Source organism: Salmo salar, chromosome ssa02, assembly GCF_905237065.1.
Source record: "Salmo salar chromosome ssa02, Ssal_v3.1, whole genome shotgun sequence".
In the NCBI taxonomy this organism is placed as follows: Eukaryota; Metazoa; Chordata; class Actinopteri; order Salmoniformes; family Salmonidae; genus Salmo; species Salmo salar.
Window position 1 is genome coordinate 23602142 of NC_059443.1, and position 143102 is coordinate 23745243.

Sequence of the window (143102 nt, forward strand, 5' to 3'; positions counted from 1 at the left end):
TCTGGCAGTGCTCCTCCTGCTCCTCCTTGCACAAAGGCGGAGGTAGCGGTCCTGCTGCTGGGTTGTTGCCCTCCTACGGCCTCCTCCACGTCTCCTGATGTACTGGCCTGTCTCCTGGTAGCGCCTCCATGCTCTGGACACTACGCTGACAGACACAGCAAACCTTCTTGCCACAGCTCGCATTGATGTGCCATCCTGGATGAGCTGCACTACCTGAGCCACTTGTGTGGGTTGTAGACTCCGTCTCATGCTACCACTAGAGTGAAAGCACCGCCAGCATTCAAAAGTGACCAAAACATCAGCCAGGAAGCATAGGAACTGAGAAGTGGTCTGTGGTCTTCACCTGCAGAACCACTCCTTTATTGGGGGTGTCTTGCTAATTGCCTATAATTTCCACCTGTTGTCTATTCCATTTGCACAACAGCATGTGAAATGTATTGTCAGTCAGTGTTGCTTCCTAAGTGGACAGTTTGATTTCACAGAAGTGTGATTGACTTGGAGTTACATTGTGTTGTTTAAGTGTTCCCTTTATTTCTTTGAGCAGTATATATATATATATATATATATATATATATATATATATATTATAGAATAAGGCTGTAATGTAACAAAATGTGGTCTTGTGTGTGCGTGTAGGGTCAGTGCAAGATGGAGTCAGTGCAGGTAGTTCGGGTACCATTATTTTACAAATTAGTCTATGCCAAACTGTCTTAGTCTTTGTATAAGCCTATTCTATATGATGCTTTATTTGCTCATCTAATGTCAAAATTTTAAAAAAATCTAGTAAGGCATATGATTGCATATTCTTTTGACAGTGTTGTATGATATTTTAGTGACATGATGTAATGTTTCAATGAAAAATCTGTGACAATTAGATCATATGACATGAAATAATGCATTGATAATTTCTTACTTTTCATTTTCTTAGGTTTGAGTGAATGCCGAAGTGTTTTGCTCTCAATCAAATTGATTGTATTTGTTATTAATTTATTATATATATTTTTCAAAAACACTATGGGAAAGTAGAGTTTGTCTTTTTATGTTATTTTATTTTTTTAACTATAAAGCTGTTGAATCAGTCAAGCTTTTTCTCTGGGAGATGTTCAGACACTATTCAATGTTTGTTAAACCAGTAATCTGTTTGAATAAGTTGTTTGTGTTGATACTGATTTTGTAAAATAATGACGAATAAATGGATGGAGTGCTTTGAAGTCTACATACACCAGATTCACCACCAATGCACTTGTCAGATGATGCACAGCAGCTATAGCTATGGTAATAAAGGTTTAACTGGTAGACACTACATCTGATTAGACATCCGAACTACACTTTGCCTTACACCGTTTCACCGTTTCTAGTTGTCAATATTCATACTTTTTCGGGTGATTTTCTCTGAGGATGCAATTACCAAACATTGCCACTGGAGGGCAATGCTGAGGTTTACAATTTTAGTGATGGAGTGATGACGAGTGGCCTTTTGAGGTTGCGGTGGCCAGGGCAGAATAGCGCAGAAGGTGTTGAATTTTGAGGCAGTGAAGAAAGTACAGGAGGGGTCAATGGTGAGGATCCCTGTGAGTAGTAGTAATGGATTTACACTCCAGTCCAATTGGTGGCGGTAAAGCACCATGTTATTGCCAACCGTCATTTAAAAACAGAAGAAGAAAATTGTGGATGCGTTGGCTGAGGCGTCATAGATGAGAGTAACGGGAAGTGGGCATATTCTGTTTTTTGTATATCTGTCAGTGGAGGCTGCTGAGGGGAGGACGGCTCATAATAATGGCTGGAATGGAGTCAATGGCGTGGTATCAAGCACATCAAACACGTGGTTTTCTATGTAGTGGAAGCCATTCTATTGACTCCATTCCAGCCATTATCTTGAGCCATCCTCCCCTCAGCAGCCTCCACTGATACCTATGGAACAGAAGGAGCATGCTCTGCGACTCAACAACATAGTTGATTGATTGGCATGTGGATCTTCGAATCATGACGCCAATCAAGGGTGTTATCTGTGGGGTGGTGCTCGAAGTAAAAGCCAAGAGTATATGGTAAGAATTGGATCAAGTGGTTGGTGTGCACTGACTAACCAACATGGTGGATGGAGTGAGGAAGCCCACTCCATCCATTCTACTGTTTCCTGATGAAGAGTCTCCCTTCTCAAGTGTATTTGGGTTTTATGAGATTCCCTGTGAGAGCCTTCATGCCCAAACCTATGCAGGGTAATAAATGCAAACTATTTGGTCATGTGTCAAGTGTATGTAGACGGGAGGGGTATCATATGCCAGCTGAGCCTAAATGTGGCTATTGTGAACGCACCTGAATTTATGAAGTGTCCTGTTAGTGTGAAGGAGACGGAGGTGGCAAGAATAAGGGCTGTCCAGCAAGTCTCCTATCCGGAGTCGGTGAGAAGAGTGGAAGAAAGGAGTGAAGTTGATGGTAGTAGGAGTAGAGACACCAGATAATATTCCATGTCAACAATCCTGACATGTTGCATTTTAAAAATCTTTGAGGGGTCCAACCCTTTTCCCCAATTTTCTACTAAAATGACTTACCCAAATCTAACTGCCTGTAGCTCAGGACCTGAAGTAAGGATATGCATATTCTTGATACCATTTGAAAGGAAACACTTTGAAGTTTGTAGAAATGTGAAATTAATGTAGGAGAATATAACACATTAGATCTGGTAAAAGATAATGCAAAGAAAAAAAATGTTGTGCCATCATCTTTGAAATGCAAGAGAAAGGCCATAATGTATTATTCCAGCCCAGGCACAATTTAGATTTTGGCCACTGGATGGCAGCAGTGTATGTGCAAAGTTTTGGACTAATCCAATGAACCATTGAATATCTATTCAAAATGTTGTATCAAGACTGCCCAAATGTGCCTAATTGGTTTATTAATATGTTTTCAAGTTCATAATTGTGCACTCTCCTCAACCAATAGCATGGTATTATTTCATGCGTTTTGTTTCAACAGTAGGTGGCGGCAATACACCAATAGGTGTAGTCTGCAATAAAACCTTAAAAAAGAAGAAGCAGCGAATACAATGGAATATTTTTTGTTTTTATACCCTGTACAGTAGGTGGCAGAATAGGTGTAGTGTGCCATAAAACTTTAGATAAAGAAGAGGAGCATTTTGTGTGGGAGGCTGCCATGTACAAAAACAACAAACATTAAGTAACATTGTACGCTGGCTAGTGTGCTAAGGTGTAACAGCATAATTTAGGCAAATTTATGAAGATGTGTCTGAAGCTGCGACAGATATATTTCATTAGTATTATGATTTAGCTAACCATCATTGAATAGATGCCAGCGCTTTTGCATCTGGAAATAGGTTGCTCGCTAACTGGCTAGCAGCAATCCAGTAAACGCGAGCCCCTGCGCAGGGTGATCTGTGTCCTTTGATTCAGGACGCAGGGGACTGGAGTCCAGTGCTGGAGTCCGACGATCCTCTTTGGTAGCCGCTGCTGGCTAACGTTAGCTACCTCACAAGCAGTTTTGCGTTGTGTCGCTCATAACTCACTGACAATGTAGAATATCATAGGGACGGAGACACGGGATCTGGTGAGTATTACGAATGCATGGGAAGGCTAAGCTAACGGTCCTCTGCTACTGTGGTATTTATTTAACTAGGTAACGTTAACGTTATCTCTTTCAAGATAGCTAGCGTAGCGGAATTTGCTGTTAACGTTCAATACTCGCTTGCTAGCTGGTTATAACTAACTAGATACTAGCAACGTACACCGTTTGTATTTAGCTATTCTGTTTACGTTAGCCAACTAATGACATTACGTTAGCTAGCCTTAGCAATAACCGTTAATGTTAGCTAGCTAGTTATGGTTTGTCTGCGGTTAGCTAGCATTGTTTTGATAGTGGCTAGCTACTAGTAACGTTAGCTAACTGCTCGCTCACGGTTTCCTGGCATTTAGCTATAAGTTATATGCGTTTATCTTTCTTTAAAATGATTTGCTAAACGTGGTTCAATTGAGATGTTTGCTAACTAGTAAGCTAGAAACAGAGCAGCATCCATAGACAGAATAACTGTGATGATGATTAGCTATGAATATCTATATTGAAAATGTCTTAATGTTTTGACAAGTGTAACAAGAAACTATTTGTACATGTCTGAAATTCAAATGAATGAGATTCTGTCATATTGGCAGAAGCTGAATCTTCTACAATGTGCGGGGGACACGTTGTCAGTTTACAACATCACAGCTGGCTCTGACTGTTGTCACTTTACAAAATGTGAATCATTAATTTACTTTTCTTAGAGACAGAAATAATTGGAAAAGTAATAACACTAGTCTCATATGAAAAACACATTCCTTAAGTTGTCATTGTGCCAGCGACATAAATGAAAGAATATGTTCTCTGCCTGCCAGCGCAGATTTCTTTACCCTGTTTGGTTACTTCTGTATGTGACTGCAAAATGTATGTATTTAGTTTGATTGGAAGTTATTGCCTAATGCCTATCTTGCAGAGTTTTATATTTTTGACTCTAAATATGGTGCTGTAACCAGAATGCAACACATATAGGCAAAACTGGAGCTTATTTCATCCTATGTTGAAATGTAACTTCTTTGTAAAATATTTTTTGCATATGTAGTCCGTCACTGAAGTTGCATTGCTTGTTTGAACCATTTCTAGGTTCCCGGCTTGTGAGCGAGGTAATCGGACAACCCCATCTTCTTCACCTCCTCCACCTATTCCAGGTGGGGGAGAGGATGGCCTCCCTCCTCCATGTCCCCCTGCTGGGGTTGCTGCTGGTGGCTGTGGCCCCTGGGTGTTGGGCAGGAGACTGTAAGGGCCACAGACAGGTGCTCAGGGGCCCCCCAGGGTACGTCACAGACGGGCCAGGGAACTACTCTGTAAACGGGAACTGCGAGTGGCTCATCAAAGGTGAGTGAGATGGTGGTAGGAAAACTGAGTGCTGTGAGGACAGTGTGTGTTGATAGATTAGTTGTCTTAGTTGATTGTCAGTTTGATGTGAATACATGGGTCTCAAGATATGCCAAGGAAAATCCTGTATAGAGCAAATTAAGTGAACTCTAAATTATATCAGACTGATCTTTCTTACCTGTATTCTCTCCAAGCCCCCAGCAGCAATTACCGTATCGTCCTGAACTTTACCTTCATGGAGACAGAATGCACATATGATTACCTGTTCGTCTATGATGGAGACTCCTACCAGAACCCTCTACTGGCCAGTCTGAGTGGCACCACCCTGCCGCAGCCCATAGAAGCCAAGTCTGGCAAGGTAACCGCATCATTATCTATGGAAGGCGGAACTAGACATGTTCTGAAATGTAGGATATCAACCTCAGACTGCTGGGGATTTGGGTGGGGAAACTTCATACCACCATTAAATGGATGGATTTATTGACGGGTTTCCATGGCCCCAATTTGATTTCAGCACACAATTCAGTGTGACAGCTGGACTTTTCTGACTCGATGGGCTGGAATGATTACAATATCATGGGAAAAATGTAATCCAGTTGTTCATTGCCCCCTTCACATCCTTTCTCTCTTCTCTCCTCCCTCCAGATGCTGCTCCACCTCTTCAGTGATGCCAACTACAACCTCCTGGGCTTCAATGCCACCTACTCGTTCTCTGTGTGCCCTGGGGCCTGCGGAGGTCACGGGCGCTGTGACACGGCCTCGTCCCTGTGCCAGTGCCATCTGGGCTGGGGAGGAGCCGACTGCAGCACCCCTCTATGTCCCCAGGCCTGCATCCTGCACGGCACCTGTGACAAGGTAAGAAGGGGAAGGGAGACTTTATTATCCACATTGGAAACTGCAGTCTTTAGACAACATACAGGCAACGTATTGGTTTATTACAGTGCAATAAAACAAAGGTTGGTATCAGTTAGGCGTGGATTGAAAGTGGACAGCCAACTGAGATGCTGGAGACAGCTAGCTGAGGGAACCTATGTACAAGGCTGCCTAAGAAGTTAATAATTAAGCAGGGTATGCATTTGAGTTCAAACACATAAGGGGAAACCAGTGCTGCAACATAAATAAGGGTTGAATGACCCTCCTTTCCTTTACATGTTGTAATATCGTTGATTGCTGATTTCTGTCAAACTTTCTCCTCTCTCTTTCTTTCTCCTTTCTCTTCCTCTCAGAGAGGAGAGCGTTGTCTCTGCAGCTCAGACTTCCTGGGCCAGAGCTGTCAGCTGGGTCTCCGTGATGACAGTGGGGCGGGGCAGTGGTGGCAGGTGAGTGGGGGCGACCCCTACACGCCCCCCCGGACCGGCTCGGCTGGGGTCTACCTGTCCTCCACTGGAGCCATGTACCTGTTTGGAGGTGAGAGATGGAACACTGAACAACTGTTTGTTTATTTATTTTTATATAGTGGTGGATCCCATTGTACATAAAACAAGTATTATACATGCCCATTGTATACAAATAATGTGTACCATTCTAATTCAGGTGTTGTTAGTTAGCAGGGTGTTGCTAGTCAGGATGTTAGGATTGATTTGTTTTCACTTTATGTGCTGATTCATTGTCTAACTGGACCTGATATCGACCCAGTCAGGAGTTTTGTTGGGCTTGGTTAACATTAACCCAGTTTAGATGAGGCGAGCACATGGCTTCACAGAAGACCTTGTTGCTGTTGGACAACTGGCTCTGCATAGTAATCAATGTGGGTTTCAATGTATGTCATGATGTAATGGGTTAACTGGTTCTGTATGGTTGGGGCTGTTTGATATTTCAGGGTTTGACTTGAACCGAGCTTTGGGGGACCTGGTTAAATACAACTTCAGCTTGAACCAATGGGAGAACAGATTTTATGGACACTCCCCAGTAAGTGCCTGCCCGCATGCCAGAAATGTAATCTTAATAAAATATGTCAAAGACTGTTCTCTTTAGTTATTCTTACCTGTGTTTATCTTATGCTTTGATATTTTATTCAAGATCCCAGCAAAAATCGGCTTTTCATTTATCTGACTTTCATTAAACTACATGTCCAGCCCTTATATAGCCTCACAATAAAGTGTTTTACCATTTTCTTTTCAAGACAACCAGGGCTACAAGTAGAACACAAAACAATTTGACATAAACAGTTACATTCATGAGTTTTATTGACACATGTCCATAAACAAATAAGGTCAGCCAAAGCAAAAACCTGATAAATGAATTGATATGAATGCTGTAAGTACTGAAATTGTCAGTGACACCTGTTTGGAGTTTGTGACAGCAACTACAGTATGTGAGCTTATTACTGTATTATAGACACTATGTCCTGGGATTCACTATGATCTTCTATGTTAAAGAACCCCTTATGTTTTAATGACTCTTTTGTAGCTTGTGAGCGTCATAGAGCAAAATATGTTACATGTGCGTGTTCATGTGACTCTCAGCTTTTAATAGTTTGTAGCTCAAACCGTTTGGACTCTACAGACGTTTTTGTATAAAAGACCCGGCCCCGGGCCCCTTTGGGTTACGCCTTGTCTCACAAACACCACTCTAGCTTCGCCCCCGTTAATCACACAGACTAAAAGGGGTTAGTTCAAAATGCACCGGCGATGCGATGGCACTCATTGGACTAAACCAATGCTCCTAAAAATCTCACTTTCCCTCCCTCTCCTGTTAACCCATTTCTACAACTCTCTCTATCTTACTGCCTCACTTTCACCCCTCCCTCCCTCCCTTTTCTTTCTTCTTGTTCCCACTTCCGCTCATCCTTCCCTTCCTCCTGCCCACCCTATCCCAACTGCCATCTCTCTTCTCATCACCTCCCTCTTCCTCTCTCCCTTCTTTCTTTCCCCCCTCCGTCTGTCAGGCGGCTCGTCACTCCCACACGGCAGTAGAGTGGATGGGGAACATGGTGATCTTCGGAGGAGAGCTCGCGAGCGGCGCTTTAGCCAGCGACGTCTGGATGTACCGCCCAATCCAGGATGACTGGCAGCAGCTCGGACAATCCCATTCGCCCGGGGCACCGAGAGTGGCCAACCATGCAGCAGCTGTAGTGGACAACTATCTCTACATATTTGGAGGTAAATAACTTATTGAAATGCAATGTTGTTAACTGAATTTGTAGAATACTTCTTGCAGAATATGTTTCTAAACACTTCTACATTAATGTCGATGCTACCATGATTATGGATAATCCTGAATTAATGGTGAATAATGATGAGTGTGAAAGTTAGAGGAGTAAATGCTAACCTCCCCTGTTATTGTAATGGTAAGATGTTAGCATGTCTTTGGGGGTATGTCACGAGAATTTTCAATCCCAATGATTATAACTAACAATTATTTACGCTTTGACCAATCCCCGAGGTTTGTAAGACCCTGGGTTTAATAATAATTAGGCAAAGACTCAGATTCTGCAAAAGGTTGGTTCTTTATTCACGAGGACGTTCTAAAGTCAAAAATACAAAGACCTGTCATTTTATAACTTCCACCCCCACCTACTTCCCCGCACATACACACACACAAACTGTAGGTGGGCTGTATCTCTCCCCACAGTCCACATTTCTCGTATATCACTACCAAGCTGGCAGTTCCATACCGTTCCCTCCCTTCCGAGATTAGAGGGACCTTGACAGTGTCTCTTTCCTGTCGTAAGTTTTTCAAAGTTCCAACCAGGTCAGGTCATGTATAGTTTAATTGTCCTCTGTGTTTTCTTAGTCACACACACATTTCTCTCCCTTACTTGTCTCGACCAAACCTTATTGGACTTAAGTTTATCACTCTAATTCATTTTACTTTACGTAGTCTAATAATTACGTTAGTCTAATTATTCATTATACATGTTACATAATCTAATAATTACGTTTCAGGGGGGAATTACTTAGTCATTACCTTCAACATATATATTCCATTATCACTAAGCTTCTGTAACTATTAGGGTGAAATACTTTAGTCATTACTCTTAATGTCATTCAGATTTTCTTATTACTTTAAACATATAAATTCCCTTATCAGGGTATGATATTTGCGTCTGTAACTTTTTATTTTACGCTGTACTGTTAGATTTCAGATTCCAAAAAGCAAGTCCTGCAGGCTCTAGTTTTGTCTTCACTTGATTATTGTCCAGTCATGTGGTCAAGTGCTGCAAAGAAAGACATAGTTAAACTGCAGCTGGCCCAGAACAGAGTGCCACGTCTTGCTCTTCATTGTAATCAGAGAGATAATATACAGTGCATTCGGAAAGTATTCAGACCCCTTGACTTTTTCCACATTTTGTTACCTTACAGCCTTATTGTAAAATTGATTAACTAAAAAATGTTCCTCATCAATCTACACACCCCGTAATGACAAAGTGAAACCAGATTTTGAGACATTTTTGCTAATATATTAAAAACGGATACCTTCTTGACATAAGTATTCAGACCTTTTGCTAGTAGACTTGAAATTGAGCTCAGCTGCACCCTGTTTCCATTGATCATCCTTGAGATGTTTCTACAACTTGATTGGAGTCCACCTGTGGTATATTCAATTGATTGGCCATGATTAGGGCTCCCAAGTGGCGTGGCGGTCTAAGGCGCTGCATCTCAGTGCTAGAGGCGTCACTACAGACACCCTGGTTCGAATCCAGGCTGTATCACAACCGGCCGTGATTGGGAACCCATAGGGCGGCGCACAATTGTCCCAGCGTTGTCCGGGTTTGGCTGGTGTAGGCTGTCATTGTAAATAAGAATTTGTTTTAAAATGTCTTGCCTAGTTAAATTTAAAAAAAAATATATATATATTGGAAAGGTACACACCTGTCTATATAAGGTCCCACAGTTGACAGTCCATGTCAGAGCGAAAACCAAGCCATGAGGTCGAAGGAATTGTCTGTAGAGCTCCGAGACAGGATTGTGCAGAGGCACAGATCTGGGGAAGGGTACCAAAATATGTAAACAGCATTGAAGGTCCCCAAGAACAGAGTGGCCTCCATCATTCTTAAATGGAAGAAGTTTGGCACCACCAAGACTCTTCCTAGAGCTGGCCACTCGGTCAAACTGAGCAATCGGGGGAGAAGGGCCTTGGTCAGGGAGGTATAATAAACCAATAACCCGATGGTCACTCTGACAGAGTTCCTCTGTGGAGATGGGAGAACTTTCCAGAAGGACAACCATCTCTGCAGCACTCCACTAATCAGGCCTTTATGGTAGAGTGGCCAGAATGAAGCCATTCCTCAGTAAAAAGCACATGACAGCCCGCTTGGAGTTTGCCTAGGCACCTAAAGACTCTCAGACCATGAGAAACAAGATTCTCTGGCCTGAATGCCAAGTGTCACATCTGGAAGAAACCTGTCACCATCCCAACGGTGAAGCATGGTGGTGGCAGCATCATGTTGTGGGGATGTTTTCCAGCGGCAGGGACTGGGTGACTAGTCAGGATCGAGGGAAAGATGAACAGAGCAAAGTACAAAGAGATCCTTGATGAAAACCTGCTCCAGAGTGCTCAGGACCTCAGACTGGGGTAAAGGTTCACCTTCCAGCAGGACAACAACCCAAAGCACACAGCCAAGATAACGCAGGAGTGGCTTCGGAACAAGTCTTTGAATGTCCTTGAATGTCCCAGCCAGAGCCTGGACTTGAACCCGATCGAACATCTCAGGACAGACCTGAAAATAGCTGTGCAGCGACGCTCCCCATTCAACCTGACAGAGCTTGAGAGGATCTGCAGAGAAGAATGGGAGAAACTCCCCAAATACAGGTGTGGCAAGCTTGTAGCGTCATACCCAAGAAAACTCGACACTGTAATCTCTGCCAAAGGTGCTTCAACAAAGTACTGACTAAAGGGTCTCAATACTTATGTAAATGTGATATTTCAGATTTAAATTTGTAATACATTTGCAAACCTTTCTAAAAACCTGGTTTTGCTTTGTCATTATGGGGTATTGTGTGTAGATTAATGAGGGGGGAAAACGATTTAATCCATTTTAGAATAGGGCTGTAATGTAACAAAATGCAAAAAAGGTCAAGGGGTCTGAATACTTTCCGAATGCACTGTATGTCGTGTTTTGTGTGGACGCCCGGAAGAGTAGATCCTACTTTTGCAACAGCTAATGGGGATCCAAATAAAATACCACATTTTTTGCGATTCATTCAGGACTATGAGTAATCATGGTAGCATCCATGTTCATGTAGAAGTTTTTTTAAGAAACATTATATTCTTATTTACAATAAAGGTGACTCCAAAATGACACTACATTATTTACCATTCATTTAATTTGGGCGCACAATCTGAAACACAACCAAAACAAACAGCAAATGCATCCAACAAGTTTGTAGAGTCACAAGCTTGATGTAGTCATTGTGTACTAGGAATATGGGACCACTTACTAAACTTTTGACGTCTTTAATACACACATAAGGGTATTATGTACAAAAAGTGCTGTTCTATCTAAACAGTTCACCCAATATGGATTACAATACCCTCAAATTAAAGCTGACAGTCTGTACTTTAACCTCATAGTCCATTGTATCATTTGAAATCCAAAGTCCTGGAGTAAAGCACCCAAACAACAACAACAAATGTGTCACTGTTTCAATACTTCACTCTATCCTAAGATTGTGCCTATCCGTTGTGAATAAGTACTCTTGTAATCTTTCTCTCCTCCTCTCCCCTCTGCAGGTCGTACGGAAGAGGACATGTTCTCGTCATCTCTGTATCGGTTTGGTCTGCGGGGGTCTGGGGTGTGGGAAGCGGTGCAGCCCACTGGGGGGAAGCCCCCCGCCACAGCAGGCCACTCCATGGTGTTCCACCCCCCGTCCCGGGCCCTGCTGGTCTACGGGGGCCACAGGCCTACCACTGCCAGGTACAGTTGGAGGAGGGGGTTGTGGGACTGTGACGGTGATGTGTGTTTATTATCAAAGTTAAAGTACACACTGAGAGTACACATTGTGTCGTGTGTGTTTGATGCTATTTGGTAATGCAAGAACAGGTTCTCGCTAGGTTCTTGGCTTCTCCAAGTGTCAGTGTCCGTGTGATTCCCAGTAGTGTTTGGTATCTATTTGTGTCTCAGCAGGTGTCTGTGTTAACGTTGGACTGTTTCTATTGTCTCAAATCATTTGTCTCCTTCCTGTCTCTCTCTCCCCCCTCAGGTTCAGTGTACGTGTGAACTCCACGGATGTATTCCACGTGGACCGGAGGTTCTGGACCTCGTTCCGTTCCCGTTTCCCAGCCACAGGCCCCAGGGAGAGAGCCTTCCACTCAGCCACCGTCATCGGAAACTACATGGTGGTCTATGGTGAGGGGACATATGGTAGAGATGCTGATCACAGAGAATTTTGGATAGAGATGGAGACCTCTTGAATGGATTCATACAACTGTTTGCTGTCCAGCCCCTTTTCCCTCTAATATCGCTCTTATTCTCCCTATTCCCCCTCTCTCTCTCTCTCTCTCACACACACACACACACACACACACACACACACACACACACACACACACACACACACACACACACACACTCAGGGGGGAATGTGCACATCCACTACCAGGAGGAGAAGTGTTATGATGAGGAAATCTTCTTCTACCACCTGGGGTGTCATCAGTGGGTGTTAGCTGGGGAGAGCCTCCAACACAGTGAGTCCCTACACACACACATTCTCACTCACTCATACACAGACATATTCATGTTGCTTTATGTTGAATCATCTCTCTCTCTCTTTCCGTACAGGAGGAGAGGCTGTGAGAGGGCGGTACTCCCATGTAGCTGCTGTGATGGAGGGCAGGGTGCTGCTGGTTGCCGGGGGTTACAGTGGTATTGCCCGTGGAGACCTGGTGGCGTACAAAGTTCCACTTTTTGTGAGCAGCGACCCAGGAGACCGGGTGAGTCAAGAAGTAAGGAGGGGGGATGGATGGAGACTTTATTAAGGAGTATTATTGCATGGTGGACAGGGGCGTATTGAAAGGGGGAGAGGTGGATGGTTGAAACTGCAATGCTCTCATCTCCTGAAGCATAATGTTTTTCAGTGATAAAGTTTTTTGCGGGTTGAAAGCAGGACTTGTAAACATTGTATTTCTTGTGCACAATTTTGGGGTAGTTCACAGTATAGTGTGGTACAGGGCTCTCCAACCCTGTTCCTTGAGAGCTACCCTCCTGTAGGTTTTCACTCCAACCCCAGTTGTAACTAACCTGATTCATTTTTATCAACCAGCAAATTATTAGTATCAGATCATTAGTATTAGGGTTAGAGCGAAAACCTACAGGACGGTAGCTCTTCAGGAACAAGGTTGGAGAGCCCTGCTGTGGTGTGTGTGTGTAATTGTTTGACTGTGTTTCTGTGTGTGTCAGGACGCTGTGTGTGCCGAGGCACCAGACGAGAGCATGTGTCTGAAGAACCCAGAATGCAGCTGGTGTGAGGGCCGCTGTCGGGAGTACCAACCCACCAACCCGGTAACACACCTATCCAACACCCTGCTTTTCCATCCCTTTTTCTCTATCTTCAACCCAAACCTCATCCATCTGTCCTCCCCATCCACCTTCTAACAACCTAACTTGACCATGGATAAAAACAATGTTTAACTGTCTCTCTCCAGTGTGGCAGCACAGGGTGCCTGGGCCTGGCTCGCTTCCTGTCTGACTGCCAGTCCTGCCTGGTGTTCAGTGGGGCTCCAGGTTCCCTGCCCCGCGCCCCCGGTGACTTCGGCTGGTGTGTCCAGAACGAGTCCTGCCTACCTGTGTCAGGTGAGATGCACAGAGGGAGGAGGGGAAATACAAATATCAAAAGCTAAAATGCATAGGAGAAAAAAGACATGAGGGACCATGCCTACTGCAGCCCTCATCCTCCACATACAACACCCATTCTGCCAGTCACATTCTGTTAAAGGTCCCCAAAGCACACACATCCCTGGGTCGCTCCTCTTTTCAGTTCGCTGCGTTTCATCTCCATCTCTTCATTCAAAGAATCAATCATGGACGTTCTTACTTACAGTTGTGGCTGCTTCTTGTGATCTGTTGCTGTCTCTACCTTCTTGCCCTTTGTGCTGTTGTCTGTTCCCAATAATGTTTGTACCATGTTTTGTGCTGCTGCCATGTTGTGTTGCTACCATGCTGTGTTTTTATGTGTTGCTGCCATGTTGTTTTTATGCATTGCTACCATGCTATGTTGTCATTTTAGGTCTCTCTTTATGTAGTGTTGTGGTGTCTCTTGTCATGTGTGTTTTGTCCTATATTTGTTATTTATTTTTAATCCCAGCCCCTCTCCCCGCAGGGGACCATTTGCCTTCTGGTAGGCTGTCATTGTAAATAAGAATTTGTTCTTAACTGACTTGCCTAGTTAAATAAAGATGAAATGAAAAGTATTGTAAGATTGAGGTCTGGTACTGCGTGTGTTGTTTAATGAGCTCTCCCTCCCTCTCGGTATTGCAGATCAAAGTGCTTGCCGTGTGGACCAGATCTCAGGGGCGTACGGCTGGTGGGGGGAGCGCACCCGTTTCCTCACCTCCCTCCTTTCCTGTCGCACTGAGAACTATGTCCCGGGACTGCATCTGCTCACCTTCCAGCACCCCCGCAATGATTCCCAGCCTGACAAGGTACAGAGGCCCCGCCAAGTAGGGCTGCCAACATCGCAATACTACTATAACTGATTTTCCATGGCAAAAAGGAAAACACAAAGCAGACATAACTCTTTGGTCTTTTAAAAAACCTACTGTATGTAGATGATTGTGTGTTATAGCTTGGAAAATGAACTGAATTCTGGGTGACATCAGGCTGCTTGTTTCCAACATTAGGACTGTTTCCTCAGAACATTTACTCCGCTCCATGTTTTGTTTCATGCCACGATACCTCTGAGTATCAGTATACTGGTATTGTGACAACCCTACCGCCAAGTATTGTGGTCCTGTGTGGCTCGTGGGTTCGATTCCCTCACAAACACAACCAGTCATGATGTTTTCATCTGATTTGTCAAACAATCACTTCAAAGGGCTCCTTTTACTAGGCTACCCAGGCACATTCATCCACTCTCAACATAGTTCCAGCCTCCAAACAGTGCTGAATGGAAAGCGACATCTTTTACACAAAAAGTGTAATGACATTTGCCGATTATCATTAGGCAATAATTTCTGCATCCACTGCTGTCCTGGTGTCGGCCACTCAACTCTGGCTTGTCAAAATGTCAGTGTTCTCGTCGTACGACATCACATTGTGGAGTGTAGGCTAATACCACCCATTTATTTTCAAGTCCATTTGCAAATGTTTCATGCCTCTGACATGCGGTAATGAAAAATAATGGTGTAGTAGCCTACAGTTTTCTTGACATTTTGTTTGAATTATTATGATAGGCCTGTGTTTTACCGGTACGCATACCCCCACTTTATTTTGCTGGGACACCGTACCACCTTACTTTCTGGTATTACTGGTATTACCTCTACTTCTAGCTATACTGCGTCTCTAACGCCCCTCTAAGTACTTTCCCTCCTCCCACCCTGCTTAAGATACTGTGGGCTTCCCAAACTCTTATCTGACTGAATGTAGTGCTGCTGACTTCTGACATGTTGTACCTTGCTGTCTGTTGTAACACCTCCATCCAATCCCTCTTGAACCTCCACCCCTTCAGGTGTCCATCCTGCGCAGCACCTCCATCATCCTCAGCCCCACCACAGAGATGGACGTCACCCTGCAGTTCCGGGGCTTCATCCACCCCCTGTGGGGCGCCCCTCCACCTGCGCCCCCTCCCACCGAGACTGTTTCCATGTGGGCCCGGATACAAAGGCTACACTTTGAGGCCCGCATGGCTGCTGGACCCAACTCCCTGCAACTGGTGAGCGAGGGAGAGCGAGCGGGAGATGGGTGCTTACACATTACACATTTTTTGAGAGATACGAGTAGATCCAGCCAGTAATTTGTTTTACTGAACTCTCTCACTCCCTCTTCCTCCTCCCCTCAGAAGGAGTTGGTAGGTCGTTGGGCAGCTCACCAGGAGAAGGAGACGAAGCTGCTGTCCCGTCCTGACATGGGTCGTCTGTTTCCCAACCTGACCCGAGGGAACCGCTACCTGGTCCAGGCTGAGGGATACCTCAACAACTCAGGCTCTGGACAGACTAGTGAGATGGCCTTGACCTGGAACAGAACCGCTCTGCCCGGCGGAAGTGTGAGTACCAGCTGACAATTACACATTTTATAAACAAAAGGTTTTCACAGTAATACTGAGGCTCAATACCCTTAACATCAATATCGAAGACGTTTGCTTCTCCCACTGCCTAGCTCTTTTTTTTGTTCTCATTTCTTTCTCTCTGTAGGAGATTTCCTTCCTGTTCTTGGAGCCATTCCGTTCTGGCTCTTGCTCGGGGTACCAGTCTTGCTTGGCGTGTCTGTCAGACCAGTCCTGTGGCTGGTGCCCATCTCTGGGCCGCTGTCTGTTCCGTGCGCTGCCTGACCTGGAGCCCTGCCCGGAGGACCAGGGGGGAGGGGAGCGCCACCTGCTGCTGGCCCCGCCACAATGCACCCTCTGTGAGGAGTACAGGGACTGCTCCGCCTGCACTCAGGTATTTAACATACAGAACACCTCACTGCCATTAGCTTCATAAAACAGATTTTTTATACTCCCCTTATAGATCTTGTAGACCTTTTGACTTTTATGATCTTTGGCCGACAGGACCCCTACTGTGAGTGGCAGATCAACTCCAGCAAGAAGGGTGACTACCAATGCAGCCGACGGGGAAGACTGGATGGATCCATTCGCGACCCAGAGGGGTGCCCTAAAGTCTGCAACCAGTGAGTACCCACTGTCAGGCACATCGTAATATAATGTTGCTTGGGGCAATTACTTCTAGGGTATGCATCTCTCTCTCACTCTCTCACTCTCTCTCACAGGAGGAGGACTTGTGGGGAGTGTCTGTCTAACTCCAGTCAGTGTGCGTGGTGTGAGTCGGCCCAGGCCTGCTTCTACTTCGCTGCCTACCTCACCAAGTATCCCTACGGAGAGTGCAGGGACTGGTATGACAGGTAAACCATTACAACCAATGAGCTGAACTCCTGTAGTCAGCAGTTTTAAAATGGAGGTTTAATCTTATTTCTCTTTCCTATTTGGAATCTATTATGTACCAACCGTTCAATAAACCTTTCTGTCTCCCTCTCCCTCCTTCCCCCAATCCTCTCTCCATCCCTTCCTCTATCCCTCTCTCCCCCACTCCAGTGTTCACTCAGTGCCCCAGTGTAAGCAGTGCTCAGCTCTGGTCACCTGTACAGACTGTCTCCAGACGTTTCAGTGCGGCTGGTGTGGAGACTACAACAACCCCACCATCGGCAGGTGTCTACGAGGAGACTGGGGAGGGATGGACGACCCCTCTGTGTATAACTGCAGTGTGGCTGTGGATGAAGTACGGGCTACCAGGTATGATGACCAGCAAACTACCACACTTCAAAATGCTTACTTACCCAGGTTTGACTTCAACTGAGGACAAGCCCACAAAACGGGCTGTGGTGAGGTAAAAACTAATTCTCTGAGCAGGTCCAGTGTAACTAATGCCTGCCTACACTGGATCTGCCTGTGAAGTTACCATGTCAATACCAGACCACCTCTCTGCATTAGGAGGTAATACTGAACCTTGTTATTCCTCCTCCCCCTCTAGTCCTGAGCCCCAGACCTTGGCCCCCCCGCGGCCCATGGAGATGGAGATGGAGCTGGAGCACCTGGAGGAGGGAGAGAGGGACCCAGTCTGGTCCTACCCCACCTGTCCCGATGTGGAGGAGTGCAGGCTGGGCCTCCACAGCTGCCACCCCTTCGCCACCTGCGTAAACACCCCCACCTCCTTTGAGTGCCACTGTGAGAGGGGCTACACCGGGGACGGCACCCTGCACTGCAACCAGACGTGAGAGAGGCTCACTCCCTGTCGCTCTTTCTTTTTCTCTCTCCCTCTCAATCATGACAAGCCCTTTTCCCTTCCACTAGCTTTTATAATGTCTCGTTCTCTGAATAACTCCATTCTCCTAAAGCTGACCTCTCTCTCTCTCTCTGCTCCAGTTGTTATAATGAGTGTCGTGAGGGCCAGTGCAGCGGCAGCCCGCGGTTCGAGTGTGAGTGTTCCCTGGGCTGGACATCTGACCCAGCCACCCTGGTGCTGAGCGGGGTGGAGTGTGACGTGGACTGTGGCTGTAACTTCCACAGCACCTGTATCACTGCCCCAGGCATCTGTGACCACTGCCAGGGTGAGACAGACATAAATATCAACCCATTCTAAGCCTTCCAAAAAAGGAACAATTTACAGAAACACCCCAAGATGACCAGAAAAACAACATATACAGTCGTGGCTAAACGTTTTGAGAATGATACAAATATACATTTCCACAAAGTCTGCTGCCTCAGTGTCTATAGATATTTTTGTCAGATGTTACTATGGAATACTGAAGTATAATTACAAGCATTTCATAAGTGTCAAAGGCTTTTATTGACAATTATATGAAGTTGATGCAAAGAGTCAATATTTGCAGTGTTGACCCTTCTTTTTCAAGACCTCTGCAATCCGCCCTGGCATGCTGTCAATTAACTTCTGGGCCACATCCTGACTGATGGCAGCCCATTCTTGCATAATCAATGCTTGGAGTTTGTCAGAATTTGTGGGGTTTTGTTTGTCCACCCGCTTCTTGAGGATTGACCACAAGTTTTCAAAGGGATTAAGGTCTGGGGAGTTTCCTGGCCATGGACCCAAAATATCGATGTTTTGTTCCCCGAGCCACTTAGTTATCACTTTTTCCTTATGGCAAGGTGCTACATCATGCTGGAAAAGGCATTGTTCATCACCAAACTGTTCCTGGATGGTTTGGAGAAGTTGCTCTCGGAGGATGTGTTGGTACCATTCCTTATTCATGGCTGTGTTCTTAGGCAAAATTGTGAGTGAGCCCACTCCCTTGGCTGAGAAGCAACCCCACACATGAATGGTCTCAGGATGCTTTACTGTTGGCATGACACAGGACTGATGGTAGCGCTCACCTGGTCTGCTCCGGTCAAGCTTTTTTCCGGATGCCCCAAACGATCGGAAAGGGCATTCATCAGAGAAAATGACTTTACCCCAGTCCTCAGCAGTCCAATCCCTGTACCTTTTGCAGAATATCAGTCTGTCCCTGATGTTTTTCCTGGAGAGACGTGGCTCCAAAAGTCTTCTGCCTGCTGCCATTCCTTAGCAAGCTCTGTACTGGTGGTGCCCCGATCCCGCAGCTGAATCAACTTTAGGAGACTGTCCTGGAGCTTGCTGGACTTTCTTCGGCGCCCTGAAGCCTTCTTCACAACAATTGAACCGCTCTCCTTGAAGTTCTTGATGATCTGATAAATGGTTGATTTAGGTGCAATCTTACTGGCAGCAATATCCTTGCCTGTGAAGCCCTTTTTGTGCAAAGCAATGATGACGGCACGTGTTTCCTTGCAGGTAACCATGGTTGACAGAGGAAGAACAATGATTCCACGCACCACGCTCCTTTTGAAGCTTCCAGTCTGTTATTCGAATCAATCAGCATGACAGAGTGATCTCCAGCCTTGTCCTCGTCAACACTCACACCTGTGGTAACGAGAGAATCACTGACATGATGTCAGCTGGTCCTTTTGTGGCAGGGCTGAAATGCAGTGGAAATGTTTTTGGGGGATTCAGCTCATTTGCATGGCAAAGAGGGACTTTGCAGTTAATTGCAATTTATCTGATCACTCTTCATAACATTCTGGAGTATATGCAAATTGCCATCATACAACCTGAGGCAGCAGACTTTGTGAAAATGTACATTTGTGTCATTCTCAAAACTTTTGGCCACGACTGTAGTTTATTAATTTCAAAAGTTATAATTTTCTCTAATTAGTTAATGTGCTCTCCGTTCTCCCTTCTCCTCAGATTGGACAATGGGTCTCCAGTGTGAGCACTGTCGACCAGGGAGTTTTGGTTCTGCGCTGGCCGGGGGCCGGGGCTGTGTGCCCTGCCAGTGTAACGGCCATGGAGGCCCCCTCCTGGGCTACTGCCACAATCAGACAGGCCAATGCTACTGCACACACCACACCCAGGGACCACACTGTGAATCCTGCTTGCCTGGATACTACGGAGACCCCAGGTGAGGGGGACAGACAATGGACTCTGGATGGATGGATTTATTATCCCCAGTGAGGAAATTAGTTTTGCAGCATTACAAGGGGCAAATAATAGGCATTCTGTAAATGATCTGTTTTATAGAACAGTATGTGTACTGTGCATCAGCAACTAGTTGCTATGTGCTCTGTAATTAAGAACCTGCTTACTATTGTGGCTAATTTCTCTATTACCAAATGAGGAGAAACAAACTTCACACACCAGTCAGAGTTATACTTAAACTGCAATAGTTAACAGAATACTCTATTCTGTCGAATAAAACAACCATTATAATACAATACAAGCATTATAACATAATCTTGCAATTTCCACGACACTATACATTTGAATGTTTGACTTTTTCTCACTTAATGCATATCACTTATATAACTCTCTCTTCCTCAGGAATAATGGCACCTGTTTCCGTCAGTGTCAGGGGCGCTCTGTGATCCTGTCCCACCAGTCACCCCTCTCTGAGCTCCCCATCTCGTCCTCCATGGGGTGGCGAGGGGGAGTCGGGGGGAAGGGGGGACTCTCCCACTGTCTGTGGGTCCTGTCTGTCTCTGAGAACCTGGCCCCCTGTGTGCCGGGCGAGCTGTGCCCTCCTGTGGCTCTCACCCTGCACCCAGACTCCTACACACAGTGCACTGTGAGTACTAACCACACACACTAACTCCTACAACAGACTGATGTTTATTGTGCTGTAGTGAACAGAGCCACCAGCATTCCCATGGCCTGAGATGTATTTTCTGTCTCTCACACACAGAGCTCCTACGTTTACGTGTTTGACGGCCTGCCTCGTTTCTTGAGCAACGGGGTGGTGCACTCGGACCACAACCTGATTGGCGCATTCTGTGGGACGACCCGGACTCAGCCAATCACAGTGGAGGCCACTTCAGGTTAAAACTAGTCATTTTTTTTAAAGTTTTAAAATAAAGTTTTTCTCCAACTTATTTTCTGACTGTAAATATCATGAGTAGTATTGAAAGATTCCCTCTCTGATCCCTCTGTTTTTCTCTCTCCCAGGTGTGATCTCTGTCTACTTTGAAGCCAACGTCTCGTCCGACCGTCCTCAGGGTTTCAACGCCTCCTTCTGGGTGCGGCGCTGTCGCCAGGGTTCTGAGGCGGGGGAGGATGGGTCACCCGTATGCCAGGGAGGGGCGCAGTGCAGCGGGGGGCTGTGCCAGTGTACTCCGGGGTATGGGGACCGTACTGCGACAGGCCCCTCTGTCCCGGGGGGCTGTGGGCTAGCAGAGGGCCGAGGCTCCTGCAACTTGGTGAGAGGGACTGAACAGTAGCACTGTTACTGCAAGACAGTGTGAATGCTCATTGTTGTTTTGTTGGTGTTTTGATGTTTTCCTCTTTGTTTATCCTGTTCCTATATATTGCAGTCTCTTGTGTGTCTCTGTTAACCCTCTCTCTCTCTCTCTCTATGTGTACGTTTTAGTCTCTGGGAGTGTGTGTGTGTGCAGACGGTTGGGGTGGCTCTGACTGCTCCACCCCTCTGGACTCCAGCAGCCTAGTTTGGGAAACCCTACTGGACACACAGCTCACAGCGGTAAGAACAAGGACACACATATATAAAAACACTCCCACCACAGAGTGTCACAGTGTTAAACTTCCCCCTCCCTCCACAGAACCAGGCCCACAGGTTCCTCCACCGGATGGGCCATTCTCTAGTGTCTGGGCCCCAGGGGAACCTCTGGATGTATGGAGGCCTCTCTCTCTCAGAGGGCATCCTGGGAAACGTCTACAGGTGGGGGGGATGACTTTTTAATAGCTGTGTTTTTATTAACGTTCATTTAAAGATGCCTTTTATGAGACAGCAATTTTTTGTTGTTGTAATTGTTTGAAATTACCAGTAATTCATATCAGTTAGTTTCTCTGTATGTCTCTCTTCCCTCTGTGTTGATTGGTGGGTTCAGGTACTCTGTGTTGGAGCGGCGCTGGACTCAGATGCTGACCAGCTCAGTGGAGGAAGGCTCCACCCCCAGCCCCCGCTACCACCATGCCTCTGCCCTTCTGGCCAGTCACGAGCCTCTCTCCGACGCCCAGGGAGCCACTCACAACCTCATGCTGGTGGTGGGCGGTGTCACGCAGAAGGGCGTCGCCATGGATACATGGAGCCTCAACCTCAGCAGTCTGGTGTGGAGACAGCACAAGGTTAGAGTTGGTTTGTTTAGTTTTAATAATCCACCATCTTGCCTTACTTGGGAAAATATATGAACAAAAAAACACTAAACATAAAATATTGGTAGTTAACTGTCAGCCTACACCCCACGATTCAATTTACTATAGACTTGTTCTATGTAACCAATTAGTCTGTGTCCTCTTCCCCCACAGAGCTCAGTGCTGCCACCGGTGGCAGGTCATACTCTAACGGTGCGTCGGGACACCTCTATGCTGCTCATCGGAGGTTACTCTCCAGAGAACGGCTTCAACCATCACCTGCTGGAGTTCAACATCCACTCTGGCAACTGGACCGTCACCCCCCACACCGGCACACCTCCTACAGGTCAGAAGGACCTCCACCTGCACTCATTAACTCACTTAGTACCTGCCAATCTGGAAAGTCCATACTCAGCTTTCGTGGAACCTCTCCCACTAAGTAGGCATAGAATATAAAGATTGAGGTGCATCCATTATGGTTGGAGCAAAGAGTTATTTCTGACACCATGAACTGTAAACTGCTGTCCCTTATGATGTTGCATGATTTACCAGTCTGTTGATTAACCCTTAACCCTCCCGTGTTGCCTCTTGACTGACTCCTGTGTGTCCTGTCCTCTCTTCAGGTCTGTATGGCCACTCGGCTGTGTACCACGAGCAGACGGACGCCGTGTACGTGTTCGGAGGCTACCGCTTCCACGTGGAGACAGTGGAGCCCTCAGGAGAGCTCTACAGTCTCTACTATGCCAACCTCACCTGGTCCCTACTGGTCCCCTCACAGGGGAATAAGGTAGGTAGTACCACGGCAGCTTTACCACGAGAACATGCTTCTTTCACAACTAGCTAACCGGTATTTAAACAGCTTTTACATGTTCCCAGGCTGGTCTTAATTGATGACATCGTCATTATATCGTAACAATTATTCTTAAATGAACACGTTCTTTTTTCTTTCTCCCTCGCTTACTTTCTCCCTCTCTCTCCCCAGCCCCTGTCTCGTTTCTTCCACGCTGCAGCCCTGATAAAAGACACTATGGTGATCGTGGGAGGGAGGACAGGAGTGGAGGACTACAGCAACACAGTGTCTCTGTACCAGATCAACTGTAACACCTGGATACAGCCAGGTAACTGTGTGACTGACACTACATGTGACTAGCCAAAACACTGCATATATGCTCAGTTTGATGATGATGTGGAGATTATCCTAACGTTTCTCCCTTCCTCTCTCTCAGACTCGGCGGTGGGCGAGCCGGTTAACCGTTCAGTCTCTCTGGCCATGGTGGGCTGGGGTGGGCGGCTGTTCCTCTCTGGGGGGTTCAACGGGGTCACCCTGGGGCGTCTCCTCACCCTGACCCTTCCCTCTGACCCCTGTGCCTTGCTGCCCACGCCCGAGGCCTGCAACACCACCACAGGCAGCTGTGTCTGGTGCAGGGGCACCTGCGCCGCCTCCGATACCGCTGAGAGGTACAGCTATGGTTATCATGGGAATGATGTTGTTTCCAAGTTGTTGACTGTCTTTTATTTTGGAGGTGTTTCTTGGGGTTGTCACTTTGTGTAATCATGTTTATTCTTTCCCTATCTCAGAATTAGTGACAAACTATCCCTTCTCTACCTCTTTATGGTGTGTTGTCCCACTCTCTCAGACTGGGCTGTTCCATTGGTCAGTCTCCCTGCTCCCCCACCCCTCGTTTACCAGACCAGTGTCGCAGACTGAAGACCTGCAGCGAGTGTCTGGCACGCCACCCCAGGACCTTCTCTAGCCCCTCACAGGTAATACACACACGCAAACGCACACAAACACCAGCTCAGACAGTACACACACACACTAACCTCCCCTCTCTGTCAGTCCCAGTCTGCTCTGCAGTGTAAGTGGTGCACCAACTGTCCAGAGGGAGCATGCATCAGCAGTACAGTCAGCTGCACCTCCGAACACGACTGCAGGATCAACCAGAGAGAGATCTTCCTGTCCAGCAACTGTACTGAGACCAGCTGTGAGGCCTCCGACTGCCCCAAGTGCACCGCCTCAGGGAAGTGCATGTGGACACGCCAGTTCAAACGCACCGGTGAGAGACACCGCCATTCACCTTCTATTGCTAGGGACAGGAGTCTTGGGTTGACCACTAGACTAAGTTGTGGCTGGAACTGAGAACCACTCTCTTACATCTTGTTGCGGTTCCTCCAGGCGAGACCAGGCGCATCCTGAGTGTGAACCCCACCTACGACTGGACGTGCTTCAGCTACGCCCTGCTCAACGTGTCCCCCATGCAGGTGGAGTCCTCCCCCCCTCTGCCCTGCCCGCCCCCCTGCCACCACCTCAGCACTTGCAGCCTCTGCCTGGGCTCCCGGGGCTCAGACGGGGGCTGGCAGCACTGTATGTGGAGCATGGCACTGCAGCAGGTAAGACGGAGACAGACTGTGTGTGGGTGGCGGGTAGGGGCATATCTGTGTCTATTTTTTGCCAAAAATATATTTCTGCATTGTAGCTTAAAAAATGAACAAGACTATGTTTCTGTCCTCCCTTCCCCCTCTCCTCTCCTCCAGTGTGTGAGTCCGTCCTTCGTGCCTCTGCGCTGTGAGGCGGGTCAGTGTGGTCGTCTGCTGTCTGGTGGGGACTCCTGCTCCCCCCAGTGCGCCCAGCTCACCCAGTGCTCTCAATGCATCGCCTGGCCCCAGTGTGGCTGGTGTGCTGCCCGGGCGGGCAACGGGGCTGGACGCTGCCAGCAGGGAGGCCTCGACGGTGAGGGGAACAGAATTGAGTAGACCTTGAGAATATCCTTTTATAGGATAGAATAATAGATCCTCATCCTATGTATGTATGTATGTATGTATGTATGTATGTATGTATGTATGTATGTATGTATGTATGTATGAATACAATATGAGCTTTATAGAATGCAACTTTATTGTCCTTCATTTAGTGTTATATTCTCTACTCCCGATAACTATTTCAAGTTACCTCTTCTCACTTTCCCCTGTGTGTGTGTCAGGTGTGAGTGAGGGAGTGTGTCCCCAGAGGAACAGCAGCTGGTCCTTCCTCCACTGCCCAGAGGAGGATGAGTGTGCCAACGGCAACCACCACTGTAACATCACCCAGGACTGCCATGACCTGACCCAGGGATACCACTGCACCTGCAAGCAGGGCTACGTTCTCAGCCGGTAGGAAGGCACACGTCACAATCATCATTAACGGCAGAAGTAGCAGCACTTGGATACCTCCGCAGCAATACACACACAACCTCATCATCACAATCATCAGTACTACCACTCCACCTGTCCTGTAAACATTCAGTTGGTATACATGCATAGTATCCTGAAAAGGTTCTACAGCTGTACCATTGAGATCATCTTGACTGGCTGCATCACTGCTTGGTATGGCAATAGCACCGACCTCGATCGCATGGTGCTACAAAGGGTTGTGCGGACAGCCCAGTACGTCACTGGGGCCGAGTTCCCTGCCATCCAGGACATCTATATCAGGAGGTACGGAAGGAAGGCCCGGAAAATTGTTAAAGACTCCAACCATAGACTATTCTCTCTGCTTCCGCACAGCAAGCGGTACCGATGCATCAGGTCTGACACCAACAGGCTCGTAAACAGCTTCTATCCCCAAACAATAAGCCTGATAATTAGCTAACAGAATAGCTACACAGACTGAGTTTGTCTTGGATCTTTATTGACCTCTTATTTCAATATTTGCACTGTCTCTATGCACACTCACAGGGCCCTACACACTCACACACTGTCACTCCAACACACTCACACACTGTCACTCCAACACACTGTCACTCCAACACACTCACACACTGTCACACCAACACACTCACACACTGTCACTCCAACACACTGTCACTCCAACACACTCACACACTGTCACTCCAACACACGCACACAAACACTCACTCCATCATCTGCTCACTCACACATTATATGCACATACATTTATACTGACTCTACACACCCGCCCACTCACTCACATACAAGCTGCTGCTAATCTGTTTATCTTATATCCTGTTGCCTAGTCAGTCACCTTACCCCTGTACATATCTCCTAGATCCTAGTGCCGCTTTTGATACCATCGATCACCACATTCTTTTGGAGAGATTGGAAACCCAAATTGGTCTACATGGACAAGTTCTGGCCTGGTTTAGATCTTATCTGTCGGAAAGATATCAGTTTGTCTCTGTGAATGGTTTGTCCTCTGACAAATCAATTGTAAATTTTGGTGTTCCTCAAGGTTCCGTTTTAGGACCACTATTGTTTTCACTATATATTTTACCTCTTGGGGATGTCATTCGAAAACATAATGTTAAATTTCACTGCTATGCGGACGACACACAGCTGTACATTTCAATGAAACATGGTGAAGCCCCAAAATTGCCCTCGCTAGAAGCCTGTGTTTCAGACATAAAGAAGTGGATGGCTGCAAACTTTCTACTTTTAAACTCGGACAAAACAGAGATGCTTGTTCTAGGTCCCAAGAAACAAAGAGATCTTCTGTTAAATCTGACAATTAATCTGGATGGTTGTACAGTCGTCTCAAATAAAACTGTGAAGGACCTCGGCGTTACTCTGGACCCTGATCTCTCTTTTGAAGAACATATCAAGACTGTTTCAAGGACAGCTTTTTTCCATCTACGTAACATTGCAAAAATCAGAAACTTTCTGTCCAAAAATGACGCAGAAAAATTAATCCATGCTTTTGTTACTTCTAGGTTGGACTACTGCAATGCTCTACTTTCCGGCTACCCGGATAAAGCACTAAATAAACTTCAGTTAGTGCTAAATACGGCTGCTAGAATCCTGACTAGAACCAAAAAATTTGATCATATTACTCCAGTGCTAGCCTCCCTACACTGGCTTCCTGTTAAGGCAAGGGCTGATTTCAAGGTTTTACTGCTAACCTACAAAGCATTACATGGGCTTGCTGCTACCTATTTTTCCGATTTGGTCCTGCCGTACATACCTACACGTACGCTACGATCACAAGACGCAGGCCTCCTAATTGTCCCTAGAATTTCTAAGCAAACGGCTGGAGGTAGGGCTTTCTCCTATAGAACTCCATTTTTATGGAATGGTCTGCCTACCCATGTGAGAGACGCAGACTCAGTCTCAATCTTTAAGTCTTTACTGAAGACTTATCTCTTCAGTAGGTCCTATGATTAAGTATAGTCTGGCCCAGGAGTGTGAAGGTGAACGGAAAGGCTGGAGCAACGAACCGCCCTTGCTGTCTCTGCCTTGCCGGTTCCCCTCTCTCCACTGGGATTCTCTGCCTCTAACCCTATTACAGGGGCTGAGTCACTGGCTTACTGGTGTTCTTCCATGCCGTCCATGGGAGGGGTGCGTCACTTGAGTGGGCTGAGTCACTGACGTGGTCTTCCTGTCTGGGTTGGCGCCCCCCCCCTTGGGTTGTGCCGTGGCGGAGATCTTTGTGGGCTATACTCGGCCTTGTCTTAGGACGGTAAGTTGGTGGTTGGAGACATCCCTCTAGTGGTGTGGGGGCTGTGCTTTGGCAAAGTGGGTGGGGTTATATCCTGCCTGTTTGGCCCTGTCCGGGGGTTTCATCGGATGGGGCCACAGTGTCTCCTGATCCCTCCTGTCTCAGCCTCCAGTATTTATGCTGCAGTAGTTTGTGTCGGGGGGCTAGGGTCAGTCTATTACATCTGGAGTATTTCTCTTGTCTTATCCGGTGTCCTGTGTGAATTTAAATATGCTCTCTAATTCTCTCTTTCTCTCTTTCTTTCTTTCTCTCGGAGGACCTGAGCCCTAGGACCATGCCTCAGGACTACCTGGTATGATGACTCCTTGCTGTCCACCTGGCCGTGCTGCTGCTCCAGTTTCAACTGTTCTGCCTGCGGCTATGGAACCCTGACCTGTTCACCGGACGTGCTTGTTGCACCCTCGACAACTACTATGATGATTATTATTTGACCATGCTGGTCATTTATGAACATTTTAACATCTTGACCATGTTCTGTTATAATATCCACCCGGCACAGCCAGAAGAGGACTGGCCACCCCTCATAGCCTGGTTCCTGTCTAGGTTTCTTCCTAGGTTTTTGGCCTTTCTAGGGAGTTTTTCCTAGGGAGTTTTTCCTAGCCACCGTGCTTCTTTCACATGCATTGCTTGCTGTTTGGGGTTTTAGGCTGGGTTTCTGTACAGCACTTTGAGATATCAGCTGATGTACGAAGGGCTATATAAATAAATTTGATTTGATATCTACCTCCATCACTCCAGTATCCCTGCACATGTAAATATGGTATTGGAACAGACTTTTTAAATATTTCTTGTGTATAGTATCCTTATTGCTTACTTTATTGTGTATTTCATATTTCTTATTTCTCATGTTTTTTTCTAGTAATACATTGATTATTGCATTGTTTGGTTTTGAGTTTGCAAGAAAGGCATTTCGCTGTACTTGTGCATGTGACATTAAAACTTGGAAACAAACAGAGCTACAAATTCAGTAGACATACATACATACATACATACATACATACATACATACATACATACATACATACATACATACATACATACATACATAGTATCCGTTTAAGTTGCTCCTCTTTCTCTCTACTCCCTCTCTGCAGTGTGTCAGGCCAGTGTGAGCCGGTGTGTGCTCAGGGCTGTGTCAACGGGACCTGTGTGTCCCCGGGAGTGTGTCAGTGTCACTTTGGCTTTGTGGGGGACAACTGCTCGTCTCAGTGTCGCTGTAACAAACACAGCAACTGTAAAGGAGTGTCTGAGCCTGACAAGTGTCTGGAGTGTAAAAACAACACTATGGTGAGTGGGGCAGACACACACACACACACACACACACATACACACATATATACACATACATACATACATACATACATACATACATACATACATACAATCACGTGCTGAAATACTGTGTGATTGTGTATATATATATATATATATATATATATATATAACTGTAAGATTATGCATGTCACAGCCCAATGTGTATCTTGAGTGCCAAAACACTAGTGACACACTGGTGCTGATCCCAGGTCAGATTCTCAGTTCATTCAGTGTATCAAATACTGATGTTTGTGGCTCTCTCTCCCCTGTTCCAGGGTGATCACTGTGAGAAGTGTAAGCCCCTGTATGTGGGATCGGCGGTGGGTGGGGGGACGTGCCGCCCCTGTCGGGAGTTCTGCAGGGGGAACAGCGCAGTGTGTCTGTCCCGGGATGAACTCAAGAGGGCGCTAGACCACCCCCAAGACCACCCTCTGGACCCAGTCAGCGTAAGTGACTCACTGTCTGTTTTACTTCATTTATATGTTCTTTCCAACTTGCTTTGAGTTTATTAATGGATTACTTTGGATCTGATCAACAACCTCTTTTGTGGTCATATCAAATTTTATTAGTCACATGCGCCGAATACAACAGGTGTGGACCTTTACAGTGAAATGCTTACTTACAAGCTCCTAACCAACCATGCAGTTTAAAAAAATACGGATAAGAAATAAAAGTAACAAGTAATTAAAGAGATTTATGTGCAAGCTAGAAACTCACTGTGTAGGAACAGGTATACCATCTTGGATGTCATTTAACTGCAATTATCTTGTTGAACTCCCTCTCCATTATCAGATTATTCAGTGGGTGTCGGAGGGTCCTACAGAGGACTCCGCGGTTTGTGTGAGCTGCCAGAACAACAGCGTGGGGGACAAGTGTGAGAGCTGCCTCAGCGGTTACTTCCTATTGCAGGGGAACTGTGACAAGTGAGTAGTGATTCCTTTCAAATGAACCTCTAGCCACATCTAATTCACTTGTAATCAGTGGTGGAAAAAATACTAAAATCTCATACTTGAGTAAAGATATCTTAATAGAAAATGACTCAAGTAAAAGTGAAAGTCACCCAGTAAAATACTACTTGAGTAAAAGTCTAAAAGTATTTGGTTTTAAATATACCTAAGTATCGATAGTAAATGTAGTTGCTAAAATATACTTAATTATCAAAAGTAAAAGTATGAATAAGTTTACATTTCTTATATTAAGCAAACCAGATGGCACAATTTTCTTTTTTTCTTTTATTTACGGATAGCCAGGGTCACACTCCAACACTCAGACATCATTTAAAAAAGCATTTGTGTTTAGTGAGTCTGTCCGGTCAGAGGCAGTAGGGATGACCAGAGATGTTCTCTTGATAAGTGTGTGAAATTGGACAATTTTCGGTCCTGCTAAGCATTCAAAATGTAACGAGTACTTTTGAGTGTCGGGGAAAATGTATGGTGTAAAAAGTCAATTTTCTTTAGGAATGTAAAAGTAAAAGTTGTCAAATATAAATAGTAAAATACAGATACCACAAAAAAATACTTAAGTAATACTTTAACTTCAGTACTTTACACCACTGCTTAATGGATGAAAGGGACATGGAGCCATATTTTGGTGTTCACACCCATCCGAATCAAATCAGTTTATTTGTCACGTGCACCAAATACAACAGGTGCACCAAATACAACAACCTTACAGTGAAATACTTACTTACAGGCTCTAACCAACAGTGCAATTTCTAAGTAAAAAAAGGTATTCGGTGAACAATAGATGAGTGAAGAAATAAAAACAACAGTAAAAAAGACAGTGAAGAATAACAGTAGCGAGGCTACATACAGGCACCGGTTAGTTGGGCTGATTTGAGGTAGTATGTACATGTAGGTATGATTAAAGTGACTATGCATATATGATAAACAGAGAGTAGCAGTAGCATAAGAGGGGTTGGCGGGTGGTGGGTGGGTGGACACAAATCAGATAGTCCGGGTAGCCAATGTGTGGGGGCACCGGTTAGTCAGGCTGATTGAGGTAGTATGTACATGAATGTATAGTTAAAGTGACTATGCATATATGATAAACCGAGAGTAGCAGCAGCATAAAAGTGGGGTTGGGGAGGGGCACAATATGCAAATAGTCCGGGTAGCCATTTGATTACCTGTTCAGGAGTCTTATGGCTTGGGGGTAAAAACTGTTGAAGTCTTTTGGTCCTAGACTTGACACTCCGGTACCGCTTGCCATGCGGTAGTAGAGAGAACAGTCTGTCTATGACTGGGGTGGCTGGGGTCTTTGACAATTTTTAGGGCCTTCCTCTGACACCGCCTGGTGTAGAGGTCCTGGATGGCAGGCAGCTTAGCCCCAGTGATGTACTGGGCCGTACGCACTACCCTCTGTAGTACCTTGCGGTCGGAGGCCGAGCAGTTGCAGTACCAGGCAGTGATGCAACCAATCAGGATGCTCTCGATGTTGAAGCTGTAGAACATTTTGATGATCTGAGGACCCATGATGAATCTTTTTAGTTTCCTGAGGGGAAATAATTTATATATATATATATATATATATATATATAATCAAATCTATTTAGTCTCAAATAAATAATGAAACATGTTCAATTTGGTTTAAAACAGGCAAAAACAAAGTGTTGGAGAAGAAAGTAAAAGTGCAATATTTGCCATGTAAAAAAGCTAACGTTTAAGTTCCTTACTCAGAACATGAGAACATATGAAAGCTGGTGGTTCCTTTTAACATGAGTCTTCAATATTCCCAGGTAAGAAGTTTGAGGTTGTAGTTATTATAGGACTATTTCTCTCTATACTATTTGTATTTCATATACCTTTGACTATTGGATGTTCTTATAGGCACTATAGTATTGCCAGCCTAATCTCGGGAGTTGATAGGCTTGAAGTCATAAACAGCACAATGCTTGAAGCACAGCGAAGAGCTGCTGGCAGATGCGGGAAAGTGCTGTTTGAATGACTGCTCACGAGCCTGCTCCTGCCTACCACTACTCAGTCAGACTGCTCTATCAAATATCAAATCATAGACTTAATTATAATATAATAACACACAGAAATACGAGCCTTAGGTCATTAACTTCTATGGGCTACGTGGGACGCTAGCGAGTGAACACAGCCAGTGAAATATCAGGGCGGCAAATTCAAAACAACAAAATCTCATAATTCAAATTTATCAAACGTACAACTATTTTACACCATTTTAAAGATACACTTGTCCTTAATCCAACCACATTGTCCGATTTCAAAAAGGCTTTACGGCGAAAGCATAAAGTTAGATTATGTTAGGACAGAGCGTCAACAAGAAAAACCACACAGCCATTTTCTAAGCAGGAGAGGGGTCACAAAAAACAGAAATACAGCTAAAATTAAGCACTAACCTTTGACGTTCTTCATCAGATGACACTCCTAGGACTCAATGTTACACAATACATGTATGTTTTGTTCGAAAAAGTTCATATTTATATTTAAAAAAAAACATTTTACATTAGTGCGTGATGTTCAGAAAATATTTTGCCTCAAACTTCCGGTGAATTAGCACAACAATTTACAAAAATACTCATTATAAACATTGATAAAATATTAAACTGTTATTCAAAGAATTATAGATAAACATCTCCTTAATGCAACCGCTGTGACAGATTTCAAAAAAGCTTCACGGGGAAAGCACACTTTGCAATAATCTGAGTACGGCACTCAGAAAAATACATCAGGCAATACAGATACCCGCCATTTCGGAGTCATCTAAAATCATAAATAGCATTATAAATATTCACTTACCTTTGATCTTCATCAGAAGGCACTTCCAGGAATCCCAGATCCACAATAAATGTTGTTTTGTTCGATGAAGTCCATAATTTATGTCCAAATACCTCCTTGTTTGCGCGTTCAGTAAGCTACTCCAAATGTAGGAAGCGCGCCGAAAATTTCACCACGATCAATCTTTAGGCCCTTTTTAACATAAAACGTCAATAATATTCCAACCAGACGATTCCAGCGTCTTGAAAAATGTTATGGAACACATGTTATGGAACACAGCACATCACGTGAACGCGCGCCAATGAACTCATGTCATTTTCTGAGTCACCAGCTTCCCGGCATTCTTGTTCGCTCTCTGTTCACTGCAAAAGCCTGAAACAAGGTTCTTAAGACTGTTGACATCTAGTGGAAGCCTTAGGAAGTGCAAAATGAACCCTAAGTCGCTGTGTGTTAGATAGGCAATGACTTGAAAAGACTACAAGCATCAGATTTCCCACTTCCTGGTTGGATTTTTCTCAGGTTTTTGCCTGCCATATGAGTTCTGTTATACTCACAGACATCATTCAAACCGTTTTAGAAACTTCAGAGTGTTTTCTATCCAAATCGACTAATAATATGCAAATATTTGACTGGGCCCGAGTATTAGGCAGTTTACTCTGGGCACGCATTTAATCCGAAATCGAAAATACTGCCCCCTATACCTTAAGTTAATATGGTCAAATCCGAAAACTATAATTTCGAAAAACAAAACGTTTATTCTTTCAGTGAAATACGGAACCGTTCCGTATTTTATCTAACGGGTGGCATCCCTAAGTCTAAATATTGCTGTTACATTGCACAACCTTCAATGTTATGTCATAATTATGTACAATTCTGGCAAATTAATTACAGTCTTTGTTAGGAAGAAATGGTCTTCACACAGTTCGCCAGGCAGCCCAAACTGCTGCATATACCCTGACTCTGCTTGCACAGAACGCAAGAGAAGTGACACAATTTCCCTAGTTAAAAGAAATTCATGTTAGCAGGCAATATTAACTAAATATGCAGGTTTAAAAATATATACTTGTGTATTGATTTTAAGAAAGGCATTGATGTTTATGGTTAGGTACACATTGGTGCAACGATAGTGCTTTATCCGTGAATGAGATTGTTAAATCATCACCCGTTTGGCGAAGTAGGCTGTGATTCGATGATAAATTAACAGGCACCGCATCGATTATATGCAACGCAGGACAAGCTAGTTAACCACACATGGTTGATGATATTACTAGTTTAACTAGTGATTATGTTAAGATTTGATTGTTTTTTATAAGATAAGTTTAATGCTAGCTAGCAACTTACCTTGGCTCCTTGCTGCACTCGCGTAACAGGTAGCCAGCCTGCCACGCAGTCTCCTTATGGAGTGCAATGTAATAGGCCATAATCGGTGTCCAAAAATGCAGATTACCGATTGTTATGAAATCTTGAAATCGGCCTAATTAATCGGCCATTCCGATTAATCGGTTGACCTCTAGTTTGGACCATTTTAGTTTGTTGGTGATGTGAACACCAAGGAACTTGAAGCTCTCAACCTGCTCCACTACAGCCCCGTCGAAATGGGGGCGTGCTCGGTCTTCCTTTTCTTGTAGTACACAATCATCTCCTTAGTCTTGATTACATTGAGGGATAGGTTGTTATTCTGGCACCACCCGACCAGGTCTCTGACCTCCCTATAGGCTGTCTCATTGTTGTGTCGTCTGCAAACTTAATGATGGTGTTGGAGTCGTGCCTGGCCACGCCTTTCAAAGCACTTCATGCTATGGACTTGAGTGCTACGGGTCTGTTGTCATTTAGGCATGTTACCTTAGTGCTCTTGGGCACAGGGACTATGGTGGTCTGCTTGAAACATGTTGGTATTACAGACTCAATCATGTTGAAAATGTCAGTGAAGACACCTGCCAGTTGGTCAGCACATGCCCAGAGCACACGTCCTGGTAATCCGTCTGGCCCCGCAGCATTGTGTATGTTGACCTGTTTAAAGGTCTTACTCACGTCGGCTACGGAGAGCATGGTCACACAGTCGTCCGGAACAGCTGATGCTCTCATGCATGCCTCAGTGTTGCTTGCCTCGACGCAAGCATAGAAGTGATTTAGCTCGTCTGATAGGCTCGTGTCACTGGGCAGCTCGCGGCTGTGCTTCCCTTTTGTAGTATGTAATAGTTTGCAAGCCCTGCCACATAAGACGAGCATCAGAGCCGGTGTAGTACGATTCAATCTTAGCCCTGTATTGACGCTTTGCCTGTTTGATGGTTCATCGGAGGGCATAGCAGGATTTCTTATAAGATTCTGGGTTAGAGTCCCGCTCCTTGAAAGCGACAGCTCTACCCTTTAGCTCAGTGCGAATGTTGCCTGTAATCCATGGCTTCTGGTTGGGGTATGTACGTACAGTCACTGTGGGGACGACATCCTCGACGCACTTATTGATAAAGCCAGTGACTGATGTGGTGTACTCCTCAATGCCATCGGAAGAATCCCGGAACATGCTCCAGTCTGTGATAGCAAAACAGTCCTGTAGTTTAGCATCTGCTTCATCTGACCACTTTTTTTATAGACCGAGTCACTGGTGCTTCCTGCTTTAATTTTTGCTTGTAAGCAGGAATCAGGAGGATAGAGTTGTGGTCAGATTTACCAAATGGAGGGAGAGCTTTGTATGCTTCTCTGTGAGTGGAGTACAGGTGATCTAGAATTGTTTTCCCTCTGGTTGTACATTTAACATTATGATAGAAATGAAGTGGAACTGATTTAAGTTTCCCTGCATTAAAGTCACCGGCCACTAGGAGCACCGCCTCTGGGTGAGCAGGTTTCCTGTTTGCTTATTTCCTTATACAGCTCATTGAGTGCGGTTTTAGTGGCAGCATCCGTCTGTGGTGGGAAATAAACAGCCACGAAAAGTATAGCTGAAAACTCGCTTGGCAAATAGTGTGGTCTGCAATTTATCATAAGATACTCTACTTCAGGCGAGCAAAATCTAGAGACTTCCTTTGATTTCGTGCACCAGCTGTTGTTTACAAATATGCACAGGCCGCCCCCCCTCGTCTTACCGGAGTGTGCTGTTCTATCTTGCCGGTGCAGCGTATATCCCGCTAGCTGAATATCCATGTCATCATTCAGCCACGATTCCGTGAAACATAATATATTACAGTTTTTGTCCTGTTGGTAGGATATTCGTGATCGTACCTCGTCTAATTTTTTGTCCAATGATTGCACGTTGGCGAGTAATATTGACGGTAACGGCAGCTTTCCCACTCGCTTTCTGCGGATCCTTACGAGGACACCGCTCTGTGTCCTCTGTACTTGCATCTCTTCCTCTTGCCAATAACGGGGATGTTGGCCTTGTCAGGTGTTCGGAGTATGTCCTGTCTTTGTCTAATCCAAGGTGAGTGATTGCTGTCCTGATATCCAGAAGCTCTTTTTTTGCCGTAAGATACGGTGGCAGAAACATTATGTACAAAATAAGTTACAAATAAAAAACTTAATAGCATAATTGGTTGGGCGCCCGTAAAACTGCTGTCATTTCTTCCGCCGCCATTTTTCTTCCGGCGCCATCTTCACTTTTCCAGATTGTGAACTTCAGAAGAGTGTTCTTGATGAAGGTGTGATTCTGTAAAAATCACTTTGGAGGGCTGAATCCCACAGAAAGCTGAAATGCTCTTTGTTCCTCCCACCTGCAGGTGTCAGTGTAACGGCCATGCAGACACGTGTAATGAACATGACGGCACAGGCTGCCCATGTCAGAACAACACAGAGACCTCTTCCTGCCTCAGCAGCCCGCAGAGCGACAGGAAGGACTGCTACAGAACACAGGTATGGATAGGATAGTGCAGGCACTAGACACAGTTTACAAGCAGGTATACTGATACAGCCTGGGGAGTTCTGAATACGTATACCTTGATTTTCCTGGTTGTAAAGATCACATCCATATACAGGCAATAAGCACAGTACTTACATGCTCTTGTATTTCTTGTTTCTTCTCCCTATCTGGAATCCTCCACGCAGTGCGCCAAGTGCAAAGACTCCTTCAACGGCACACCGGTAAACGGGCGCCAGTGCTACCGGCAGTTCAACGTGGACAATGAGTGCTGCTTCGACCCCACCTCTCAGACAAATTGCTTCCACGACCCCACCATCCGCAATCTGCCCAAGGGACGCACCGTCTTCTTCGCTGCCCAGCCAAAGTTCACCAACGTGGACATCCGGGTCACCATCGACGTGACCTTCGGGGAGGTGGAGGTGTACGTGTCCAACTCCCACGACACCTTCATCGTAGAAGTGGACCGCCACACAGGCATCCATGCCATCAAGATCGAGGATGAGTCGGCGGCCCGAGGTGGGGCGGGCGGGGGGGATAAGGAGACGCCTCCATCACCTATGAAGGTGTATGCCAACTCCTCATCCAGCCTGGCTGGGCCCATGCTCCCCAACACCCCCCTGCAGCTCCACGCCAAGCCCCAGGGGGCGGACAGGGAGGTACGGGAGGCCAAGACGGAGGGGCTCATCTCCTACATCACGGTGTGGAAGCCCCAGACGGTACTGATTGTTCGAGGTGTCCGTGACCGCGTGGTCATCACCTTCCCCCCATGAGGTCCACTCCCTGAAGTCCAGCCGTTTCTACATCGCCCTGCGTGGGGGTAGGCACCGAGGAGAGACAGGGCGAGTCCCAGGGCCTGCTCTTCCTCCGCCAGGATCAGGCCCACATCGACCTGTTCGTCTTCTTCTCTGTTTTCTTCTCCTGCTTCTTCCTCTTCCTCTCCGTCTGCGTCCTCCTCTGGAAGATCAAGCAGTTCATGGACTTCCGCCGAGAGCAGAGGCGTCATATCCAGGAAATGACCAAGATGGCGTCCAGGCCCTTCGCCAAGCTCACTGTCTATTTGGAGCCAGAGGAGCCCCAGCTCATCTACCTGCCCTCCACAGGGGGCGGAGGGGTGGGGGGCAGTGCCGTGTCCCTAGCCCATCCACGCACAGGCAAGCTGGGGGGCATTGTAGTTGGCCAGAGGGGGCGAGCTGGAGCCATCTCCTACAAACACGAGCCAGGCTCCGGCCCCACCGTCCACCACCACCTTACCCTGGGCGGAGGCGGCAACAGTGGGCAGCACCTGCCCCTGCATTACCTCAACACCCACCACTATGTCCCCACCACCGCCAACACCACGGCCTCGCACCACCACCACCCGTCCTCCCACAGCGGCTACCAGCACTTCTGCCGCTCCGACCCCTTCTTGTCCCAGCTCATGGGCTTCTCCTACTCCACCTTCAAGGTGGGGCCCATCACCCTGGAGCCCACGGACGACGGCATGGCCGGGGTGGCCACCGTCCTCATCCAGCTGCCGGGGGGCATCCTGGCCCCTAACCGCGCCTGCCTAGGGTCCGCCCTGGTCACACTACGGCAGAATCTCCAGGAGTACTGTGGTCACGGCAATGGAGGGGGACACCCCGGGGTGGGAGGGGGGCGCAAAGGCCTGCTAGGGCATCAGCACCTCACCACCATGGCTATGTAGAGAAGAGAGGGGGAGAAAGGAAAAAGAAAGTGGGTAAGAGAGAGAGGGGTATGTGGTGGGGTGGTAGTAACATGTTAAGAGGTTAGAAGAGAGATGGGGAGTTACATGAAAAAGGCCATACAGGAGAAAGTTGTATAAGAGCCTGTTGAAGTTGATAGGATCGTACCTTTATATACACTGTTTCAATATTGATTGTCTGTTATTCTGTCATGTATCGCTATATTTCAAACGCTTCACGTGACCAAGCCAGCTATCTCTAAAATGCACTACAACTACACGTAATATCAGCTCAACCATTCAGTTGCATCCTGTCTGCGTCCGCTATCGAGGTATGAGTGCAGTCGACAACCAGAGACTTTTGCTGCACTGTCGTTTTTTGGAATGACCAATAAAAGTAGGGATGATAACTACTGGCGTTGGAACCAACATGTGCTTTATACCCCAAAAAGTGACAATCAAACATTGCCATTAAAAACAAGAGACAGAAGGCGCAGTCCGCCAGGATGTGCAACATTGAATTGACATGATAGGAAAAATTCAAAAGTGATGCTTGTTTGTCAGATGTTTTTTATATCATGGTAGTAATGATGAGTAATATTAATTGTAACTTAATATATGGCAGGCTTTTAAGCTAAGTGTCTGTTTATGAACTCAAACCCCTAAGTATATATTTGTGCATGTTCATTCACAGGACCTGTTACTTGGTTCTTTATCGGTTGCTGTTGTGTTTGTTTCTCTGCTCATCTGCCTCCGGTTCTTCTGCCTTTGAACTCCCAGGCCTACAACTAACAATCCTGTTGTGTTTGTTTCTCTGCTCATCTGCCTCCGGTTCTTGGGCCTTTGAACTCCCAGGCCTACAACTAACAATCCTGTTGTGTTTGTTTCTCTGCTCATCTGCCTCCGGTTCTTGGGCCTTTGAACTCCCAGGCCTACAACTAACAATCCTGTTGTGTTTGTTTCTCTGCTCATCTGCCTCCGGTTCTTCTGCCTTTGAACTCCCAGGCCTACAACTAACAATCCTGTTGTGTTTGTTTCTCTGCTCATCTGCCTCCGGTTCTTGGGCCTTTGAACTCCCAGGCCTACAACTAACAATCCTGTTGTGTTTGTTTCTCTGCTCATCTGCCTCCGGTTCTTCTGCCTTTGAACTCCCAGGCCTACAACTAACAATCCTGTTGTGTTTGTTTCTCTGCTCATCTGCCTCCGGTTCTTGGGCCTTTGAACTCCCAGGCCTACAACTAACAATCCTGTTGTGTTTGTTTCTCTGCTCATCTGCCTCCGGTTCTTGGGCCTTTGAACTCCCAGGCCTACAACTAACAATCCTGTTGTGTTTGTTTCTCTGCTCATCTGCCTCCGGTTCTTGGGCCTTTGAACTCCCAGGCCTACAACTAACAATCCTGTTGTGTTTGTTTCTCTGCTCATCTGCCTCCGGTTCTTGGGCCTTTGAACTCCCAGGCCTACAACTAACAATCCTGTTGTGTTTGTTTCTCTGCTCATCTGCCTCCGGTTCTTGGGCCTTTGAACTCCCAGGCCTACAACTAACAATCCTGTTGTGTATTGTTTCCTATTGTGAGGCTTATGGAGAACATATTAAGCAAAGCAACACTTTTGACACATTTCATATCTGTTTAAATTGATTTTGTTACAAATGAAGGATTTAACTTGGTTGTCATCAGACTTCTGTCCCTGTAGCCATTTTATGAGTGGATAACATAACACTATGTATTGTTTAGTTTCTAAGGATTTTATTTCAGTTCTTTGATATGAACTGTATGTTAAATTATATGGTTTTGTTTTTGGCTCTCTCGGTTGGATGATTGTATCAGCCAATGAGAGCTATGATTAGAATTTAATTAACTTTTTGGATTTGTCTTGTGACAAATGGAACAATTAGTATGTGGAACAACATTTTTTATGGAAATTAAGTCAGATTATAATGGAGACAAGGAAAGGGACAAAATATGTGCAAAGCTGCATCTTCCTACTGAAAGATAACATGAATGGGAAAAAAGTGTTATTTTCAAGGAGGGTGTGTTCCATTTTTTGTTACTGTTTTTGCATTCTCATATGAATCCCCCCAAGATAATCTGAATGGTGCTAATGGATACACTACAAAAAAACAACCATTAGGCTACAAAATGATTAGTCGTTCTCATTTACATGTATTTAATCGAATATATAACAAATGACAGCTTTCTTGTTTAGTAGCATTGCACCTAATTAAGGAAAATTGTAACGCTATCTTCAGCTACGCTTGAGTCCGGTCACAAGCATTATTAAACTGGTTACATTGTGCTTGTCTTGTATTTGTGTGTTTACATTATTCATTTGCGCTTGTTCTTTTGAAGGGAACACTGCGCTGGTGATGAGTAGGTGCCAATATTAAAAGTGCAAGATGACACCTCTTGTGCATGTTTTATTTTTTAGTGAAAGGGGGGCGATAGTTGAGATCGACTAGTTATATTCTCTTTAACTAGGCAAGTCAGTTAAGAACACATTCTTATTTGCAATGACGGCCTAGGAACAGTGCCTTGTTCAGATCGGGAATTCGGTCTATCAACATTTCGGTTACTGGCCCAACACTAGGCTACCTGCCACACCTATTCATGTCAGTCCAACACACAATTTAAATGGTGGCAGATTCCTTGGTTGAAGAACATTTTATCCTGTTACGTCATCAGTAGGGGAAGGCTATAGGCGTTTGTAAATTCGCTCTGGCTATCGGGTGCAATGATTGAATAACATGTATGTGTACATGCGAGCGGTGCCAGAACGCAGAATAACTGATGCATTTACGAACGCTCAACACCCGTTGAAAATGGCCGGTGTCAGTAATCATCGGCAAAAACATTTAATTAAATTGTTTCCAGCAGCACAGTTAGTCGCCAACGCTCTGGATAACATGAAAACCGCCTAACCAGCTCTGCTAGGTCAAGTAAAATGGTCAGAGTGCGGTGTTCTCTCATTTATGTCTGGAAGTAACTTGCAAGCTAGTTAACTTTAGCCAGTTAGCTTGGGTGTTTGACTGCCGTTGTGAGGTCAGAAGGCTCGGATCAACCCTACTCCTCCGCCACAGCGTACAGAGCGCACCCATTGGCACACCAGAGTGAATTTACGAACGCACCCTATAAATGGACAGTCCTGGCCCGCAAACCGATAGGCTATTTAATTTCAGAATGGGTTACAATTAGGTTAAGGTCAGTAGGTACCCACACTTTTCTGCGAGTATCCCTTTTAAAATCATCATCAATCAGTAGACTACATATTTCTACATGACACCCATGCCAAAGATGTGCAAACAGAGTTCTTCCGGTCACTGTGTTTGAATCGAAGAAGGTAAATTAAGTTATTTAGACTTCTGTCCGTGAACGACTTGTTTCCTAAGCAAACGTTTTGTAGCTATCTCGCGCCGTTTTAAAACAAAGACCACATTTTCTAGCTAGATTCTTGACAGCTTTAACCGTAGCTCAATTAAACGCCGTTTCAAATAGCCGCCTGTCCCTTTTTAATAGCCGGTCAACGGCACACATGTCAGCAAATATAGGCCTGTTTCAAATAAACGTCAGGTCTAAATTAGTTTAACTGGTTAAAATGAATTGTTTTACTTAGTTTAATATTTTTGATTTGGTACGTTTAAATTATTCAGTATTGACTTGTGTTTTTATCGCCAGTAAGAAACTGCTAGTTGCGAAAATAATAATCGCCGAAAATGTATTTTCAAATAATTATTTGTCAAAGATGTATTTTTTTAATTTTAAGAGGCATACTAAGACTAAAACATTAGTGTGTAAGTGATAACACTAGTTCAGGGAATTAAGAAATTGATTAAAATTCTGCAATTTAACAACTATGCAAAGCTGTGTGCATTAAGAAAATACTCTGAACATGCCACATTTTCAAAGATTTGACTGAGTTAAGGAAATCAGTCATTTTAAATAAATTCATTGGGCCCTAATCTATGAATTTAACATGACTGGGAATAACATAACAAGAACAAGAAAAATAAAAAGTTAGGGGCGTGGATCAGAAAAACAGTCTGTATTTGGTGTGACCACCTTTTGCCTCATGCAGTGTGACACATCTTCATATAGAGTTGATCAGGCTGTTGATTGTGGCCTGTGGAATGTTGTCCCACTCCACTTCAATGTCTGCGAAGTTGCTGGATCTTGGCGGGAACTGGAACACCCTGTTGTGCACAACGATCCAGAGCATTCCAAACATGCTCAATTGGTGACATATCTAGTGTGTATGCAGGCCATGGAAGAACTGGGACATTTTCAGCTTCTAGGAATTGTGTACCGATCCTTACGTCGTGGGGCTGTGCGGAAACATGAGGTGGAGGAGGAATGGCACGACAATGGGCCTCAGGATTTCGTCACGGTATCGCTGTGCATTCAAATTGCCATCGATAAAATGCAATTCTGTTCGTTGTCCGTAGTTTATGCCTGTCCAAACCATAACCCCACCGATCGCCCACATGCCATACACACTGTCTGCCATCTACCCGGTACAGTTGAAACTGGAATTCATCCGTGAAGAGCACACTTCTCCAGCGTGCCAGTAGCCATCGAAGGTGAGCATTTGCCCACTGAAGTCGGTTACGATGCCCAACTGCAGTCAGGTCAAGACCTTGGTGAGGACAACAAGCAAGCAGATACAATTCCCTGAGACAGTTTCTGACAGTTTGTGCAGAATTTCTTTGGTTGCTCAAACCCATAGTTTCATCAGCTGGCCGGTAGCTTGTCTCAGACAATCCCGCAGCTGGATGTGGATGTCCTGGGCTGGTGTGGTTACACATGGTCTGCGGTTGTGAGACCGGTTGGAAGTTTGAGGCAGATTAAATGAACATTCCTGCAGTCAGCAATTGCAGGCTGCCTCAACTTGAGACACCTGTGGCATTGTTGTATGACACACCTTTTAGTGGCCTTTTATTGTCCCCAGCTCAAGGTGCAACTGTGTAATGATGTGTATAGTCCGTGTGGCTCAGTTGGTTGAGCAGGGTGCTTTCAACACCAGGGTTGTGGGCTCAATTCACACGGGGGCCCAGTACGGAGAAATAAACTATGGGATAAGAGTGTCTGCTAAATGACTAAAATGTAAATGTATTCATGCTGTTTAATCAGCTTCCTGATGTGCTACACCTGTCAGGTGGATAGGTTATCTTGGCAAAGGAGAAATGCTCACTAACAGGGATGTAAACAAATTTGTGCAACCTTTTTTTGAGAATTCTTTTGGTAAATATGGAAAATTTGATCTATTATTTTAGCTCATGAAACATAGGACCAACACTTTTGCGTTTATATTTTTGTTCAGTGTAGATGCCTTGCTCAAATAGAAGCCTGTCTCTAATAATGGCCTATTATGTAGTGATTTAATAAAATAAATGCCTGGGACATTCATTTAAGACAACTAGCCTTGTTAGTTGAATGATTCAACTTTTTGCTAATAATCCATAATTGTGTGTAATCATCATTGCCTTAGCAGCCTAAGTCTGCAGTGTTGGGTGTATAGGCTGTAATGGTCCTGGGATACACTGTATCAAAGTGCCATGAAAATAAAGTGATTTTCGTAGCAGGTAAGGAGAGCATTTACCTAACCTAAACCAGTCTCCTAACCTGCTACGAAAAAGTCACTAAAATATTTAAGTGCCTTGAGAAGAGTTTCCCTTATGGTCCCTGACCTAGTCTAGCTCGTCTTGGTAAGGCTGATGCTCACTGACACTCTGCTTCTCTTTTCACTCAGAATGCCAGTAAGGAGGATATTAGAGGCACTTTAGTCAACAAGATGAAGATCAAACAACGTGCAAAAACAAAACCACTGCACAAAAAACCAAGGGGACTAAACACCATGGAAACCTGGGTATAACATAAACACAACATGACCCACAGTCAGGTGATGACTCCACCGGCAGAGATTAATCAGATTGTACCCAAGCCCTCTCAAAGAGCACCAGTTCAACTCATCATTCATATTCTAGTCCACTCCACAAGGATCCTGTGGTAGTGCTAACCAGGTTGGCTGAGGTAAGTAGGATTAGTGTTTTCTAAGGTCCCCCTGCTCAAGAAAGCACATATACATGCCCGTCTGAAGTTTGCCAATGAACATCTGAATGATTAAGAGGACAACTGGGTGAAAGTGTTGTGGTCAGATGAGACCAAAATGGAGCTCTTTGGCATCAACTCAACTCGCCGTGTTTGGAGGAGGAGGAATGCTGCCTATGACCCCAAGAACACCATCCCCACCGTCAAACATGGAGGTGGAAACATTATGCTTTGGGGGTGTTTTTCTGCTAAGGGGACAGGACAACTTCACCGCATCAAAGGGACGATGTATCGTCAAATCGTGGGTGAGAACCTCCTTCCCTCAGCCAGGGCATTGAAAATGGGTCGTGGATGGGTATTCCAGCATGACAATGACCCAAAACACACGGCCAAGGCAACAAAGGAGTGGCTCAAGAAGAAGCACATTAAGGTCCTGGAGTGGCCTAGCCAGTCTCTAGACCTTAATCCCATAGAAATCTGTGGAGGGAGCTGAAGGTTCGAGTTGCCAAACGTCAGCCTCGAAACCTTAATGACTTGGAGAAGATCTGCAAAGAGGAGTGGGACAAAATCCCTTCATGAGATGTGTGCAAACCTGGTGGCCAACTACAAGAAACGTCTGACCTCTGTGATTGCCAACAAAGGTTTTGCCACCAAGTACTACTAAGTCATGTTTTGCAGAGGGGTCAAATACTTATTTCCCTCATTAAAATGCAAATCATTTTATAACATTTTTGACATGCATTTTTCTGGATTTTTTTGTTGTTATTCTGTCTCTCACTGTTCAAATAAACATACCATTCAAATTATAGACTGATAATTTCTTTGTCAGTGGGAAAATGTACAAAATCAGCAGGGGATCAAATACTTTTTTCCCTCACTGTACAGGGCGAGTCTGAAGCTTCACCTGCGCACACACTCAGGGGAGAGACCTTTCAAATGTACTGTGTGTGACAAGCAATTTGCCCGACTCGACCACCTGAAGAACCATCATCTCACTCACACAGGTGAGAAACCATAGAGGCCATTTGAATGTTCTGAATGCCACAGCCGGTTTATCTGTTCAGGTTCTCTGACCCTGCACATGAGGACCCACACTCACCGTGATGTAAAGCCATACTCCCGCCAAGAGTGTGGGAAGAGCTTTTATGAATAGAGTCATGTGAACGGCCACATGAAAATCCACAATGGGAAACGTTATTCCTGTCCCCTCTGCTTTATCAGCTTTGCTCGCAAGTCCAACCTCTCCAAATACCTGCTTAGATGTCATAAACCTAAATGATAATGATGTATGTTTTTAACATAACACATTTTATGAAGCTGTTACTCTTATGAATGAATAGGAGTGGAGTCCGATCTCTTGTCTGATGTGTGACCACAAATGCTAACGAAATGTTGCTCCCCTGTTTATGATAACGCCACAATGTTTTAGCAGTCCTCCAGTTGGGTCACAATGAGCTCCATGTATTGGGACAGTGACATGTTTTGGCTCTGTACTCCAGCACTTTGGATTTGAAGCGATACAATGACTGAGGTTATAGTGCAGACTGTCAGCTTTAATTTGGGGGTATTTTCATCCATAGCGGGTGAACCGTTTATAAAGAAGAACACTTTGTACATATTCCTCGCCCGTTTTAAGGGAAACGTTAAATTATTTGGTCCCATATTCCTAGCACGCAATGCTTACATCAAGCTTGTGACTGGATGCATTTGCTGTTTGTTTGGGTGTGTTTCAGAGTATTTTGTGCCCAATAGAAATTAATGGTAAATCATGTATTGTCACTTTTTTTATTATAAATAAGAATAGAATGTTTTCTTCTATATTAGTGGCTACCATGATTACGGATTATCCTGAATGAATCGTGATTAATGAGTGAGAAAGTTAGAGGCATAAATATCATACCCTCTGACAAAATCTTAACCTCCCATGTTATTGTAATGGTAAGAGGTTAGCATGGGGTATAATATTTGTGTGTCTGTACTCTTAACTTTCTCACTCGATATTCACAATGTATTCAGGACTATCAGTTATCATGGTAGCATCCAACAAGTTTGTTACTCTACTATCTTGATGTAATCATTTGGTCCCTAGGAATATGGGACCAAATACTAAACCTTTGACTACTTCACTACACAAGTGAATTTGTCCCAATACTTTTGGTCCCCTAAAATTGAGGGACTATGTTCAAAAAGTGGTGTAATTTCTAAACAGTTCATATGAATAAAAATACTCAAATTAAAGCTGACAATCTGCACTTTAACCTCATAGTCATTGTATCATTTCAAATCCAAAGTGCTGGAGGTACAGAGCCAAAGGACCAAAACAAGAATTCACTGTCCCAATACTTTTGGAGCTCAGTGTATATTACGTTGTTACTTTTGTTCTATGGGTATTTGTTTTTAACCAGTAAAATGTAATCCACAAAAGTAATTATCACGAGGGCCATGAACAATAACTAGTAATGCTGTATACTCAAAGAAGGAGTTTTATCTAACTTTTCTGGTTAAAAAAAAAAGTGAAATTGTTGAGGTGGTAACTTTTTGAGGACACAAGCTCAAGTACACAGTACAAATATGATGCATAGTTTCATTGTATTTCCTATTCAACAAAATTGTATGAATAAGACTTGAAATGACTTGCTTTCTGAATATAGCATAAATAAATTATAAAATGACACTAAGATTTCATGTTCCTTATAACTTTAAATGACATATTTGTATGTTTACTGTCAATGTTTGCCCCCATTGCTGTGAACGTCTCACAGAGCTCTAGATTGGCTTCATGATCTCGTTAGGAACTCTCCTTTCATTTCATATTAATATTTTTTGTTTAAAATCTATGAATTGTTTTAGATTGATTTATAGCCAATAATCTCTGAATGTGCAACTGTGATGAAACCACTCCTGCTGCGCTATGATACAAGGATTTCAGGCATGGGCTTTGTCAGTGGCTGTGATGTTGGGTTCAGCCAGGAGCTGGCCAGTTGGAAGAGCGATTGAAATGATAGAAGGGACATCCCAGCTTCAAGTGGTCTAAGATTTCACATCCTACGTTAGAGGGTCTGAACCTGTACCAGAACCACACAGGTCTCCCGAACGGGACCTTAAGTCTAAGAGGTTTTAAACACTAGTTGTTTTTGTGTTTTTTTTATTTGCTCTTTAAACAAACAAATAAAATATACTGATGTACAGAAGATGGTATCATGACTGATTGTCCTGGTGATCCGTAGGTGATAATACATTCTGAAAGAGCTTCAGTTTTTTTGCTTTGTGTTTTTAGTGTATTCCTTGATTTGGAAAAATAATTTATGTAAAGGTCACGCCCCTAGTATTGTTATAAACATATTTTTTATCTAAGTTAATTAGTTAGAGACCACATGATTTGCTTCAGTCCATAAGCCGTCATTGGCCATTTTCTTTGTTGTTTCAACCTTTTAGTTAACTAGGCACGTCAGTTAAGAACAAGTTTTTATTTACATTGATGGTCTAATCCGGACGACGCTGGCCAATTGTGCACCGCCCTATGGGATTCCTGCTCACGGCTGGTTGTGATACAGCCCGGGATCGAACCAGGGTCTGTAGTGATGCCTCTAGCACTGACATGCTGTGCCATTCGGGAACCCTGCACTGGTTGTGATTTATTGCATTACCAAACATTTGAACATGGTTGACAAGCATATAGTATTATTTCTCTCTCTCTCTCTCTGTATGTCTGTGTTTGTGTGTGTATATACAGTGCATTCAGGAAAGTATTCAGACTCCTTCACTTTTTCCACATTGTTATGTTACAGCCTTATTCTAAAATGGATGAAATACTTTTTCCTCAATTTAAACACAATACCCCTTAACGACAAAGCAAAAACAGGTTTTTAGAGTTGAAAAAAATGAAATTACATTTACGTAAGTATTCAGACCCTTTACTCAGTACTTTGTTGAAGCACCTTTGGCAGCGATTACAGCCTTGAGTCTTCTTGGGTATGACGCTACAAGCTTGGTACACCTGTATTGGGGGAGTTTCTCCCATTCTTCTCTGCAGATCCACTCAAGCTGTGTCAAGGTAGGTTGCGGGGCATCATTGCACAGCTATTTTTAGGTCTCCAGAGACGTTCGATCGGGTTCAAGTCCAGGCTTCTGCTGGGCCACTCAAGGACATTCAGAGACTTAGGGTTGCTGCAGATATTTTTTTTGTACCCTTCCCCAGATCTGTGCCTTGACCAAATCCTGTCTTGGAGCTCTACTGACAATTCCTTCAACATCATGGCTTGGTTTTTGCTCTGACATGCACTGTCAACTGTGGGACCTTATATAAATTAAATCAAATTTTATTGGTCACATACACATGGTATGTGACCAGTAAAGTGTAGCGAAATGCTTGTGCTTCTAGTTCCGACAGTGCAGAAATATTTAACAAGTGATCTAACAATTCCACAACAACTACCTAATACACACACATCCAAGTAAAGGGAATAAGAATATGTATATATAAATATATGGATGGGCCATGACCGACCGGCATAGACGAGATGCAATAGATGGTATAAAATACAGTATATACATCTGGGATGAGTAGTGGAAGATATGTAAACATCATTATTAAAGTGGTATTAATGAAGTGACTAGAGATCCATTTGTTCGAGTGGCCAATGATTTCAAGTCTGTATGTAGGCAGCAGCCTCTATGTGTTAGTGATGGCTGTTTAACAGTCTGATGGCCTTGAGATATAAGCTATTTTTCAGTCTTTCAGTCCCAATTTTGATGCACCTGTACTGACCTTTCCAAATCATGTCCAATCAGTTGAATTTGCCACAGGTGAACTCCAATTAAGTTGTAGAAACATCTCAAGGATGATCAATGGAAACAGGATGCACCTGAGCTCAATTTTGAGTCTCATAGCAAAGGGTCTGAATACTAATGTAAATGTGATATTTCAGTTTTTTATTTGTAATACATTTACAAAAATGTCTAAAAATCTGTTTTCGCTTTGTCATTATGGGGTATTGTGTGTAGATTGATGAGGGGGAAAAAACGACTCAATACATTTTAGAATTGGACTGTAACATAACAAAATGTGGAAACGGGCCTGAATAGTTTACAAATGCATTGTATATATTGTGTTTTTTTTTTATTTAACTTGGCAAGTCAGTTAAGAACAAATTATTATTTACAATGACGGCCTACACGAGCCAAACCAAGACCACGCTGTGCCAATTGTGCGCCACCCTATGGAACTCCCAATCACGGCCGGTTGTGATACAGCCTGGATTCAAACCAGGATGTCTGTAGTGACACATCTAGCACTGAGATGCAGTGCCTTAGACCGCTGCGCCACTCAGGAGCAGTATTCAATATAGTGCAGACATAGGTCTACGGTGCAGACTAGTAGCTAGTCTGCACCGTAGCCATACAAACGCTTCAGGCCATACAAACGCTTCACACCGCGTGGCCGCTGCCACTCTAACCTGGTGGTCCCAGCGCGCACGACCCACGTGGAGTTCCAGGTCTCTGGAACTGCCGGTCTGCGGCCAACAAGGCAGAGTTCATCTCAGCCTATGCTACCCTCCAGTCCCTCGACTTCTTGGCGCTGACGGAAACATGGATTACCACAGATAACACTGCTACTCCTACTGCTCTCTCCTCGTCTGCCCACGTGTTCTCGCATACCCCGAAAGCATCTGGCCAGCGGGGTGGTGGCACTGGAATCCTCATCTCTCCCAAGTGGACATTCTCTCTTTCTCCCCTGACCCATCTGTCTATCGCCTCCTTTGAATTCCATGCTGTCACAGTTACCAGCCCTTTCAAGCTTAACATCCTTATCATTTATCGCCCTCCAGGTTCCCTTGGAGAGTTCATCAATGAGCTTGACGCCTTGATAAGTTCCTTTCCTGAGGATGGCTCACCTCTCACAGTTCTGGGTGACTTTAACCTCCCCACGTCTACCTTTGACTCATTCCTCTCTGCCTCCTTCTTTCCACTCCTCTCCTCTTTTGACCTCACCCTCTCACCTTCCCCCCCACTCACAAGGCAGGCAATACACTTGACCTCATCTTTACTAGATGCTGTTCTTCCACTAATCTCATTGCAACTCCCCTCCAAGTCTCCGACCACTACCTTGTATCCTTTTCCCTCTCGCTCTCATCCAACACTACTCACTCTGCCCCTACTCGGATGGTATTGCGCCGTCCCAACCTTCGCTCTCTCTCTCCCGCTACTCTCTCCTCTTCCATCCTATCATCTCTTCCCTCTGCTCAAACCTTCTCCAACCTATCTCCTGATTCTGCCTCCTCAACCCTCCTCTCCTCCCTTTCTGCATCCTTTGACTCTCTATGCCCCTATCCTCCAGGCCGGCTCGGTCCTCCCCTCCTGCTCCGTGGCTCGACGACTCATTGCGAGCTCACAGAACAGGGCTCCGGGCAGCCGAGCGGAAATGGAGGAAAACTCGCCTCCCTGCGGACCTGGCATCCTTTCACTCCCTCCTCTCTACATTTTCCTCTTCTGTCTCTGCTGCTAAAGCCACTTTCTACCACTCTAAATTCCAAGCAGCTGCCTCTAACCCTAGGAAGCTCTTTGCCACCTTCTCCTCCCTCCTGAATCCTCCCCCCCCCTCCTCCCTCTCTGCGGATGACTTCGTCAACCATTTTGAAAAGAAGGTCGACGACATCCGATCCTCGTTTGCTAAATCAAACGACACCGCTGGTCCTGCTCACACTGCCCTACCCTGTGCTTTGACCTCTTTCTCCCCTCTCTCTCCAGATGAAATCTCGCATCTTGTGACGGCCGGCCGCCCAACAACCTGCCCGCTTGACCCTATCCCCTCCTCTCTTCTCCAGACCATTTCCGGAGACCTTCTCCCTTACCTCACCTCGCTCATCAACTCATCCTTCACCGCTGGCTACGTCCCTTCCGTCTTCAAGAGAGCGAGAGTTGCATCCCTTCTGAAAAAACCTACACTCGATCCCTCTGATGTCAACAACTACAGACCAGTATCCCTTCTTTCTTTTCTCTCCAAAACTCTTGAACGTGCCGTCCTTGGCCAGCTCTCCTGCTATCTCTCTCAGAATGACCTTCTTGATCCAAATCAGTCAGGTTTCAAGACTGGTCATTCAACTGAGACTGCTCTTCTCTGTGTCACGGAGGCTCTCCGCACTGCTAAAGCTAACTCTCTCTCCTCTGCTCTCATCCTTCTAGACCTATCTGCTGCCTTTGATACTGTGAACCATCAGATCCTCCTCTCCACCCTCTCCGAGTTGGGCATCTCCGGCGCGGCCCACGCTTGGATTGCGTCCTACCTGACAGGTCGCTCCTACCAGGTGGCGTGGCGAGAATCTGTCTCCGCACCATGCGCTCTCACCACTGGTGTCCCCCAAGGCTCTTTTCTAGGCCCTCTCCTATTCTCGCTATACACCAAGTCACTTGGCTCTGTCATATCCTCACATGGTCTCTCCTATCATTGCTATGCAGACGACACACAATTCATCTTCTCCTTTCCCGCTTCTGATAACCAGGTGGCGAATCGCATCTCTGCATGTCTGGCAGACATATCAGTGTGGATGACGGATCACCACCTCAAGCTGAACCTCGGCAAGACGGAGCTGCTCTTCCTCCCGGGGAAGGACTGCCCGTTCCATGATCTCGCCATCACGGTTGAGAACTCCATTTTGTCCTCCTCCCAGAGTGCTAAGAACCTTGGCGTGACCCTGGACAACACCCTGTCGTTCTCCACTAACATCAAGGCGGTGACCCGATCCTGTAGGTTCATGCTCTACAACATTCGCAGAGTACGACCCTGCCTCACACAGGAAGCGGCGCAGGTCCTAATCCAGGCACTTGTCATCTCCCGTCTGGATTACTGCAACTCGCTGTTGGCTGGGCTCCCTGCCTGTGCCACTAAACCCCTACAACTCATCCAGAACGCCGCAGCCCGTCTGGTGTTCAACCTTCCCAAGTTCTCTCACGTCACCCCGCTCCTCCGCTCTCTCCACTGGCTTCCAGTTGAAGCTCGCATCCGCTACAAGACCATGGTGCTTGCCTACGGAGCTGTGAGGGGAACGGCACCTCCGTACCTTCAGGCTCTGATCAGGCCCTACACCCAAACAAGGGCACTGCGTTCATCCACCTCTGGCCTGCTCGCCTCCCTACCTCTGAGGAAGCACAGTTCCCGCTCAGCCCAGTCAAAACTGTTCGCTGCTCTGGCACCCCAATGGTGGAACAAGCTCCCTCACGACGCCAGGACAGCGGAGTCAATCACCACCTTCTCGGAGACACCTGAAACCCCACCTCTTTAAGGAATACCTAGGATAGGATAAAGTAATCCTTCTAACCCCCCCCTTAAAAGATTTAGATGCACTATTGTAAAGTGGTTGTTCCACTGGATATCATAAGGTGTAAGTCGCTCTGGAAAAGAGCGTCTGCTAAATGACTTAAATGTAAATGTAAATGTAATTAACAAAGAGGCCAGTGCCATAAAAGGCACTTTCTGACATGGTAGCAACCCGCAACATTATGATCATGTTGGGAATAGATCGCTGCTATTGCTGGTGGTTTGTTTATTAATAGACTAGCTAGCTATATACAATGATGGCCTACCAAAAGGCCTCCTGCGGGGATGGGGGCTGGGATGAAAAATATAGGACAAAACTCACATCAGGACAAGAGAGACAATACTACATAAAGAGAGGCCTAAAACAACAATATAGCATGGTAGCAACACAACAGGACTACAACATGGTAGCAGCACAAAACATGATACAAATGTTATTGGGCACAGAAAACAGCACAAAGGGAAAGAACACTGTATATATTTGCACACACTGTATATATATTTTTCTATTGTGTTATTGACTGTCCCTTTGTTTATCCCATGTGTAACTCTGTGTTGTTTGTGTTGCACTGCTTTGCTTTATCTTGGCCAGGTCGTAGTTGTAAATGAGAACTTGTACTCAACTGGCCTACCTGGTTAAATAAAGGTGAAATAAAAATATATATATATATATATATATATATATAAAGAAGGTAGAGACAACAATACATCACGCGAATCAGCCACAACTGTCAGTAAGGTGTCTATGATTGAGTCTTTGAATGAAGAGATGGAGATAAAACTGTCCAGGGAGTATGTATATACTGTATATCTATCTATATTGTATATCTATGGTAGTATCATTCCTACATTTTGTCTACAATTTATTATGTACATGATTCCACGGGAATATTCCTTTAAGAATACACACCCAATCAACAGTCTCTTAATCTTTGGCTATTACCTGATTGGCCAGTTGTCCCCGCTAAAGTAAATTGTTTTCTGGTTTTAATCTCGGCCAGTACGAAATCCATGCTGTTTTATCCGTGAAGATTAACGAGAAACAAAAACTGTTTCTGGTGAATTTGGTAATATTTGGGTGAGACAGGTTAAAAGTTTTCTAACGTTAGCTTTCTTGCTTGCCAGTATATAGCATTGAATTGCAGGTGGTGGTTTGCTATTTTAGCTCGCTCTGTTCGCATCAACAAAGATCATTATTGGCTAGCTACCTAGCGCTAGCAGTAGTCAATTTAGTGCAGACACAGGTCTACGGTGCAGAGTTGTAGCTAACTTGCTACATCATTAGCAAAGAGGCTAGTGCCATAAAATACTATAAACGGCACGTTCTGACATGGTAGCAACCCGCAACATTATGGGAATGTCAATCGATCGCCGCTGTTGGTTTGTTTATAAGTAGACTAGTTCGCTAGTTCATAGCATTTGATAACGCAGCCTAATGTTACATTTTTGTGTTGGATGGGTGATGGCCTGGTCTAGCTCTTGAGTTCAGTCAGCTTGGTCTTTTCCCCACAGAATTCAAAGAAAGATGAATGTTAACCAGACTGAGGTACTCAAGTCAACTAGATGGAGAACAAACCTGGAGAAAGTTAACATAACCAAGAGGACTAAACAGTCCAAAACGAATGGGGTTACTTTGAACTCCATCCAAATAAAAAATGAACCAAGGAACTTTGAGCAGAAGGAAACTGGTGATGGTGACCGTTCCAAACTTTCCTTGCTGAAGAAGCATGTAAAGCAACAACAAACTACATCCAACCAACTGACCATGTGTAGTCCGATATCATGGAGTCCTCTAGTGCTGTTAACAAGATTGTCTAAGGTCAGAAGAGTTAGTCTTTCCAAACATGTGACAGTTAATAACTAGACAAGAGTGTTTAGATTGTTGGTTAATGCATGCAGTTTTCTTCATCAATCTAATCCATAAGGTGGTGGTTAAGACTCTTCTGAGAGATACTAAAGTGTGTTTGGTGAAGGAAGAGACAGATGCCAGGAGGGATGAAGACAACAATGGAGGTAGGATATAGTGTTCATACATACTTCAGTCTACTCCCAACACTGCAGTTTAACCCTGTAAGAGCCTTAATTCATGTCAAACACTACATAGTTCATCTCCTGTGACCCAGATATAGTGCTGAGTGATTAGTGCTTTTTGAGGTCTGTTCTGTTTCAATTAAAATATAAAAAAGTTCACGGTTTTCAGTTTGGATCAGTTTAAAACCTTAAATGCACCATGCATTATGTGGGTTGAATGCTGTAACATACAATATAACAATTAATGAAAGTCATTTGATGCCCATTACTGCTTATCACTTATTAACCATAATTTATTCCCATTACTTTACTTAACTTAAAATATTTGTCTATTACACTTTATTATTACATTCCAAGTCATCATTTCCTCTCTATAGAGCTGCTGCCTATTTTCTGACAAAATCACTATTTTAGTAGTTCAGTGTAAATAAGGCATACTTTTATGACTGCTGATTACCAACTATCAATCACTTAGATCATGTATTTTCAGGTAAAGATACCTCTCGAAGCAACTGCTCTCGATCGTGCATTCTAATGTCTCTTTTACATAGGAGGCGTAAAAGAAACGGACCGGACAAGTAGGCACGTAATGGATTATGGTCATTGTAGTTAATTACTACGTTTTCACTGCAAAACTATGTAGACTATTTGGGAACTACAACTCCATACTACATTGCAGAGTTCGGGCTTGATCTGATTAATCTCTAGAGAAACTGTGCATTGAGCTCACATCAAAATAAATTGAATTTGAATAATTGAACCGACGTCGGTCATTGAGGTTTTCTTTTTTTAAATAACCAACATTTCGGTTAATCACTCGGCACTACCCAGATGTATCTCTTAGAAGCATTTGTGTCCTATCATCTCTAAGATGTAGTGATTATGTAGAAAACAAGTGTTGCAAAAATCCTTGGGTCTCACAGGATTAAATGGGTGATGAATTACTGAAGGTGAATTAAATGTCAGCAAGGATTTCTAACTTGTTTTTTTTGAGGAAAATGACATTTCTGTTCCCTTTCTCTCCTTTTATCATACCCTTTTTCTTTACCTTCCTTCCTTCCACCCATCTCTGTCCTCCCTCAGTCTTGTCTCCTCAGTTCTTTCCTTGTCCACACTGCACCATCTCCTTTACTGACTGTTACTTCCTGGAGAACCATATCAAGAACAAACACCAGAAGCAGTACCTGGCCATGTTGAAAAGCCAAGTCTCAAAGAGTAAAAGAGTGTACGGCCCCACACACAGCTGTCCCCACTGTAGCTGCATGTTCCATACACCACGACAGCTAGATATTCACACCCGCCAGGCCCACCCCTCTGCCCGTCCCCAGAAACCTTCCCATCCCCGCAGGGTTCCGGGGAAACTCCACCCCTGTCCGCAGTGTGCCCGCAGATTCCCTTACCTGGGCACCCTGCTGAAGCACTGCAAGAATTTGCACAAAATGGCCGTTGTTCGCATCGATGGACACCTTAGTTGCGCGGATTGTGGGAAGAGCTTTGAGAATTGCTGGGGACTGGGGCCTCACCGGTGTCACGAACCAGAGGGCACTAAACCTAAGGACATTAAGCCTGTGATATGTCTGGAAGTCGGCTTCCATTGCTCCGAATGTGGCAAGATCCTCACTACTCCTACGAGCCTGAACACTCACATGCGCATCCACACCGGAGAGAAGCCTTATGAATGCAAGGAGTGCGGCAAAAGATTCTCGAACGGCAGCAGTTTAGGCAAACACCTGCTGATACACAAGGGGGTCAAAGAATTCAAATGCCAGGATTGTGGGAAGGCTTTCGCCCAGGCAAACCTTCTCAGGAATCACATGACTGTTCACTCTGGTGAGAGAAAGTTCTCCTGCTCCCATTGTGACAAGCGGTATGCATACAGGGGTAGTCTGGAGCTTCACCTGCGCACACACTCAGGGGAGAGACCTTTCAAATGTACTGTGTGTGGTAAAGACTTTGCTGACAAATGTTATCTGAAAACACACCTGAATATCCACAACAACCAGAAAAACTACCATTGTGGGGTTTGTGGGCGGAAGTTCATAAGGCTTGGGTTGTTGAAGTTACACATGCGCTCACACACCGGGGAGAGGCCCTACCACTGCACAGTGTGCGACAAGAAGTTTTTTAGACTCTCACACCTTAAGAACCATCATCTCACTCACACAGGTGAAAAACCATACACGTGTACAGAGTGCGGTAAAAGCTTCACTCAGTCTGGAGATCTGGCCAAACACAAGCGCCACCACACTGGGGAGAGGCCATTTGAATGTTCTGAATGCCACAGCCGGTTTATCTGTTCAGGTTCTCTGACCCTGCACATGAGGACCCACACTCACCGTGATGTAAAGCCATACTCCTGCCAAGAGTGTGGGAAGAGCTTTTATGAACAGAGTCATGTAAAAGTCCACATGAAAATCCACAAGGGGAAACCGTATTCCTGCCCTCACTGCTTTTTTTGCTTTGCTCGCAAGAGCAACCTCTCCAATCACCTGTCTAGATGTCCTAAACTTAAATGAGTTAAACCTATGAATGGGGGGGGTGGATTCGTTCCCTTCAGTGATCGATGCTGGACAACAGATGCGAACTGTACCCCTACTGTGTATGATAACTCCATATCACAGAATCTACCTATGATGCCACAATGTCTTTAGCAATACTCCAATTTGTTCATATACATTAGATTGTTAGTTACGTTTTTGTCTGTTTGTTTTTAACCTGTATTTTATATTTTTAAATAAAAAAAATTTAAGGGACAGTGATATACAGAAGATGGTTTTACTGATTGTCCTAGTGATTAGTAGGTGATAATGTTTCGAAAAGATGATGGGATGTTTATTTTCCTTTTTGTTTGTAGTGTATACCTTGATTTGGAAGAAGAGGAGCATTTATGTAAAGGTCACTCCCCTAGTATTGTTATAAACATGACTTTAGATTCATGGGGCTCCTGAGTGGCGCAGCAGTCTAAGGCACTGCATCTCAGTGCTGGAGGCGTCACTACAGACACCTGGTTCGAATCCAGGCTGTATCACAACCGGCTGTGATTGGGAGTCCCATAGGGTGGCGCACAATTGGCCCAGCGTCGTCCGGGATAGGCCGGTGTAGGCCGTCATTGTAAATAAGAACTTGTTCTTAACTGACTTGCATAGTTTACTTTTTTTTAAATTAAGTTAATTACATAAAGACCACTTGAACAGTTGGAACACATGATTTGTTTCAGTCCATAAGCCATCATTGGCCTGCACTGGTTGTAATATTGCAGTGCTAAACTTATGAAGCCATACTTCTGCCAAGAATGTGGGAAAAGCTTCTATGAACTGAAACACTTTAGATGCCACATGAGGACACGGGGGAGAGATCGTACCCCTGCCCCCCTTTCTTCTCCAGCTTCACTCACAAACCAAACCTCTTGAAACACCTGCCTAATGTTGTAAATTATCATGATTTGGCTTTTTTATATAACACTGTATATAATGAAATGCATTGTATTCATAGTTATCACTTGGAGATGACTCCGCCACAGTGAAATTATAACGTTATAATGGATAGTCATTAGGTTATAGTTACATAGTTCATTAAACAATGTTTTGTACTTTTTTTTGTATTTTTTTTTCTTAATTTCATCGCTTTTTAAATGATATACATGAGATTTGTATGCCGATTCCTGGTGATGACTGACAATAAAGGTGACAGTTTGTGAAATATGGCATGTCTGTTTTGTGCTTAAAGGTAGACTCAGCGAAATGACATTGCCACAAGCAGCACCACAGATATTGCGATGAGCCAGATGCCAGACTTTGCTCTCACACAGTATTTGCGCCAGTGGAGGCTGGTGGGAGGAGCTATAGGAGGATGGGCTCGTTGGAATGTCTGGAATGGAACCGAGTCAAACATGGTTTCCATGTTTTTGTTTTTTACTTTTCCATTTATTCTATTCCAGCCATTACAATGATTCTGGCCTCCAATAGCTCCTCCCACCAGCCTCCTCTGATCTACGCTATGTGCATGGTTCACTTCATACTATTACAGCGTGATGGCACCAGGACCAAAACCGCAGAGAGATTTAGCCTCGCACTTCAATGCACTTAGTTCTTGCAGGAATTGACCCGCTATGTTGTTTACTTTGTGCATGTACGTCATATCGCTGAGTCTACCTTTAACGTAAATCCACATGAAAACATGAACCCACATCACTCCCAGAGTAATGTCAATTAACAGGGTTACCACTTGAACAGAGAACCACCCATCCTGTCATTAACTGATTTTTACTAGTCCATAAGCTAAGAACCATCATTGGCTTGTAGTGGTGTTGATATGACCTTGTCATGTAGATTATTGGTTCCCAACTAAGGGTACAAGCCTAGGAACCCTGGGGGTACTTGAGAAGACTCATGAGACTATAGGCCTACTGGTAAAATGCACATTATGGTATACTTCAAGGGTACTCCAGACAAAGCATATTTTAGTTGGTGGTACAGTAACCAAAAACGGTTGGGAACCAATGCTGTACTGTATCGTTCCCACATTTTGACAGAAGAGGCCTGTTATTATTGCAATTAAATAACTCTTTTTATTATCATAAACATAACATATTTCCAATATCATTTATTTTGAGGAATATATCTTTAACAATCCACACCAATAAACCGCCTCCAAATCGTTGTTGCATATCGAGGAGCCATTACCTGATTGGTCAAGGCCACGTTGAGTAGGCACTTTAAGGACATAAAGTAGGAAGTGCAGCGTTTTTATGGCGTCGAAAAAGGTAGGCGAGGCTGTGTTGGCCCTTCTATCATTGAGCATTTACGAGATATAAAATAATACGTTAGCCTTTGCTGTATTATTCTCATCAACAAAGACGAGACTACTTGTTAACGACTAAGGTGAAACTCCATATGATTATTGCATTTTCGTTTTCGTGTGTTGCACCAAAGATACTGGATATAATGACGAGATGCTTGTCTCCGCCCTAACAATGGGGATTCGTTGTCTACAGAGCATAACGGCGGGCTCCCCCCTATTCCTTTCTTTAGATAGGTGGATACATCTCGTTTTTTGAATATTCTATGAGGGGTGTTGACGTCCGCCGCCTGTAAGACCGTCTCGAATTTCAACAGGAACAACTCTTGTATAAAGTGTTTTTTCTCAAAGCTGCCGGGATGTCAGTGCATCACACTTATATCAGTATACTCGTAACAACCTAAGCATTACCAAACTTATATTATATAAAATAAGCCACACGTATAAAAATATAATTTCCTTTTTATCGTGACTAAATTCGACACTCATTGCCCCGACCCCATACACACACTCCTCACATAAATAATGATCTGCTTAACGTGGACACATTTTGGGCAGAGACACGCTCTCGCTTTGCCTCTTCCTATCTGGTTGCACTTGCGTTCAGTAGTATCGATGAATCACACGATTACATAGGATTGACGTAAACGGAAGAACCAAGGACAGGATGGTTCCAGGGGCTATTCATTACGCTGATTCTGTTTCAAAACGTTTCTTTAACGGAAGCAAAAGGAACGAAACGGGGAGGGACTTATCTGAATTTGTCCAATAGAAACTCGTGGTTGGACTAATGATTACACCCCTGATGTTCTGAGATTTTCTCTGGTGTTTACAAAACAACTTCTGCTGTGAGATTATTATATTTTAGACCTTATTAGACCTGTTTAAAGGCGTTACGTGGTCAATCTGATGTTTGCATTGGCGTTCAGCATTTACGGCGATACGCCTCTGCAGAAGTCAGGGCATGTATATTTATTGCGCTTTGCGGAGCAGCGCAGATCTGTTGTAAAGGAAGTTGTCAAAGAATGACTTTGTGTTTATACAGGACCTCCCATCCCCACCTACCGTCACCCAACAATGTCAATGCGAAGGAGCTATATGGAGCCCTCCACATTGTTACAACATTTGGGAGGCGCACGGCGGTGCTGTATGGAGCTCAATTTGGCCTCTGCATGCCACCAGAGGCTCCGAGATTGCGTCACACTATCCATATAGAGCCTCTGACCACATTTTCGTATCAAGCATTAATCGGCTTTTAGACAAAGCTATTTTTAACGGTAGAGCAAAGGGTGGCACTATATGGGAAATTAATGGCTGCAGTATTGCCGTTATAATGACTACATTATGCATGGAATTGTATAAAATTGTGTATTCTAATTTAAAATGTATGTTCTGTACCTATCTATTCATGTTATGTAATATGTCATGTTTTGTTGGGACCCCAGTAAGAGTAGCTGCTGCTTTAGCAGTAGCTAATGGGGATCCTAATAAAATACTAATCCTAGCAGCTCAAGACATTAGCTAGTTAGACCGCTGCACCACTCGGGATCTCAGTGCTAGAGGCGTCACTACAGACCCTGGTTCGATATTAGTATGATCCCTGCCTGTTATTGCTCTCTAAGGGATGATGCTAAATAAAACCTGGTCTTTTCCCCACAGAATTCAAATGAAGAAGCACTCCAGTCAACAAGATGAAGAGCAAGCCTGGGAAAAAGCAATACAACAAAACCAAGTGGACTAAACACCATCGAGGCCCCATCAAAACAGAGTGTGGAACACAGTTAGATGATGTTGACTGCAATAGAGAAGAACCAGACATTAGCCAATCACCCTACATTACTAAAGGGGTATATATCAGCTCCATCCAAATCAAAGAGGAACCAACAGACTTTGAACAGCAGGGAATGGGAGAGGAACCAAACCGTTCTGTTCCTTCCATCCAGAAGAACCACATCAAACATCAAAATACATCCAGTACTATGACCCGGTGTAGCGAGATATCATGGAGTCCTGTGGTGATGCTAACAAGATTGTCTAATGTAAGAAGAGTTAGTGGTCTTTCCCAACATGTGACAGTTAGTAACTAGACAATAGGAGTTAGAGTTTTGGTTCATGCATACTGTGGTTTCTTCGTCTTTCTAATCCATAAGGTGGTGGTTAAGACTCTTCTGCGAGACACTAAAGTGTGTTTGGTGAAGGAGAAAAACCCAGACGAGACAGATGAAGGTAGGGCATAGTTCATACATCCAGTCCACCCTCAACACTGCATTTGAAATGGGTGATGGGATTACTTGAACATCATTTGAACATTAATTTACCAAACTTTGAAATTAATTTTCAGAAAATATATTTACTCAAGCATTTTATTGTTGAATGAGGAAATGTAAGTAATCACAACTATGTTCTGTTTCCTCTCTCCTCCCATCGCTCTCTTCTCACTCTTTCTACCTTCTTTCCACTGCTCTGTCCCTCTCCCTCAGTCTCTACTTCTCAATTCTTTCCTTGTCCACACTGCACCATCTCCTTCACTGACTGTTACTTCCTGGAGAACCATATCAAGACCAAACACCAGAAGCAGTACCTGGCTTTGTTCAAAAGCCATGTCTCAACAAGTAAAACCGTGTATGCCGCCACACACAGCTGTCCCCACTGTAGCTGCATGTTCCATACCCCACGACAGCTACACGTCCACATCCGTCAGGCCCACCCCTCTCCCTCTCTAAGGAAACTCCACCCCTGCCCCTATTGTGCCCGGAGCTTCCAGTACATAGGCAGACTGCATACTCACTGCAAGGTTTGGCACAAAATGTCTGTCGCTTTCACCGATGGATACCTCAGTTGTGCTGACTGTGGGAAAAGCTTCAAGAATTCCTGGGGACTGGGGCCTCACCAGTGTCACAAACCTGAGGGCACTAAGCCTGAGGATGGCCCTGTCTGTATGAACATTGGTATGCCATGCTCAGAGTGTGGCAAAAACTGCTCTAGTCCTCGGAATCTGCGCATTCACATGCGCACACACACCGGCGAGAAGCCTTACGTCTGCAAGGAGTGTGGCAAGAGCTTCTCAGAAGACAGCAGTTACCGCAAACACATGATGATACACTCGGGGGTCAAGCCATTCAAATGCCAGGATTGTGGAAAGGGTTTTGCCCGGATGGGGCGCCTCCGAGTTCACATGACTATTCACTCTGGCGAGAAGTCTTTCTCCTGCTCCAAATGTGACAGACGGTTTGCATACAAGGACTGTCTGAAGCTTCACCTGCGCACACACTCAGGGGAGAGACCTTTCAAATGTACTGTGTGTGGTAAAGACTTTGCGTACAGAAATTATCTGAAGTCGCATCTGAAGATCCACAACAATGAAAGGAACTACCATTGTGGGGTTTGTGGGCTGAAGTTCATAAACATTGCAGCATTGAAAACCCACCAGCGCACACACACTGGGGAGAGGCCTTTCCATTGCACAGTGTGTGACAAGACATTTTTCCGACACGCACACCTGAAGAACCACCAGCGCACTCACACAGGTGAGAAACCATACACCTGTACTGAGTGCGGTAAAAGCTTCACTCAGTCTGGAGATCTGACCAAACACAAGCGCATCCACACTGGGGAGAGGCCATTTGAATGTTCTGAATGCCACCGACGGTTTATCTGTTCTGCTGATCTGACCAGACACATGAGGATCCACAATAACTCACGGCCATATCCCTGCCAAGAGTGTGACAAGAGATTCCGCTTGGCCAACCACCTTAAAATTCACATGAGGACCCACACTGGGGAGAGACCATACTCCTGCCACCGCTGCCATCGCACCTTTGCTCGCACCCACCACCTCACCGGTCACCTGCCTAGATGTCGCTGAATGATGAAATTAGACTATATAAATAAACTCTTTTACTCTTATTGTAGTTATTTAATAAGGGAACAGTGATGTACAGAAGATGATTTTGTGCCCGACTCTGACCTGGTAATGCTAATAAATAGTAATGACATTAAAGGCCTGTATATTCTGTTGTGTAGTTCTGGTGTTTTTGTGTATGCCAACTTGATAATTGAGTTGGAAGCGTGTGTAGCCAATAAGAGAGTCATATCACATACATTTCAGTCTCCCAGTATTCATTGGTCTTGGAGGTGTGCACTGGCTGGTTTTCATATTGCAGCATGTCTGACTCTGCATATTACAATATGCAAGCTATTGAAGAGGAATGATTCAAGCTCTTAAAGTCTCTGCATGATCAATCCGCCATCTGCAGTGGCAGTATAGCGTTTACTGAGATGCAGCCACCGCAGTAGTCAGAGGAAACAAACTTTTTAAGTAAGTAGGTTTGTGTTTATACAGGACTTTCCGCCCCCACCTACCGTCAACCAATCATGTCAATGCTGGGCTATACAGAGCCCTCCGCATTGTTACAAAATGTGAGAGGCGCACAGCGATGTGGTACGGAGCTTGATTTGGCCTCTGCATGCCTCCGGAGGCTCATACACGCCATACAAAGCCTCCGACCACATATGCAGATCAAGCATAAATAGTTTTTTAGGCTACACTATCATTCCCACATTTTGATAGTCAAATGAGGACATAGGGACATTCTCAATTGGTTAGCTAATTCTTCCATCCTCTCCTTGCCTCCTTTTGAAAAAGGTCAAAGGTAATCAAGGAAATTTGCATCCTGTAGCTCTAACTCCAAAAAGTTTTGGGACACTAAAGTCCATGGAGAGTAAGAACCCCTCCTCCCAGCTGCCCATTGCACTGAGGCTAGGTAACACTGTCACCACCGATAAATCCACGATAATCGAGAATTTCAATAAGCATTTCTCTACGGCTGGCCATGCTTTCCTCCTGGCTACCCCAACCCCGGCCAACAGCTCCGCACCCTCCGCAGCTACTTTCCCAAGCCTCCCCAGCTTCTCCTTCACCCAAATCCAGATAGAAGATTTTCCGAAAGAGCTGCAAAACCTGGACCCGTACAAATCAGCTGGGCTAGACAATCTGGACCCTCTCTTTTTAAAATGATCTGCCGCCATTGTTGCAACCCCTATTACCAGTCTGTTCAACCTCTCTTTCGTATCGTCCGAGATCCCTAAAGATTGGAAAGCTGCCGCGGTCATCCCCCTCTTCAAAGGGGGTGACACTCTAGACCCAAACTGTTACAGACCTATATCCATATATCCAGTTAATAAACAGATCGCTGACCATTTTGAATCCCACCGTACCTTCTCCGCTGTGCAATCCGGTTTTCGAGCTGGTCACGGGTGCACCTCAGCCATGCTCAAGGTACTAAACGATATAACCGCCAACGATAAAAGACAGTACTGTGCAGCCGTCTTCATCGACCTGGCCAAGGCTTTCGACTCTGTCCATCACCGTATTCTTATCGGTAGACTCAACAGCCTTGGTTTCTCTAATGACTGCCTCGCCTGGTTCACCAACTACTTCTCAGATAGAGTTCAGTGTGTCAAATCGTAGGGCCTGTTGTCCAGACCTCTGGCAGTCTCTATGGGGTACCACAGGGTTCAATTCTCGGGCCGACTCTTTTCTCTGTATATATCAATGATGTCGCTCTTGCTGTGGGTGATTCCCTGATTCACCTCTACGCAGACGACACCATTCTGAATACATCTTGCCGTTCTTTGGACACTGTGTTAACTAACCTCCAAACGAGCTTCAATGCCATACAGCACTCCTTCCGGGGCCTCCAACTGCTCTTAAATGCAAGTAAAACCAAATGCATGCTTTTCAACCGTTCGCTGCCGCACCCGCCCGACTAGCATCACTACTCTGGACGGTTCTGATTTAGAATATGTGGACAACTACAAATACCTAGGTGTCTGGCTAGACTGTAAACTCTCCTTCCAGACTCATATTAAACATCTCCAATCCAAAATGAAATCTAGAATCGGCTTCCTATTTCGCAACAAAGCCTCCTTCACTCATGCCGCCAAACATACCCTCGTAAAACTGACTATCCTACCGATCCTCGACTTCGGCAATGTCATTTACAAAATAGCTTCCAATACTCTACTCAGCAAATTGGATGCAGTCTATCAAAGTGCCATCCGTTTTGTCACCAAAGCCCCTTATACCACCCACCACTGCGACCTGTATGCTGTAGTCGGCTGGCCCTCGCTACATATTCGACGCCAGACCCACTGGCTCCAAGTCTGCTATAAGTCTATGCTAGGTAAAGCTCCACCTTACCTCAGCTCACTGGTCACAATAACAACACCCACCCGTAGCACGTGCTCCAGCAGGTATATCTCACTGGTCATCCCCAAAGCCAACACCTCCTTTGGCCGCCTTTCCTTCCAGTTCTCTGCTGCCAATGACTGGAATGAATTGCAAAAATCGCTGAATCTGGAGACTTATATTTCCCTCACTAACTTTAAACATCAGCTATCTGAGCAGCTAACTGATTGCTGCAGCTGTACATAGCCCATCTGTAAATAGCCCACCCAATCTACCTACCTCATCCCCATATTGTTTTTATTTACTTTTCTGCTCTTTTGCACACCAGTATTTCTACTTGCACATCACCATCTGCTCATCTATCACTCCAGTGTTAATTTGCATATTTCCATTAGGGACCGCCTACTCTGTGCGGGTGTGCAATAATCCAAATCAAATTTTATTGTTCACAAACATATATTTAACAGATGTTATTGTGGGTGTAGCGAAATGCTTGTGTTCCTAGCTCCAACAGTGCAGTAATATCTAACAATTCACAACAACACACAAATCTAAAGTAAAAGAATGGAATTAAAAAATATATAAATATTTAGCACGAGCAATGTCGGAGTGGCATTGACTAAAATACAGTAGAATAGAATACAGTATATACATGAGTAAACCGATGAGATGAGTAAACATTATTAAAGTGACTAGTACGCATTTCACTGTAAGGTCTACAGGTCTACACATGTTGTATTCGGCGCATGCGACTAATAAAATTTGATTTGATTTGATTTAGTGCTCTATTATTAAAGTGGCCAGTGATTCCATGTCTATGTATATAGGGCTGCAGCCTCGAAGGTGCAGGGTTGAGTAGCCGGGTGGTAGCTGGCTAGTGATGGCTTTTTAACAGTCTGATGGCCTTGAGATAGAAGCTGTTTTTCAGTCTCTCGGTCCCAGCTTTGATACACCTGTACTAACTTCTCCTTCTGGATGATAGCGGGGTGAACAGGCCATGGCTCAGATGATTGATGTCATTTGATCTTTTTGGCCTTCCTGTGACATCGGGTGTTGTAGGTGTCCTGGAGGGCAGGCAAATGGGCAGACCACACCACCCTCTGGATAGCCCTGCGGATTTGGGCGGTGCAGTTGCCGTACCAGGCGCTGATACAGCCTGACAGGATGCTCTCAATTGTACATCTGTAAAAATTTCTAAGGGTCTTAGGGGCCAAGCCAAATTTATTCAGCCTCCTGACTTTGAAGAGGCGCTGTTGCACCTTCTTCATCACACTGTCTGCATGGGTGGACCATTTCAGATTGTCAGTGATGTGTACGCCGAGGAACTTGAAGCTTTCCACCTTCTCCACTGCAGTCCAGTAGATGTGGATAGGGGTGTGCTCCCTCTGCTGTTTCCAGAAGTATACGATCAGTTGGAACCCCTCCACCAGGACCTTCACCTCCTCCCTGTAGAGTGTCTCGTCATTGTTGGTAATCAGGCCTACTACGTTTGTGTCGTATGCAAACTTGATGATTGAGTTGGAGGCGTGCGTAGCCACGCAGTCATAGGTGAACAGGGAGTACAGGAGGGGGCTGAGCACGCACCCTTGTGGGACCCCTGTGCTGGTGATCAGCGAAGTAGAGGTGTTGTTTCCTACCTTCACCACCTGGGGGCGGCCTGTCAGGAAGTCCCAGACCCAGTTGCACAGGGCCTGGTTCAGACCCAGGGCCCCGAGCTTAATGATGAGCTTGGACGGTATCATTGTGTTGAAGGCAGGGATATAGACAATGAACAGCATTCTGCCGTAGGTATTCATCTTGTCCAAAAGGGATAGGGCAGTATGCAGTGCGATGGCAATTGCATCCTCTGTGGATCTATTAGGGCGGTAAGCAAATTGAAGTGGGTCTAGGGTGTCAGGTAAGGTAGAGGTGATATGATCCTTAACTTGTCTCTCAAAGCACTTCATGATGACATAAGTGAGTTCTACGGGTGATAGTCATTTAGTTCAGTTACCTTTGCTTTCTTGGGTGCAGGAACAATGGTGATCATATTGAAGCAAGTGGAGACAGCAGACTGTGATAGGGAGAGATTGAACATGTCCGTAAACACTCCAGCAAGCCAATTCGCCCTTTCACTCCTTCTAAACAACTTCTTTTTTTTTTACTTTGGTAAAGGGTCAAATCTACTAAAATTAGTCCACTCTGTTCGTAACAGATTCTAGTTTTGGGAACAGAAAACTGTATTGAGGTCAAACGTTTCGTCAATGAGAACATTAGCATAATGTAGGCCAAAATCCATCTCACTCCATCTTCTCCCACTGCCGGCCACTGGGCTTTCTCTCATCACCATTTTTGGTAGTGAGTGGAACCGCTAACCGGATGCTTCACACTAATACATCCTGTGAAATATCTTGCTGATTATTCTGTGGCAATATGGCGCAGCGCGTTTCAAAATCGCAATTGGGAGTTTTCCATAGGAATAGGTGGATGACGTCAGCGCTATCACTGTCTAGTGATTTTAACGCTGTCTATGCTTCAATGAGAAGGGGGCAGTCTTTCTCCCTGGGTAAAGCGGTGGTTTGAAAATATGTTGTTGGCTTTGATACTCGTGCCCCTCTTCACAACAAACGACTTCAATTATGGGAGTCTCAGACTAAAGTATGTAGCGAACGACAGAGCAGCGGAAGAATTTAGTGCAAGTCATCAGGCTCATTCTTATTATACTTCAGTGGCCAGGCTAGACCACTGGGCTTCTTCTCATCATATTTGGTGTGAAGTGGGAATTCCAACCGGATGCTTCAGATTTATACATCCGGTAAAACATCTGTTCCCTTTTTCTATGGTTTCCACAAGTTACCAAAGCCACAACATCTAAATTGGTTTCGACATAAGGTTAGCAGTGTGATTAAGGTTTAAACCCACATTTTTGAGAAATTGTAGAAATAGGTTCCGTGTGGCTCAGTTGGTAGAGCATGGCGCTTGTAACGTCAGGGTTGTGCATTCGATTCGCACGGGGGAACGGTACAAAAATGTATGCATTCACTACGGTATATGAGTGCCTGCTAAATGAGGTATGATATTTTAAAAAGGCGGGGTTTATGACTTTGTGGCTGTGGTAACTAGTGACGACCTTGTTCTATCAGTGGTGGAACGTTGCGGACATAGACCAGAAAGTGCAGCGTTTTATGGCGTCAACAAAGGAATGCGAAGCTGTGTGCCATTCTATCATTGAGCTATCATTGAGAATTTACAAGATACAAAGTAATTGGCCTTTGCTGTGTTGTTCTCGTTTACAAAGACTAGGCTACTAGCAGCTCAAAACAGTAGCTAGCTAGTTGGCTGCAACAGTAAGTAACGTTAGGTAATATAATCCTATAACGAGCTATGCTTATGTCTGAGCGGGTTGGGAGCAACATGAATGCTAATGTCATATTGAAGGGTTAGCTGACAACGTCACGAAAACGATGCTTCAATGGGGCAGAACTCCATGTGTTGTGATTCTGGATGTCCAACTAGCTAACATCAACAATGACTAGAAGCTGCCGTGTCGTTTTTTGAGGTGTTTTAACTGTTGCCACGTCATCTATACTATAATGGCTAAATTCCTCTAACTAGCTAACCAACAACTGTAACGATGTATTTGAGAGACAAGTTCTCATTTTGCAAATGTATTTATGTATTCAATAGACATTGGAGACGAAATATAGTTTACATGTTATCAAAAATTTAAGACAACCCCGTCTGTTTTGCCCTAGTTGTGTTCGCGTCGGTTTTGTTGCTAAACAACCAACCCGTCTATAGGCCAATTATTACTGGTAGGTTGACTGTTGGAAACGTATGCAGTTACATTTATTGTTCATACAGAGTTGTGGTTTCTTCAATTACCCGATGATTGGTCAAATCAAATTGGATTGGTCACATACACATGGTTAGCAGATGTTATTGCGAGTGTAGCGAAATGCTTGTGCTTCTAGTTCCGACAGTGCAGCAATATCTAACAAGTAATATCTAACAATTACAAAACAAAAGCCTAGTACCCACACATCTAACTAAAGGAATGGAATAAGAATGTATACAAATATGGATGAGCAATGTCAGAGCGGCATAGGCTAAGATGCAATAGATATGAGATGAGTAATGCAAGATATGTAAACATTGTTAAAGTGGCATTATTAAAGTGACTAGTGTTACATTTATTAAAGTGGCCAATGATTTCAAGTCTGTGTATATAGGCAGCAGCCTCTCTGTGCTAGTGATGGCTGTTTAACAGTCTGATGGCCTTGAGATAGAAGCTGTTTTTCAGTCTCTGTCCCAGCTTTGATACACCTGTACTGACCTCGCCTTTTGGATGATAGCGGGTTGAACAGGCAGTGGCTCGGGTGGTTGTTGTCCTTGATCATCTTTTTGGCCTTCCTGTGACTTATAGTGTGTTGCATGGTTTATTAATATGATCACTGCTTGGTATAGCTCTCTAAGGGATGATGCTAAATAAAACCTGCTCTTTTCCCCACAGAATTCAAATGAAGAAGCACTCCAGTCAACAAGATGAAGAGCAAACCTGGGAAAAAGCAACACAACAAAACCAAGAGGACTAAACACCATCGAGACCCCATCAAAACAGAGTGTGGAACACAGTTAGATGATGTTGACTGCAATAGAGAAGAACCAGACATTAGCCAATCACCCTACATTACTAAAGGGGTATATATCAGCTCCATCCAAATCAAAGAGGAACCAACAGACTTTGAACAGCAGGGAATGGGAGAGGAACCAAACCGTTCTGTTCCTTCCATCCAGAAGAACCACATCAAACATCAAAATACATCCAGTACTATGACCCGGTGTAGCGAGATATCATGGAGTCCTGTGGTGATGCTAACAAGATTGTCTAATGTAAGAAGAGTTAGTGGTCTTTCCCAACATGTGACAGTTAGTAACTAGAAAATAGTATTTACTTTTGGTTAATACATACTGTTGTTTCTTCATTTTTCTAATCCATAAGGTGGTGGTTAAGACTCTTCTGCGAGACACTAAAGTGTGTTTGGTGAAGGAGGAAAACCCAGACGAGACAGATGAAGGTAGGGCATAGTTCATACATCCAGTCCACCCTCAACACTGCATTTGAAATGGATGATGGGATTACTTGAACATCATTTGAACATTAATTTACCAAACTTTGAAATTAATATTTAGCAGAGATATTTACTCAAGCATTTTTTTGTTGAATGAGGAAATGAAGGAAATCATAACTATGTTCTGTTCCGTCATCTTTCTCTTTCTACCTTCTTTCCACTGCTCTGTCCCTCTCCCTCAGTCTCTACTTCTCAGTTCTTTCCTTGTCCACACTGCACCATCTCCTTCACTGACTGTTACTTCCTGGAGAACCATATCAAGACCAAACACCAGAAGCAGTACCTGGCTTTGTTCAAAAGCCAAGTCTCAACAAGTAAAACCGTGTATGCCGCCACACACAGCTGTCCCCACTGTAGCTGCATGTTCCATACCCCACGACAGCTACACGTCCACATCCGTCAGGCCCACCCCTCTCCCTCTCTAAGGAAACTCCACCCCTGCCCCTATTGTGCCCGGAGCTTCCAGTACATAGGCAGACTGCATACTCACTGCAAGGTTTGGCACAAAATGGCTGTTACTTTCATCGATGGATACCTCAGTTGCGCTGACTGTGGAAAGAGCTTCAAGAATTCCTGGGGACTGGGACCTCACCAGTGTCACAAGCCTGAGGACACTATGCCTGAGGATGGCCCTGTCTGTCTGAACATCGGCATGCCATGCTCAGAGTGTGGCAAAAGCTGCTCTAGTCCTCAGAATCTGCGCATTCACATGCGCACACACACCGGCGAAAAGCCTTACGTCTGTAAGGAGTGTGGCAAGAGCTTCTCAGAAGCCAGCAGTCATTGCAAACACATGATGATACACTCAGGGGTCAAGCCATTCAAATGCCAAGACTGCGGAAAGGATTTTGCCCGGATGTGGCACCTCCGAGTTCACATGACCGTTCACTCTGGCGAGAAGCCTTTATCCTGTCCCAAATGTGACAGGCGGTTTGCATACAGTTATTCTTTGAAGCTTCACCTGCGCACACACTCAGGGGAGAGACCTTTCAAATGTACTGTGTGTGGTAAAGACTTTGCGGACAAAGGTTATCTGAAGACGCATCTGAAGATCCACAACAATGAAAGGAACTACCATTGTGGGGTTTGTGGGCTGAAGTTCATAAACATTGCTGCATTGAAAACCCACCAGCGCACACACACTGGGGAGAGGCCTTTCCATTGCACAGTGTGTGACAAGACATTTTTCCGACACGCACACCTGAAGAACCACCAGCGCACTCACACAGGTGAGAAACCATACACCTGTACTGAGTGCAGCAAAAGCTTCACTCAGTCTGGAGATCTCACAAAACACATACGCACCCACACTGGAGAGAAGCCGTATGAATGTTCTGTCTGCCACGGCTGCTATACCTCTTCAGGGGATCTGGGCAAACACATGAGGATCCACAATAACTCACGGCCATATCAATGCCAGGAGTGTGACAAAAGCTTCCGCATGGTCGGTCACCTTAAAACTCACATGAGGACCCACACTGGGGAGAGACCGTACTCCTGCCCCCGCTGCCATCGTACTTTTGCTCGCGCCCACCACCTCTCTGGTCACCTGCCTAGATGTTGCTGAATGATTTGATTATTTATATACAGTCAACTCTTTTACTCTTGTTGTAGTTATTTAATAAAGAGCAGTGATGTACAGAAGATGGTTTTGTTCCTGACTTTGTTGTGTTAATAACAATAAATGGTAATGTCAATAAAGGCTGCTATATTCTGTGAAAGATGGCATGCCTGTTGTGTGGTTCTGGTGTTTTTTTGTATGTTTTCTTTGAGCTGAAATAAGAGCCTCATATCACATACATTTCAGTCTCCCAGTATTCTATTGGTAAACCATTATTGGCCTGCACTGGCTGGTTTTGATATTACAATAAGCCGTACATTTCATATTACAATATGAAAGCTTTTGAAGAGGATTGATTCAACAATTTAGTTTATTTGTTTCTGAAATCCCAGACCTAGGGCAACATTGTTAGTGTGAGAGTCAACCTGTCTGCCTATGGAGAATCAGGACAGTAAATTAAAGGGTATGCTCTATCTTCTTTACAACAGATGCTTTAGCCATACATAACTATCTTCTTGCTATTACAATGACCACAATTCGTCCTTGATAAATAAGATTAGAGTCCAGAACTGGCATAGCTACAAAAAATTGCTGATACAAAACTGATACTTTTGGCGAAAATGTATATTTATTTAAGAATACACACCAATCAACAGCCTCTAATTTTTTCATATATTCGAGGGGCCATTGTTTGATTGGTCAGGTACCGTGACGTTTTAACTGCAGAAAAGCAATGTTTGTCTATTATGTTGACAAGATAGTCAAGTGACCGCTCTAGCAATGGAAATACATGTCCTCCCTCAATGATGGAAGACAGGCTGGACCATTCTAGCCAATGAGAGGGCAGATAAACTTGGGCACAACAGGCAGGACTAAGTCGTTTTTATCCTAGCTGCCGCAATGCCACGTGCATCCACTTATATCCGTACATTTGTAACAACCTAAACATTACGAAACTTATATTTTATCAAAAAAAGCCTCACGTAATTCGACACTCTCATAGACCTCCATACAACAACAAAACATTTATCTCGCGGACAGATTCTAACGAGAGTAAAGCCTCTCGCTTCGCCTCTTCCTCTGTAAGGAAACGCATAATTCTTCCGGAGTAGCGAAACTTTATTTTCTATTCGTGAGTATTTGTACGAGAAACATAAACTTGTTCCTCTAATGGTTAATATCTTTACAATCAGTATTTGGTGGGTGATATCTAGTCGTCAAAAGCAGTAAAGTAGCTTACATTATCTACTATCTAGCTAATCTTGCTAGCTAACGTTAGCTAACGTTAGCCAGGCGAAGAGAGTCCATTTCTGACCCAGAAAGATATGCAACCTCGCTAACTTAACTAACCTCCCAATGATAACGTAAAAATGTATGATGTTTTCAAATGCTCTCATCTGCATGTTAAACCTATGATTTGAGACTGTACAGAAACTCGGTGCTACTGTTTTTGATAGTTGTATGTCCAGGTGACCGTTGTTGTAGAGACCCACAGTGAAGGTGTCCTAACACCAATAGAACCTAGCGGTCAAACTGGGAAATGGTTCAAATCGTTTTTCCACCATACATCTTTCCCATAGGGTATTGTAGAAATACTTAAAATAAGGGCTGCGTTTCGTGGAAGCTTACCCTGGCATGACGTTTTGATAACCATGTAAATATATTTTGGACAAGGTTACTTTAATCAATATATTCAGCTCTATTTACTCTCAGATCCAACAATTGCTAATTAGCATCAAAGTAGATATGCAAGACTACACATTTCATTTTGGAGGGCGTAAATATAGGTGAATATATTAGTAAAAGTCACATGGTTATCAAAACGTCACGCCAGGGTAAACCTACATGAAACAAAGCCCATATTTGAAGTTTCTAAAATCCCCAATCGGGAAAAATGTATGGTGGAAAAACAATTGGAACTATTTCATTGTTTGACTGCTAGGTTTTATGGGTATTATGACTTGTACTGTGACGATAATGTTGTTCAATTAAGGTATGTCGAAGACAAAACCCTAAGTCTGTTTACTAAGGCAGAATTGTGTTTCCACCAGCCTAGTATTTTGTTTACTCTGTAGTATCTACAGTTGAAGTCAGAAGTTTACATAAACCTTAGTCAAATACATTTAAACTCAGTTTTTCACAATTACTGACATGTAATCCTAGTAAAAATTCCCTGTCATAGGTCAGTTATGATCACCACTATTTTAAGAATGTGAAATGTCAGAATAATAGTAGAGTGATTTTTATTTCAGCTTTCATTTCTTTCTTCACATTCCCAGTGGGTCAGAAGTTTATATACACTCAGTATTTGGTAGCATTGCCTTTACATTGTTTAACTTGGGTTAAACATTTTGGGTAGCCTTCCACAAGCTTCCCACAATAAGTTGGGTGAATTTTGGCCCATTCCTCCTGACAGAGCTGGTGTAACTGAGTAAGGTTTGTTGGCCTCCTTGCTTGCACATGCTTTTTCAATTCTGCCCACAAATTTTCTATGGGATTGAGGTCAGGGCTTTGTGATGGCCACTCCAATACCTTGACTTTGTTGTCCTTAAGCGATTTTGCCACAACTTTGGAAGTATGCTTGGGGTCATTGTTCATTTGGAAGACCCATTTGCAACCAAGCTTTAACTTCCTGACTGATGTCTTGAGATGTTGCTTCAATATATCCACTTAATTTTCCATCCACATGATGCCATCTCTTTTGTGAAGTGCACCAGTCCCTCCTGCAGCAAAGCACTCCCACAACATGATGCTGTCACCCCCGTGCTTCACGGTTGGGATGGTGTTCTTCGGCTTGCAAGCCTCACCCTTTTTCCTCCAAGCATAACGATGGTCATTATTGCCAAACAGTTCTATTTTTGTTTCATCAGACCAGAGGACATTTCTCCAAAAAGTTCGATCTTTGTCCCCATGTGCAGTTGCAAACCGTAGCCTAGCTTTTTTTGGCAGTTGTGGAGCAGTGGCTCCTTCCTTGCTGAGCGGCCTTTCAGTTTTACTGTGGATATAGATACTTTTGTACCTGTTTCCTCCAGCATCTTCAAATCAAGTTTATTTGTCATGTGCACCGAATACAACAGGTGTAGACATTACAGTGAAATGCTTACTTAAAGGCTCTAACCAATAGTGCAAAAAAGGTATTAGGTGAACAATAGGTAGGTGAAGAAATAAAACAACAGTAAAAAGACAGGCTATATACAGTAGTGAGGCTATAAAAGTAGCGAGGCTACATACAGACAACGGTTAGTCAGGCTGATTGAGGTAGTATGTACATAGGGTTAAAGTGACTATCCATATATGATGAACAGAGAGTGGCGGTAGCGTAAAAGAGGGGTTGGCGGGTGGCGGGACACAATGCAGATAGACAGCCCGGTTAGCCAATGTGTGGGAGCACTGGTTGGTCGGCCCAATTGAGGTAGTATGTACATGAATGTATAGTTAAAGTGACTATGCATATATGATAAACAGAGAGTAGCAGCAGCATAAAAGAGGGGTTGGGGGGGGGCACACAATGCAAATAGTCCGGGTAGCCATTTGGTTACCTGTTCGGGGGTCTTATGGCTTGGGGGTATAAACTTGAATTATTTTTGTTCTAGACTTGGTACTCCGGTACCGCTTGCCGTGTGGGAGTAGAGAGCACACTCTGTCTATGACTGGGGTGGCTGGGGTCTTTCACCATTTTTAGGGCCTTCCTCTGACACCGCCGGTGTAGAGGTCCTGGATGGCAGGCAGCTTAGCCCCAGTGATGTACTGGGCCGTACGCACTACCCTCTGTAGTGCCTTGCGGTCAGAGGCCGAGCAATTGCCGTACCAGGCAGTGATGCAACCAGTCAGGATGCTCTCGATGTTGCAGCTGTAGAACCTTTTGAGGATCTCGGGACCCATGACAAATCTTTTTAGTTTCATGAGGGGGAATAGGCTTTGTCGTGCCCCCTTCACGACTGTCTTGGTGTGTTTGGACCATTCTACTTTGTTGTTGATGTGGACACCAAGGAACTTGAAGCTCTCAACCTGCTCCACTACAGCCCTGTCGATGAGAATGGGGGTGTGCTCGGTCTTCCTGTTCTTGTAGTCCACAATCATCTCCTTAGTCTTGGTTACGTTGCTGGATAGGTTGTTATTCTGGCATCACCTGGCCAGGTCTCAGCCTATAGGGAGGAGGTCAGTCTCGTCATTGTCGGTGATCAGGCCTACCACTGTTGTGTCATCTGCAAACTTAATGATGGTGTTGGTGTCATGCATGGCCACTCAGTCGTGGGTGAACAGGGAGTACAGGAGGGGACTGAGCACGCACCCCTGGGGGGCTCCAATGTTGAGGATCAGCGTGGCAGATGTGTTGCTACCTACCCTCACCACCTGGGGGCGGCCTGTCAGGAAGTCCAGGATCCAGTTGCAGAGGGAGGTGTTTAGTCCCAGGATCCTTAGCTTAGTGATGAGCTTTGAGGTTACTATGGTGTTGAACGCTGAGCTGTAGTCAATGAATAGCATTCTCACGTAAGTTTTCCTTTCGTCCAGGTGGGAAAGGGCAGTGTGGAGTGCAATCATCTGTGGATCTGTTTGGGCGGTATGCAAATTGGAGTGGGTCTAAGGTTTCTGGGATAATGGTGTTGATGTGAGCCATTACCAACCTTTCAAAGCACTTCATGGCTACGGATGTGAATGCTACGGGTCTGTAGTCATTTAGGCAGGTTGCCTTTGTGTTCTTGGGCACATGGACTATGGTGGACTGCTTGAAACATGTTGGTATTACAGACTCAATCAGGGACATGTTGAAAATGTCAGTGAAGACACCTGCCAGTTGGTCAGCACATGCCCAGAGCACGCGTCCTGGTAATCCTTCTGGCCCCGCAGCCTTGTGTATGTTGACCTGTTTAAAGGTCTTACTCACGTCGGCTACGGAGAGCGTGGTCACACAGTCATCCGGAACAGCTGATGCTCTCATGCATGCCTCAGTGTTGCTTGCCTCGAAGCGAGCATAAAAGTGATTTAGCTCGTCTGGTAGGCTCGTGTCACTGGGCAGCTCGCGGCTGAGCTTCCCTTTTGTAGTATGTAATAGTTTGCAAGCCCTGCCACATAAGACGAGCGTCGGAGCCGGTGTAGTATGATTCAATCTTAGCCCTGTATTGGTGCTTTGCCTGTTTGATGATTCGTCACAGGGCATAGCCGGATTTCTTGTAAGCTTCCGGGTTAGAGTCCCGCACCTTGAAAGCGGCAGCTCTACCCTTTAGCTCAGTGCGAATGTTGCCTGTTATCCATGGCTTCTGGTTGGGGTATGTATGTACAGTCACTGTGGGGACGACTTCCTCGATGCCCTTATTGATAAAGTCAGTGACTGATGTGGTGTACTCCTCAATGCCATCGGAAGAATCCCAGAACATGTTCCGGTCTGTGATAGCATCTGCTTCATCTGACCACTTTTTTTATAGACCGAGTCACTGGTGCTTCCTGCTTTAATTTTTGCTTGTAAGCAGGAATCAGGAGGATAGAGTTGTGGTCGGATTTACCAAATGGAGGGTGAGGGAGAGCTTTGCACGCATCTCTGTGTGTGGAGTAAAGGTGATCTAGAATTGTTTTCCCTCTGGTTGCACATTTAACATGTTGATAGAAATTTGGTAGAACTGATTTAAGTTTCCCTGCATTAAAGTCACCGGCCACTAGGAGCCTCGCCTCTGGGTGAGCAGTTTCCTGTTTGCTTATTTCCTGATACAGCTCATTGAGTGCGGTCTTAGTGCCAGCATCCGTCTGTGGTGGTAAATAAACAGCCACGAAAAGTATAGCTGAAAACTCTCTTGTCAAATAGTGTGGTGTGCAATTTATCATAAGATACTCTACTTCAGGTGAGCAAAATCTAGAGACTTCCTTTGATTTCGTGCACCAGCTGTTGTTTACAAATATGCACAGGCCGCCCCCCCTCGTCTTACCGGAGTGTGCTGTTCTATCTTGCCGGTGCAGCGTATATCCCGCTAGCTGAATATCCATGTCGTCATTCAGCCACGATTCCGTGAAACATAGGATATTACAGTTTTTGATGTCCCGTTGGTAGGATATTCGTGATCGTACCTTGTCTAATTTATTGTCCAATGATTGCACGTTGGCGAGTAGTATTGACAGTAACGGCAGCTTTCCCACTTGCCTTCTCCGGGTCCTGACCAGGCATCCGGCTCTTTGTCCTCTGTACCTGCGTCGCTTCCTCTTGCAAATAACGGGGATGTCGGGCCTGTGGGGTGTTTGGAAAATGTCTTGTGCGTCGTCCTTGTTGTAGAAAAAAGCTTTGTCTAATCCAAGGTGAGTGATTGCTGTCCTGATATCCAGAAGCTCTTTTTTTGCCGTAAGATACGGTTGCAGAAACATTATGTACAAAATAAGTTACAAATAACGCTCAAGGTCCTTTGTTGTTCTGGGATTGATTTGCACTTTTCGCACCAAAGTAGGTTTATCTCTAGGAGACAGAACGCGTCTCCTTCCTGAGCGGTATGACGACTGTGTGGTCCCATGGTGTTTATACTTGCGTAGGATGAGCCAGACTTGTGGTCTACAATTTTTTTTTCTGAGGCCTTGGCTGATTTCCTTTGATTTCCCCATGATATCAAGCAAAGAGGCAATGAGTTTGAAGGTAGGCCTTGAAATACATCCACAGGTACACCTCCAATTGACTCAAATGATGTCAATTAATCTTTCAGGAGCTTCTAAAGCCATGACATAGTTTGCTAGAAATTTCTAATCTGTTTAGAGGCACAGTCAACTCAGTGTATGTAAACTTCTGACCCACTGGAATTGTGATTAAGTGAAATAATCTGTCTGTAAACAATTGTTGGAAAAATTACTTGTCATGCACAATGATGTCCTAACCGACTTGCCAAAACTATAGTTTGTTAACAAGAAATTTGTGGAGTGGTTGAAAAACGAGTTTTAATGACTCCAACCTAAGTGTTTGTAAACTTGACTTTAACTGTATCTTGCTAGCCCTTGACCATGACTCAGTTCAGTTCCATTCCATTACACCTGAGCTGTGTGTGTGTGTGTGTGTGTGTGTGTGTGTGTGTGTGTGTGTGTGTGTGTGTGTGTGTGTGTGTGTGTGTGTGTGTGTGTGTATATAACACACACACAGAGAGTGCCTTCAGAAAGTATTCATACCCCTTGACTTATTCCACATTTATTTTGTTACAGCCTGATTTCAAAATGGATTAAATATATTTTTTCCCTCACCCATCTACACACAATACCTTAGAATGACATAGTGAAAATGTGTTTTTAGAAATGTTTGTAATGTGATGTTCATATGTACTAATCCTGTGCAGGTGTTGTTTCACATGGTCTGCCACTGCAAGGACGATCAGCTGTCCGTCCTGTCTCCCTGTTGCGCTGACTTAGGCTTCTCACAGTACGGACATTGCAATTTATTGCCCTGGGCACATCTGCAGTCCTCATGCCTCCTTGCAGCATGCCTAAGGCACGTTCACGCAGATGAGCAGGGACCCTGGGCATCTTTCTTTTGGTGTTTTTCAGAGTCAGTAGAAAGGCCTCTTTAGTGTCCTAAGTTTTCATAACTGTGACCTTAATTACCTACCGTATGTAAGCTGTTAGTGTCTTAACGACCGTTCCACAGGTCCACGTTCATTAATTGTTTATGGTTCATTGAACAAGCATTGGAAGCAGTGTTTGAACCCTTTACAATGAAGATCTGTGAAGTTATTTGGATTTTTACGAATTATCTTTGAAAGACAGGGTCCTGAAAAAGGGATGTCTTTTTTTGCTGAGTTTATAACGCTTTCTATTCAGGACAAAAAGTATATTTCTTTGTCATATTTTTTGCAGTATTACTTAAGTATTACTTGCGAACAGGGTGCATGTTTTGGAATATTTTTTTTATCTGTACAGGCTTCATTCTGTTCACTCTGTCATTTAGGTTAGTATTGTGGAGTAACTACAATGTTGTTGATCCATCCATTAAACTCAGTAGTTGTTTTAAAATCACCATTGGCCTCATGGTGAAATCCCTGAGCAGCTTTCTTCCTCTCCGCAACTGAGTTAGGAAGGACGCCTGTATCTTTGTATCGACTGGGTGTATTGATACAGTTTCCAAAGCCTAATTAATAACTTCACCATGTTCAAAGGGATGTTCAGCATCTGCTTTTTTTTAATTTTTACACATCTACCAATTGGTACCCTTCTTTGCGAGGCATTGGAAAACCTTGCTGGTTGTTGTGGTTTAATCTGTGCTTGATATTCATTACTCGATGGAGGGACCTTACAGGGTACAGAGATGGAGTAGTTATTCAAAAATCATGTTAACTACTATTATTGAACACGGAATGAGTCCATGCCACTTATGTGACTTGTTAAGCACATTTTTACTCCTGAACTTATTTAGGCTTGCAATAACAAAGGGGTTGAATATTTATTGACTCAAGACATTTCAGCTTTAATTAAAAAAAACTACAAAACAAATTCCACTTTGACATTATGGGGTATTGTGTGTAGATCATTGACACAATCTCAATTGAACCAATAAAAATGTAGTCTGTAACAAAACAGAATGTGGAATAGGTAAAGGAGTGTGATTATTTTCTGAATGCATTGTATATGGCTCTGCATTACACATAAAAAGAGTAATTGGACTAAGGTGTCTTCTGTAGTGGGTAGTTTTTGTTAAGAGCAGTGACGCTCGGCCTGAACATTTGACACGCATCACTTGCGGTACGGTTTTGGAAGCATAAGGACCTTATCTTTCATATTGCCGAGAAATAATTTTCAATAAACCAAAGATTAAATTGATACACACCTTTTTATAGGGTTAGGGTTCCCCACACGGCCATATTTCCATGTTACAGCGCTTTTTTACGAAAGACAGTCGACTACCTGTGCTAATTAGCTTACAGTAAGTGTATATTTTGCATTTGTGAAATTATTTTGATGTGAGATGAAAGTAGAGGGATTTATGTTTCTAGAACCGTACTGCAATTAAGAATCGATTCACGTTTATGAGTATTTAGCTGTTTTGGATTCGAGAGCCAATTCGCCCTTTAAACAACATGTAAGGTCCTTGGACTAAGTAGTAACGTTAGGCTGCTTTTGTCCAATATTGGGCTACTGTCTTGCTAGCTATGCAACTTAGCTAGCTAGCTCGCCCATCGATTAGCTATGTAAAAATGCATGTTGTAACCAAATGCTCTCCTTAGTATGTACCAGCTTGTTTGTTTTACTTTGTGGTGTTGGATAAGATGATTGTCATGATGATTCCTGACCTGGTGTCTCTGCAAGGGTGACGTTTATTCAAATCAACTCTTTTTTTTCCCACAGAATGCAAATGAAGAGGAAGGTGTAGACAATAACCAATCGACAAGATTAAGATCAAACCTGGGAAAACGCAATAAAACCAAGATGACTAGAAGTCATCGTGACCACATCAAAACAGATTGTGAAACACAGTCAGATGATGTTGACTCCAGTAGAGAAGATTCAGACATTGGCCAAGCACACTCTCTCAGCAGTAATGGGTTTACTTTCAACATCATCCAAATCAAAGAGGAGGAAACAGACTTTGAAGTGCATGAAACAAGTGAGGAACAAAACGGAATCAGATCAAATTGTCACTTGGATTCTAGAGCACTCCACCAGGATTCTTTAACCATCAAAACCAAGACTGAAACAGATTCTGTTTACATTAGCCAAGGAACGGCGGAAATTAAGACTGAGCATGATTCTGAAATCAGAGTGGTTAAGATAGAAACTAAAGTGTACGCCCCCTCACACAGCTGCCCCCACTGCAGTTGCATGTTCCACACACCACAGCAGCTACTTATCCACACCTGCCAGGTCGCGAATTCTGACAACATTGTGGATTTTTTGTTGAAGACCCCGTTTCATTCTTTGGAGTCCACAGAAAGGGTGCAAATTAAAACCGAGGGTCGACCTCTGCCTGAAATCAAGTACATAAGGAAGGATGACAAAGTGAGGAGGGCGTTCAATACCAACTGGTATAAAAAGTATCAATGGCTAACAGGGAGTCTTTCATCATGCCGCTTGTATTGCTGGCCTTGTCTGCTCTTTGGAACGTTTGAGCCTTGGGCTAAAGGGGGGTTCAGTGACCTGAAGAACATTGACCGTTCAGCTAAACGGCATGACGAAAGCCGGGAGCATCTCAACTCCTACGCAAAACTCAAGCTTTTGGGACAGCCGAGTCATCGTGCCAATCACTCACTTAATGAAGGCCTGCGTATTCAAGCTGCGCAACACAATGAGAAGGTCCGAAGAAACAGGGATGTTCTTAAACGTCTCATTGACAGCATTGCATACTTAGGCATGCAAGAGTTGGCTTTTAGGGGGCACGATGAGACGGAAAGTTCCGCAAACAAAGGCAACTACAGGGAATTGGCAGAGGTAATCGCGCGGTATGATGCTTTACTTGCTCAGCATATGGAATCTTCAACTGTGTTCACTGGAATGTCAAGAACAATTCAGAACGACTTGATAACTGCTATCGCATCATCAATTAGAAGTGAGATTAAAAGCGAGGTTGACGCTGCTCCATTTTTCTCATGGCAAATGGATGAAACTACAGACCATTCGCAGTTGTCTGTCATTGTCAGGTATGTGGATGATCGGGGGTGTGTCCAGGAGCGTTTCTTGGGCTACTTTGATGTGTCAGCTGGGCGAGATGCACAGTCTGTTTTTGATCTAGTGAATTCGGAGATGTCAGAGTTTAACTTTGTGGAGAAACTAGTCGCTCAAACATATGATGGCGCTGCTGTAATGGCTTCTGATTTAAATGATCTGCAAGCAAAAGTAAGAGCTGTAGCTCCGAGCGCCACCTTTGTGCATTGCTATGCACATCCCCTCAACTCCGTATTAAGCCAGAGCGTGAAGTCTATGCCCAAGACCAAGGTTTTCTTTGCCACACTGGGTGGCTTCGCAACTTTTTTTTGTAAGTCCACTAATAGAATGCTGCTAGAAAAGGCCGCTTGTGCAAGTTTGCCAAAAAACGCACCAACACATTGGAATTTCACGTCCAGAGTCGTTAACACGGTGGCAAAAAACTTTGAGCATCTGTTGGACACATTCACAAGTATCACAGAGCATCCTAACATGGATGATGACACGATTTTCGATGCAAATGGGTTCAAGACACAGCTGGAAGATTTTCATTTTATTTTTTTACTTCTCACTTTTGAATATATATTTGCTTGCACAGATGTGGTTTTTGACAGTGTGCAACAGAATGCCATGGATGTAGAATTTTGTAAGAGGAGGATTGAGAATATTTTACTCAAGATAGAGGAGCACAAATCTGAAGAAGAATTTAGTGCTATATATCAGAAGGCTTCGAACATGACAGATGATCCAGAGTTTATGCACAGAAGGAAGCGGAGGCAGGGCACTCAGGATGTAATGCAGACGTACAAATCACTGTACGATTCAATCCATGACAATATCAACACACAAATAGCACAGAGGTTCCAAAGCCTGGACAGCAGGAGATACATGGAGTTGTTAGATGATGAGAAATTTGAGTCATTCCGGAGTGAATTCCCTACAAATGCAATGGAAAGCCTGTCCCAGAGCTATGGCCGTTTTTTCAACATGGAAAAACTGAAAAATGAGCTGCAAGTGTTCTACTGTGGCGAGGAGCTTCAAGGGAACAGTCGAAAACTGTGTGACAGAATCTTGCATTTCAAGGGGTGTGGATTGAATGAAGTGATGCCTGAGGTGTACCGGCTCATGTGCCTAGTTGCAACTATAGGGGCAACATCAGCAGGTGTGGAGAGCAGATTCTCTCGTCTGAAGAGGCTGAAAAGCTACACAAAGAACACCATGGGACAAGAGCGACTCAAGAACCTGGCAATCCTATCCATAGAAAGGAGAATTCTTAAATCATTGCAGAAGAATCCTCACTGGTATGAGAGGGTCATTGACCAGTTTGCCAACCAAACTATGAGAAGAATGGACTTTATATTCAAGGTAACCTTAATTTAATTTTTTTTTTAATTGTGCTGTTTTTTTTTTTATTGCGTCTATGTGTAATAGATTGTATATTTATGTAAATAGTATTTTATTTTTTTTTCTCGGCCCAACTGTGTTTTGAATTGGTTTGTTTCCAACAGTGATGGAGACTGGATGGTGGAAACTCCCTGAACTACTGAGAGGGAGTAAAAGGTCCCATGATGCCAGTAATGTATTAAAAGCAGCGTGTAGCTCCTGTTTGTAAGCATGTGCACATGTCCACAACCTTTCATTCTTCCTCTGGAGACCTCAACCCTTCTCATGCACTGCAGTCAGCATTGACTAAAGCTATCAGTGTCATCGAAAGATGTCAGTTTGTTTGACCTCTGCTGTTGCTACTAAAGAACATTAAAACTTAAACTATTTTGCTGAATGCCTGTTTTCCTTTGGTAGTTTATATGCCTTTTGGACCCTGCACCCAAAGACTTATTTGAATTGTTGAGTACAGCATGCCAATTCTTGATTTTGTGTTGTATTTTCTAGTTATTATGGATCCCCATTAGCTACTCTTCCTGGAGTCCAGCAACATTAAGGCAGTTATAACATTTTTGTAGTTCGTTAACAAGGGAAGAGTGATGCACAGATGGTTGTATATGCCCGACTTACTGCCTGGGGATGACAAAAGTAACAATGATTGCTGTGAATAAAGTATGTGAAAGAGGACACGTTTGGTAATTGCACATTAGACATGACTTTAAAATCAATTATACAGTAATCACTTAAACAGCCTGTCATAACTGATTTGTGTCAATCCATATGCCATCAATGGCCTGCACTGGTTTTGATATTGCACCATGTCTCAGTTGCTAATAATCATACACATTCATTCTATTGAAGATGATTGGGCCAAGCATGAAGGCTACATTGTGATTCCCACATCTTGATAGTGATGGTCTCTACCAATTAGATTATTGTTCCTATGCTATTTTCTCCATTCCAGCCATTACAATGAGCCCGTCCTCCAATAGCTCCTCCCACCAGCCTCCGCTGTAGTTTAGATATTGGTTACAATAACCGTCATCTTGCTAATTCAATGGACACATTTCATCTTCGACAACACTATTACAGAAAGTACTGCTTTGATAAAGCTATAAAATGAGAAGGGCGCAACTGCTACAAATCTGATACCAAAAGTATGTGGACACCCCTTCAAATGAGTGGATTTGACTATTTCAGCCACACCCGTTGCTGACAGGTGTATAAATATCGAGGACACAGCCATGCAATCTCCATAGACAAACATTGGTAGTACAATGGCCCATACTGAAGAGCTTAGTGACTTTCAGAGTGGCACCATCATAGGATGTCACCTTTCCAACAAGTCAGTTCGTCAAATTTCTGCCCTGCTTGAGTTGCCCCGGTCAACTAAGTACTGTTATTGTGAAGTGGAAACGTCTAGGAGCAACAACTTCTCAGCCACAAAGTGGTAGGCCACAGAAGCTCACAGAACGGGACTGCTGAGTGCTGAAGCACGTAGTGTGTAAAAATCACCTATCCTCGGTTGCAACACTCATTACCGAGTTACAAACTGCCGCTAGACGCAACCTCAGCACAATAACTGTTTGTCGGGAGCTTCATGAAATGGGTTTCCATGGCCTAACAGCCGCACACAAGCCTAAGATCACCATGTCAATGCCAAGCGTCGGCTGGAGTGGTGTAATGCTCGCCGCCATTGGACTCTGAAGCAGTGGATATGCGTTCACTGGAGTGATGAATCACGCTGGCAGTCCGATCAACGAATCTGGTTTTGGTGGATGCCAAGAGAACGCTACCTGCCCGAATGCATAGTGCCAACTTTAAAGTTTGGTGGAGGAGGAGTAATAGTCTAGGGCTGTTTTTCATGGTTTGTGCTAGGCCCTCTAGTTCCAGTGAAGGGAAAGTTTAACGCTACAGCATACAATGACATTCTAGACGATTGTGGGCTTCCAACTTCATGGCAACAGTTTGGGGAAGGCCCTTTCCTTTTTTAGCATGACAATGCCCCCGTGCACAAAGCGAGGTTCAAACAGAAATGATTTGTCGAGATCGGTGTGGAAGAACTTGACTGGCCTGCACAGAGCCCTGACCTCAACCCCATTGAAGACCTTTGGGATTAATTTGAACGCCAACTGCGAGCCAGGCCTAATCGCCCAACATCAGTGCCCGACCTCACTAATGCTCTTGTGGCTGAATGGAAGCAAGTCCCTGCAGCAATGTTCCAACATCTAGTGAGTGGGAAGGCATTCCACTAAATGTTGCTGTTATAGCAGCAAAAGGGGAACCAACTCCATATTAATGCCCATGATTTTGGAATGAGATGTTCGACGAGCAGATGTCCACATACTTTTGGTCATGTAGTGTACTTGTAACTTTTCCCTTTCTGTGCTGATAACATAGAGATAGATAGAAGACTCATCTTTGTATATGTGCTATTACAGCAAATATTTTTTTATAACTAACCCAAGATAGACCAGAGCCTGTTGTTTCCAATGGGAGCAAATTCATCATAGTGGGCAGAACAAGCAAGGAGGTGGGCAGAGCTAAGCACGAGCTAGTGAGATCCTATTGGCACGTTCTAGCATTTATTTTCCTATTTCCATTAGGGAACACCAACTCTGTGAAATGTGCATGTGTAATAACTCAATTTGCCCTTGCACTCCTTCTAAACAACACAATTTTTGCAAAACTTTGGCAAAGGGTCAAGTCTACAAAATGCCTTGTTACGGATATATACTGTTACGGATTCTAGTTTTGGAAACAGAAAACTGTATGGAGATAAAATGCTTCATTGATTAGAACATTTGCAGAATGTTGGACAAAATCCATCTCGCTTCATCTTCTCCTACTTCTGGCCACTGGGCTTCATCTCTTCACCATATTTTGTAGTGAGTAGAAACGCCAACCGGATGCTTCACGTTTACATCCAGTAAAATATCTGGCTCAGTGTTCTATCTGTGATTATAGTGTCTGTGACAGCATGGGCAGCGACATTGCGGTAATCTCCATTATGAGGTGGTCAATTTTCTTCTTCACAATTGGCTGATCCCTCCTGATGGCCTGGTTGGACATGACTGCAACAGGGTCTCCAGGAGTGATCAGCCAATGAAGTTGTAAGTCCCACCCAGTTGGCTACATTAAAATGGTGGAATCGCTCAATTGTGCTGGCCATGCTAATTCGGCCTGTTGGCCACTAGAGGCCTCCATCGTTCTCTATGGCAGATACTTTTTGTCGAGAATGAATGTGGCTAGAATTAATCATTCGAATCAGTCGCACATGACCCAGGGACCTTTGCCTGATTGGACAGGTTTCATGACGTTAACAATCCAGGAAATGCAGCGTCTTTCCGGTTAAAGATGGTGGATAAATAAAGATGTCCCACTCAGGCCGTTGATCATTGAAATAAAATGGTCAGTTCCGGTCTTCTTAACGTGGTGGCTCTCCAATGCATTAGTAGTTTGGTCTGGTCTGCTTAGTTCATTGACCGTAGATGAACCAGAATAATTAGGGAGTGGGATGTCTCGCTTCCTCTTCCGCCTCTGTTTCAGATGACAACAATCAGAAATAAGGTAGCTAGCAAAGCTATTTTCAAAACTATGCTGGGCTGCTTTTTTTTTTATCCGTGAGCATTTATACGAGAAACACAACATTTTCCTCTCGTGGTTGTCTTCATAATCAAGATAGCTACATTTGGTGGGTGACAATCTTACAAAGTAGCAAGGTAACGTTAGCTAACAGACACGTTTAGCTATCTTGCTACAACTATGCAAGCGTATAAAGGTTACCAACGACGGCGTAAAAATATAGCTAGTTAGGTTGTAACCAAAAGTTACTCTGCATGCTAGCAGGATGTCCATTTGACCGTGGTAATGATGATAATGCGGTGTAATGAAGGGCTATGAAGTAGTAGGCTATTGAGATTACTAAACCAGACTTCAGCATAGTTAATGCAGAATTGGGGTTTCTTACTTTTTACATGTTGGATGGGTTATTATGATCCCTGGTAGCTCTCTGTAAGGGTGATGTTCAATCAAACATGGTCTTTTCTCCACAGAATGTAAAGTAATGGGAAGGTGTTGACCTTAGCAGAGACACACTAGTCAACAAGATGAAGAACAAACCTGTGAAAAAGCAACACAAAATCAAGAGGTCTAAACACCATCGAGACCCCATCAAAACAGAGTGTGAAACACAGTCAGATGATGTTAACTGCAAAAGAGAAGAACCAGACATTAGCCAAGCTCCCTCTCCCAACACGAAAGGGGTCACTTCCAACTCCATCCAAGTTAAAGAGGAACCAGCAGACTTTGAAGTGCAGAGTCATTGCTTGGATTCTAGAGCACTCCACAAGGATTCTGGATCCGTCATAACCAAGACTGAAACAGATTCCGTTTACATTAGCCAAGGAACAGTAGAGATGAAAGCAGAGTATGATTCTGATTCTGAAATACATAAGGTGGTGGTTAAGAGAGAAACTCAAGTGTGTTTCATGAAGGAGGAGAATGTGGGTGAAGAAAACACAGATGAGGACACCGAAGACAGGAGGGATACAGACAGCAACAGAGGTATGCATGCACACCCATCTTTAAAATCTGTGTAATCTTAAAATTTGCATGAATATTTGATATTGACTGACTAGGCTAAATGGCTATTTGATATCGACTTTGAATTTAAGATTCATCATGAAACTATAAGACTACTCTCGTTTACTTTTGGAATTATATTGTTTCTTATTTTGGTTTTCATGTCCCTCTTCTGTAAATCAAATCACATTTTATTCGTCACATACACAGTTTACAGCAGGTATAAAAGGTGCAGTGAAAGGCTTATGTGCTAGCGCCCTCAACTATGCAGTACATCAGTCAATAGCAATAATAACAATAAAAAGAGTCAGGTCAAAAATACTCTTCTTATTATAACCATCTAGTATTCTCTCTTTGTCTTTTTCTACCCCTGCTTCTACCACTCTCCCTCTCCCTCAGTCTCTTCTCCTCAGTTCTTTCCTTGCACATACTGCACCATCTCCTTCACCGACCATTCCTTCCTGGAGAAGCACATCAAGTGGAACCACCAGAAGGAGTATCTGGCCATGTTGAGAAACAGTTTTTCAAAGAGCAGTGGAACAGAGACGGTCCCAGCACACAGCTGCCTCCACTGTAGCCTCATGTTCCAAACCCCACGGCTGCTTAGTATCCACACCCGCCAGATCCACCCTTCAGCCACTCCCCGGAAACCTGCCCGTCCCCACAGGGTTTCGGTGAAACTCTACACCTGCCCACAGTGTGCCCGCAGATTCAGGTACCTGGGCAGTCTGCAAAACCACTGTGAGCTTTCACACAAAATGGCTGTTGTCAGCACCAATGGACACCTCAGTTGTGCCGATTGTGGGAAGAGCTTCAAGAATTGTTGGGGACTGGGACCTCACCAGTGTCACGAACCAGAGGGCACTGAACCTCAGGACATTAAGCCTGTGGTCTGTCTGGATGTCGGCTTCCATTGCTCAGAGTGTGGCAAGATCCTCTGTAGTCCTCAGAGCCTGAACATTCACATGCGAATTCACACCGGAGAGAAGCCTTATGCCTGTAAGGAGTGTGGCAAAAGATTTGCGGAGAGCGGCAGTTTACGCAAACACCTGCTGATACACTCTGGAGTCAAGGCATTCAAATGCCAGGAATGCGGGAAGGATTTTGCCCGTATGAAGGGTCTCAGGAGTCACATGACCACTCATTCTGGCAAAAAGCAGTACTCCTGCTCCCACTGTGACCGGCAGTTTGGATACAAGTCTAGTCTGACCATTCACCTACGCTCTCACACAGGGGAGAAACCCTTTCACTGCACAGAGTGTGGTAAAGACTTCTCTATCAAGAGAAACCTGAGGCTTCACCTAAAGATCCACAACAATGAGAAAGGCCACCAGTGTGGGGAGTGCGGCCTGAAGGTGATAGACATTGGGGCGTTGAAGACACACATGCGCTCACACACCGGCGAGAGGCCTTACCACTGCACAGTGTGCAGCAAGCAGTTCATTCGACTGGAACATCTGAAGAACCACCAACGCACTCACACAGGTGAGAGACCATACGTCTGTTCGGAGTGCAGCAAGAGCTTTGCTCAGTCTGGAGATCTCACAAAACACATACGCACTCACACTGGAGAGAAGCCGTATGAATGTTCTGTCTGCCACGGCTGCTATACCTCTTCAGGGGATCTGGGGAAACACATGAGGATCCACAATGGTTCACGTCCCTTTCCCTGCCAGGAGTGTGACAAGAGCTTCCGCTTGGTCGGCCACCTTAAAACTCACATGAGGACCCACACTGGGGAGAGACCGTACTCCTGCCCCCGCTGCCTCCGGACCTTCGCTCGCACCCACCACCTCTCTGTTCACCTGGCTCAGTGTCGCTGATTGATAATGATTTGCCTGGCTGTGTCGCGCCTTTCTCAAACTCATTGCATTATGCTTTATGGGGGTAACTCACCCTTTTCACTACTCCCAATGTATAGCCCTTACCTGGGGGATGAGCCATATTTCACCAGAACACTGAGGTGGTGGTGGGGTATTTGGCTGACTATTACAGCGGACAAACAAGATGATGTAGGAAGCATCAATTCAAAGGTCCAATCGCTCCAGACATTGACACTCCACTAGATACAGCTAGATGCTGGGCAGAGTTTTTAGTTTGCATGCAGTTTCAGATTTGTTTTCTGGACGTTTAAGGGATAGTTCACTACAAAATACAAATGCATATACTTTCCCACTTGCCATGGCTTTAGGTGTAGATGATTCATCAAAACGTCAAGATGTGATTATAGCGCAATAAAGTGACTTAAATGTAAGGTAGACTATCATGTCAATTACTATTTAGAGTGAATTATCTCTGTTTTGTACTATATCTAAAATCTTGTCACTATTTTACTGAATGTATGATAACAAGTTTTTTCTTATGAAGGTGAGCAGATTGGGTCTCTGCAGTACATACAAGAAACAAATACTCTTTATACAGCCTATGTACTGAATCTATAACCTACTTTAACTGATAGTGTTGTCTTGGTGTGCGTGATAAATAGTAGTGTTGTCTTGCTGTGTGATAAATAGTGTTAACTGATTAATTACATTGTATTTATTCTAAATGATTAGGCAACTGTTGTTATAAGAATGTGTCAATGACTTGATATCTACTAAGTCATTACATTGACTAATAAATATGAACAACAATGTTAAGGCTGTTTAACCAAACCTTGCACAATGCAATAAATTATTTCAAAAAATTGTATATTGATATATTATTTTATTAGGTGGATGTGTTTTGTTTTGAAGCTTACCATTTCTGTACAATGTAGGCCTAATAGATGCTAGGAATTAATATAGCACGTACAGTGCCTTCAGGAAGTATTCATACCCCTTGACTTATTCCACATTTTGTGTTAAGGCCTGAATTTAACATTGATTTAAAAAAAAATATATATATATATATCACCCATGTACAGACAATACCCCATAGTGACAAAGTGAAATATGATTTTAGAACTTTTTGCAAATGTATTGAAAATTAAATACAGGAATATCTCATTTACATAAGTATTCACACCCCTGAGTCAGTACACACCCCTGAGTCAATATTACAACTGCAAGTCTTTCTGGGTAAGTCTCTTAAGAGCTTTCCACACCTGTGATTGTATAACATTTGCCTCAGCTCTGTCAAATTGGTTGTTGGTCATTGCTAGACAACCATAGGTTTAAGTGAAAGATCTGTATATGATGACAAGATGCTCACGTCTCGGCCCGGAGTAGTTTCCCAAAGGCGGGAAGGTAGCCCACGGGAAGGTAGCTTAAGCCCATAGAAATGCATTGGGATTATTTTGGACAGGTTTTGGTGAGAGTGAACCCTTTCGCTTCGCCTCTTCCTTTCTGCTGATATACACTGAGTATACCAAACATTAGGAACACCTTCCTAATATTGAGTTGCCCTCAGAACAGCCTCAAATCTTCGGGGCATGGACTCTACAAGGTGTCGAAAGCGTTCCACAGGGATGCTGGCCCATGTTGACTCCAATGCTTCCCACTATTGTGTCAAGTAGGCTTGATGTCCTTTGGGTGGTGGACCATTATTGATACACACAGGAAACTGTTGAGCGGGAAAATCCCAGCAGCGTTGCAGTTGTTGACACAAACCGGTGCGCCTGGCACCTACTACCATACCCCGTTCAAAGGCACTAAGTTATTTGCTGCTGTGCATTCTTGAAATCACTTGCATCTTTTGAACTTGTGTTAAATCCACTCCTCATGTCATTGAGGACCACAAACACTTTTGTCCCTAATAGTATCCTATAGTAAGCCAGCCAGTCATCAGCTGTGAACCTTACTCACACATTCATTTACAGCCTGAATATGCATCACTTGGACAAGGGTCCCAAACAAGCTTGTCTGGGTCAATTCAAGGAGAATTGCTCTATTATTTTTATGTCCGTGATTACGAGGACGTAGCTGTAACTACCACTCGGGCACAGATAACAAAGATGTATTTAGAACTAAATAATATTGAGTGTACCTTTGTTTAAAGCTGGAATCAATACGTTTTAAACCGTGTCCATTTTTCATTTAGCCGCGTCATGTCTGTGCAGAGGAGGGGACGGGAGATAAATGGGCTGGATCTTCTAATTCCCCTGTTGCCGTTATCATAAGTGTTGAACAACCACGGGTTTTAAAGATCGGGCGTTAGGGGAGGCAGGCCGCACAAAGAAAGTTAATAGATTTAGAAAATTGAGATGGATTGTGCAGCAGACATATTTAGAATGTTCCATTGGTTTGGCAGGAAGATGGACAAATATGATCAGGGGTTGTGGTGGTGGTGGGGGGGAATAAAACAGAGTACACACACACACAGGGCAGCAGCAGAGAATGTATCCTGCCTCACAGATAAAGGCGTTAGTGTGAAGATATGTTGAGTGAGTGTGTGTCTCTGTTATGGTTAGTACTGTAATGGCTGGATCTGTCATAGTTTGAAGTCCAGAACTGCCTTATTGCAGATGAGTTCACCCGTGAATTGTCACTGAAGGGTCCTAATTGACAAGCAGTTCCTTTCTCAGGGCAGCAGGGGGAAACCGCTAGCTGTCGATGGATGCTTCAGCCAGGGAATACGGGAGGAAATCTCTCCTCTGATTTAGGGGCAGGCAGGAGGAAGAGCTTGAGTGCTGTTAGATGGCACAAACCAGAGACGGGAGTTACAGACTTAGCACATTGTTTCAGATAAGCACAGAATGTTCTGAATCAGAAGGTCTCTATTCCATTTGATAACATTTAAGTCATTTAGCAGACGCTCTTATCCAGAGATAATGTAGTGTTGATCAGTGTTACATGTATTCTTGTATCTGTAGTGTTGATCAGTGTTACATGTATTCTTGTATCTATAGTGTTGATCAGTGTTACATGTATTCTTGTATCTATAATGTTGATCAGTGTTACATGTATTCTTGTATCTATAGTGTTGATCAGTGTTACATGTATTCTTGTATCTATAGTGTTGATCAGTGTTACATGTATTCTTGTATCTATAGTGTTGATCAGTGTTACATGTATTCTTGTATCTATAGTGTTGATCAGTGTTACATGTATTCTTGTATCTATAGTGTTGATCAGTGTTACATGTATTCTTGTATCTATAATGTTGATCAGTGTTACATGTATTCTTGTATCTATAGTGTTGATCAGTGTTACATGTATTCTTGTATCTATAGTGTTGATCAGTGTTACATGTATTCTTGTATCTATAATGTTGATCAGTGTTACATGTATTCTTGTATCTATAATGTTGATCAGTGTTACATGTATTCTTGTATCTATAATGTTGATCAGTGTTACATGTATTCTTGTATCTATAATGTTGAGCAGTGTTACATGCCACAAGTGGAATACACCCCTTTTATTTAGCACTGTGTTTTTTTCCGTCTAAAACTGCTTTTAGAACCTGTAGAAAGAGAACACAGCCAAAGATTTTGTGTTTCCTATTTTGAAACCAGTCATTGTGTCCAATGACAAACATCTCTCTCCTACATTCTGTCCTATTTTCTATAATATTCACATAATTATGGCATGATGCATCTCTTCCCTCCCTTCAATAATGTATTTTTTTCTCTATGGCTCTTATTTTCCATCCATTATCTCTCCCCAGCCTCAGATACATTGTATTTATGGTGCTCCAGTATACTCTATGAATGTCTGACTCTGCAATGACATTATATTTCATCAGTACAATATAGATGATACTATTGCGGATACTACTGCAAATCATCAACAAATCGAAACATGAAAGCAAACATTTATTTAGCCTTCGACATCCCAAAGACAAATAGCAAAAGCATTTTCAATCTGTCCCCCTGACAGACAGTTGGTAGTCTTTTAGGTTGCAGTCTAAAAATTGAATTACCTCATATTGGATCCTATAAAAGTCCAGTTGGGGGGATTTTCTTTCTGTGATGTAATTTGAGGTATCCAATTTTCCTCGTATTTACTGTCTATATTTTTGTCAATTTGGCAGAGGAACACATTGTATGTGTTGGTGCTTCAATGTCACCGGTGTCGTCGTGGTACGGTGGTTTTGGCTCTCGTCGGCCCTGGAGGTCAGTGTGTGGGAAGAGAGGGTGGCTCTATGGGGGCTTTGGAGCCGCTCTCGGCCCGTCCCTTTGGGCTCCACCAGGTCCGCATCCACTCCTCTCATTCATGAAGGGGTCAAAATGCGGGTCAAAACATCCCGTTAGACTGGAGAGACGCGCTGGTGTGTAGGCGTAGATGAAACTGGGTATTTTGGGGGGGCTTTGGTATAGGCTGCAGCTGGTAATAGTTATTTCGCCTCACTCTCTCACAAGTCCAAAGATGCCAAAAACTATTGGTTTACACAAAAGAAGAAGGAAAAAAACAACTCAATTGTTTGGGAAAGAGTACAATGAGGAGGCTGGTGAACAACCTGGGTATGTTAGTGGGGTCACGACCCAAAGTGGGCCACTGATATGTTAATGGTGGATCGCGACATGTCAGAGTAAAATATATATATATATATAGCCTATATATTTTTTTACATTTATTAGGAACTCCCTCTGGGCTCTCAACTTACGGTTGAGTGTTAGAATAGTAAAATACACAAGGTGCAATTTCAAAATTTGGTTGTGCCTCAGCAGTTTTCGTCTTGTTATGTCAGTCACTGACATTCACTCAATTAGTCATGTCAGCGAATAATTTTTAGATTGGTAAATTAATCTATCCAGTTTATCTAAACTTGAAGTAATCAAGGCTGAATACCAACCGGACATGGAGGGCACACAGACCCACAATGCTGTTTACTTTCTGCATCTACGTCATATCGCTGTGTCTACCTTTAAAACTGAAAAGATTTCACTCCATCCCATGGCAAAATGAGTAGAATTGCTGAAAATTGTTATAAAATTGCAAAAAAAGGGCCCCCATAAGGGGGCATGTTTTCATGAGCTTGGGCCCATGGAAAAGACTGAATTTCTCATTTAGGTCCCACCCAAAAAACTGGTAAAATTCCCAGAACATTAGCTAAGATTCCCATTAAGTTCAAGTTATGGTTTTATCTAATGTTAGGATGATAACAAAATGTTTTTTTTTTTTTAATTACCCAAAAAATTATTCTGGGAACTTTTAAAGAACAGATGACATGTGTTCTGGGAACATTCTGGTAACAGCAGGTTATTTTGTTTTGCACCCTAAAAGAATCAAACACACAACTGGCAGAATCAACCACACAACTGTTTTTGTATTTTGAGAACATATATTTTGTGATATCCCCATAATGTTCTCACCAGAATGTTTCTATAGAGTAATGAAACATTCTGGGAACCTTTTAAATAACGGATTAAATGTGTTCTAGGGATATTTTTGCAACATCAGATTGAATGTTTTATACAAACATTCTATAATCATCAGCACGACTGGACAGTTTTTATGTTATGAGAACATTTGCCACAACCTAACGAATGTTCTGGGAACTTTCACAGAAACAGTTTTGGTTTGCTGGGCAGGCTGAAAAAGTATAACAACCTCTGTCCTAGACAATTGCTGCCAACTATTTGTTTTACACCCTCTGGCATGTAGGCCTATAGATAGGGCCTGTGTTTTGAAGTTCTGACCTAGAAAAACTCAGGGCCTTAGTTATATAGCCTATATGGTTCCAGAGGTTTTCCTAGTCAGTACATGTAGTGTATGTAGTGAGGACTTCCATGGCTATCACTAACAGGAACTGCTAACCACTTTCTCTTTGCTTGATTAAGGGCTTGTCCAGGTGTACCATCCAGCTAGCATCTGTCGCGGCCGCTGCTGTCGTGGCTCTCTGACCTCGGCCTCCCTCCTCCTCCATCCCCATGTAACCTTTTGCTCCCTCTGTCTGTGTAGGGAGGGATAGAAATGTGGATGGCGAGAGAGACTGACAGTGTGCGCTCCCCTGCTCAGTAAATATGAACTGCACCCAGTAGACAGACTCATTCATCACAGGGGAAAGGGAGAGAGGGAGGAGGGGGACAGAGAGGGGCAGAATGGAGGGTAGAGGAAAGGAGCAAGGAGGAGAGGAAAGGAGCGAGCGAAGGAGCGGCAACAGAGAAGTGACCACCGTATAGCCAAAGAAGAAGGGAGAAAGAGGGAGAGGGTCAATTGGAGGAGGCAGATGGGGAGAGGACGAGAGGATTGAGGGATAAATAGAGGATAGTGGGTGTATTTGGGGAAGCATAGGAAACAGGAAGACTGATGAAATGTAGAGGGACAGAGAATGGATTCTATATTGTTTGAGCTCTTACAAGTGTAATTCCTGACAATGTGTAGATCCTGATGTCATTCTAACTCTGAAGACAGACAGGCTTCGGATCTCAATTTTAGAGACTTGTTGAACCTCAGACCTTGGCCTTCAATCACTTCATTTCTTAAAGGGAAGTGTATTGTAAGGGATTTCCACATCAACCAAACAAAACATATATTTACTGCGTTGTGGTCATTTTCCCTCCATGCTTTTTACAATATTAACCCTAGTTTTGATGCCATTAGCCTTATGTTGAGGCCTTTCCTACTGAATTAACTCAAACTAGCACACTAAACATTACCAAGGCAACTAGACTGTACACATCATTAGGCCTATACCTCATATACCTTCACTTTCAAAATCCCCTCTTCTCTACGGACCCTCCAACTCCTCCATTTAAAGCACCTTCCCTTTTCTTTCTCCCCCTAAACCTCCCCCTCTCTGCCTTTCCCTCCATCTCTCCGTCCTCCACAAAGAAAGACAGGAGAGAGGGAAGATGGCTGTGGCAGATGCCATATTTCGACTTTCTGTCAGTGTGATTAATATTGACACGGTGTGTTTCTTACCAGAGGGTTGTTGACTGTGTGTGTTGTGTTTTGATTTCATTATTCTGTGCTCAGGCAGTTTTTCTTAAAGATCTTACAATAACAGATGTGGGGTCTGAAATAGAGACACAGATATCGGGATGGGTTGAGTGCACTGGTCATATCACTAGTAGAGACATCGGTCATCAGTCCTCCTATCTGGACATGTCTTACCCCCTCAGGGTGGGCTATGCAGAGGCCTTATCAACTGTGACCCCCATGTATGTCTATGCCTGCGTTCATATTTCTAAAATACTTCCCCTCTGGACTCGAGAGGGATTTAGGCTAATCATTCATTTCAGTGTGAACAGTTGAGGAGGAAGAATCAAATCAATATCTAAATGTTGACTGCTGAGGAGAATAAACGAAGCAATGTGACGGAAAGGGAAAGGTTGAGAGACAAGAGAGAGAAAGAGGACGGGAAAGAAACAAAGATAAACTTTTACGAATAAACAAATAAAAGGCGAAACCGGGAAGAGAGTGCTAGATACGCTAGAGGCCGACGGGGGGAAACAGTTGTCGCTGGAGACTTGTATTGACTTTTCCCCCTCCTCAATCGCACGTGACTGGAGCCTGTGTGGGGGCTTAGAGAGAGAGAGAGAGAGAGACTGAGGGAGAGAGACTGAAGGAGAAATGAGAAAATAAATTACTCTGGAAAGATATGACGATAGGCTACACGCGGCTTTAAATCTGAAAGGGAATGCGCGACACACTCGACCAATTTGTCACTGCGCTCTTTACCTTTTTTCATTTATTTTTTTTGTACTTTTCCCCCTATTATTTTCGCCGCTTCAACACCCCGATGCCCCTAATTTACCCCGCTTTTCCCGTCTATCCAATTCTTCTTCACCCCATCCTGTTCCATCCATTCTCTTTACACATCTCCCACATTGTTTTTGTCTTGGTTAGGCTACTATTCGCCTAAAATTGTATCTGTTTATCTTTTTCTTTTTTGCATTAGGCTATTATGTATTATTAATAATAAACTACCTGCCTACATTTAACCCATGATCAACCACTTTCATGATGCTACTCTCCGCGTGGGATCATGCTACTTAACCCATAGGCTACCCAAAACGAGTGACTTTATTTGTGCCCGTTTATAATTTATGACAAATCCATAAATCTATCAACCTAAACTACTTCTCTTTCAATAGGTCTACCTTCATCTGTAACTACACCCAAGGATCTGTGCCCACTCTCCCTCTTCCTCCTCCTCCTCCCCAAACATATCAAAATCTAAGAGAGAGGTGGGAAATGAGATGCATCGAGAAAAAAAAAGAATGAGGGGAACCAACAGTAAAGGATGGTTGGAAAAATGGGTGGAAGAATGAAATGGAAAAGAGAAAAGCAAGAAAACGCAGAGTTAAAGTATACCCCCCTCTTTTATTTAATTTAGACGCCAGGCGAAAATCGATTCTGCCATTCGATACGCAATCCGAATCAAGGCGAATTAAGCGGGCGGAAATTAACTCTGAAAATATTTTTGATGGAGTGGCTTGTAGTCTCTCGGCCAAATGGACTGCAAAGTGGAACAAATGACAGGGGCCTAGTGGTGGAGACAGCGCCGCTCCATCTTCCATTAGGCCGTAATGGGATAGGTCCAGCCCCCTAGCTCGACTCGGCTGCATTAATCAAAACAGCCGCTATATGAAGATTTATGGTTCTCCCGTCGTCTCCGCTCCACTCCAGCGCCGCCGAAGCCAAAGCCAGTTCTCGGTGTGTGTGTGTGTGTTTGAAGAAAGGAGGGGGTGATCTCTCTCTCTCTCTCTCCACATACCTTGCATATACACAAACAGAGTCGCGTGTCTCGCTATGTGCACATGCTCCTTTATTCCGGGACTGTGTAATCGTATCTTGTCATTTTTGTCTACATGCATGTTATAGGACCTGTTTCTTCGATTGGTGCCTCTCATGGAGCTAGGTGATAGTCTATAGTTGATGTAGTGCAGGGTGACAGGATGCTTTGGTTCTGGGTTTCTACAGACTACATTCATAGTTTTAATATACACTGTATGTCTGTGACGCTGAAAGGCATTTGCCTGCTTTCCATCTGATTTTCTTTTATTACTGTTTATGACTGAACAGACTGAACTGACTGTTTTTTTTCCGAACCACAAACTTTTCATGAACAAATAAATCCTTAGGACACCACTGGCCAACAATCCTTAACTCTCAGGCATTCAACAGTGGGACTTTAATGATAGCTCAGCCTAGTGGCTGTACTGAACCATCCCTCCAGGTGGTTGATCTGTGGCCCAGTGAGAGATAGAGAGGGAGAGAGAGAGGGAGGGCCACTGCTATGCTGGGGCAGGGGGAGACAATCTGACTGACTAGCATTATGTCCTGGGAACAAGCCAAAAAACTTAAGCCCAGTTTTGATGAAATTAGACTGATCGGCCCACCGCTGAGAGACCCTGTCTGAATGTGTGTGTGGTTGAAACAGGGAGCAGGACTGGAGGTCTCCCAATGGATGACCTCATGCCGTTGTCCCTTATTTCCCAATCTCTCTCTCACACACACACATACGCACACACGCACACACAGTGACTTCTCTCCTTAACGCCTAACTTTTCCCAGCTCTCTCCTCTTCCCCCTACCTCTTTACTTCCTGTATCTTCTCCATTTTCCTTTCTCTTTGGGACCCATTATTTCTACCTGTCCCACCTCTTTCCCCTCTATATACCCCCCTATCTTTTTCCACTTTAGCCTATTCCCTTCGACCCCCGTCCCTGTCCCTAGCTCTCCCATGCGGATAACCAAACCAACATGGAGACATCTCTATATCCATCTATCTATCTCTCTCTCCTTTCCTTTTGCCCTCCCTCTTTTCCCTTCTTCTCTTTCTTTCACTGGCGCGTGGAGGGGAAGCTTGCTGCCAGTTTCAGTCTGCCGAAGGGTTTATTTAAATTAGAAACGCTTCAATCTCCTCCTCCCCCTCTTTCTCTCTCTCTTTCTCTCATTCTCTTTCTCTCTCTCCCCTTCTTTCTCTCTCCCCCACCTTCCTGTTGAAGCCTCCAGAGTCCAGTCAACACTGGGCAACTTTGTTTGTAGATGGAAGGGAAAGAGTGGAGGACGGACGGGGAGGAAGGAAGTGAGGAAATGAAGGGAGGGAAAGTAGAGGTGGGAGAGAAGGAGTTAGAGAGAGGTCAGGGGAGGCCTGCTAGTCAGTGTTCGTTAGTTCCTCCCTCCTCTCATGGCTCATTCCGCTCCGATTAGGCCTTTTAAAACGTCCCCTTCACTTGACTCTGTCTGTAGGCTACTGCCCTGCTTCCTAGACATCCTAGTATAGTACTCCTACCCTGTAGGCTACTGCTCTGCTTCCTAGACATCCTAGTATAGTAACCCTACCCTGTAGGCTACTGCCCTGCCTCCTAGACATCCTAGTATAGTATCCCTACCCTGTAGGCTACTGCCCTGCTTCCTAGACATCCTAGTATAGTAACCCTACCCTGTAGGCTACTGCCCTGCCTCCTAGACATCCTAGTATAGTACCCCTACCCTGTGGGCTACTGCTCTGCTTCCTAGACATCCTAGTATAGTACCCCTACCCTGTAGGCTACTGCCCTGCCTCCTAGACATCCTAGTATAGTACCCCTACCCTGTAGGCTACTGCTCTGCTTCCTAGACATCCTAGTATAGTACCCCTACCCTGTAGGCTACTGCCCTGCTTCCTAGACATCCTAGTATAGTACCCCTACCCTGTAGGCTACTGCCCTGCTTCCTAGACATCCTAGTATAGTACCCCTACCCTGTAGGCTACTGCTCTGCTTCCTAGACATCCTAGTATAGTAACCCTACCCTGTAGGCTACTGCCCTGCTTCCTAGACATCCTAGTATAGTACCCCTACCCTGTAGGCTACTGCCCTGCTTCCTAGACATCCTAGTATAGTAACCCTACCCTGTAGGCTACTGCTCTGCTTCCTAGACATCCTAGTATAGTAACCCTACCCTGTAGGCTACTGCTCTGCTTCCTAGACATCCTAGTATAGGACCCCTACCCTGTAGGCTACTGCCCTGCTTCCTAGACATCCTAGTATAGTATCCCTACCCTGTAGGCTACTGCCCTGCTTCCTAGACATCCTAGTATAGTATCCCTACCCTGTAGGCTACTGCCCTGCTTCCTAGACATCCTAGTATAGTAACCCTACCCTGTAGGCTACTGCTCTGCTTCCTAGACATCCTAGTATAGTACTCCTACCCTGTAGGCTACTGCTCTGCTTCCTAGACATCCTAGTATAGTACTCCTACCCTGTAGGCTACTGCTCTGCTTCCTAGACATCCTAGTATAGTACCCCTACCCTGTAGGCTACTGCCCTGCCTCCTAGACATCCTAGTATAGTACCCCTACCCTGTAGGCTACTGCTCTGCTTCCTAGACATCCTAGTATAGTCCCCTACCCTGTAGGCTACTGCCCTGCTTCCTAGACATCCTAGTATAGTACCCCTACCCTGTAGGCTACTGCCCTGCTTCCTAGACATCCTAGTATAGTACTCCTACCCTGTAGGCTACTGCTCTGCTTCCTAGACATCCTAGTATAGGACCCCTACCCTGTAGGCTACTGCTCTGCTTCCTAGACATCCTAGTATAGTAACCCTACCCTGTAGGCTACTGCTCTGCTTCCTAGACATCCTAGTATAGTAACCCTACCCTGTAGGCTACTGCTCTGCCTCCTAGACATCCTATCAGAGCACCCCTACCCTGTAGACTACTGCTCTGCCCACTAGACATCCTATCAGAGACCCCCTACCCTGTAGGCTACTGCTCTGCCTCCTAGACATCTTGTCAGACTACCCTACCCTGTAGACTACTGCCCTGCTTCCTAGACATCCTATCAGAGCACCCCTACCCTGTGGGCTACTGCTCTGCCCACTAGACATCCTATCAGAGCACCCCGACCCCGTAGGCTACTGCTCTGCCCACTAGACATCCTATCAGAGCACCCCGACCTTGTTCTCTTTTCCTCTCACTCTTTTTGTTTCTGTCTAACTCTCTTCATATTTTCTTCTGTTCTCTTTTGGCCTCCCTATCTGTCTGCAGTCTCCCTGTTTCACAAGCTTGTTCTCTTACTATGTCTCTAATTCCTCCCGCTCTCTCTCTCTCTCTTTATCTCTGGTCCGTCATTTGACTCTGGTGAGTGAGATGCATGGCATGGGTCAGTCAAGGCACCTAATCATTCCTGTAAATAATGACCCTGCCTTTTAAACCCTTCTTTCCCTCTCTCCCCCTCCTCCCCCTCTCCTCACCCCCACCACTCTTTGCCTATTAACGCACAATTATGTGAACAGGCCTCTTGGCCGTTGCCGACACCGACGTAAAGGAAACGAGGTGTGGAGAACATAGAGGCAAGTCTCTAATGGCTGACTGACATCAGACAAGCTCATAGATCACAGGATTATTAATAACACTGTTAACCGGCCCAGTCAGGACCACCATCATCAACACAGACAAGAGACTTAATGGACACTCTGATCATCTCTCATTCCCAGCACACAGCTCTATGGCCTGTCATGTAGGCTCTTGGAGGTGGCACCCATTTCATTTGACTCATTTAGATGATGCCTCTATAGATGTAGGATCTTAATTCGATCACCCTGTTGCAGGACATTTAAAACTTGTAATTTATTTGAGGTTCAAAAAGGCTTCTGAAGTTTGTAAATTTTACTTAGAAATTTCAGACTTGATTTTCCCTTACGAAAAATATGTCAAATGTCCATTAATTCTAATCCACATAATAATTCACATTTCCTGTTGGTGCAGGATTATTTTCCTGCAGTAGCAAACTGGCTCAAATTAAGATCCTACATCTGTAGCTCACTGGTGTTGGTATAGAGATGCTGATTGGGTTATGATGATTACGACTGTGTTGATTGGGTTATGATGATTACGATGATGTTGGTTGGGTTATCATTCTGCAGTGCGCTGAGATATTCCCTGTGACTTGTAGATAATGGGCAGGGAAATGTGGCCTTTAAGGCAGTGAGGGCCCATCTAGGGAGGGGAGATTGAAAGGCAGCAGGGAATGAATGACCTGTCCATTTAACCAGCCGGGCTCAGAGAGATGGCAGGGGAGCGGGGCGTCTCTGGAGAGCAGGGTCTGGGGAAATCACACTCGCACCTCCACCAAACAACTGGATCCTATAGGACTGAGCTGAGGGAGCTATAAACAGGCCAAGTTGATCCATTCTCCATCCACTATCATGGTTCCTTCCTAGGCTTCTAATAAGGGACCAACAACAGCTGACATAAATTAGAATACTTTATTCACCTCATGTTTAATCATAGAGTGTTATTTCTCCATTGGTCTGTCCAGAAGTCTCAGAGAGCCCTTAGGTGGTGTAGACTATTTACAATTCTGAAGGGAAAAAATATATAATATGGCTGACAGTCCCAGTCCATTGCCCTGTAGTGCTGAAGGTTGGAAACTGAACACAGCTATCATCGCTGTCCATGGTTCTGAAATGTTAACATTAGATATTCTGCAGGTGACAAAGTCACCACAGATCTCTTAGGAGATGGTTGGCTAACAGTAGTGTTGCTAATGCCAGCCCATTGATCCTTCAAGTGATTACACTAATGAAATGCCTTCTATGAACTAGCATTGCATTAGAACGTGCATTCATTTATTCACCATTAGGTCTTAAGTCTGATGCCAAACTAATACACAGTTAGAGCTTTCCTCTTTGTCTGGAATATATGTTACCTTCAGCACATCACCCAGACCTTGACCACTGTGACCTTTGACTCATTCCACTGACCCCTAAAACAACGGAAGTGGCAATTGTATCTAAAATTGTCGATGCATCATGTTTGATTATCTTTACAGATCCAATGAGAGGGAGGAATGGGACTCTACTGCACCACAGACAAAGTCAGTACTTTCATATCAAAGGTGCTCTATACTTGCCCAATAACAGACCTACTGATGTTTGAAATGATTTGTTTGGCTTTGGGAGATAAATAGTGTTCTGTTGGCCTGTCTTTGTTTATTGTGCCCTTTTGATAGAATATTTAACAATAGGCAATTTAATTGGCATTTGTGAAGAGGCAGTACTAAAGTACATTATGACTGTATCCTCATTATTCCAGTCTAAAACATTTAATCGGTTGTAAAGGCATGAAATAATTAAATAATATTGCTAAAGAATAATATTTTATCTCTAGCTGCCTTATTTTGATGGATGTCTGTTTATGATTCGTTCCGCCAAGAAATTCCTACAACATTTCTTTCCTGATAATATATCAATTTATCAGCCGAGATTTCTATGTTCATTTCCACCCCTCCCCCTAAAATAAAGCGTCTTACTCCTAAACGATCTCGAACTAATTAAGCAAGCGTTAATTAAAAATTCTAGAGAGTATAAACGTAGAGAATTGTTGTGGAAACGTTGAAGTTAATCAAGCTTTCAAATTATTGATAACATCCTTAGAACAGTGATCGATCGGTAAGACATTAACTGATAAAAATAAAGCAGGGATTGTGATGTGTGTGTGTGTGTGTGTGTGTGTGTCTTCTTAGGAAAGCTTATCATCTGTCTCTAGATGTAACTCTCTAACAGTTAAAGTCCATAAGGCTTGTTTTCAATCCAAATGTTATAGCATGTTATAATGTACTTACTTACAATGGCCAAATGTCATCACTGATGTTGTACTAGCTAAATCTCCTTTACATAAAAAAACACCAGCTGTGAGCTCATATGTAGTTAGTTATACGTGTATCGATACTCAATTGATGTGTGCTGATGCCAACGCTTCCTCTCTTTGCACGCGTTATAAAAAACAGCATGTTTTCACATGTTTACATGTTTTGTCCCCTGTGTGTCTGTTTACGCCTGTGTCAATGCCTGTGTGGCATGTACTTACAAGGCGCTTCATCATTCCGCCAGCTATAGGAGCAATTCACCCATAAAGTGGGCCTTTCGCCCATAAATAATATTCAAGTCGCTCTATTGTTAAGTGAAAAGTTGACTGGTGTTTGATTTTTTTCTTCTTATTTTTTTCCTTGTTCTTTTCCGCGGCGACCTCGGGTTAGGACTCATACATCACGGGATGACAGGTATAGAAAGGCCCTAAATTAGCAACTAAATCGAATATTGATCAGCTATGTGCGGCCCTGCGAGTCGGGGCTGCTTGCCGTTTTTTTACAGGGAAAGAGAGAGAGGGGAGAGAGAGCGAGAGATAGAGAAGAAAGGAGGGAGGGGTGGGGGTGAGAGGTGCCACTGTGTGGGTCTCTCACTCTCTCTCCCCCCTTCTCTCTCTCCTTATCCTTCTCTCTGTTTGAGTTTGAGTGCTTGTGAGAGTGTCTTGTGTTGTATATTGCTTTGCAATAAGAGCCAGTGACACCGTCTTTATCTTCATCCGATTGAGCTTTTTCGTCTGTGCGTATCATTTTCTGTACCCTTCCGACTAAATATATGCAAAACGATTGATGTATACGCCTCCGTATTAACTCTCCCCATTCTCTTTGGTTGAAGTGTTGTTAAATTGGCGTGCCGTTATTAATGATACAATGATGACAAACGTAGACTCCCATTAAGATCATTGTTAGCTGCTGAGACATTATAGCCTACCCCCGTCCCTTATCACATCTGTCTTCGGAGGAGAGAAAAAACTTTCCATCTATCCATCCATCCATCCATCCATCCATCCACCCATCCATCAAAAATAGCCATATGCAAAATCCTCTCCCACTTTATTTTGTTTATTTTAGTTTTCAGCCCATGCTTCTGAAGTTTAAATAAAGTATCTCATTACCCATTTGAATATTGGCCTGCGCTGTTTATAGATAATTTGCTCGATGGCGGTGCCCCCTCCCCCGTGTTAGGATGAGAGGGAAGTCGACGGCGCGCACTGTTTGATGAAACGATCAAGTGCTTATCCCGGGAAACGTTGTTTGTCCGGGGCGGTGACGAACCAAACCCAATGCCGTGGAGTTGGTGGTCAAGGTTCCACCGGGTCACTGAGATTAGTCCTGGCGAAGTCTTTAACAAAGGGCCGGAGCGTCAGGCCCGCTGAGTCCAGATCAAAGTATCGGGTGTAGGACAAGCGGGGCGTAAAACAGGGATGAGCTGCGGATTACAACGGGCTAATTGGAAATGCGTCTGTAAATCCATTAAAAGAGGTTGTTCAAACATTCTGCTTCTCGTTTAGGCCTCTGTCGTCCCACTACTCCCTCATAGGCCAAAGCGAAACTGTTGGATACAGTTATCATATAGTCATAGACCTAGGCCTATGGGATTCAAAATGTGCAGCCTACAATATCCTATTCATATTAGGCCTATAGACAATGTTGCTATATATGAGTTTCATTGAACGCGGAATGACCGTGCGCCTGGCTATGGTCAGGCGTTAGCTATTTCAGCACCATGGACAGCGCCAGATCGAGTTCACGTTGCAGATTCCTTAAATACTCAAGACTGCATCACTTTTTGGCACGTTGTAGGCAGTTCTTGTCATTCTAACATTTTCCTATGACATATGTGGGCCACATATATTCATTCCATCGTAGAGATAAATAGCCTATAGCACCGAATAGGCCTACTTTTTCTTCCGTCTTATTTGTCTGTTTTTGCTGTTACACTTCAAGATATATATTTTAACGACTGTTATCAGTTTTTCATGCAAAGAGGACGACGAAAGAAAATAGCAGAAGTTGTCAGAGATGCGCGCACCCCTTGTCACGCGCATCTTGGCTAGCAAGTTGTGTAGTACTTTGCTCGAGGACATTCCGGCAACCATCTGTTTCCGGAAGATCTCTGAGCGCAGAGTTGGAAGCGGAGTTCGCAAATTTGCGGGGAAAGGTGGTTGTCTGCCAATACGCCTGTTACTGTGAAAATGCTCCGTTTGATTTATTTTCTTTTTCCACTCAACTTTTCTAAAGACCCAACAGGAGGTAAGAAAATACATGCTATCTTCCTTTTTTTCCTTGGAGAACCAGAAATTAACAAACCGCCTTCCTACTGCCACACACTAGCCCAGTCTATAAACACCCACATCTTCCCATCAGATTAACGGTCTTCTTTAGGCGAAAATCGTAAATCAAAGGATATCCTCAACATACTGAGTTAATATAGGGTTCATATGAAAGTGACCAAACACTTGCGTCACAGGCTCATTCCTATATCACTAACCTATTACCTGTCTTACATTACTTAATTTTATCTAGTTACATTGCATTACATTTCTATACTGTAAGTGTACTTCTCAAAACCAGAATCTGAGCTATGTGTATACTTTCATTTCAGAAGAGATCAAAAACGTGCACATTAGAGAGAGCGAGAGAGAGACAGAGAGAGACAGAGAGACAGAGAGAGCGAAAGAAACAGAGAGAGAGAGATGGATAGAGGAAGATTGAGCAAGATGGAAGGAAGAGAGACCAGGGAACGTACAGGTGGGTTGAAGGTTGTCAACAAATTAACACTGTTCCCATTCTGTTCATTAAGAGAACGTCTGGCGCAGAACAAGGTGTGTGTGTTATCAAGGTGAACTGGCAGAGATACAAAGCACCTCTTCGAGGGGAAGTGCCCATGGCAGTCAATGGCTTATACAGTACATGTGATTATATACAGTTCATAGATTAGAGGAGTGGAGTGCTTCCCAACTGTGGGCACTGGAGGGACACACACAGCTGATTCCTTCTGAGGTGTATCTTAAGACTGTGTCCTAGCCTGTGGCGTTGGTTTTGTTTACAGTATAGGTCCCAAAATTGGTTTGCTACATTTCAGCCAACAGGTTGAGGACCCCATATTAGAGGGTTTTCTGTTTCTGGCTGGTGGTTGTTATTGTATGTCTAACTACATCTTATGGTCAGCTAAATAGCTGGTCCCAGGCCTGTCATCTTGTTCTGCTCATAAAGGTTAAGATTAAAGCTAAGGGAGGGAGAGCTGATCTTAGATCTGATCTGTTGTTGTTGTTAATGACTCCAACAGCGCCCAATGATTTGGGCCAGTTCCAGAGAGGTTATAGAGCAGGTGGATGCTCCACTGTGTATTTGCTTGAAAATAATCATTGAATTCTGTTCATAAAGGTCAGATGTAATAGACATTTATATTTATCTTAGGAAAGTTCATTTAGGATTTGGAGAGGGACATACATGGATGAGTGCTATTTTGTTTCACTCTTTGAGGGTGTAAATTGATCAGAACAGAAGAGGAAACCAGGTGAGAACCAACAAAAGAAGAAACAACAAGAGAAGCTTTAGATAAAGGAAGAAGAGGAGTCAGTTGTTTGAGGCGGAAACTAAAGATGCAGCAAAAGGCCATTGCCATCCAAGCAAAGAGTACAAATGATAGAGGGATGAAGTAAGCAGAAAAAATAGGTAAAGAGAAGGAGAGAGGAAGAGATGAATGATGGATAATTGCATTAGAAAGAAGAGAGGGCCAGAAGGAAGGAAATGATTAGAGGAGAAGGGACTGATATCCGATAGAGAGGGAGAGATGGAGGGAGGGGAGGGCTCGCTTACCGCCGCCGTTCAATACACACTGACACTCTCCCTCTGTGTCAACACAAATCGTGTGTGTGTGTGTGTGTGTGTGTGTGTGTGTGTGTGTGTGTGTGTGAGCATCCTAATCCTAGTCCAGTGGCATACCCGCTCTTGTCCACTCCTCGCTACATTTCAGTCAATCTCTCTCATTCGCTTTGTCTCAGTCCATCTCTCTCAATGCCTTCTCTAAATTTGAGATTACAATCCAGATTATTTGATTGTGTGAAAGTTCTATTTGTAATGAGTACCTCTAATCCACTGATTTGTATAGGTGTCAGAAACGGATTGTCTTATTCCTCTGAGATGGGCTCACATTGACACGTCAGAACTTGGTCTGTGTATTTTGTTGTCCATTGCTTTTCAACCATACACACACACACACACTCTCTCTCTCTCTCTCTCTCTCTCTCTCTCTCTCTCTCTCTCTCTCTCTCTCTCTCTCTCTCTCTCTCTCTCTCTCACGCACTCACTCACTCACTCACTCACTCACTCACACACACACACAAAATTCCTGACATTTAATCCTAGTAAAAATTCAGTTTTAGGTCAGGATTACCACTTTATTTTAAGAATGTCAGAATAATAGTTGAGAGAATTATTTATTTCAGCTTTTATTTCTTTCATCACATTCCCAGTGGGTCAGAAGTTTACATACACTCAATTAGTATTTGGTAGCATTGCCTTTAAATTGTTTAACTTGGGTCAAACGTTTCGGGTAGCCTTCCACAAGCTTCCCACAATAAATTGGGTGAATTTTGGCCCATTCCTCCTGACAGGGCTTTGTGATGGCCACTCCAAAACCTTGACTTTGTTGTCCTTAAGCCATTTTGCCACAACTTTGGAAGTATGCTTGGGGTCATTGTCCATTTGGAAGACCCATTTGCGACCAAGATTTAACTTCCTGACTGATGCCATCTATTGTCACAACGTCGATTGAAGGTGGCGCCTCTCCTCGTTCGGGCGGCGCTCAGCGGTCGTCGTCGCCGGCCTACTAGCTGCCACCGATCCTCTGTTCATTTTCTTTTGGTTAGGTCTGGTTTAGGTTTGCACCTGTATTGTGTTAGTTCATTAGTGGGAGGGTTATTTAGTCTTTCTGTTTAGGTTTGGGTTTGTGCGTGATTGTTCTTTGTCTGGTTTGTTAGGCTGGGGTTAGGTCTTTTTCCCTCTGCCTTTTGGTGTATGTAAGGCTGCGAGTTTTGGGCTGCGCCCCTACTTTGTTTTCGAGCTCGTTCTGTTCTTTGTATTGTTGCCCTGCCTTACCTGTTGTTGGCAGTTTTTGGATTTTTCCTATTAAACATGGTTTCACGGACATTAGTCTCCTGCGCCTGACTTCACCCCTCCTGCTTCCTTGAGTACCCTGACAGAATCACGCACCCGAATATATGGAGTCAGCAGGAGCTGAAGCGCCAACCCCGTCCATGGAGGAAAGGGTTGACCAACACTCTACCATCCTCCATCGTCTGGGCACCGCCATGGACCAGGTGTTGGCGCGCCTGGAGAGCTGGGAGAGAAGCGCTCCCTCCCCCACTAACGCGGCTGCTTAACAGCCTGCGCCTCTACCAGCGCCGACAGCACCCAGTACCAGTGGGGTCAAACTCGCTCCCCCGAGGGAGTACGATGGGACGGCCGCTGGGTGTAAGGGGTTCCTACTCCAGCTGGAGCTGTACCTAGCGACCGTCCGCCCCCCTCCCTCGGAGGAGGAGAGTGTCAGCGTCCTCGTCTTGTTTCTCACGGGTAGAGCCCTGGAATGGGCCAACGCCGTTTGGGACAGTCCGGACTCGGCCAGGGACCACTACCCGGAGTTCACCCGCCGCTTCCGTGCAGTATTCGATCATCCACCGGAGGGTAAAGTGGCGGATGAGCGATTGTTCCACCTGAGACAGGAGACGAGGAGCGCGCAGGACTTTGCGTTGGAGTTCCGGACCCTGGCCGCTGGAGCGGGGTGGAATGAGAGGGCCCTGATAGATCACTACCACTGTAGTCTGAGGGAGGACGTCCGCCGGGAGTTAGCATGTCGGGATACCACCATCACCCTGGACCAGCTTATTGATCTATCCATCCGACTGGACAACCTGCTGGCCGCCCGCGGGCGTCCGAACCGGGCCCTCTTTATTCCACCTCCCAGCCCTCCTGCTCCAACGCCCATGGAGATAGGGGGGGCTGCAGCCAGGAAGACTGGAGGGGGAGCCTTCTCCTGCACCCACTGTGGCCGCAGAGGGCACACTGCCGACTGCTGCTGGAGAAGCTCGCCCGGGAGTCCAGAGGGCAGGCAGAGCACTCCTTTCGACATCTCAGGTGAGTCAGCACCAGCCTCACCCAGAGCCCCCTGTCGGCCATATGCATGCGTTAGTTTCCTTTCCTGAGTTTTCCCCTCACTCCCAGCTTAAGGCGCTAGTCGATTCAGGCATGGCGGGGAGTTTTATGGACCGTGGGGTCGCCACTAAGTTAGGCTTCCCCTGGTTCAGTTGGACCAACCCTTCCCCGTGCACGCCTTAGACAGTCGACCACTTGGGTCAGGGCTGGTCAGGGAGGTCACTGTGCCACTGGTCATGGTAATGCGGGGGAGGGGGGGGGTCATGAGGAAAGTATTAGTCTCTTCCTCATTGATTCCCTGGCGTTTCCGGTGGTACTAGGGATCCCCTGGCTGGCCAATCACAACCCTAAGATTTCGTGGAGACAGAGGGTTCTTAAGGGGTGGTCGAAGGAGTGCTCGGGCAGATGTATAGGGGTTTCCATCGGTGCGACTATGGTGGAGAGTCCAGACCAAGTCTCTACCGCGCACATTCCCTCAGAGTATGCCGATTTGGCTATCGCCTTCAGTAAAACGAAGGCGACTCAATTACCACCTCATCGACGAGGAGATTGTGCGATAAACCTCCAGGTTGATGCTGCACTTCCCCGGAGTCACGTGTATCCCCTGTCTCAGGAGGAGACAGTGGCTATGGAGACATACGTCACGGAGTCCTTGAGGCAGGGATACATTCGGCCATCTAAATCACCTGTCTCCTCGAGCTTCTTTTTGTGAAGAAGTAGGAGAAGGGGTTTGCGTCCGTGCATTGACTATAGAGGTCTAAATTCCATCACGGTGGGTTTAAGTTACCCGCTACCTCTCATCGCCACGGCGGTGGAGTCATTTCACGGGGCGCGCTTCTTCACAAAACTGGATCTCAGGAGCGCGTACAATTTGGTGTGTATCCAAGAGGGGGACGAGTGGAAAACTGCATTTAGTACCACATCTGGCCATTATGAGTACCTCGTCATGCCGTATGGGTTAAAAAATGCTCCAGCCGTCTTCCAATCCTTTGTGGACGAGATTCTCCGGGACCTGCTCGGTCAGGGTGTGGTGGTGTACATCGATGACATTCTGATCTACTCCGTCACACGTGCCGCGCATGTGTCTCTAGTGAGCAAAGTGCTTGGGCGACTGTTGGAGCATGACCTGTACGTCAAGGCTGAGAAATGTGAGTTCTCCAAACAAGCCGTCTCTTTTCTGGGGTATTGCATTTCCACATCCGGGGTGGTGATGGAATGTGACTGCATTTTGGCCGTGCGTAATTGGCCGACTCCCACCATGGTGAAGGAGGTGCAGCAGTTCTTGGGGTTTGCCAATTACTACCGGAGGTTTATCCGGGGCTTTGGGCAGGTGGCGGCTCCCATTACCTCACTGATGAAGGGGGGGCAGGTGCGGTTGCGGTGGTCAGCGGAGGCGGATGGGGCTTTTAGTCGGCTGAAGGCTCTGTTTACCGATGCTCCAGTGCTGGCGCATCCGGATCCCTCTTTGCCATTCATAGTGGAGGTGGACGCGTCCGAGGCTGGGGTGGGAGCTGTGCTATCACAGCGCTCGGGCGCGCCCCTGAAGCTTCGCCCCTTTGCTTTCTTCTCTAAGAAGCTGAGTCCGGCGGAGCGTAACTATGATGTTGGGGACAGGGAGTTGCTTATGGCTGTGGTAAGAGCCCTGAAGGTGTGGAGACATTGGCTTGAGGGGGCGCGCCACCCTTTTCTCATCTGGACTGATCACCGTAATCTGTAGTACATCCGGGTGGCGAGGAGACTGAACCCTCGTCAAGCCAGGTGGGCGATGTTCTTTACGAGATTCCAGTTCACGATCTCGTACATCCCAGGTTCCCGGGAACACTAAGGCCGACGCACTGTCTCGTCTCCATGACACCGAGGAACGGTCCACCGATCCCACGCCCATACTTCCAGCCTCCTGCCTGGTGGCACCGGTGGTCTGGGAGGTGGATGCGGACATCGAGCGGGCGCTGCAAGCGGAACCTACTCCCCCTCAATGGCCCGTGGGTCGGACGTACGTCCCGCTCGGTGTCCGCGATCGGTTATTTCGGTGGGCGCACACGCTACCCTCCTCGGGTCATCCATGGATTGAGCGGACGGTGCGGGGTCTTAGTGCGAAATACTGGTGGCTCACATTGGTGAAGGACGTGAGGCTCTATGTCTCCTCCTGTTCGGTGCGCGCCCAGTGTTAGGCTCCTAGGCACCTGCCTAGAGGGAAATTACAGCCCCTCCTCGTTCCACAGCGACCATGGTCCCACCTGTCGGTGGATTTCCTCACCGACCTCCCGCCGTCTCAGGGGAACACCACGATCCTGGTCGCTAAGTCCTGCTCCCTTTACCTGGTCTTCCTACGGCCCTGCAGACCGCGGAGGTCCTGTTCACCCACGTCTTCCGGCACTACGGGTGCCTGAGGACATCGTCTCTGATCGAGGCCCCCAGTTTACGTCCCGGGTGTGGCGGGCGTTTATGGAGCGACTGGGGGTTTCGGTCAGTTTGACCTTAGGTTTTCACCCCGAGAGTAATGGGCAGGTAGAGAGGATTAACCAGGATGTGGGCAGGTTTCTGCGGTCCTATTGCCAGGACTAGCCAGGGGAGTGGGCAAGGTTCGTGCCATGGGCCGAGATGGCGCAGAACTCTCTCCGCCACTCCTCTACTAACCTGTCGCCTTTCCAGTGTATGTTGGGTTACCAGCCGGTCCTGGTGCCCTGGCATCAGAGCCAGACGGAGGCCCCTGTGGTGGAGGACTGGGTCCAACGCTCTAAGGACACCTGGAACGCCGTTCAGGAATCCCTTGAACGGGCCAGGGGACGACAAAAGGAGAACGCTGACAGCCGCCGCAGTTAGGCCCCTGAGAAAGTCTGGCTCTCAACCCGGAACCTGCCCCTCCACCTGCCCTGCCGGAAATTGGGTCCGCGGTTTGTGGGGCCATTTAAAGTCCTGAGGAGATTAAACGAGGTGTGTTACAGGTTACAGCTTCCCTCTTATTATCGTATTAACCCCTCGTTTCATGTGTCTCTCCTCAGGCCGGTGGAAGCTGGTCCACTGCAGGATGCTGAGGAACAGGAGGTCCCTCCGCCCCCCCCTGGACATCGGGGGGGCCCCGGCATACACAGTCCGGTCCATCTTGGACTCCAGGCGCTGGGTAAGGGGCCTGCAGTACCTCGTGGACTGGGAGGGGTACGGTCCGGAGGAGAGGTGCTGGGTACCGGTGGAGGACATCTTGGACCCATCACTGATGCGGGAGTTCCACAGCCTCCATCCGGATCGCCCTGCGCCTCGCCCTCCGGGTCGTCCTCGAAGCCGGCATCGGCGCGCTGCGGGGTACTGTCACAACGTCGACTGAAGGTGGCGCCTAACTTCATTAGTGGGGGGGTTATTTAGTCTTTCCGTTTAGGTTTGGGTTTGTGCGTGATTGTTCTTTGTCTGGTTTGTTAGGCTGGGGTTAGGTATTTTTCCCTCTGCCTTTTGGTGTATGTAAGGCTGCGAGTTTTGGGCTGCGCCCCTACTCTGTTTTTGGGCTCGTTCTGTTCTTTGTATTGTTGCCTACCTGTTGTTGGCAGTTTTGGGATTTTTCCTATTAAACGTGGTTTCACGGACATTAGTCTCCTGCGCCTGACTTCACCCCTCCTGCTTCCTTGAGTACCCTGACATCTATTTTGTGAAGTGCACCAGTCCCTCCTGCAGCAAAGCACCCCCACAACATGATGCTGCCACCCCCGTGCTTCACGGTTGGGATGGTGTTCTTCGGCTTGCAAGCCTCCCCCTTTTTCCTTCAAACATAACGATGATCATTATGGTCAAACTGTTCTATTTTTGTTTCATCAGACCAGAGGACATTTCTCCAAAAGGTACAATCTTTGTCCACATGTGCAGTTGCAAACCGTAGTCTGGCTTTTTTATGGCGGTTTTGGAGCAGGGGCTTCTTCCTTTCTGAGCGGCCTTTCAGGTTATGTCGATATAGGACTCGTTTTACTGTGGATATAGATACTTTTGTACCTGTTTCCTCAAGCATCTTCACAAGGTCCTTTGATTTGCACTTTTCGCACCAAAGTACGTTCATTTCTAGGAGACAGAACGCGTCTCCTGCCTGAGCAGTATGACGGTTGCGTGGTCCCATGGTGTTTATACTTGCATACTATTGTTTGTACAGATGAACGTGGTACCTTCAGGTGTTTGGAAATTGCTCCCAAGGATGAACCAGACTTGTGGAGGTCTGCAATTCTTTTTCCGAGGTCTTGGCTGATTTCTTTTGATTTTCCCATGATGTCAAGCAAAGAGGCACTGAGTTTGAAGGTAGGCCTTGAAATATATCCACAGGTACACCTCCAATTGACTCAAATTATGTCAATTAGCCTATCAGAAGCTTATAAAGCCATGACATAATTTTCTGGAATTTTCCAAGCTGTTTAAAGGCACAGTCAACTTAGTGTATGTAAACTTCTGACCCACTGGAATTATGATACAGTGAATTATAAGTGAAATAATCTGTCTGTAAACAATTGTTGGAAAAATGACTTGTGTCATACACAAAGTAGATGTTCTAACAGACTTGCCAAAACTAGTTTGTTAACAAGACATTAGTGGAGTGGTTGAAAAACAAATTTTAATGACTCCAACCTAACTGTATGTAAACTTCCGACTTCAACTGTACCTTTTGTCATTGACCCCTGACCTGTGTGCCTGGGCATTGACTATCTCTTCTCTCCTTGTGTCTCTGGAGCTCCCTGTCAATACTTACCTGGTTTAGACACCCTCCTTCAGCGCTGTGGTCAGAGAGTGGGGGAGACCAGGCGCACTGGAGCACCAGGAGAGGAAGAGGAGGAAGGAGGAGCGAGAGAGGGGGAGGGAGAAAAAGAGAGATGGGGCAGTAAAAGTGATGAAGATTGACATGTTTATAAAAGGAGTGAAAATGATCTCACTGTTGTCTTTAAGCAGATGTCATTGACACAGACATTCATACTCATTCATAAAAAACATACAATTAACAGAAATGAAAAGGTGATTTTTTTAAAATTACAATACACTTCATAACTCCAGCTGCATCTACAGTAGAACTGGATGTTCCATCTGGAGTGTGTTTCATGTTATTCCTAAAGTGCATGTCTCTATCAGCCCTATTTTCCAGTCTACTCCACCTCCACCATGCTCTGCAACCCTTTCCTTCTCTCCCTCTTTCCTCTTTATTCTTTTCATTTCCTCTAATCTTTCACTCCCTTGCTCTACATCCATGTCACTTTGATTTCCCTGTCCACTGGCCTGTGTATGTGTGTGTGTGTGTGTGTGTGTGTGTGTGTGTGTGTGTGTGTGTGTGTGTGTGTGTGTGTGTGTGTGTGTGTGTGTGTGTGTGTGTGTGTGTGTGTGTGTGTGTGTGTGACTGTCGTCTGTTAAGAGAGTGTGACTTAATTGTGTAAATCAGTTTTACCATCCTAAGTGAATCACCACGTGTCCTTTAGCACATCAAGATATGTGGCATCGGAATCCCACTGAATGTTTGAATGTACTGCTGAAACACACACACACACACACACACACACACACACACACACACACACACACACACACACACACACACACACACACACACACACCTCTATTCCATCTGTGTATGGGTGTGTCTGAGCACATTTGACACTTTGCCTAAGCTATATATTTATAAGTATATCAGCATGAACCGTGTGTGTGTGTGTGTGTGTGTACGTGTACACACTGCTGTGTCTAGGCTTGGTGCTGGATGGGCCAGCCTGAATGAGAGTAGACAGTGGGCGCGTGGAGAGCAGGGGAGTGAGAAGGACGTAGCACGGGTGGAGGGGGGAGAGAGGAGAAAGCGCTAGGCCGAGGGGGCCCCCTCTCCTAGACAGTTTGACTGATGACATGCATTAAACAGTTAATCTGTCTGATTGAATGTTTGCTTCCTCCAAATTGAAACATTAAACAACAAGGCGAGAGAGAGGGAGGGGAGAGACGGAGGAGGAGAGAGGGATATGGCTTCATCTATTGCCCAAATCATGCAAAGCATGGGACTGGAATATATAATACTGCCCTGTGAGGCAGAGAAGAGGGAGAGAGAGGAAGAGGGAGATTGGAAGGGACAGAAAGGGGCTGTGAACGAGAGGAAAGAGAGGAGGGGCGGGAGAGAGAGGGATGAGAATGGAAAGGCTGTGGGTGGGTGGAGGGGGGAGAATGAAAGGGTTAGAGAGAGTCAAAGTTATGAAGAAAAAAAGAGAGGGATCAGAGAGAGAGAGGATGTAGAATGGGCCTAACAAGAGGTATTGAGGTGAAAGTTCTGGACGGTTATCCATGTAAGTGTAAATAAGAACAAACTAACCATCACAGTGATAGGAAAAAGGAGGGTAATCGATGACATTAATCAATCAATGAACTACCAGGGAGTAAAGAAAACCTGCAGCACTCTGGACCGCAGGGCCTGGATTTGAAGTCCCCTCTCCTCATGTCATTAAAAGGACCCTCCTTTCCATAATTATGTCTTTTAACACAGAATTAAGAATTAGAACATTTAATATGATCTCTATGTTCAAACATTTGTTCAGATTACCCCTCCCCCCTCCCCCAGTAGCTTTTTCCTACCATGCTTCTCAAAGTGTTATTATGTTCACTACCATGTCTGTCTTCTTAGTTTTTATTATAGCCTAACCAGGTTATACTTCCTCAGGTCGTGACCTCTCTCAGAAAGAAGCCCAACCCCTGTCAGCCATCTCTCTGTGAGACCAACATGGAGACGACTGAGTCTGTCTGTCTGTCTGTCTATTTGTACTGTTGTTTACACTTGATCATGTCTGACCATATGACATGTCTATAAAGGTGATTCTAGGTATGAAAGCAAAACCAGAAAGGCAAGATCTTCATACTTGTTATTAATATACATTTGTTGAGATTGAATATAAATACTGAGAGTAACAATTGTAATGCCTGCCAATAAATGGTCCTCTCATACTAGAAAACAGTCATTTTACTAATGAGTGGTTGCTGTCCAGTGCTGAAATGTGGCTATAGTCTGACAGTGCCTGCCGGGGTTGCTGTCCAAGGTCCTGAAACTGTTGCTGCTGATAGTAGTCCCGGACATTAGCTTTAATGTTTACAATACTGTTAACAGACAGATGCATAGACGGACGGACAGATGGACGGAACAAGACAGAAAGAGCTGTTACTGTGGTGAGGATGGTGAAAGATTGGGAGGAATTGGGTGACCCCCACTAGGTAATGTGATATGTAATTTACCCTCAGCCTGACCTTGCTCTTCCCTGTATCCCACCATCACAAGCCTCACAATGTATTTCCCTCTGTCTCAAGTGCATATTCTCAACAATGACCTGTCATTTTCTTTCCTGGCTGATTTTGGCCCCGCTTTAGGACCAAGGCATATAATTGCACAAACAGACAGAGATAATGGCTTGATGAACACGAGTCTATATCGTCAACAGGCGCCAGAAACCCAGAAGCAATATGAAAACATTAATAGGTAGGTAGCAGGATGGACAGATAAATGGATAGATCTTTTAGAGAAGGTCAAACTCCTGTGGCCAAGCTCTAAGACCATCATGAAGAGAAGAGAGAATTGATCGCCGCATGCTCCCAAAGGGGCTAAAATGACCAATAAATATTTTTTGCAGTGAGGAACATTCTATTGGGAGGGAAGGAGCAAGGAAGGAGAGAAAAAAAGAACCCGTTCTTTGACTGTATATAATGACTCAGGCAAACTGCTGTCAAGAATAGCTCACATGGATCTTCAACCGGATTGTTTGGGTTTAGAACCTGGAGTTGTAGAAGGTCCATGCACCTCTCTCTCACCTCCCTGAAGTGTGCATAGTTGTATGTTCTCTCTTGTTCTTCTTAATGTAGGCACTACCAGAGCCCTTTGGCATAGGCCTTTGATTATTGACAACATCACCAACAAACCCCTCTTCCCCTACTCCTTGACGATTGATGATTCCGTCCATCCCTCTCTCTGCCAGTAAGGAGTCCCAAAATGATCCCCTCATCACAAGATGGTGTCTCCTATTAGTGCCCCAAAAATGTATGATCCTCTCCTCACATGGCGCCTGTGTGCAACCCCACAACACATCCCCCACTTGATGAGTGATAATAAGTGATTCCTTCATTATATGAGGCTTTATTCTATACACCACCATCACCCCCCCACCACCACCAACTCTTAAAATACGCACTCCAGCTATTTTCTTCATGTTCTGTTGAAAAACAATAGCCCAAGTACAAATACAGTAATGTACACACACTTGTGCCATTTCATGTCATACCTGGACCACTTAGTGAGTGATCCCTCAGTGTGATGACGGCTCTGGTTCCTCCCCAGCCTGCATCAGTCTCTGCGTGGCTAATGACGCTCAGATGGATGGAGCGAGACAAAGCCAATGGCCCTCCGTCACTAACAGAGGGATTGAGGGGCACGAAGAACAGTGGCGGATATGTAGATTGGGGAGGAGATGAGCGTGTGTAAAGACAGAGACGGATAGAGAGATCCACGAACGGGTAAACAGGGTGAGGTTGATTGCTAGCACAGAGAGAGGCCATTACGGCGAATCCGCACACTAATCATAATGAATCACTTACTTATTAAGTGTTAATTACAGTGTGCAAATACATCCCAGGCAGGGAGGCATGGACGCAGCTAGGCCTGGGTGGGTGCTACTTTCTGGAGGGTGCAGGCCATATTAATTTTTTCGTATGTATTAATTTCCCTAATTAAAACAACAAGGCTGCGATAATAAGTGTTTTCTTTGTGAGAAACAAATGAAGGCTGAGAAAAGCAATATGAAGCGGAACGTGGCTCAGTGTAAACACTAAATCATATGAAGTGATGGTGCTTGTTCAGCTGTTCATTGTTAAAATGGCTTTATATCCATTGGGTTGGGTTTGGCTCCCCCTCCTCATTTAGTTATTGTTATTACCTAAAACCACCCCTCCAAACTAAAGTAAAGAAAACATACTCATTCCCTCTCTCTCTTTCTCTCTTGTGTTACACACAACACACACACACACACACACACACACACACACACACACACACACACACACACACACACACACACACACACACACACACACATACACACACACACACACAGACACACAGACACACAGAGACACAAACACACACATTTAATGAGAGCATCTTTTCAACCCTTTCCATTAAGAATATGGATATTTTTGATGGCATCCAGGTTTAGGTGGCAAGTTAATCTGCTCACTAAATGGCTTACAATACTAGGGCCAACAATACTAGGGCCTACAATACTAGGGCCTACAATACTAGGGCCTACAGTACTGGGGCCTACAATACTAGGGCCTACAATACTAGGGCCTACAATACTAGGGCCTACAATACTAGGGCCTACAATACTAGGGCCTACAATACTAGGGCCTACAGTACTGGGGCCTACAATACTAGGGCCTACAATACTAGGGCCTACAATACTAGGGCCTACAATACTAGGGCCTACAGTACTGGGGCCTACAATACTAGGGCCTACAATACTAGGGCCTACAATACTAGGGCCTACAATACTAGGGCCTACAATACTAGGGCCTACAGTACTAGGGCCAACAATACTAGGGCCTACAATACTAGGGCCTACAATACTAGGGCCTACAGTACTAGGGCCTACAGTACTAGGGCCTACAATACTAGGGCCTACAATACTAGGGCCTACAGTACTAGGGCCTACAGTACTAGGGCCTACAATACTAGGGCCTACAATACTAGGGCCTACAATACTAGGGCCTACAGTACTAGGGCCTACAGTACTAGGGCCTACAATACTAGGGCCTACAATACTAGGGCCTACAATACTAGGGCCTACAATACTAGGGCTTACAATACTAGGGCTTACAATACTAGGGTCTACAATACTAGGGCCTACAGTACTAGGGCCTACAGTACTAGGGCCTACAATACGAGGGCCTACAATACTAGGGCCTACAGTACTAGGGTCTACAGTACTAGGGCCTACAATACTAGGGCCTACAATACTAGGGCCTACAGTACTAGGGCCTACAGTACTAGGGCCTACAATACTAGGGCCTACAATACTAGGGCCTACAGTACTAGGGCCTACAATACTAGGGCCCTTCAAACAATAACCCCTCTGAAAACCATAAAATCAACCAAAACTCTTTCCCAGTTAATTGTCAAATGTTGACATTCTCTTCCAGAATCACCAAAATACTATTCGAATAGGGAACTAAACTGATTTGACCATTTCTGTTTTCCTATTCACACATCGCTCGTTTTTTCCCTCCTCCCTCTTTCCTCAATGAATTTTCTCAATTTCCTCATGTTTCTCTCTCTCAGCCCGAGTGGCCCACCTGAGCGTCTTTGGTGAGGGCGGGGCGCAGTAATGGCGTTAATGCTCAGTAATACGGGCCAGATATTATAATCTAAACACTGTCACATTGCGTTAGCCGCGGGAGACTGACGTGTCAATGCCGCGTTGCGCAGGTGACGCATAGGGCTCAGGAAGCGTGGCCCGGTAATCGTCCAAAACAGACACGTTTATTTCAGGGTGGGTTCTTGTTTGTAGAATGTATTTCAGCCTATGGTTTGTGCGAGGGACAGGGAGTGAAATGCTCCTGTCTGTGTGTGTGTTCGCGCTGAGTGCGCGCTTGGTTGGTGATTTATGCGCGTGTGTAATTGAGTGTTAATAAAGGTTTGTCCGGAGCGCGTGTAATTGTGTGTTCAGGACCCACCATGTGCGAGCGTGTGTGTAATTGGGTGTTATCGATGCTGTGAGTGTTTGTGTGAGTCTCAAAGTGCGTTTGGACAGATCACGGGTTGAGTGGAGGCCTCGTTGTGAGGTAATGCTCTGGAAAGTTCTCATTGTTTGTTATCAGGACCCAGACATTCCCCCTAAAAGATTGCCAGTTTTTTGTGGATCGCTGTCTGTAAATTGCCTGGATTTACTGAAATCCTTATAGTGCTTGTAGTGTTTTTATTTCTTGTCGTCAATCATACAAGGATAAAGAATACTGAAAAAACATGTACAGATGATTGTGGGTTTTAACACCTTAAAGCCACAGTCTGTAAGATGTTCAGTGGTTTAAATTGCCATTCTCATATAACATGTACCATTTCATATTACTGCAGCTGATCTATATCCTATGTGTGTGGTGTCCTATATTAATGTACTGTATTTCTCTGGATGTATGGTATATTATAGTGGTGTATGTATTCAGATGTTCTATAGTGTCTAGTGTTTAATACTAGTGTGTAGGGTAGATGCTTGTGGTCTGTGAGCATACACACACACACACACACACACACACACACACACACACACACACACACACACACACACACACACACACACACACACACACACACACACATATATATGTGTACATATATATATATATATATATACATATACATATATACATATATATATATACACATATATACATATATATACACACACACACAGTTGAAGTCGGACATTTGCATACACCTTAGCCAAATACATTTAAACTCAGTTTTTCACAATTCCTGACAGTTAATCCTGGTAAAAATGCCCTGTCTTAGGTCAGTTAGGATCACCACTTTATTTTAAGAATGTGAAATGTCAGAATAATAGTAGAGAGAATGATTTATTACAGATTTTATTTCTTTCATCACATTCCCAGTGGGTCAGAAGTTTACATACACTCAATTAGTATTTGGTAGCATTGCCTTTAAATTGTTTAACTTGGGTCAAACATTTCAGGTAGCCTTCCACAAGCTCCCCAAAATATGTTGGGTGAAATATGGCCCATTCCTCCTAACAGAGCTGGTGTAACTGAGTCAGGTTTGTAGGCCTCCTTGCTCGCACATGCTTTTTCAGTTCTCCCCACACATTTCTATGGGATTGAGGTCAGGGCTTTATGATGGCCACTCCAATACCTTGACTTTGCTGTCCTTAAGCCATTTTGCCACAACTTTGGAAGTATGCTTGGGGTAATTGTCCATTTGGAAGACCCATTTGCGACCAAGCTTTAACTTCCTGACTGATGTCTTGAGATGTTGCTTCAATATATCCACATAATGTTCCGTCCTCATGATGCCATCTATTTTGTGAAGTGCACCAGTCCCTCCTGCAGCAAAGCACCCCCACAACATGATGCTGCCACCCCCGTGCTTCACGGTTGGGGTGGTGTTCTTCGGGCTTGCAAGCCTCCCCCTTTTTTCTCCAAACATAACAATGGTCCTTATGGCCAAAAAGTTATATTTTTGTTTCATCAGACCAGAGGACATTTCTCCAAAAAGTGCAATCTTTGTCCCCATGTTCAGTTACAAACCGTAGTCTGGCTTTTTTATGGCGGTTTTGGAGCAGTGGCTTCTTCCTTGCTGAGCAGCCTTTCAGGTTATGTCGATATAGGACTCGTTTTACTGTGGATATAGATACTTTTGTACCTGTTTCCTCAAGCATCTTCACAAGGTCCTTTGCTGTTGTTCTGGGATTGATTTGCACTTTTCGCACCAAAGTACGTTCATCTCTAGGAGACAGAACACGTCTCCTTCCTGAGCGGTATGGCGGCTGCCTGGTCCCATGGTGTTTATACTTGCGTGCTATTGTTTGTACAGATGAACGTGGTACCTTCAGGTGTTTGGAAATTGCTCCCAAGGATGAACCAGACTTCTGGAGGTCTACATTTTTTTCTGAGATCTTGGCTGATTTCTTTTGATCTTCCCATGATGTCAAGCAAAGAGGCACTGAGTTTGAAGGTAGGCTTTGAAATACATCTACAGGTACACCTCCAATTGACTCAAATGATGTCACTTAGCCTATCAGAAGCTTCTAAAGCCATGACATAATTTTCTGGAATTTTCCAAGCTGTTTAAAGGCACAGTCAACTTAGTGTATGTAATCTTCTGTAATCTTCTGACCCAGTGGAATTATGATACAGTGAATTATAAGTGAAATAATCTGTCTGTAAACAATTGTTGGAAAAATGACTTGTGTCATAACAAACTATAGTTTGTTAATAAGAAATTTGTGGAGTGGTTGAAAAACGAGTTTTACTGACAGCAACCTAACTGTATGTAAACTTCCCACTTCAACTGTATATATTATATGCTTAGTATAGTGTGTATATTGTGTTGTAGTTGTGTGTAGCATGTGTGGTGTGTCTGTACTGTTGTTTAGTGTTTGTAGAATTGTGTAGTTTGTGTAGCGAAGGTGTGTGTATAGCCTGAAGGTGTGTGTAGTGTTGGGTAGCGTAATTGTGTGTTGCATTGTGTAGGGAAGGCATGTGTCTTGAGTTGTGTGGTGTAGGTGTGTGGGTGTGGTAAGCGTTGTGTAACCTAGGTGTGTGTGGTGTGGGTGTGTGGGTGTGGTAAGCGTTGTGTAACCTAGGTGTGTTTGGTGTAGGTGTGTGGGTGTGGTAAGCATTGTGTAACCTAGGTGTGTGTGGTGTAGGTGTGTGGGTGTGGTAAGCGTTGTGTAACCTAGGTGTGTGTGGTGTAGGTGTGTGGGTGTGGTAAGCGTTGCGTAACCTAGGTGTGTGTGGTGTGGGTGTGGTAAGCATTGTGTAACCTAGGTGTGTGTGGTGTGGGTGTAGTAAGCGTTGTGTAACCTAGGTGTGTGTGGTGTAGGTGTGTGGGTGTGGTAAGCGTTGTGTAACCTAGGTGTGTGTGGTGTGGGTGTGGTAAGCGTTGTGTAACCTAGGTGTGTGTGGTGTAGGTGTGTGGGTGTGGTAAGCGTTGCGTAACCTAGGTGTGTGTGGTGTGGGTGTGGTAAGCGTTGTGTAACCTAGGTGTGTGTGGTGTGGGTGTAGTAAGCGTTGTGTAACCTAGGTGTGTGTGGTGTAGGTGTGTGGGTGTGGTAAGCGTTGTGTAACCTAGGTGTGTGTGGTGTGGGTGTGGTAAGCGTTGTGTAACCTAGGTGTGTGTGGTGTGGGTGTGGTAAGCGTTGAGTAACCTAGGTGTGTGTGGTGTGGGTGTAGTAAGCGTTGTGTAACCTAGGTGTGTGTGGTGTAGGTGTGTGGGTGTGGTAAGCGTTGTGTAACCTAGGTGTGTGTGGTGTAGGTGTGTGGGTGTGGTAAGCGTTGTGTAACGTAGGTGTGTGTGGTGTGGGTGTGTTAAGCGTTGTGTAACCTAGGTGTGTGTGGTGTGGGTGTGGTAAGCGTTGTGTAACCTAGGTGTGTGTGGTGTAGGTGTGTGGGTGTGGTAAGCGTTGTGTAACCTAGGTGTGTGTGGTGTGGGTGTGGTAAGCGTTGTGTAACCTAGGTGTGTGTGGTGTGGGTGTGGTAAGCATTGTGTAACCTAGGTGTGTGTGGTGTGGGTGTGTTAAGCGTTGTGTAACCTAGGTGTGTGTGGTGTGGGTGTGGTAAGCGTTGTGTAACCTAGGTGTGTGTGGTGTGGGTGTGGTAAGCGTTGTGTAACCTAGGTGTGTGTGGTGTAGGTGTGTGGGTGTGGTAAGCGTTGTGTAACCTAGGTGTGTGTGGTGTGGGTGTGGTAAGCATTGTGTAACCTAGGTGTGTGTGGTGTGGGTGTGGTAAGCGTTGTGTAACCTAGGTGTGTGTGGTGTAGGTGTGTGGGTGTGGTAAGCGTTGTGTAACCTAGGTGTGTGTGGTGTGGGTGTAGTAAGCGTTGTGTAACCTAGGTGTGTGTGGTGTGGGTGTGGTAAGCGTTGTGTAACCTAGGTGTGTGTGGTGTAGGTGTGTGGGTGTGGTAAGCGTTGTGTAACCTAGGTGTGTGTGGTGTGGGTGTAGTAAGCGTTGTGTAACCTAGGTGTGTGTGGTGTGGGTGTGGTAAGCGTTGTGTAACCTAGGTGTGTGTGGTGTGGGTGTGGTAGCGTTGTGTAACCTAGGTGTGTGTGGTGTGGGTGTGGTAAGCGTTGAGTAACCTAGGTGTGTGTGGTGTGGGTGTAGTAAGCGTTGTGTAACCTAGGTGTGTGTGGTGTAGGTGTGTGGGTGTGGTAAGCGTTGTGTAACCTAGGTGTGTGTGGTGTGGGTGTGGTAAGCATTGTGTAACCTAGGTGTGTGTGGTGTGGGTGTGTTAAGCGTTGTGTAACCTAGGTGTGTGTGGTGTAGGTGTGTGGGTGTGGTAAGCGTTGTGTAACCTAGGTGTGTGTGGTGTGGGTGTGGTAAGCGTTGTGTAACCTAGGTGTGTGTGGTGTGGGTGTGGTAAGCATTGTGTAACCTAGGTGTGTGTGGTGTGGGTGTGGTAAGCATTGTGTAACCTAGGTGTGTGTGGTGTGGGTGTGTTAAGCGTTGTGTAACCTAGGTGTGTGTGGTGTAGGTGTGTGGGTGTGGTAGCGTTGTGTAACCTAGGTGTGTGTGGTGTGGGTGTGGTAAGCATTGTGTAACCTAGGTGTGTGTGGTGTGGGTGTGTTAAGCGTTGTGTAACCTAGGTGTGTGTGGTGTAGGTGTGTGGGTGTGGTAAGCGTTGTGTAACCTAGGTGTGTGTGGTGTAGGTGTGTGGGTGTGGTAAGCGTTGTGTAACCTAGGTGTGTGTGGTGTGGGTGTGTTAAGCGTTGTGTAACCTAGGTGTGTGTGGTGTAGGTGTGTGGGTGTGGTAAGCGTTGTGTAACCTAGGTGTGTGTGGTGTAGGTGTGTGGGTGTGGTAAGCGTTGTGTAACCTAGGTGTGTGTGGTGTGGGTGTGGTAAGCGTTGTGTAACCTAGGTGTGTGTGGTGTGGGTGTGTTAAGCGTTGTGTAACCTAGGTGTGTGTGGTGTAGGTGTGTGGGTGTGGTAAGCGTTGTGTAACCTAGGTGTGTGTGGTGTGGGTGTGTTAAGCGTTGTGTAACCTAGGTGTGTGTGGTGTAGGTGTGTGGGTGTGGTAAGCGTTGTGTAACCTAGGTGTGTGTGGTGTAGGTGTGTGGGTGTGGTAAGCGTTGTGTAACCTAGGTGTGTGTGGTGTGGGTGTGTTAAGCGTTGTGTAACCTAGGTGTGTGTGGTGTGGGTCCTGTTTAATTGATGCAGGCTGCCCATCGATCCCTCCCGCCCGGCCTAATGAAGGCCTGATTGGTTTGTGAGGGCTGGCTGGTTCTGCTCAGCTGCCTGCTGCCGGCCCCGGCCCCGCTGCACACACTAATCCACACACACACACACACACACACACACACACACACACACACACACACACACACACACACACACACACACACACACACACACACACACACACACACACACATCCTCAATTCACCATCACTCTTTTCTCTTGGTCTCATGCTTTGTCTCTGTCTGTCTCTCTCCTCTGTATCTCACTCTCCCTGCTCTCTCTCTTTCTACCACTGTCTCCCTCTGTGGCTCTCTTCTATTTCTCTGTTCTACCTCACTTTCCCTTTTTTATTTGACCCGTCTATCATAGACATTTGACCCCAACAACACCATGTTACAAGTCTGACACCTAGATTTAGTCACACCCTTCTGTAAATGTGGACACATAAATGTGGACACACCAGTGGCTGTCCTCTGATATCTTCCGTATATGTCTATATCTGTCTCCCCTTCAGTGGTGACCCGTCATTCAGGGCAGGTGGGGCAGAGACAAAAAAAGGCTTGCCTATTTTGCATGTTATTTTGGCATTAATACGTGTCACATGCCAGTGTGCAAACAATGTAAAATATATATATATTATTGAGTTAATAAAGCTGAATACAAAACAAACTTTTTTGTTTTCTTGAGTAAGTCAGCTCCAAAATGCAGGTGTTTCAGCCTAGTTTAGTGCTTTCTGGTGGTGGTGGGGCAAGCCAGAGTTACAAGTGCCCATCCAAGAAGGCTCAAGGTCATTGACCACAGATTAAATTGACGTCAAATCACGATATATATACAGTAGCTTTGATTGGACTACTTTCAAAATCTTAGCTAGCAGTCATCATCATGAATCAAGTCGACAATCTACTGGCAAATCCTTTTTAATCCTTGTCATATGAAGATAAATAATGGAGAGAAATTATAGATAAAATGTATCGGTGCATCTTCAGAGTGGCGCAGTGGTCTAAGGCACTGCATCGCAGTGCTAGCTGTGCAACTAGAGATTGGTTTGATTCCAGGCTCTGTCGCAGCCGGCCACGACCGGGAGACCCATGGGGCGGTGCACAATTGGCCCATGTCGTCCGGGTTACGGGAGGGTTTGGCTGGCTCTCGACCTTCGGCTCTCCCGTGTCCGTACGGGAGTCGCAGTGATGAGACAAGACTGTAACTACCAACTGGATATCACGAAATTGGGGAGAAAAAGAGGTAAAAAAATAAGGGGATAAAAGTAAAAAATATATTTATTTTTTTAAATGTATCGGTGCTCATCGGCCGTTGGACATAAACATTACACAACAAGTTGGAAATCGCAATTTCAACAATGAGTGATTTGGAAGGAATCAGTGGCTAGATTTGGGAGGAATCACTGCAAGTGTTGCAAAGCAATCATTAGCCTGCTATTCAGTGGAGTGGCTGTGGCTGTGTGGTCCTAAGTTTAAGATTAAGGGTCTCTTTTCCTAGTTTAAAATGATAAACATTCAACATTGGCTATGCTGTCAATGAAGCATGATTTGTGCCGCGGTCAAAACAACTGTTAACTCGGAACTACAAAATCTGACTTTAGTGAGTTCAAAACAACTGGGAACTCGTGAAGAACGAGCTACGACTGGGAAAATGCATTTTGAACTTTCATCCAACTCAGAATTGTAAATCAGGAACTCGGGCCTCTTTTTAGAGCTACGACCTGAAGATCACTGACGTCATCACGATTCAACCTTTTTTTCCCCCGAGTTGTCTTGAAAGCACCATAACTCCACAAATGACCACTGCGCCACCTTCCTGTTTAAGTGAGCACAGCACAACAAGTTGAGTCCAAAAATGTATTGTATGCTTCTGCATAAATTATGTAATATGCCAGGGAAATATGTATACTGTAGCCTAGAAAGTAATACTAAGTGTATGTTGTGTAGTAAGCTGTTAGTAGCGGATTGGACCTCACCCTAATAACTGTCTATTTTCACCTCTTAATTTCACCTAATGTTCTGACTTGGTGGTGCACATGTAGCCTATAACCTGTTTTTGAGAAATGTAATCATTGAATATTGTAAGAGCTTTCATTGTCTGCTTATATTCCCACTTTATTTATCCTACAGTTCTGACTTGGTGTACAGGGAGAACACTGTAAGAATGGCCCATGTTCTGAATTCTGTCGCTGTACATTTCAAAAGTGCTAAACAAACAGGTATATTGACTACGTCCATTCTAGCTCGCTCATTAATGTCTTAATCGAAATTACGGATTGCCTCTTATCTGCTTGTCGTCCCCTTATGCCATAGTTTGTACATCTCAATTGTCAGTAGAAACCACATTTGTTGAAGCAAGTCAGCCATATCAGCTATGTTTTTTTTAAAACGCAGTAAATGAGGCTGAATGAACTGTTTCGCTGCCAGACAAGGCTCCACTGATAGCCAGGTATAGCCATGGTATAGTGCAATTCATGTTTTGTTTAGTGTAGTGTTGTGTAGTGGCTTTGCTGGCATGCATCCCAAACATATATCTATATATATAGATATATGTGTTTTGCTCCACCAAGATTTACATACTAATCTTACTGACACAAGACAGAGATATGGGGAGAGGAACCATGCCAGACCATCACATGGAGTCACTGTGTGTCCTCGTCTCTGTATCTCTTTGTGTCTGAGGGCTTCCTCTCTTGGTGTCAGGGTCTCAGTGTTTCTTTTCAGCACAGGCAGTCTCAGTAACATGTCAGTCAGACGTGGTGAGTCAGTCATCACAGCGACTATAAGTCTTCCTGTACCAGTCACTACAGACACACATACCAAGGTATTACACTGCCTTCTCCCTAATGGGTTTGTCAAACACTCCAGAGAGCCAGTCACTACGACAGGCAGGGGAATGCTATCAGTCTCTCTCGCTCTCTCTATGTGTGTGTGTGTGTGTGTGTGTGTGTGTGTGTGTGTGTGTGTGTGTGTGTGTGTGTGTGTGTGTGTGTGTGTGTGTGTGTGCCTCATTCACCAGTGTCAATCTCAGAAGGGGAAATAAAAGGCCATCCAAGTATCCGCCTGAGCCAAAACTCTCCCGCTTTTCAGTCTGGCATTGCAGCGGGCAGCCCCATCTCTCACTGTCTGTCAGAGAGGCTGGTGCTGGCATCATACAGTACTCAAGCTATCATAAAGTCTCTAGCTAGCAGAGTTCAAATTATAGGGTTGCACCCTCACATCCATGTTGAAAATATGACTCTTTGTCCAGACCTTTTTTTAGGTTATCCCCGTGGTTTCACGTGAATAATAATGTAAACAAACAAGCAAATAGCGCAGATAGCAGAGATGCATATTCAACACCACGGACAGCGTGATCAGAATACCTGCAATCTGCCGTTCAGAACTAAATAACAGTGGAGAGAAGCTCTGTCTGGTAAAGCTGCAGCAACATCAATGACCTCTAGGGGAATCCTGAACATCAAATCAAATGTTATTTGTCACATGCGCCGAATACAACAGGTGTAGACCTTACCGTGAAATGCTTACTTACAAGCCCTTAACCAACAATGCAGTTATAGAAATAGAGTTCAGAAAATATTTACTAAATAAACTAAAAAGTAACACAATAAAATAACAATATCGAGGCTATATACAGGGGGTACCAGTACCGAGTCAATGTGCAGGGGTACAGGTAGTTTGTACATGTAGGTTGGGGTAAAGTGACAATGCATAGATAATAGACAGCTAGTAGCAGCAGTGTAAAAACAAAGGGGGGTCAATGTAAATAGTCCGGGTGGCCATTTGATTAATTGTTCAGCAGTCTTATGGCTTGGGGGTAGAAGCTGTTTAGGAGCCTTTTGGACCTAGACTTGGTGCTCCGGTACCACTTGCCATGCAGTAGCAGAGAGAACAGTCTATGACTTGGGTGACTGGAGTCTTTGACAATTGTGGGGCCTTCCTCTGACATCTCCTAGTATATAGGTCCTGGATGGCAGAAGCTTGGCCCCAGTGATGTACAGGGCCGTACACACTACCCTCTGTAGCGCCTTACGGTCAGATATCGAGCACTTACCATACCAGGCGGTGATGCAACCGGTCAGGATGCTCTCGATGGTGTAGCTGTAGAACTTTTTGAGGATCTGGGGACCATTGCCAAATCTTTTCAGTCTCCTGAGCGGGAAAGGTGTTGTCGTGCCCTCTTCACGGCTGTCTTGGTGTGTTTGGACCATGATAGTTTGTTGGTGATGTGGACACCAAGTAACTTGAAACTCTCAACCTGCTCCACTACAGCCCCGTCGTGGTGAATGGGGGCGTGTCCGGCCCACCTTTTCCTGTAGTCCACGATCATCTCCTTTGTCTTGCTCACATTGAGGGAGAGATTATTGTCCAGGCACCACACTGCCAGGTCTCTGACCTCCTCCCTATTGGCTGTGTCATCGTTATCGTTGATCAGGCCTACCACTGTTGTGTCGTCAGCAAACTTAATGATGGTGTTGGAGTCGTGCTTGGCCACGCATTCGTGGGTGAACAGGGAGTACAGGAGGGGACTACGCACGCACTCCTGAGGGGCCCCCGTGTTGTTGCCTACCCTTACCACCTGTGGGTGGCCCGTCAGGAAGTCCAGGATCCAGTTGCAGAGGGAGGTGTTTAGTCCCAGGGTCCTTAGCATAGTTATTAGCTTCGTGGGCACTATGGTGTTGAATGCTGAGCTGTAGTCAATGAACAGCATTCTCACATAGGTGTTCCTTTTGTCCAGGTGGGAAAGGGCAGTGTGAAGTGCGATTGAGATTACGTCATCTGTGAATCTGTTGGGGCAGTATGTGAATTGGAGTGGGTCTAGGGTTTCCCGGGTGATTGTGTTGATGTGAGCCATGATCAGCCTTTCAAAGCACTTCGTGGCTACCGACGTGAATATGAATTGGCCTCACTGCTGTCCAAGGTGCTGAATCTGAATATGCAATCCTGCTACAGGAAGGCCTACACAGGAAGTACCTATTAAGAAGCCAGATAGACTGCTTCCGCCATACTTTATTTAAAACAGTTAGCTATAGTTTTGTAAATAATAAGTCATGAATCTGCAAAAAACTAGAAAAAACCTTTTCAGTGATTCCTTGAAACGACAATCCCGAAGGGTCGATGTATCAGGGTGGGGGTCAATTCAGTTTTCAAATCAGAAAGAGAATTCAAAGCCATTATTTTCTAAGTTCATTTTTTAATGAATACATGGAATTTTAATTAACTTACAAATTTACTGCATTCTATGATCAGAACCCTGGTAACCTACAGAGTAGACTGGGTCCTGGTCAAGATGTTAACCTACAGAGTAGACTGGGTCCTGGTCAAGATGTTAACCTACAGAGTAGACTGGGTCCTGGTCAAGATGTTAACCTACAGAGTAGACTGGGTCCTGGTCAAGATGTTAACCTACAGAGTGGACTGGGTCCTGGTCAAGATGTTAACCTACAGAGTAGACTGGGTCCTGGTCAAGATGTTAACCTACAGAGTAGACTGGGTCCTGGTCAAGATGTTAACCTACAGAGTAGACTGGGTCCTGGTCAAGATGTTAACCTACAGAGTAGACTGGGTCCTGGTCAAGATGTTAACCTACAGAGTAGACTGGGTCCTGGTCAAGATGTTAACCTACAGAGTAGACTGGGTCCTGGTCAAGATGTTAACCTACAGAGTAGACTGAGGCCTGGTCAAGATGTTAACCTACAGAGTAGACTGGGTCCTGGTCAAGATGTTAACCTACAGAGTAGACTGGGTCCTGGTCAAGATGTTAACCTACAGAGTAGACTGGGTCCTGGTCAAGATGTTAACCTACAGAGTAGACTGGGTCCTGGTCAAGATGTTAACCTACAGAGTAGACTGGGTCCTGGTCAAGATGTTAACCTACAGAGTAGACTGGGTCCTGGTCAAGATGTTAACCTACAGAGTAGACTGGGTCCTGGTCAAGATGTTAACCTACAGAGTAGACTGGGTCCTGGTCAAGATGTTAACCTACAGAGTAGACTGAGGCCTGGTCAAGATGTTAACCTACAGAGTAGACTGGGTCCTGGTCAAGATGTTAACCTACAGAGTAGACTGGGTCCTGGTCAAGATGTTAACCTACAGAGTAGACTGAGGCCTGGTCAAGATGTTAACCTACAGAGTAGACTGGGTCCTGGTCAAGATGTTAACCTACAGAGTAGACTGGGTCCTGGTCAAGATGTTGGTTTTCCTAAAGAAGGCCATGCTCTTCACAACTGTCAATCATATTAAAGTCAGTCTGTGTACCTGTGGTCTGTCTGTATGTCTGTCTGTGTGTGTGTGTCTGTCTGTCTGTCTGTGTGTATGGCTCCCTATACCCTAACCCTCCACCTATTCCTATAGCCAACGCTACCCCCACAAACACACAATAGCACACACTCCGATAAGTGGTGTGTGTTTACAGCTTGTTCATTTCCACTCTGCAACTCTCAGCTGAGAAAAGAGTGAGGGAGAGAGCGCAGGAAAGAGAGAGGGATAGAGAAAAGGAGAGCAGGAGAGAGGGTGATCGGAAGAGAGAGGGAGGGTTTACGGGTAGTGTTTTTGTCCTGGAGAGAAATAGCCCTCTAGATTGTAATTGGAGGCAGAGAAAGAGAGAAAGAGGAGGGAGGGAGAGACAGCAGAAATTGCTTGGCTGGGGCTGTGTGGGATGATAGTGTTTTTGACAGGTAAATAAGGCTGTGATTGTGGACAGTTACACTGCACCTCGCTGACCCTCACACACGCTGGCCTCCATCTATATTTCACTCTGACACGCATGCTGACTCCCTCTCTCTACTACACACAACCTCACACACTGTACACACTGATACATATTCACTCACACACAACCTCACACACTGTACACACTGATACATATACACTCACACACAACCTCACATACTGTACACACTGATACATATTCACTCACACACAACCTCACATACTGCACACACTGATACATATTCACTCACACACAACCTCACATACTGTACACAATGATACATATACACTCTCACACAACCTCACATAATGTACACACTGATACATATACACTCTCACACAACCTCACATACTGTATAGCATATGCTAACATGACAGTGGGCTGAATACGTCCTCTCTATAGGTCTATACTGCCCTACCAAGCAAAAAAGCATAAACTGCTCATAGCTGGAACTGAAAAACAATGGCTTTTATTTACCTTGGTTTCACAGTAACTTTATGCAGTTACTGCTAACATGACCCCCATTTTCTCCAGAACACAATACAATAGAGGCAGGATACTTGTCCGCATGATTAAGCATGTATTTTTAATGTAGCAAAATTATATTTACTCATTTTTGACAAAATGAGCAGTATACCGTTTTCTTGCTTGGTAGGGCAGTATACTGTTTTCTTGCATGGTAGGGCAGTATACTGTTTTCTTGCATGGTAGGGCAGTATACTGTTTTCTTGCATGGTAGGGCAGTATACTGTTTTCTTGCTTGGTAGGGCAGTATACTGTTTTCTTGCATGGTAGGGCAGTATACTGTTTTCTTGCTTGGTAGGGCAGTATACTGTTTTCTTGCTTGGTAGGGCAGTATACTACTCAAACATTCACTGACCACCATTCATTTACTAACCATATTTATTTATTACTGTCCCTCTCAAACGATATATTTTATTTTAGAATTTTTATTTTTGAAGATAGAGAAAATCTATAGGACTATAGTGGTATCTCTTCTTCCTACACGTTTTCCCCTTCCTTCCATCTTCCCATCCTCTTTTATCAAGTCAACAACCGTCCCCCCCTCCCCGCCTGCCTGCCCTTGCCTCCCTCGCTCCCTCCCTCTCTCACTTCAATCTCAAGTGTTTTCAATTTTATTCTAGAGTGGAATTAACTACCCCCGATGTCAAATTGCCGACGAAATCGATAATAATATCTTTACAAAAGAGGATATTCCAGTCTCTCGCGTCGGCTTTTGAAAAATGGAAAATTTAGCCGAGATTGATTCATTAGTTGACACGTTATAGGACGGTATAAGTATTGATCGCGGCCTGTCATGTCCCATCTCGGCTAATCGAAGCTGAGGCGCTCTGTCGATGGGCGCATTTTTCATAATTCCAACGCTGGGGAGAGAGACTAGCCGGCGCAGGCGACTGCTCGGCTCTGAGAGAAAAGGGGAGAGTGTAGGGGGGGGGCAGAAGAGAGATAGACGGGGAGAGATGACTGGGGGGAAATCGGTAGGGGGCAAAGAGTGGAAGACCGAGAAATAGAGTGAAAAAGAGGCATGGGGTAAAAGGGAAAAACGGGGATTTTTTTGTGTGCACGGACACAGCTACACAGCTAGCCTGGAGGTCTGGGAGGTGAGAGGGCTAGGGGGGAAGGTATGTTAATGGTGCAGGTATTGGGGCGTAGATAATTAATGCATTAACTAATTAAATCCTATCGGTGAGATAAGGAGGTGGAGGGAAGAACGGAGGGGAAGAGAGTGGGATGGCAAAAGAGAGAAATAAGGCGACAATGGGGAGGGATGGGTTTTAATAGCGGACGAAGATGCGGAGAGGTGTGAAAACGGCTAGATCGGATGAGGAGAGAGCGAAGGTGAAGTGCTGAGAGGGGAGGTTGGGGTGGGTAGGTGAATAAATAGAAATCGAATGACTTGGGTGCGAAGAGAAAGAAGTTCTGAGGCGGAAAAAAAGTATAAAGAGCAGCGAGAAGACACACGACAATGATGGAGAAACTTTTGATAGGTGTGCAATTCGTTTGGAAAGTTGGTATTGCTCGCGCTCAAGAATTCAGTCCAACATAATGCCACCGCTCTCACATTCTTGTCACGAGTTCCATGAATCTAGGGGACACGTCAATCAACTAAAGAAGGCTGTTGGAAGAAAATGAAGTCTACCTGTTTTTTGCCGCCCTTTTACTGGCCCCTGCATTGGCCCTTTAGGCCCTCTGGCCCATGTCCTAGATATACCTGTTTTCCTTCCTGTATATATAACACAGTAGACATGCTGTAGTAGGCTACAGTGTGAAACCATAAATGTTTGCCAAATAAAAGGCATTGTTTTAGTTTGATGAAATGGGCCAATAGACCCATAGATCCCTTTCTAAAAGGGGACTATATAGTAAATACAGTCCCGTGTGGCTAAGTTGATAGAGCATGGCACTTGTAACGCCAGGGTTGTGGGTTCGATTCCCACGGGGGACCAGTAGGAACAAATTTGAAAATGTATGTATGCACTCACTATTGTAAGTCGCTTTGGATAAGAGCACCTGCTAAATGACTCAGATCAAAATAATCAAAATGTCGACATACTACAAGCGGTTTAGGCCTACTTGGAGAGGAAGATGCTGAGCTGAAGATGGTCCCCTATCTTCTACTATTCATATGCCTAAATATAACCACTATTCTGGTGGCAACCTTTATGAATCTCAGTTCATTATATATGATTTGAATAAAGTCACAGGCATATTTTGTTGTGTTGCGTGTTGAGAGAAAAGCAGAGGTTGGGCCAAGGGCTACCACAAAAAACGATGTTAAGAGCGCTGCAGCTGATGACAAATGGTGGGAGGAGGGATGGAAAGCGTCAAGACAAATGAGATACACAACATTAGAAGAGATTGAGTTGGAGTTGGATTAGAAGGAGAGAGGGATGACTAGAAAAGGAGGAGAGTGAGTGCATATGAGCAAGATGGAGAAATAGAGGGGAGGGGGTGCGCGCGGGGGTCTCCGTACTTGGCAGTCTCTGGGTATCTCAGGTTCTCTTCGGCCGGGAAAGCGGTCGATATTTAATTGTTATTGCTAGCATGAAACGCACGGAAGCGGGGCCTGTACGAAAATTTCTCATTTATTTGGTATTCTTGTTTTCTCTCCCCACCTCCCCCCTCTTTGTGGAACGCCGAGGGTGTGCGGGGTTCGAAGGGAGGGGCAGTTACCACGCTGTGGAGGTAGAAATAGAGGGATGAGGATGGGATAAGCTCTAAAGGAAGAAATACACCGTTTTCTTCTCCCAAGTTTAGTTTCTGTCCCTAGCCACATCGGATCCCCCCTCTATCACCTGCACGTAGTCTCACTCCCTCTGTCACCCGCCCCCGGACCCCCTCCCCCTGTTACTCCATCACCTCTCTACCCCCACCTGTCCAAAATGAAAAATCTGTCATTTTCATCAAACGTCCAACCAAATATTATCTACACTCCATTCCAAGAGATCGAATCTTATTTAAGGCGACGAGATTCGCCATCTGTTTTCAAATTTCATTCCTCCATGAACTTTATTTTCCCCGACTTTGGGAAGAATGATAACCTGATCGATGCTCTATCTGGCCACCGTCTACATATATTTTCAGTGGCGGTCTCCCACTTTGCTTAGAGTCGGCTGGTCAATTTTTTGTTTCGTGCACACACAGGAACACGCGCAAAACACATTTTACAGAGCAGATAGAAAAACTTAAGTGCAGCCAGCTTGGGTGTAGAAGGCTAGACCCATATGAGCTTCTCAATCTCTTTCTCTCCACCCCCATCTCTACTCTGCTCTTTCCCCGCGTCCTGGACCTCTCTTTCAAGCTCGCTTGCTCTCCCGCTAGCAAGCGCTGTCAACCTGCCTCGCCCTCTCAACCTGCCTCGCCCTCTCATATAGCATTGTTTATCGTGTTTCTCGTCATATCTCCATCTGGTTCGCAGCTTCTTCTTCTTGTCCCATCTCTTACGCACCGCGGACGCAGATGGAAGTGACATAGGAAACGTTTAGAGCGGACAACATTTTTTTTGCATTTGTCCTCTTTTCTTTTATCAAACTAGCCTATCTGTTTTTACGCAGGACATTTCAACAGAGTTTTGTTTGTTTTTGTTTACCAGCCTGGTTGTGTACACTCTAGTCTACTCATACTAGGTCCGTTTTTCTTTAACCTAATACTCAATATTCAGATTATTTTCTGTTTATCAGTAACTTTTATAGCTATAGTCTACCCGATTTATTAGCCTATTTATATTTCTTTGAGTTGCTTTAGCCTACTATTATGCACAGGTGGAGGATGGGCAGTGAAAAGTGCTCATGAGTTGATTCCCAGTCGTCAGAAAGCTCTGTCTATGTCAGTTACGTCGACCGGACCCCGGAAACTCAAGTGGGACCTACTGCCAAGTCGATGAGAGCGCATCGGAGAAGGTAAGCATGCTCTCTTCCCATTGCCTCTGGATAGACACATTAGACTAAGTGAGAGGAATACTAAAAGAAGACGTCGGAGTGCTCTGGAAACAGAGAGCTCAAGAGATTGAGAGGAAAAACACGTGGCTCCTTCAGAAATTGATTGATCTACAGAATGCGCACGGGAGTGTATTGTACTGCGCTCTATGCGTCTCCAAATAGATCTACGCGGGTTCCTTTGCTATTAAGCACTATTGCGATGCTTCTTTGACGAGAAATTGAGTTGCTTCTTTGATGAGAAAACGTGTTGCGTTGCATTTGTAATGTAGGCCTACACTGAGTGTACAAAACATCAACAACACCTGCTCTTTCAATGACAGGAGACAGGTTAAAGAAGGATATTTAAGCTTTGAGACAATTGAGACATGGATTGTGTATGTGTGCCATTCAGAGGGTGAATGGGCAAGACAAAAGATTTAAGTGCCTTTGAATGGGGTATGGTAGTAGGTACCAGGCGCACCGGTTTGTGTCAAGAAATGCAATGCTGCTGGGGGTTTCACGCTCAACAGTTTCCCATGTGTATCAAGAAGGGTCCATCACAAAAAAATGACATCCAGCCAACTGTGGGAAGCATTGGAGTCAACATGGGCCAGCATCCCGGGGGGGGGGGGGGGGTGCAACGCAATATAAGGAAGGTGTCCTCAATGTTTTGTACACTCAGTGTACACTGCCGTTCAAAAGTTTGGGGTCACTTAGAAATGTCCTTGTTTTTGAAAGATTTTAATTTTTTTGTCCATTAAAATAACATCAAATTGATCAGAAATACAGCATAGACATTGATAATGTTGTAAATGACTATTGTAGCTGGAAATGGCTGATTTTTAATGGAATATCTACATAGGTTTACAGAGGCCCATTATCAGCATCCATCACTCCTGTGTTCCAATGGCACATTGTGTTAGCTAATCCAAGTTTATCATTTTAAAAGGCTAATTGATCATTAGAAAACCCTTTTGCAATTATGTTTGCACAGCTGAAAACTGTGGTGTTTATTAAAGAAGCAATAAAACTGGCCTTCTTTAGACTAGTTGAGTATCTGGAGCGTCAGCATTTGTGGGTTTGTTTACAGGCTCAAAATGGCCAGAAACAAATAACTTTCTTCTGAAACTCGTCAGTCTATTGTTCTGAGAAATTAAGGCTATTCCATGTGAGAAATTGCCAAGAAACTGAAGATCTCGTACAATGCTGTGTACTACTCCCTTCACAGAACAGCGCAAACTGGCTCTAACCAGAATAGAAAAAGGAGTGGGAGGCCCCGGTGCACAAATGAGCAAGAGGACAAGTACATTAGAGTGTCTAGTTTGAGAAACAGACACCTCACAAGTCCTCAACTGGCAGCTTCATTAAATAGTACTCGCAAAACACCAGTCTCAACGTCAACAGTGAAGAGGAGACTCCGGGATGCTGGCCTTCTAGACAGAGTTCCTCTGTTCAGTGTCTGTGTTCTTTTGCCCATCTTCATCTTTTCTTTTTATTGGCCATTCTGAGATATGTCTTTTTCTTTATAACTCTGCCTAAAAGGCCAGCATCCCGGAGTCACCTCTTCACTGTTAACGCTGAGACTGGTGTTTTGCGGGTACTATTTAATGAAGCTGACAGTTGAGGACTTGTGAGGCGCCTGTTTCTCAAACTAGACACTCTAATGTACTTGTCCTCTTGCTCAGTTGTGCACCGTGGCCCCCCACTCCTTTTTCTATTCTGGTTAGAGCCAGTTTGCGCTGTTCTGTGAAGTGAGTAGTACACAGCATTGTACGAGATCCTTCATTTCTCAGAACAAGAATAGACTGACGAGTTTCAGGAGAAAGTTATTTGTTTCTGGCCATTTTGAGCCTGTAATCGAACCCACAAATGCTGGCCAGTTTGATTGCTTCTTTAGTCAGCACCACAGTTTTCAGCTGTGCTAACATAATTGCAAAAGGGTTTTCTAATGATCAATTAGCCTTTTAAAATTATAAACTTGGATTAGCGAACACAACATGCCATTGGAACACAGGAGTGATGGTTGCTGATAATGGGCCTATGTAGATATTCCATTAAAATCAGCCATTTCCAGCTACAATAGTCATGTACAACATTAACAATATCTACACTGTATTTCTGATCAATTTGATGTTATTTTAATGGACAAAAAATGTGCTTTTCTTTCAAAAACAAGGACATTTCTAAGTGACCCCAAACTTTTGAACGGTAGTGTATTTCTTCGCTTCAAAAGAGCGAAACGGTGAGATGTAAAGCCGTGTATCTAAGTGGCGAGAGAGTGTGGAAGGAGAGGAAGTGAGAAGGCAAGGGAGCTTTAGTACATGGGTAAACAAATGGAGGTTTCGCTTGAGAAGTTGTAGGTACAGAATGTGTGTGTGTGCGTGTGTGTTTATGTGCAAGGAAAGCCTCAAACTCATACAGTGTGTGGCTGGCCTTAGTTAATGTTTGCAGCACTTATAATGTAAGTAGGTTTACAATGGTGTATATTTGAGGGGGAAAGTTACCTGTAGAGCAGGGGTGGACAATTCCAGTCCTCGAGGGCCTGATTGGAGGCACAATTTTGCCCCAGCTAACACACCTGACTCCAATCAACTAATCACGATCTTCAGTTTAGAATGACATTTGATTAATCAGCTGTGTTTGCTAGGGATGGGGGAAAAGGTGAGACACCAATCAGTCAAGCCCCTGTGAGGTGTATCTCTGTAGCAGTGTCAGGGCTGTATCTAGATGGGCCACAGTGTGATCAGTCAGGGTAAAGCATTAGGCATGAGACACCGGCTGGGCCAGAGGTAAAAGCCAAGTAAGCATAGGATTTTTTTCCAATTATATCAGTGGTATCAATCACAGGTATATTTTTGTTATTCAGGATGCCTGGCTGGAAAAGCAACAAGGTCTCAGTCTCACTGCAGAATTAGACGTTCATCCATGTTCTCCAAACGTCACATTTTGATGCTCCTGCTGCTCTGTATTGTTCCATTTCCCCGAAGGTCAAACGTCGAAGTTAAAGGTCAAGTTTAGTCATTCATTCTGAATGGTTAAGGTAAGGGTTAAGGTTTGAGATAGGGTTATAACATTAAGTTTAGTCACTCATTCTGAATGGTTTAGGAAAGGGTTAAGGTTTGGGATAGGGTTAAAACATTACGTTTAATCATTCATTCTGAATGGTAAGGAAAGGGTTAAGGTTTGGGATAGGGTTAAAACCAAAAATAAATTAACAGTGTCCACAACTGGGATTGAACACATGACCTTCTGATCCAGAGTTATGGGATTACGCACATGCCAGCACCCTCTCCACAACACCCCATCAAAACCAAACCCAACACCCCATCAAAACCCATCAAAACCCACTGTTGCCCCTAGTGGCCAGTTTTGAAGGCATTTCCCAACGTTCTCAGGACATGGAAAGACGTCCAATTTCAACGTCAATCTTGAACAGCCTGGCTGGTTGATCAGTGGCTTTGAGCCTCATCCATTGATTAGGTCGGCTACATCAACATCCACACCTCTCAGAAACACAGCCGTTCAGTTATTTGTCTTGTACGTTGGTCGACTGAGGTGATATTTATGTTGACTTTAACAGGTTGATTATTGTCAGGTTGAATGGTTCCATGAGTGATAAAACAGTCATAAAGGCAGGTCCAGAGTCAGTCCTCCAGCACTGAGACGATGACAGTACAGTCAATGGCTCCAATCATTCCTCATCTGCTTTATGGCTCTTCCGACGTTTATAGCCGTTAGGCGGGCTTACGTAAACGCATTAACGGATGTGAAGGGCACGGGGGCTTTATTCAGCTGGGTACTACATTTAATCAAGGGTCACTCCCAGTTCATAAAGTCAGTAATCCACTCCATGTCAGCTAGATCTGCTTCAGAGTTTGGCTGAGACACGGCAGAGGACTGTTGCATGGATGTTTGTCTATAGGTAATCTTATTAGATGACTGCACTCCATAAAGAGATCATGATACTTGATGTGTTATCTGTTTATTCATTCAACCAATTGATAGTAAAATAGATAGAAAAACATTGTTCCTGCTTTATACAGTCTTGCTTTATGTTCCCTCTTATCAGTGCCTGTGAATTTACCTCATTCTTTTTCTCTGTCCTTACTGTTATCCTTCCCCTTTCTTCTGTCCTTACTGTTATCCTTCCCTTTTCTTCTGTCCTTACTGTTATCCTTCCCCTTTCTTCTGTCCTTACTGTTATCCTTCCCTTTTCTTCTGTCCTTACTGTTATCCTTCCCCTTTCTTCTGTCCTTACTGTTATCCTTCCCTTTTCTTCTGTCCTTACTGTTATCCTTCCCCTTTCTTCTGTCCTTACTGTTATCCTTCCCTTTTCTTCTGTCCTTACTGTTATCCTTCCCTTTTCTTCTGTCCTTACTGTTATCCTTCCCCTTTCTTCTGTCCTTACTGTTATCCTTCCCTTTCTTCTGTCCTTACTGTTATCCTTCCCTTTTCTTCTGTCCTTACTGTTATCCTTCCCCTTTCCTCTGTCCTTACTGTTATCCTTCCCTTTTCTTCTGTCCTTACTGTTATCCTTCCCTTTTCTTCTGTCCTTACTGTTATCCTTCCCCTTTCTT

General features: G+C 44.8%; 7 protein-coding genes across 20 annotated transcripts in view; all 7 read left to right on the forward strand.

The window, feature by feature from the left end:
* Positions 1 to 3040: 3040 nt before the first annotated feature.
* LOC106574911 (multiple epidermal growth factor-like domains protein 8) lies at positions 3041 to 40535 on the forward strand. Its single transcript, XM_045712924.1, is given in 45 exon segments — positions 3041 to 3561; positions 4648 to 4899; positions 5094 to 5257; positions 5545 to 5754; positions 6126 to 6306; positions 6719 to 6807; positions 7787 to 8000; positions 11575 to 11758; positions 12045 to 12190; positions 12418 to 12528; positions 12623 to 12774; positions 13241 to 13342; positions 13486 to 13633; positions 14318 to 14481; positions 15507 to 15710; positions 15837 to 16040; positions 16189 to 16434; positions 16545 to 16663; positions 16763 to 16894; positions 17085 to 17282; positions 17521 to 17760; positions 17913 to 18097; positions 19765 to 19978; positions 20398 to 20641; positions 20759 to 20891; positions 21019 to 21269; positions 21440 to 21550; positions 21630 to 21748; positions 21918 to 22155; positions 22336 to 22507; positions 22785 to 22948; positions 23144 to 23279; positions 23388 to 23619; positions 23799 to 23925; positions 24002 to 24218; positions 24338 to 24552; positions 24697 to 24892; positions 25143 to 25311; positions 28747 to 28939; positions 29242 to 29412; positions 29759 to 29889; positions 36420 to 36552; positions 36745 to 37320; positions 37322 to 37369; positions 37371 to 40535. Coding segments are annotated over 44 exon segments (8631 nt in total). The 5' UTR covers positions 3041 to 3561; positions 4648 to 4724; the 3' UTR covers positions 38244 to 40535.
* Positions 40536 to 53548: 13013 nt separating this feature from the next.
* LOC106578882 (gastrula zinc finger protein XlCGF57.1-like) lies at positions 53549 to 58325 on the forward strand. The gene is made up of 4 exons (XM_014158119.2): positions 53549 to 53673; positions 54108 to 54414; positions 54521 to 54608; positions 55710 to 58325. The coding sequence occupies exons 2-4, from the start codon at positions 54121 to 54123 to the stop codon at positions 57140 to 57142; spliced, it is 1815 nt and encodes a 604-aa protein (XP_014013594.1). The 5' UTR covers positions 53549 to 53673; positions 54108 to 54120; the 3' UTR covers positions 57143 to 58325.
* Positions 58326 to 59317: 992 nt separating this feature from the next.
* LOC106578895 (gastrula zinc finger protein XlCGF57.1) lies at positions 59318 to 63438 on the forward strand. 3 transcript variants are annotated; one of them, XM_014158146.2, is made up of 4 exons: positions 59318 to 59388; positions 61083 to 61462; positions 61574 to 61649; positions 61904 to 63438. In XM_014158146.2, the coding sequence occupies exons 2-4, from the start codon at positions 61115 to 61117 to the stop codon at positions 63286 to 63288; spliced, it is 1809 nt and encodes a 602-aa protein (XP_014013621.2). In that variant the 5' UTR covers positions 59318 to 59388; positions 61083 to 61114; the 3' UTR covers positions 63289 to 63438. The 3 variants fall into 3 exon arrangements, with proteins under 3 accessions (XP_014013621.2, XP_014013613.2, XP_014013625.2); XM_014158138.2 differs by having other exon boundaries at positions 59377 to 59506; XM_014158150.2 differs by lacking the exon at positions 59318 to 59388 and adding an exon at positions 60152 to 60271.
* Positions 63439 to 68091: 4653 nt separating this feature from the next.
* Positions 68092 to 72465, forward strand: LOC106578889 (gastrula zinc finger protein XlCGF57.1). 6 transcript variants are annotated; one of them, XM_045712930.1, is made up of 4 exons: positions 68092 to 68407; positions 70106 to 70485; positions 70595 to 70670; positions 70907 to 72465. In XM_045712930.1, exons 2-4 carry the CDS (start codon positions 70138 to 70140, stop codon positions 72289 to 72291), a joined length of 1809 nt encoding a protein of 602 aa, XP_045568886.1. In that variant the 5' UTR covers positions 68092 to 68407; positions 70106 to 70137; the 3' UTR covers positions 72292 to 72465. The 6 variants fall into 6 exon arrangements, with proteins under 6 accessions (XP_045568886.1, XP_045568887.1, XP_045568888.1 ...); XM_045712931.1 differs by lacking the exon at positions 68092 to 68407 and adding an exon at positions 68414 to 68484; XM_045712932.1 differs by lacking the exon at positions 68092 to 68407 and adding an exon at positions 68479 to 68663.
* Positions 72466 to 73126: 661 nt separating this feature from the next.
* LOC106578847 (zinc finger MYM-type protein 1) lies at positions 73127 to 84943 on the forward strand. Of its 4 annotated transcripts, none has more exons than XM_014158058.2 (3): positions 73127 to 73417; positions 81583 to 84240; positions 84384 to 84943. In XM_014158058.2, the coding sequence occupies exons 2-3, from the start codon at positions 81664 to 81666 to the stop codon at positions 84384 to 84386; spliced, it is 2580 nt and encodes an 859-aa protein (XP_014013533.1). In that variant the 5' UTR covers positions 73127 to 73417; positions 81583 to 81663; the 3' UTR covers positions 84387 to 84943. The 4 variants fall into 4 exon arrangements, with proteins under 4 accessions (XP_014013533.1, XP_014013542.1, XP_014013552.1 ...); XM_014158067.2 differs by having other exon boundaries at positions 73141 to 73367; XM_014158077.2 differs by lacking the exon at positions 73127 to 73417 and adding an exon at positions 73479 to 73657.
* Positions 84944 to 86457: 1514 nt separating this feature from the next.
* On the forward strand, positions 86458 to 91533 carry LOC123723678 (gastrula zinc finger protein XlCGF57.1). 3 transcript variants are annotated; one of them, XM_014158104.2, is made up of 3 exons: positions 86458 to 87980; positions 88314 to 88824; positions 89242 to 91533. In XM_014158104.2, exons 2-3 carry the CDS (start codon positions 88368 to 88370, stop codon positions 90663 to 90665), a joined length of 1881 nt encoding a protein of 626 aa, XP_014013579.1. In that variant the 5' UTR covers positions 86458 to 87980; positions 88314 to 88367; the 3' UTR covers positions 90666 to 91533. The 3 variants fall into 3 exon arrangements, with proteins under 3 accessions (XP_014013579.1, XP_014013573.1, XP_014013570.1); XM_014158098.2 differs by having other exon boundaries at positions 86459 to 87828; XM_014158095.2 differs by having other exon boundaries at positions 86767 to 87952.
* Positions 91534 to 137529: 45996 nt separating this feature from the next.
* Positions 137530 to 143102, forward strand: part of LOC106577047 (ETS domain-containing transcription factor ERF-like) — a 117318-nt gene continuing 111745 nt past the window's right edge. Inside the window, exon 1 of one of the 2 annotated variants that reach the window (XM_014154736.2) lies at positions 137530 to 138507. In XM_014154736.2, coding sequence (XP_014010211.2) covers positions 138488 to 138507 — 20 coding nt within the window. In that variant the 5' untranslated portion in view covers positions 137530 to 138487. The remainder of the gene's footprint in view (positions 138508 to 143102) is intronic. The other variant, XM_045712965.1, reaches the window with a different exon arrangement.

Bases quoted from the DNA above. Each gene is read 5' to 3' on its own strand.
- LOC106578882 (XM_014158119.2), top strand. From the start codon at position 54,121: ATGAATGTTAACCAGACTGAGGTACTCAAGTCAACTAGATGGAGAACA. The intron at 54,415-54,520 runs GTCAGAAGAGTT...CTAATCCATAAG, and splicing joins TGTTAACAAGATTGTCTAAG to GTGGTGGTTAAGACTCTTCT. The intron at 54,609-55,709 runs GTAGGATATAGT...GTCCTCCCTCAG, and splicing joins GGATGAAGACAACAATGGAG to TCTTGTCTCCTCAGTTCTTT.
- LOC106578895 (XM_014158146.2), top strand. From the start codon at position 61,115: ATGAAGAGCAAGCCTGGGAAAAAGCAATACAACAAAACCAAGTGGACT. The intron at 61,463-61,573 runs GTAAGAAGAGTT...CTAATCCATAAG, and splicing joins TGCTAACAAGATTGTCTAAT to GTGGTGGTTAAGACTCTTCT. The intron at 61,650-61,903 runs GTAGGGCATAGT...CCTCTCCCTCAG, and splicing joins CCCAGACGAGACAGATGAAG to TCTCTACTTCTCAATTCTTT.
- LOC106578889 (XM_045712930.1), top strand. From the start codon at position 70,138: ATGAAGAGCAAACCTGGGAAAAAGCAACACAACAAAACCAAGAGGACT. The intron at 70,486-70,594 runs GTAAGAAGAGTT...CTAATCCATAAG, and splicing joins TGCTAACAAGATTGTCTAAT to GTGGTGGTTAAGACTCTTCT. The intron at 70,671-70,906 runs GTAGGGCATAGT...CCTCTCCCTCAG, and splicing joins CCCAGACGAGACAGATGAAG to TCTCTACTTCTCAGTTCTTT.
- LOC106578847 (XM_014158058.2), top strand. From the start codon at position 81,664: ATGACTAGAAGTCATCGTGACCACATCAAAACAGATTGTGAAACACAG.
- LOC123723678 (XM_014158104.2), top strand. From the start codon at position 88,368: ATGAAGAACAAACCTGTGAAAAAGCAACACAAAATCAAGAGGTCTAAA. The intron at 88,825-89,241 runs GTATGCATGCAC...CCTCTCCCTCAG, and splicing joins GGATACAGACAGCAACAGAG to TCTCTTCTCCTCAGTTCTTT.